The sequence below is a fragment of the Halichoeres trimaculatus genome, unplaced genomic scaffold (genome assembly GCF_033239565.1).
Source record: "Halichoeres trimaculatus isolate MK-OKI-2021-1 unplaced genomic scaffold, fHalTri1.1 fHalTri1_scaffold_16, whole genome shotgun sequence".
Lineage (NCBI taxonomy): Eukaryota > Metazoa > Chordata > Actinopteri > Labriformes > Labridae > Halichoeres > Halichoeres trimaculatus.
Window position 1 is genome coordinate 26,167,751 of NW_027437194.1, and position 120,996 is coordinate 26,288,746.

A 120,996-nucleotide genomic window follows, 5' to 3' on the forward strand; every position below is an offset into this window, starting at 1 on the left:
CATACAGCACATTGAAGCACATGTATGGAGCCTGCAGTAATCCTGTACTATGAGCTCTGGAGTCAGTTGCTCTGTTTTGACCTGAGGGGGACTGAGTCAGATGCCAGCAGTCACACCACAGACATTCTTCACATACTTCAGGAATTTCTTACTATTACCTAGAAAGTGGTCGTACATTCATGAGTGCGTTTAAGACGCCTGGATGATCAAAGCTGGGTCGACACTGAGAGGGAAAATATGTAGTAAAGGAGAAATTATGTAAGCTTCAGTGGCCAGCAGAATCATGACACCTATCTATACACTGATAGAGAAAGATTTACTGAGTCCATTATATTTATCCAGAAAATAAGGCTGATTAGAGACTGATGCATACACTTTGGAAATAATATAAAATACATAACATTTTCTAAGAAATGTGTTGGTGTAGCTGTAATGATTAAAATTCCTTTTAGGCAGTGGGGAACCTTCAGGGACTTCTAGGCCTTCAGAGAAGGCCTTAAAAAAATCTGGACCAAAAAATATACGTATCATATATCTCTATATATATAATTTCTCATTTAGTTGAATAAAATACATTTAACACATCGTGTAAGTTTTAAAATTAAGTGTACTGCAAAGTTCCCTTCAGCAATGAAAGGGTTACTGTCTTGAAACATGTTATCTCTATCGGTAGCCCAGTTTGCTGGCTAGTTTAGTGGTTAGGACTTCACGAAGGCCAGGCTATGTGTTTTGGTTTGGAGAGAGACAGGAACATTGACCAATCACGATTTGATTTTTGGGGGGGCGGGACAAAAACAGAAGAGCATAGGCCTTCGTGAAGTCCGAACAGTGGGCAGAGTGGTGAGAGCGGTGAGAGGAAGGGCAGAAGATGAGAGCGGAGTTGTGGCTAGCTTGTTAGCATTTTTTCAGCGTGTGCGAGTAAAAATTTCATCTGGTCGTGCTCGTGCGAGTGGATATGTCTTAATACTTCATCTATCACGGGCACTGTGTAAGACATTGTGGTTTGAATTATTCCTCTCTTTCACTGGCTCAGTCAGTCTCCTCCACCTGAACTCTCCCCTGTTTTAAAGAGAGAGCGCTGTCCTGTACACGTGCAGTGCGTATGCGCATCACACACCGAAGACAGACACAACTTCATTACGACACATGTTTCACTAATTTAGACTGAGCCTTTTAACTATATGATTCACGCTGCTCTAAACTCTCCTGATTGAAGAGGATGCTACGTAAGAGCAGAGCTACGTTAGTTTAACTCACGTCATGTCATGTTAACACCAAAAAAGAAAGATAGAAAACAGCAAAAGCTCTGATAAACTCTTCATCAACAAGTGCAGCACAGTTATCTGTCTCCGTCTCTGAGGTCTCCTGCAGCGTCTTTGGATCAAACCAACTAAGAGAGAGGGGGTGGATGGTTTTTTGAGTTTTTGATATAACGTCCAAGTACGGGACTTGATTCACTTTAAAAACATATTAGCGATCACAGGAGCATACTTTAAGTGGGGAGACAATCAGGAGAAATCACAAGCCAGAAGAACAGCCAGAGAAGGGGTTTAAAAAATGGGAGACTCCCTCCTTATTCAGGAGTGTTAGCAGCCTGCCAGTACTCTCCATGGGTAAAAGTAACGAGTTTATGTATGACACAGTTTGACAAAGATAAAAACTAAAGACATTTTCTTCATCATTTTAGGTTATTTAAGTAAGTTTTATAAACTCACTTAATAATGTTAGTCATTGTTTTATGTAAAGCCTCTATTTTATTTTTATTTTATTTATTCAATGAAAATGTTTTTGTTAACTACTTTTTCTGCGATGATTTCTTTTCTGGGCTGTGAGGGCTGAGGTGAAGGCCCAGCTGTATTACTCACGGTTCGCCACTGCTTTTAGGGGCTTTAATTTGTTTATGAAATCAGACTGATGCCTCAGGTCATGCCTCAAGTCAGGCCCCCGGGGTGAATTGTGGTTACAATGAGCTGTGGTTAATTTTATATGGCCCTCAACTCCTGTATTAAAATGTTTTATTCATGGCACCAAAGCTAATTATGTTTGAAAATGATCTGGACATTTACATTTTCAGTCAAGGTCGCAAACAAAACCAAAGTCTGTTTAGTGAGGTCTTACTAAATTACATCTGGACTGTGTATAGACTAGTTGTATAAATTGACAGCTATGTACATTCTACAGAAACTCAACAACTCCTTAAATGAATGTTTTTATCATGATGTGAAAAGAGAGAGTTCAAAATAGCACATTAGAGGACATAAGACCAGATTAAAGTTATGGAGCAAAAAGGTAAAATAGATAGTGCATGCAAATTATTTAGAGTGCAGGATCAGGAACATTTGGGGCTAAAATGTTGTTTTAGGTCAGAATAGTCTGAATATGAAAAATAATCCAGATCCGGATCCTGCCATAAAACCATCCTAACATATTTCTTGCATATCGCCCCCTAATGGAGAATACTTTCTCTTGGTCAGAAGCAGAGATTGCTTATGTTTATATTAACTTTGCATAGCTGATGGACCTGCCTGATTCAGTTTTTGAAATCCTTCAAATCCATCTTGCCAGGAACCATTGACCAATGAATTCACTCGGCTAAATTCTTAACGGTCCAATCAGGGAAGAGAGGCGGGAGCAACGGAAGTGATGAGCAGACTTTCGTACTTTTCAGCATTCCTTTCATTCTTAAGTTAACTTTACAAAAATGGCAGCAGTCATCTAACACCATCCTCACAGCTGTTTCTCGTCTTCCTGTAGTTGTTCGTCTATTGTTTCTCAGCACATAAGCCAAGTCATACCGTGGCTTGATATGGATTTGTCTGTGGTGAGTGTGTCAATCAGAATGGTCGTCCAATCACCACCTGCTGATTTATTTGAAGGTCCCGCCTCTGAAAACAAATCCAAAGAACTGCTACCCAGATAGACTTGTGAAATTTTTCCCTGGGGAATATATAAAAAACTGTCTGTCTGTCTGGTGTGTCAGGTTAGTAGCCTGTAACAGTGCAGAAAACTGACCACTTTTCAACTGGTATCAAGAGACACCTGAGGGACAGGTGAGGTTTGGTTTCATCAGTCTGTGATGATGGAAAAGGGATGATTGAGCACACTGAGAGACTGATTTTTGCAGAAATCTCTAAAAGAAATGAGTAAGCCAGTAAGAGCTGCTGGCCTTTGGTCATTTTCACAAAATCCAGTGTGGCCCTCTTTGAAAAAGTTCAGACACCTCTGATATAAACAAACTGGAATGTCTGTTTACATTTTCAAAGTCAGGTTAGTCATGTGGATTACTTATTCAAGCACAGAACAGACCAAGAGGGATAAAGAAATATCCCTTGGTTGACAATATTATCCATCATCTGTACCAAAGTTCTGGTGTGGGGCTGCTGGGTGCAATTTAAAAAGAAACATCCAAGCTTTGAGAAAAAGTTCAAACAGCTTTATCCAAAAAAAAAAAAAAAAAAAAAAAAAAAGAACACAAACAAGAGTTTTTACCCTCAGTGCTTCTCTTGGGGAAACCACAAGATGTTTCTTTGGTGCACCAGGAGAATTTTAGTTCACTGACTCTGGACAGAGTTCTTTAAAAACATGTTTGTGAGTTCACCAAACTTTCAGCTGCACCCTGGGGTGAGATGTAGAGGATTTTTAATTAAGCTTCACTTGACTTGTTTAACCTTTTGCACATTTCAACTCTTGGCTGCTTCTATATTGATTTTCAAATAAATGTGTAGTGATGTATTCATTCATGCTCCAAGCTGCTCTAAAAAATGAAAAATTAAAAAGAAAATTGAAAATAAATTACTCATTTGTTAAGTTTTCAAAAAACTCTGAATACTGACATCAGCTTAAAACAAATTGTCTCAGAGTCATTTTGAAAGAGGAATAAAGCCATGGTCTATATCCTCTTATCTTCAATCCTCAAGCTTAAAGTCAATATTCACTACATCCGAAGCTGTTTCGAGTCATTGCGCAGCCTGTTGCTAAAAATCTCGTTTAGATTCTCTGTTCAAAGTCATGACACAAGATACAGTATTAATTAAAGAGTTAATGCATGTTAGCATATTTTCTGACGTAACCTGATTAATCTGCCAGGTTTAAGCTCAAATATGTGAGCAGTGAAAAGGACCCACTTTACATTTCAAAAGTGCAGCTCTCAAACTTGTCAAATGTGTCCTGGAGGTGTTTACTGAATCTGTAAACATCAGAATCCTATAAATATTTCAATTCACTGTTTCTGCATTTCATTTAAATAAATGAATATCATTGATTTCATGATTCCTGTTGGAGACTTCGAAAGCTCCTAATGCTGAAAGTAAATCCTCTTTAAACCCTCAGAGTGAAGAGTTCAGATAACCTTTGTCCAGGTAAAACCAGAGGGATGAATTATAAATGTGCTTTGAGTGAATCATGAAACGTCTTCTGTAGCTCTTCACCCCCTGAGGAGTTTTTATCAGACTGTCTAGAAAGTTTAAACCGTGTATCTCATAACTCAGCATTTTGAAAAGGGCTGGGATGAACATGACTCTCAGAAAACCTATTATATTGTTATTTGCTTAAACTTCTCAAGTTGCGCTTTCTTAACAGTTTCCAGGCTCAATATTCAGTACACATCAGTAAAATCAAGAGTGATTCAAGGAGAAGAAAGGAGCTGGTGTCTGGGTTTGAGAGCAAATCAAAGAAGAGGAGCCAAGTTTAGAGAAATAAAAAGGTTTCATAACAAACGCAAAGCGATGAAAAAGAAACTTACTTATAACTAAACTTCAAAGTCCCACAGAGCATTTGATGAAACTGCATCTACTGAAACATGAAACTGAAATTAGCTACCTTTATAGGCACTGACTGAATTCTTTCTGTAGTGTCAAGTACAGATTCACTAACTCAAACAGTAGCAATTTTAGGTACCTGAATGCATCCTTTTGACTGTGAGGGAGTGGTAGAGTAGGCAATTTTACATGCTGGACATGAACACAGCATTGCAAGGTTATATAGTGAGAAATAAATAAGTTAGATTGAAAAACTTTGAGGTTTTATTTTAACACAAGTCGATATTTATTACCACACAAACACAAAAAAGAACAATAAACTGGTTTAGAGTACTGAAACTGATGGCCAGGTATGGGGCATTAGTATGGTATTGTTTCAAATGTGAAAGGTACCCATCCTTTAATGTGAAACAAGACACAGGTGAGACTAATGAGTGCACTGGAAACGCTTGGGCAAAAAGAAAAAGCAAACCAGACACACAGAGAGCAAGAACTACAAAATCAAATAGGAAACACCATTTAAAATAGAAACACAAGGAAGACGCCATAAAACGTGGATTAATAAACAAAGAAATAAAAAAATGAAAAATAAAAATAAACACAGGATAGCTCATAGCAACACAAGGAAAGAATCCATGAATCACAGGGTAAATTTACAACAAGGAACAAGATATCAAAGACAGATACCCATGCGTTACAAAATGGGTCCACAGAAAAACAACATGACCATGGCTGGAGTTGCAAAAGTGAAAGTTGTGCTTATTTACCAAAACTGTGCAAAGATGCAGGTCTCTGCAGGAAGAAAAACAAAGAGGAAACAAAAGAACATTTAATTGCTTTGTCCATGAATGATGACAGAACCTGCAGCTGCCCTTCTCAAAAAAAAAAAAAACACTCCTTGATAGCCCTGTTGGGGAAAGGCTTTTAAATGCTAAGCCTCTCCCTCTGGACCAACCACCAGCTAGAGACAAACAAAACTAATTAACTACAATTAAACTAACTTAGAGCAGATGACTTTATAACAGCCCATGTGTGTATTCAAATGACCTTATACCAAACTATAATGAAAATCAAAGTTTGCATACCCACAAACCCAAAGAGACAAACTCTGCTTCAATCTGGAATGATTTTCTCCTTTATCAACAGACCTAAGCTGCTCCCACACTTTAAAAAGACACTTCGCACACAGCTCTGGTTACACGATGGGAACCTCTGGAGGAGCAGAGTAGCAGGTGGGGTAAATGCGATAAATAACCACCACTGAGGGAAACATGTCTGTGTGTAAAGATGGGTGAATGAGTGTTTGTGTGTGAGTGTCGGCTTCACTCCTTAGTCTTTAGAGAGAGACAACATCTGTGCCAAAGCATGTGAGTGTGCGCGCACACACACACACACACACACACACACAGACACACACACACAACCACAAACACAAATAAATAAACAAAATAAATGAAGAACAAAGGAGAAACAGCTGTACAAAATTATTGACAGTACAACAGCTCATGTTGATATTTCCTAGAGCTCCCCCTGCTGGCTGGCTGCAATAAGGCTCAGTGATGAACATATATGTATAAATATATAATTGTCCTATTTCATTCACGTTAACTGCTGAACTGAGTCTGGGCTTTTATTTTGAAGGTGGGGTTTGCAGTGTGCAAGAATGAAGATACAAACCATTAGGTATAGACATGGAATTACAGATCAATCATTGAAAATACCTCAAATCTGCTTCACTCCCCTGCACCAAACCCTATGTTTTGTTTTGTTCTGTTTTGGTTTGTTGGGTTTTTTTTCTTACAACAGGTGGAGAAAAAGTCACACCCTCAATATTGATTTATACCGAATGGTGTCACACTTTTGGGGCGTGGGAGACACTAAAAGAGTGTTATTTTCATCCATCCGATTTTGCTAAAAGACAAATTCAAGCTGTGTGTGAGTGCAGGGTGCAGGAAGGCCTCTTACTGTGATCATTAAACCTTCCTCTACACTTCAGCGAGTGGCAGCCTCCATCCTGTACCCAAAAAATGAGGAAATCATCCAAATATGTGGGATGGAGCTCCAGTTTCTTTCTTTTTACAGCCTTCTAGTTTGAATTTGAAATGAAATCTTTTGAATAAAACTCATCAATGAGCTCTGATGTAGGAACCATTCAAACCACTGAAATCAAAGTCTTGACTGCTTTACTTTGATAAAATTAGACTCCAAAACCCATGCTGCTCACATCTGGTCTAACTCGGCAGACATGAAGTCCCTCCGAAACCACAACCGTGTGTGTCCACGATTACAGAATCAGAGGAGAGCAGGATCAGCAGGAGGTGGGAGAGACTGGGCGGTGGCTTTCTGCTTTAATCTTTAATAAAAGAGGCTCTGTCTTCACTCTGTGTGTGTGTGCTCACTTGGTTAACAGATTACACAGGAGTCACACCTCTGGCATCAGTGCCATCAAATATCTGAGCATCGCTCCATGAAGATCCACCTCAATCACTGAAGCTTGTCAGAGAGGGGAACGCCCCACTGTGTCCAGCTGTGAGCCTGGGAGGAAAAACGACATGCAACAGCAGCTTCAAGTGTAAAGAACAAGGTGATGTAATTAATGAGAAATCTTGAAAAGAGGAGATGTTGTCGCTGTCCTTGTGAAAACTAAAGGCCCTTCCTTTGAGTAACACCAGTCTAATGACTCTAACCCCTGACCTGTTTTCCTCTGCTATGGTTAGCGCTGTCTAAAAGCTTCTGTTTACTCTTTTAAAACTCTGCAGCACAGCCAGAACACACTAATGGGCTCTTCCACCTGTGCAAAAAGGAGTCTCAAGGTAAGAACAATTCACTAAAGGAAAAGGGCAAACTGTTTAACAGCAATTTTCTCCTGCCAACAACCTGATAGCATTTCTGCCGCTTCAGCACTCAGACCCAGGAAGAGCAAAGACTGTAGTTACATCTGTCAGTGTATTGATTTTAGTCGCACTGCTTTGAGTTTTACTCAGTGAGAGGCCAAATCACTCCTTTATTTTTAAATCCAGTTCACAGTATGACTGAACATGTAATCCATCTCTCTACATGCTTCATCTAGTCCAGCAGGAAACGCTCTCAGTGGAGCCTCAACAACTGATTGTGTTTCATTATGTGGTGCTGTTGTTTGTTGTTTCATTATTTGTCACACTAAGTAGTACTTTGGTAGTAGAACTTGTAGTAAGTGCATCCTGGCTCGCCATCTCCACAAGGGGCGAAAAGAGGAGCATAAAGGCTGATTTATGCTTGGCAAGTCTTAGGGGCCCATGCAACTTTGTGCAGATGAATTATGTCATTTTCCCACCTACGCCCCCTGGCTTGGGCCCCCTTTACACAAAAGCGTTTCATCCGAAAACACTAAAATGCAGTGAAAAAAAATCTGCATTTACACGGAAACGCTGAGGGACTGAAAATGCTGTAGTTAGCATGCCAGGCCTGTAGTTAGCGCTATAACTGCCTTGTCCAAAAGCAGCTTCTGGGAGATTTCCACTGATGTTGAGTTGGGCCAATCATCTGGTGTTTTGGTGAATACTAAGAGCAGAAGTGGAGCACCAGATGCTCATTTTATCGAAAGACAGTCGGCAGATTCAGCAGATTCAGCAGATTGAGCAGCACAAGCACAACAAGGTAGTTAGCAACTATCGTAACAATGGTACTGCTGTCCTGGTGTATGCGCTTGTGTGAAGTGAAGTGTGAAGTCATCATTTCCACTGAAAACGCCGGCTTACTGTTTACACGGCGGTGACACACGGTGTCAGCAGCGTTTCAGAAAAATCCCACTCTGGAGCAGTGGCGTGGCGTGGGGATTTTTTTTTAGGAAGCCAAGTGAGACAAAGCCTCTAATCTGTATGATTTTTAGGGAGTGGGGTACATAAAAGACTTTGCTCACCTTGTATATCGCTTTTTCATGTAATGGAATGACCTGTTAGAGCGCCCAGAGAGCGCTCATTTTACTTACTTTGAACACCTACACACACCCTTCACTCTCCCACTCTCAGTCACTCATTCACACACGTACATTGTCCTCTTGACTTAGCTTAAATGTCTTATTAATTTACTCAACCGCCCACTCAAACGCCCAACCGGCCGCTTCATGCACACTGCTAATGTGCTAATCTCGCTGATTTCATTCAGTGGCTTCATGATGAGGATACTGTGATTTGATTGGTTTGAGGCCAAAGACAGGGTGGCTTCCCTTGACACGGTCTTGGCCAATCACAGGTGAGCAGTGTCATGACCGCAGCCTCATGTGATTGGTTAACTATTCTTTTTTTTTTCACCAAGGGACGCCAACTCTGCTTGGCTTCCTTGCAGGCAACAGTGTGCAATATCGTATTTTCACCACTCATTCACAGCATAACATTTAGGAGGGCGCTGTTTCACACATCGTAAAGTGCTCAATAAGTAGAAGAGAGAAATAAGGAGGAGATGACATGAAACACAGAAGAATTATCGAAACTGTTATAAAGGAGTATTTTCATTAAAACACAGCTACAGTCTGAAAAAAGTGAGGAAGCATGGCTTCCCTTGGCCTCTGGGAGAAAACGCCACTGCTCTGGAGGTCGTTTTCAAAAGTTTGTGCTTTAGGACGACTGAAACGCCATTTCTGTGTAAATGCAAGGCTGAAACACTACAAAACTTTTGCCTTTTACCCTAAAACCGTTGCTGTGTAAAAGGCCCTTTGGTCCCTTACACACTGAAAGTTGACACACTGAGCACATTGTAAATTTCCAACCCCTGGCCCTCTGCAGTTTAGGAATGGACACTAACAGACGCCACGTGGGGTGTTAAAGGCATATAAGCCTCATGCGTTCTTTGCATGGATCTCATGCGTCCCATTTCCGAGCCTCATATTCGCACACAAAGCATAACACAGCCTTAAGTCTCCTTCTGCAAGTATGTGGCCTCTCTTCACCACCAGGACCCCTATACTGCCTCTTGTGGCCACACATGGTAACAGGGTACCTTGCAGTCCCAGGCTAAGCTGTGGGGGATCAAGGTGCAGCAGTGGGCACTAGTGGTGGGACAAGCAGACCTCCAAGAATGAAAAGGTCCTGACGTCCACCAACCACTCCCCCACCAATAATAAAGCCCTGTTTCACCAAGTGGGCTGGTACAGATGAGTATAGTTTAGTATGGGCTGAATTGGTATAGTGTGATCCTGTTAGCATTTCTACAGCAAGCCATACCCTTCTCAGTAGGCGGCCTGAAGCCAGATGCTGATATCCATAACGTGACGGTAGAGTAGCACAGGGCAGTGTCCGCTAATAAATCCAGTGAAGGTTTTTTCTTGATGCCATTTTACAAACAATAAGAAAGTTACACTAAGTTACAGTTCTTTTGTCTAATCAGCAGACTGCAGCGTTTCTACCACCACCCTCTTGGGTTGGATTGGTATGTATCACACCTCAAATGAGGGGTACCAAAAATTGGGATGGCACAGGTTGATAATTTGGAAACCTATCTCAGTTTTAGTCAAATGAAACCTTGCAAAAAGTATGTCGTACTGAGTGGAACTGAACTGAGCTGCTTGGTGGGGCTAAACAAGGCTGAATTGAACCCCTGCTGCCTTGTTGGTAATCTCTGGAGCAGAAAAAGGTGTAGGAAGCAAACCCTGACAGAAAACCTAGCCTGGACTCCACCAGACAGTTCAAAGCCCCATAGAGTATTGTTCTGCCAACTGCAGCAGTAAAACTGGTGCGACATGCATTGGGTTCCTGTTGCTATGGGTCTCAGCAGCAACATGAAGACCTCCAAGAATGGATACATCCTGAAGTCTACAAGCCACTCCCCCACCAATGGGTCTAAAGCCCTGTTTCCACCAAGCAGTCTGGTACAGATGAGTACAGTTAAGTATGGGCTGGGTTGGTATAGTCTGATCCTGTTAGCGTTTCCACAGCCAACCGTGCCCTTCCTGGTAGGCGACCTGTGAGCTGGATGCCGATAGCTGTGTCAAAGGCACCCAAACAAAAGGATACGTAAACATAAGACAGTACCGGTTGGTAATTTAAGGACCTGTCCTTGTTTTAGTCAAAGCTCTGCTGCCTCCATACACCAAACTCAGACTCCTTGTGCCTTGGAGAGGACACTCCAGCTCGACCGTTGGGAGAAGACACAACGCTAGGGGGCGGCAGTCACCGGTATCTTGCCAAAGATGCAGCAGACTCTCCTAAGATTGGTTCAACCAAGCCTGAACAAAACTAAAAAAATGGGCCAGGATACTGAGACACTGTTCCACAGATGGAAGACCGACTAACTCCAAAAAACATCTTTCATGGTGAATTATCATCTCGCAAAAGACCTATTCTCTGTCCTCTGCTTTGCTTTAAGGATGTCTACAACTTAGACTCCAAATCCCTCTGTATTAAACCCATCACATGGGAAGGAGCCCTCCACAGAGGAGTGCAGGTGGATGACTCTACTCTGGCTCAACACCAGGGAACAAAGAGAAGTTTCAGGAAGCCATCATCACATTTTCATCATCAACAGAGCAGACCTTCACCTGAGAGACCTGTTTCTCTTGTGCTGGACCCTTCAGTTTTCAAACTCCATTGTGCTTTTCTCGTCTTTCTGACCACTCGAAGTGCCTTTCCACTCTGAGTCTCTTTCATCCATTCACACACTGAAGGCAGAGGCTGTGAAGAATGGGACGATCAGTATGAACAACAGAAGGAAGTTTGTGCTTTAGTGTCTTACCCAAGGACATGTGATTGTATGAGCTGTGATTCAATGCCTTGCCTTCTTATTTAGAGGCAGCTCTTTCACCACAGGAATTTAATTTACTTTTTTCCCATCTGCTTCTTTCTTCAGTGAATTTCTATTCCTTTTGACTCCTTTGGAAAATTAAGTGCTACACTTAACAGAATAAGAGCAACATCACCCACTGCAGTAAAAATGTGTCTATTGCTGTTGTATTTGATCTTCTTTCAATAGTGAATTATTGAGTCCTTGCAGAGCTTGTTTAGGATCTAAGAATTTAAATGAAAGAGCTCATTCCTTTTATTTTATTATGTAGCTGTTTATTTTGTCTTTTATCATCTTTTTAAAAAAGTACAAAGAGAAACAAACAAAGAAGGGGGATGGTATATGAGTATCCAAAAAGGTATTCACAGCATTCCACTTTTTTCATGTGATGTTATGTTACAGTCTTGTAAGAGCTCTGTATGTAACAATGCTGAGTCCAAAACATAATAATGTTTGCCAAAAGTGCAACAACTTGTATCTTTTTGGGGGGTTTTATTTTATTTCATTTTTGGCTTCTTTACTTTTCTTAAATAATTTTTTCATTTTAGGTCCTTGCTACATTTCAGGTTGTTGTTACAAACTGGGCACTAACAAGCCTAATTTCAAAGATAGATAATTCATTTTTACCCTCAAAATTTTAGACAGCCTCCCATGAAAATAAGCATTTTTATTTTATTTTATTTCATTTAATTTTTTTTATTTTTTTATTTCATCTCACTTTATTTTTAATTTCATTTTATTTCATTTTTTAATTTATTTTATTTGTTATTTCCATTTATTTAAGTTTTTCCAGATTTATTTTTAAAATATTGATAAAAGCTTTTTTAATTATTATTATTATTATTATTATTATTATTATTATTATTATTATTATTATTATTATTATTATTATTATTATTAAGGGGGGCAGTGGGTTGGTCCTCTGGTGATCCAGCCCACACACTCACTGCTTTGTTGTGTATCGCTGTGGTTCATTGGGTATTGCATGAGAATATACTCTGGGTGACCACCTTCACCATTATTACATGAATGATACCCTTTATCCCTATTTTTATCTCCTTTTTCAATTTGTTGTCTTTTTCTTTCCTTTTTCCTTTTTATATCACTTGCAGAAGTCATTTACATCTTTTCTCTGTTCTCTTCTCTTGTTTCTTGACATTAACTTCATCATTAACAAAAATCAAAAACAGTAAAAGCGTATCTTTAATCTTTCATGCAGTCTCCCTCACTGTTGCCTGTTAGCACTGCAGTTTTTTTCATGTCCTCTCACCTGCAATGTGTAACCTTTTTCATTCTCTGTTAGCCTGTTTTATTTAATCAAACACAAAACTTCAGGCCTCAGGTTTCAGGTACATATCTGTGTGTAATTCTGTCTCAGAACACTGGGTGGAGCCTCAACATGAGTGTGTACAAAGCCGAGCTATAGAGCTCTCATACACATGAATCAATACATCAATTAAACACACTCAGAAGAAATGTTCCTTACTAAAATCAAACTCACATGCTGATAACCAGCCTCATGTGTGGTCCATAAAAAGCTTCTTGTGAATGTAACTGAAGAAGCCGATCAAAGGTTACTGATCATGAACCACGGCAACAACAGAGTGCATGGAGGGAATAATAGTCTGACAGCGCTCAGGGCCATGGAGAGTGAAAGGGTTTTAAGGCACATGTTTCTGTGTCACAGCTGGAGGGACAAAAATAAGTGAGTGTCGCTGCAGCATTCCTGTGCTCCTCTGTCCACACGTGTCATTATGCATGTGTGTCCCTGTGGAGTTGATTTGTTGACAGAACTCACGCTGTGTCTTCACATCACATCAGAGCTGTCTCTCACTCTCTCTTGGATGTCATTGGACCGAAGTTTGATCAGTGCTTTTATCAACCTGGTGATTTCACAGACAGCTCGGCCTTCGCTCCGACAGTTTTTTATCGACTGTGTGAAACCTCAATGCACCACCTCACATCCTGTACACTGCCAATTTACCCAGCCTCCAAAACTTTTAGTAGTTTGTAAAGATGTTTGTGGAATAAGATCAGAGCTTTTGCTGAAATATTCGTTTGAATTGATCTGCTTTTTAAACCTTGAATCATTAACGAAAGCTCTATAGTATTGAGTCCATGGACCAATTACTGTTTCCTCACTCATTCCCTTCATCTCTTTCACGGATGATCTATTCACACTGCTGTTGAAAAGCCTGCTTTCTGACTTTGACTCTAAAGGACTCTTAAGAAAGAAAATCTAAGAAAAGCTTGAATTGAGGCACTGACTCTGTCGTTTACAGATGTAATAACTGTTTTTATAGTTTCTCATTCAACCTTTTTCTAAAAGTCAGAGGAATCCGTTCTTGAAAATCTTTATTATCCATTATAAAGGGTTCAACAATAAACCTCTAATCCACCAGTATAGGTGAGTAAGAGTGAGTAGGGTGAGCCCTTCACAGCAAGTTCACAGACAAGAGAAAAAAGGTTCTCATCAGCAAAACAAATCTTAAAGCATTAAAAGTTGTAAAGGCCTGTTTTTTTATTTTGGAGGTATGTCCAGGTTTTTATCTGGTTAAAAAAATAAAAAATGTATCTGGAAGAACATTATTCAACCTTACCCTGAACTTTTTCATGACCTGAGCTGGCTGCAGCTTGATTTATGAGTAATATTCAGTTACAGGATATATTTCGTCTCATATTATCTCCCTTTCCCTAACATCCGTCTCAGCACCTCTACCTGTCTTTGTGTTAAAGGCATATGTAAGTTTTTATAAGATGGATGCAGGTGTTGCGTTGAGATATGCACCACTCATCGTACAGAGGTTGGAGTATTTATTCATTCATTCACCTGCTTATCCTGTTCAGGGTCGTGGGTGGCTGGAGCCTATCCCAGCTGTCATTGGGCGAGAGACAGGGTACACCCTGGACTGGTTGCCAGCCAATCGCAGAGCAGACACAGAGACAGACAACCATTCACTCACACACTCACACCTATGGACAATTTAGAGTGCTCAATTGACCTGGTGAGCATGTTTTTGGACTGTGGGAGGAAGCCAGAGTACCTGGAGAGAACCCACACATGCACTGGGAGAAGATGCAAACTCCACACAGAGAGGCCCATAAATCAAAACCGGTGACCTCCTTGCTGTGAGGCTGCAGCTCTAACCGTTGCGCCACTGGGCAGCCCTGAGTATTTATTATGTATTTATTTACTTTTTTCTCTTTGGACCAAATACTGATGAGAAATGTTCAGAGATATGTAAGTCATATGACTTTGGGGGCTGCACGTTGGCGCAACGGTTAGAGCCTCATATCAAGAAGGTCATTGGTATGATTCCCAGCTTGGCAGGTGGGCCTTTCTGTGTGGAGTTTGCATGTTCTCCCTGTACATGTGTGGGTTCTCTCCGGGTCCGCCGTCTTCCTCCCACAGTCCAAAAATATGCTCGTCAGGTTAACTGGTCACTCTAAATTGTCCGTAGGTGTGAGTGTGTGTGTGTGTAAATCGTTGTCTGTCTCTGTGATTGACTGGTGACCAGTCCAGGGTGTACCCCGCCTCTCGCCCAATGACAGCTGGCTCCAGCCACCCGCAACCCTGAAGAGGATAAGCAGTTAAGAAAATGAATGAATGGCATTTAATGTCATATAAGTAGAACTGGGGTGACCATATTCTAAAAAAAATCCAAAAGGACCCCCTACCCAGCGTCTTTGAGATTCTGCAAAAATACCTCGAGATACTCAAAGATGAAAAAGTAGCTTTATAACCATTCTTTATTCAAAACATTCCCTTTTTCTATGAAGTGAACATTCTCTATTATGTAAACATAAATGAGGCCTCACAACATGCCAAAGGAAAGAAAGAGGGAGGTGGCCCATGGCTCAAAAATATAAATTTCTCTTGTGCATAAATATAAATAAAGACTCAAAATCTCATTTAAAGGTCAGGTCTGTAGGAATCTTCATCACTTGTAAGTAAACATAACATTCAAACTGGGCTCCTCCTCCTTGGCTCAGTGCCAGTGGCAGCACACACCCACACCCATTTACCATGACACACTCACTATCCCAGCAACCACCTGTAGCATCAGTTTTACATGGGAGAGAGTCGAGAGTTGCGCACTTAAGCATGTGAGCACAAGCTAATCACAGGATATTTGACACATACCTGGTTAGCAGAAAGCTGAGCTGTAAGTGAGCTGTAAATCATGTGAATATGCTGTTGGGGCACCAGAGGGAACCAAATACCCCCTCTTTAATGTTCAGTTAATGAGTGAAGGTCAAACACTTGCAAAAGCTCTCCATATCACCGTCTAAAGGAGCCGAGCACCTCTAAAAGTCTGATCAATGAGAGCTTTTCTGCATGCTTTTATTTGAGACAAGAGACTTGCGCAACAATAATGTTTTTATATCACTGCATGGAAGTCTGATGACGTAAGTTTGATGGATGAAAACCAGAACAAGTGGTCTGCATGCTTTTATGAACTCTCAACTCTATTTATTTTGTTATTTATTATTTACCGTTCAATGGGAAGATTAACTTTAAACTGTTTGTGCGCCACCTTTACCCCGGCTTGCTGAGGATTTGGTGAAAGTATAAAAGCTGTGCAGAAAAACTTCCTCCAGATCTCCATGGTACGATGGCATCATAGTTGGATTTTATATTTTATGGTCTGCCTTTTATCCGACTGCCCTTATTTCTGCCAGTTTTCTCGTACACGCCTCCATGAGCTCACTGCCCACAGGACTGTGAGACGTCTGCGTGCGTCTGTGAAAGTGTTTCTCAACGAACAAACAACAGAAGCCAAAGACGGCACATGGAAAAGATATAAAAGAGTTTAATTTTAGTGGATCTGACTGGAATAAGACTCAGCTGACTGGATTCTTACATAATCCCAGAGTGATATCAGATTACATTTTTTATTACAGGTTACGCACAATGGAAACTATCAACTCAATCCAGGAGGAGCAGCGTTACAAACAGTGAATAAATGAAAAATTTCACGCCATTCATCTCTTCATTAATCCAAACACACTCTGCACAATCCAAGTGACAGCCAGGAAATTGGAGCACAGCAGCCCAGATGAGGGTTTTTTCCAGCAGAGTTTTCCAGGTTTTCCATCAGTAGCTGGTTGTGCCCTCCAGAAGAAAAAAAAAAACTTTCCATACAGAGATATCTGGGGACAATAATCAAATTAACTGCAGCTCAGCTTCTGCACAGCCTTTCAGAAATATAAAGCTGATCACCCAGTAAAAGAGCTTCACTCAGGTTTATTTGGTTTCTTCCCTTCAGCTCCACATTCTTTAGATCACGAGAAACAAATCTCCTCTTTTTTCCTTTAAAGTGATTTTAAAAAAAATAAAAACATCTTTTCAGGTGTTGTGACATGCCTGTCATATAAATACCTAAAAGTGAATTACACTACATTTTTTCGGTGTCTTAGATTGTTCTTGCCTTTTGACACCTGCACTCATCAAAGATTGTTAAAGGGCAACGCAGTTTTTTTGACATCTGGACCTTATTTATAGGTGTGAGCATGCTCATTTCTCACTCAGACAAACATCGTGCAGCTCGGAGTCCTTCAGAAGTTATTTAGATCCAACCGATTTTAGCCGCACTTAGCGAGGGCCACAGCAAGGGAGCTTTAGCGCGGGACATAATCTCTGCAAAATAGCTCATTTCGGCTATATTTTTTCATCTATCGCTATCCATCGTTATCACAAAAACGCTCCTCTTCTGTTGCCATAGGCGAACACTGTCCACAAGCGCACCACCAGTTCGCATTGAGTCGTGGACGTTGTCCTGTTTGTTGTTCTCGAGCCAGCTCTTCGTCTCTCTCCCTCTGCATCCTTCTTTCATGAAGCTCCTTTTCTGTGTACTCAGGCTCAAACCAGTAAGGACAACCATCAAACTCAAAGTCGTAGTCTGAAGACGGTAGACGAGCTGACTTTATGAAACACTGGCGATGGATGAAAAAATATAGCCGAAACGAGAGATTTTGCAGAGATTATGTCCCGCGCTGAAGCTCCCTTGCCGTGGCCCCCGCTAAGTGCGGCTAAAATCGGTTGGATCTAAATAACTCCTGAAGGACTCCGAGCTGCACGATGTTTGTCTGAGTGAGTATATGAGCATGCACACACCTATAAATAAGGTCCAGGTGTCAAAAAACTGGAGTTGCCCCTTAAAGCTTCACTTAAACGGCACTTTAAAGGGATAGTTCACTTTTCTTAATGCTGCGTTCTATTTGTACTCAGAACTGGGGAGACAGGAATGGGAATGACGTCATCTCCGAGTTAGGCATTCCAGTTGCCAAGTCAGAAAAACTTACCATAACAGCAGTATTTCTGCATATAAACTTTGCATAATACTATAAATATATGGCCGATTTATTGTGAAAAGAAAAAGAATCTAACAGGAGCTTAATTACTGTTAACCCCTGAACTTGGAATTTCCTACTGGGAACTCTGAGGTGGTGTGGGTGCTCCGACTTACAAGTTGGAAATTCTGACTTTTGAGTAAAAATGGGACGCAGCATTAGACCTTCTCTCGGAGTAAATTGTTACCTCATTTACTTTCAAACTCACAAAAAAAAAAAAAAAAAAATCAAACTTAGAAATCAAACGATTGGAAATCGGAAACAAGTGAACAGTGACCTTGTGGTTTCTTTACCCCTACTCTTCAAAAAGTCTGCTCACGCCACTGCTCCCTGGCCTGTATATTTACTGAGGGTTGTGTTGGTGAGGTTGACTGATGTAAACACTGTGTTAAATCACTATGCTAAATATTCAAATCAGAAATGAGTTACCCGCAACCTTGTGGCGATCTTGTAAAGGGAAAAGGACCAAAGAAAAAGGGTATGACCTTCTCTGTGTGTTGATATGTGTTTATCAGGGGGTTGTCTGGTCATTTTGTTTGATTACCTTCACCAAAGATGTTGTGTTTTTGGGAAAGTTTGTTAAATTGTCAAAATAACTGAAAACGTTACAACAGATCTTGATGAAATTTTCAGGAAATGTTCAAAATAGGACAGAGAAGAAGTGATTACATTTTGGAGGTGATCCGGATCACCGTCTGGATCCAGGACTTTTTTAAAGGATCTTTATCATTATGAGATAGGGCTGTTTTCACCATATGTGTATATAACTCCACCATAAATGGTTGGATTGCTTTGCAAAACAATACAAGACAAGGTCACCATCATTTCTGACAGATGTAAAAGTACGATCCAGATCCTGGCAATAATCTGGATACTAAGATCCAGAATATGAAATATGTACTGGGTCATCATCATTTTCAGCACTGTCAGAAAACAAGTTATTGTACAAACCTGCAACTAACACCAAATTATAGCAGACAGTCTGCTGAAAGGGAGTATAACATTAAAGTAGGACTAAAGTGTTGGTGATAGTCACAATATGCTTGGTGGAGGTCTGTGCTCTCTGACTGCTTTTCTGTTTATTAATTAGTGATAATTTTCTGCATGCTAAGCACTTTCTGTTACCTATTTACCGTATGAAAAGTGCTCTATAATTAAAGTCTGGTTGATTGATTAACTGATAAAACATAATGTCCTCTTTGACATAGTTTAGATTGAATGAGACCTAATTATGTAAAAGAGTCTTTAGATGGTGTTTAAACACTTCATTGCAGTTAAAGTTCTCTGCTTATTGCCAAATTCATCTTCACAACTAACTCCTAAATCTTCTTTTAGAAAACAAATAACCAACCAGATCTGCAGTCCCTCTGTGTAAAACAAGCTCAATAAACATTGGGCTTACAGAAAAGGAGGCATATCCTAAAAGCTCATCGTCCAATGTTTGTGTAACTGTTGAAACAACAAATACGCCATGCTGGAGTCACGTCCAGTTGTTTGTTTCATCAAAGTCTGAAATTATTCAAACTGAAAAATCAACTAATGCAAGTTTGAAGCATAATGACTTCTTTTTGCTGTTTCCAGTACTGAGGAATACCTACCTTTGTCTCCAGACATGATCGCTACCACAAGTTTCAAAGTGCATCGACATAGAGATCTGTAGTCAGACACTCCTTGCATCACCAGAAATGTAGCATATCACATCACCATCACTACTTTCTGCTTAAAACCCCCAAAGATCTGATCCAGCCTGCACACATTGTTCTAACTGTCTAACTGAAGGGTAAAAGGAGCTTTTAGTCTCTGACCACAGAGTACTCATCTCCTGCTGCAGCTCAGAAAGCAAACACAGACAGTTTTATTCACCCAGCAGAAACCAGACATCTAATGCATCAAGCTCAGATATTTTCTGTGATTTAATGACTATTCATTCACAAAATGTACAAACTCTGTATAAAACACAATGAGGCAGCTGCTCAGCCAAAGGACTTTGTGCGATTTAAACTCTGGATAATCAAAGATTGACATCAGGAGGAGGCTGAAGCGCAGGTTATACCGCTTTTGTATCCAACACTGAATCAGTCAGACAGGCTTGATAAAAGGATCCTCAGGAACAGAATAAAAAGCTGAGCTTCTATAAAACTTAAAAAAGCCAAAGCTGTGCTGGCTACATAAAAAAAATGCTTTTTAAGGTGTAAACAATCATTGTTCATGGCACATCATAAGTGAGCCATTTGTTGAGGAAATAGCTAGAAGAAGTGTTGAAAGTGTTCATGGTGAAGGCGTGAAATCCACAGCTGCAGCCTGCAAAGCGTCACGATGCAGTCATCAAATTCTCACTCTGCTTCAACTTAAATAGACGCAAAGTTAAAGAGTCGTGTCACGTCTCCATCCTGAGTTTAACCCTGTTTCCTCAACTGTCCTCATCAGTAGTTGTCTTGGTTTGGGCGTGGAGGAGGCCGTGACGGAGGAGGGGCTCTACACGGAGCCGGACCCTGAGGTGGAGGCGGGAGGGAGCAGGTGGGAGATGGAGGTGCATAGATCTGGTTCATGTTGGTCGGGGGGAGGGCTCTGTTTGGAGGAGGGGAGTATGTGGGAGGGCTGCTGGAGGAGGGGGGAGGAGTGGAGGGCAGAGGGGGGAGGGTTGATGTGGGTGAAGGTGGAAGGTGGTAGAGGGTGCTGTCGTCTGACGGGCGGCGCTGATAACAGTGGGGTAAAGTGTAGACAGGTGTGGATGGGTGGTTGTAGATCGGGTAGCGAGGAGTTGGGTAGGGTTTGCTTCGGGTGAAGGTTATGCAGCGGCCCTGAGGTACAAAAGTAAACACAACAAGGTGGTTCAGTGAGTAAACAGGCTCTTATCAAGATGTTTCATTTCCTTTTTTATCATTTAATTAGAAGCATTTTAGATGAAAACACTAAATGTGCATCAGAGAGCAAATTGATTGCACTCAAAACAAATGTATTGTTTGGCTTTACCTGTTAACTGCCCATTAATGCAAAAATCTAATTAGCCAATCACATGGCAGCAACTAAATCTTTTAGACAAGTAAACATGGAGAACTGCTACAGAAGTTCAAACTGAGCATCAGAATGGAGAAGAAAAGTGATCTGAAGAGACTTTGTACGTGGCATGGTTGACGGTATCTGATAAACTGCTGATCATCTGGGATTTTAACCCACAATCATTTCCAGAGTTTGGGAAGAATGGTCCCAAAAAGAGAAAATATCTAGTGAGCATCAGTTCCCTGGACAAAACCAGTGGAGAATGGACAGACTGGATGGAGATAATAGAAAGACAACAGTAACTCAAAGAACCAAGGTCTGCAGAAGAGCATCTCTGAACACACAACACGTCCAACCTTGAGGCAGATGGGCTACAGCAGCAGAAGACCACACCGGGTGACCCTCCTGTCAGCTAAGAACAGGAAACTGAGGCTACAATTCACACAGCAACACCAAAACTGGACAATAGAAGATTGGAAAAACGTTGCCTGGTCTGATGAGTCTGGATTTCTGCTCCACAGTCAGATGGTAGGGTCAGAATTTGGCGTCAACAACATGAAAGCATGGATCCATCCTGCCTTGTATCGACGGCTCAGGCTGCTGCTGCTGGTGTAATGGTGTGGGGGATATTTTCTTGGCTCACTTTGGGCCCCTTAGTACCAACTGAGCATGGTTTAAAGTCCACAGCCTACCTGAGTATTGTTGCTGACCATGTCCATCCCTCTATGAGCACAGTGTACCCATCTTCTGATGGCTACTTCCAGCAGGATAACGCTCCATGTCATAAAGCTGGAATCATCTCAGACTGGTTTCTTCAACATGACAATGAGTTCCCTGTACTCAAATGTCCTCCACAGTCCCAAGATCTCAATCCAATAGAGCACCTTTGGGATGTGGTGGAACGGGAGATTCTCATCATGGATGTTCAGCCCAGTTATGATGCTAACATGACTATATGAAGCAAAATCTCTGAGGAAGGTTTCCAGCACCTTGTTGAATCTATATCACCAAGAATTAAAGTTAATTAATTAAACAAAGTCTTTGTCAGTTCAGAGGTCAGTACAGCCACACAGCGCTGTCTGGAGTGACACAGACTGCAGCAGAGGACTAACCTGGAGCGGACCATGATGGAATATTGGTGAAAAAACATGAGTTTTTGTACTATTAATGCAGTTTTAGGAGCGGCGCTGTCTATGCCCTGATGGATCCCATTATACGGACGTCCTCTGCACAATTTTGGATCTAAATTTCTCCCGAAGCACTGCTTGGATCAGGAAAGCCTTCTGGGTGAGTATTTTGTTCTACTTCATGCTGTAAACAATGTAAAAGCTGTATTAACCGAACTTATCCTTTAAGACAGGTCTGAAGGTAAAAGGGGATCCAACCTGCAAGCTGGACCTCATAAAGCATCTGGTGATTGGGCTGAATCTGAGGCATTTCCGACTCTGGCACTAGTATGTGATCAACAAGTGGTTTATGGGACTTGTTTGACTCAAAAAAGATCTCTGCCGACAAGAAACTGAAGTGTATTCAATAAAACTCCTAAACCTCCGATTGGCAGGTTTGGTAGGTTGCAGCTCCCAACGAATGGAAAGAGGAAATTCCTTTGTCAAGGAAGAATTCCTCATCCAGCCACGCTGACGCTAGGAGCTCATGTAGACGGACAGCACTGACTCCTAATGGCTTCTGCAGACTGAAGCACTCCTCCAGACAATGCTGCAGCTGTTTATACCTTTGTCTACTCTCTTTGCCTCATGGGAGTTCCCTTGAAGCCAAGTTTCTTATAGTTTCCTGCAGCTTTGATCTTGAGAGAGTTCATTGTAGTCACAAATTCTTTAACGTCTGCCTGCCAAAAGGGAACACAGACACTTCACAATGACATTACCTGCTTTGTTTGGATTCATCTGTCCTCGTCCTGTGAAGACCTGCTGCTGTTTTTCATTTCTTCAATTTCTTCATTCAGAAAATTATTGCATCACATCTCGTCTGTTTCTTATTTCTCTATTCCTGTTTTTCAGAGTCTCACCTTGTCTCCAGGATGAGGCCTCATCACCGACACTCTGTCGTAGCCTTTTCTCAGGAAAACACACAGAGCATCCAGTTTACCCTGCAGAAACACAAACATGTTTGAACAAAGAAAGAGAATTTAAGGCTGATTAAGACAAGAGTCAGATTGGTTTTGCTGAGCACAGCACAAACATTTTTCGACAAACTCAGTTATCTAATGAGAAGAGTTTATTCGGCCTGGATCTGGAGGAGAGAAGGATCAACAAAGAGCATATTTTTTCAGTAAGAACAGCCGCTCAACAGATTCCAGAGTCAGGGGTTAGCTCAGAGCACGTCTGGTTTTTATTACCACTGATCCAGCTGACTAATGTGTTCAGAAACTCATATTTATTAACTATTTCCTGGTCACACATCCTCCCAGTGACACTAAAAATCAAACTTTTATCACAGTCACACCATGATCAGGAAGAGGCCTTTAAATCTAACATCTGGGAGATGTATCACACTGTATAACACATACTTTCACATCATGTGGTCTGTTATGAAATACGTTTGATGACAGAGCTCTATGACGACAGAGCAAACCGAGGAGAAACACGAGACGTGACTGGAAGCAGAGAAACACACACATACACATACACATGGATAGATGGAGCACCTTTATGGGAGAGTACCACTTCTGAGCTCTGCTGGATTTGTGCATGTGGTAGTAAGGTCGCGGTGGCTCATACTCCTCTGCTGGCATCACAACTCGAGCATTTTTGGCTTTTTCCAGCTTGGCTCCTTCTTCTGTGGAGCCTTTATCGCCCCATCGGACCTGGGTAGAGAGAGAAGCAATCAGCGCAGCGCTGCAATCAGCGACACAGTGAAGAAGGATTCATTTATTCATACTGGGTTACATTAGCTGCAGATGTGTTTACAGGGATTTCTGGCTGTGTTAGTGTTGTGGCGCCAGCAGGGGTGGACAAATTCAAGACTTTCTTACTTAGAGATGGAATGCTCTGTCCCTCTGGTGTACCCGTAGTATCTTCACATAATGTACATCTCTCTGCTGTTTTAGAAAACCCGGATTTCAGCCTCTGTCTGAAACACTTCATTTAAGCTGCTGTCTCTTTAAGGCTCCCCCTACTCACTGATTGGTCAGCCCTCTGCAGGCCTGTCAGGGGCGGAGCTATGGGCAGACCTTGGTATTTGAGGCCCACCACTCAAATGTGTCATGTACCAGTCAGGAGATCAATGTATCATGACTAAGGATGGGTGCTGCTGAAGTAGGTACTTTTACAGGTACTGACCAAATTAGGCCAGTAGTACCAAGTACCGATTAACATAAAATCAAACAGTACCATGTTTAGGTACCTTAACAGAATAGACTTTAATACAGCTCTGCTTGTTTACAAGTCTCTTCATGGTTTAGCACCAAATACATCTGACATGCTAAACCCATATGAACCAAGTTGGTCTCTTTGAACCCCAGGGAGGGGTCTCCTGCTGGTGCCTAGAGTCAGGACTAAACACAGTGAGGCTGTGTTCCAGTTTTATGCTCCTAAAATCTGGAACAGTCTTGCAGAAGATGTGAGACAAGTCTCAACTCTGACAATGTTCAAATCCCGGCTGAAAACAGCTCTGTTTCGCTTATCATACAACAACTGAAAGTATTTTATCTGCACTCTCCTCTTTTAATTTAATTAATCATTTTTGATGTTTAATGATGTGATTTTATGCAATGATTTTATTTTGCCTACTGTGATTTATTTTATGTTAGCTGTAAAGCACTTTGAATTGCCTTGTGTATGAATTGTGCTCTACAAAAAAAACTTGCCTTGCCTTAACACATCCTTGTGACTGTGAGAAAGTGAAAGGGCAGACAAATTTCCATGCTGGACATGAACACAGCATTGCAAGTTTATATAGTGAAGAATGTATATGTTAAATTGAAAACTTTGAGATTTTATTATTAAACAAATTAATATCTGTTACCACACAAACACACACAAAAGTACAGAAAATTGGTAACGTTGAGTACCAATACCAGTGGCGGACTGGGACTGAAATACAGCCCTGGACTTTAACTCGGCCCAGCCCATAACCATAACTTTTATTGTTAGTTTGTTTGTTAAGAACAGGGCATTTTAATCAGTTTACAGGTAGATTTTCTACAACATATGAATATGTAGTGTAATTACATGTTGTACTAAACAAGAGTCAGTTTACACAACGGTCTTGGGATGAAACGTAAAGGTATTGTTGTGTTTCTGCCTCTCATTCACACAGAAACAGCATTTTAGCTGACCTAAAGTTTTAAAACCGAAACCTAAAACAGCCTCCAGAGTGAAATTTTTCTGAAACGTTGCGGCCACTGTGGCAGTGTGAACAGCAAGCCGGTATTTGCAGAGGAAATGCTGACGTCACACTCCGCTTAGTGCATGCACATTACATTTTAATCGTCGTCATGTTGTAATCAAGTGTCACCTGAAGAAGGAAATCTACTTTATCATCCGTCCAGACATAACTCTCAAGTCTAACATGTTTTGCGTCCATTGTGTTCTGTTAATTCTTTCTTCCCAGTGTGGGTGAGTTATATCGCCACCTACAGGCTTGGCATGTATACTACATTTTCAATCTGTGTAAAAAGTTTTTTTGTGTGTGTGTTTTTTGCGTTTTCAGGTATAACTTTGCCATGTAAACGGCCTCTAAACATTGACCCCCCCTGGATTCCAAGTTTGAGTCATTTAATTTCCCAAAGTTTCAAACTTGCATTTTTGCTACAACTCTTCTGAAAGGTGACACTGAGGCTTTTTAAAGCCCCAACAGCCTCCGATTTCAGCAATAATAAAATATCTCTCCATAAAAAAATGTTCTGTGCCTTAACAAGCCACTTTAGTGGCCGAGGTGAATGTCGAGAGTGATCCGTCACATCAGAGAGTAAAACCAGCTCTGTCAAAACAGCCATGAAAGTTCATTACTCAGATTTACTCCCTCGCAGCTGCCTCAGACGAGCCATGAAGCCTTTAACTTGGCAGAAAAAGCTCTTAAATGAGCTGTGCATATTTTCCACTGCTCTCTTTGGAGGAGTGCAGCGCTGAGGCCTCAGACTCCGCAGAATGAACCACGTCTGAAAAGCACTTCACACTCCAAAGTCGACTTCTGTTTGCCTGACCTTGAGAAACAAAGCGCTCTCCCTGAAGAGCTGCAGATGCCTTATTTCCTTTGTTCAGCTCTTACTTAATGTCATCTCAACTCTAGAAACGTGGGCTACCTTTGGAGGCTGAAGGTGTGGTTAACCGTAAAGGAGCACTGGCTTTGACCTCCACTGCTACTTCATCTTCTGATTGAGCAGAGGAGAGAGGTTTTTGTTGAGGAAGGACATGCTAGAGGAGATAGTTAGCTTGCACAGAGATGTCTCTTAGCAGAGCTTCCAGCTGAAAATAATTGCCTTCTGATGGATTATGGGATTGATTGTGGGGAGTGTTGATGGTGGTCTCCACACAAACTGTTTTACTGCTCATAATCTATTTATAGGTTCACATAAAATCAGACAGCTGCAGGTTTGGGACCAGCTTTTGTCATCAGAAGGGTTCTGGTTGGATGTTGAGCGGGTTTTTGTTATGCACAGAAATAAAGAGTATGAGGATATCAAAAACAGCAGCTTAGCTTTATTCATGCTCTTCACAACTGTTTGCATGTTAGTGAACAAGTGCTGAGTTTTCATCACCATTCTCCTGTTGTCGGATTATAAACAAAGCAGTGCATGGGCTTTAAATAATCTATGCCAGGGGTGTGACATGTTTGATTTTGTGACTTTTTTTTTTCGAGAGTCTTATCACTTCTTGACTCTACCTCCTGACATATTTTACAATCCTCGAAAAAAATACACAACAACAGCCTTGTTGTTAAGCCTCTTATTACTAATGAAAACAAAACTTTGCAGAAAAAGAGGATTTGAATACAAGGCAGTCAAATGATATCTTCAAATCACCACAACAATCGGATGTGAGAAACATTTCTACCAGGTGTATTAACTTTTTGAAAGTTTGACCACAGCCCATCTGGAATGACTGGAGAGCTGGATTTTTTTTACCTATACAGCAGCCAGTCCCCAGGGGGAGCAGTTTTTGTGGAGACCTCACTTTGAGCTGAGCAAGCCGACGTCCGTTTTTTTTACAGTCTATGGTTCCATCATCACAGACTGATGAAACCAAACTTCACCTGTCCCTCAGGTGTCTCTTTATACTAGATGATCAGTGGTCAGTTTTCTGTAGTGTTACATGCTGTGTAAACATCAGCAAACTCCGCTTCTGACCAAGGAAATGTTCTCCGTTAGGGGGCGATATGGAGAAAATATGTCAGGACGTTTTTGTGGCAGGATGAGGATCTAGATTTTATAAGGATTCTTTTTCATACTCTGACTATTTTTTTTTACCTGTAAACTACATTTGTAGCCCCTAACATTTATCACCCTGGTGTCTGAACTATTTTTCTACACAGCTTTTGTCTTTTCAACTCAATCTCTCACATTTTCACATCATGATGAATACATTCTCTGTTCCATTACTGGTGACAGGTACAACACACATCATTGTATCCTCTATGAGAAGGTTAGTTGGCCATCTCTTCATCAGAAAAAGGGACAAACATTGTTTTTTATACATTTTTAAAGCTCTAACTGGAAAACTTCCACCCTCCCTTTAAAACCTGCTAGAGTTTTATAAAGGGTCCTACATGACTCCTTCATCTGACCCACTGAATCTTAAAGTCTCTTGAGTCCACACTGGACTTGGAAATCTGCATTTTTATTTTCTTATTTGATGCTTCTAACTCTTGGAACACACTCCAACAAACTCTAAAAATACCAGCCTTCCCCTCTCCTACAGATTTTAAAATCTTGATTTCTGTTCACTGTTCCTCTCACTGTAACTGTTTTAAATGATTGTTTCTGCATTTGAATTTCATTTATTTTTGTTGTTTTTATTTGTCTGTGATCTCAAAAAAATTGAAAATGATGGTAACCTCAATGTCCTTTCCCAGAATAAATAAAGGTTTGAATGAATACATGAATTTAAAGACGTCAGCTGTAAGAGTTGTTGAGTTCCTAAAGAAAGTACAGATCTTTTTTTCATTTTAATTCATTTCAGTGCCATGATTAATCCACTGTAAAATAAAAGCTGTGGGGCCGTATGGTAATGTGCCCCAGGTCTGACTTATGATTAGTCTGATTATATAATCCCTTACCCCATGACCCTCTTAATCTAAGACATGGCTCTTATGACATCATGACCAAACTTTTCTGATGACTCTTCTTTGACAGATTATCCTTTAACCATCTCAACTCACTGAATCCAGATTTTGCCAAAATAACAAAAGAACCACTAATCTGTTTTAAACCAGCAAAAGCAAAACATCCCTGCTTTGATGCTTCGTCTGCTAACAGTGTTCATCTCAGACTATGAACCTTCAAACAGACTAACCCTCCGCTTCTTCCAAACATTTGGAGGATCTGCTGAGCTTGCACTATTCAGGCCAACCGGCCCCCTTTCAACTTTCATCCTAACCTCATCGAACTCTCTCTGGAGCTTCAAGCAAGACGCCACAACAAAGTGAGTCAGGATCTTCCAGCACGGACTTGCGCACTCATCTTTTTTTGAAGAATGAGTCGTTTCCTGTTTCCTTTTGTTTTCTTGCTGTCTGTCCTTGTTTTTGATCTCAGTCCCATTTTTCAACGATTCCAGAGAGAAATTTGATGCACAATGAATTCAAGGCAGCCACGTATTCACAGTGTGAACAAAGGTACAGTGTATACCACTACTTTATCTCAATTTTATCCTTCTACCTCCATTCTCTTGATGCCTCCAACTCCACGTCCTCCATAGTACGAGGCATCCACTGTGGGCCAACGCTTCTTTGGGAAACCATCCTCATCGTCCTAAAGAAGACAGAAACAGTCTCAGCTTGCAAAAAGAAATTCAAAAAACATTTCATTTGCAAAGTCAATATTATTAAAGCAGCTTTAAATAATCTTATTGTAATAACTTGATAAATCAAAGCACTCACAGAGAGGTCTTCTATAACAGGAGGCGGTGGCTCATGAATGACCTGGAAAAAACAGCTTGAGCTCAAAGAACAGCTGGTGGTTTCATTACGTAACATTAGTTTTTATGTGTTCTTCACTGAGACAATCAAATCTTACCACAGTGCAGCAGAGAGGCCAGAACCACCAGAGCAGAGCGATGGTGAGCAGGAGCAGCAGGATGAGCAGAGCGATGGCCACAAATTTCCCATCGGACTAGAGCAGAGAAACACAAACAGGGCATGAACAGAAGGAGCTGCAGTCATTCACTTTTTAGGTTCACCTGAGCAACTGCCCATTGACAAAAATGTCTAATCAGCCAATCACATGGCAGCAGCAGCATGTGGATATGGATATGGATATGTGGCTCACTTTGGACCCCTCAGTACCAACTGAGCCTGGTTTTAAGCCCACAGCCTCTCTGAGTATGGTTTCTCAATCTCAAACTGCTTTCTTTAACCCTAACCCTAACATGAAAATGCATTCCCTGTACTCAAATGTCCTCCACAGACCCCAGATCTCAATCCAGTTGAGCTCCTTTGGGATGTGGTGGAACAGGAGATTCTCATCATGGATGATCAGCTGACAAATCTGCAGCAACTGCGTGATGCTATCATGTAAATATGGAGCCAGATTTCTCATGAAGGTTTCCAGCATCTTGCTAAAACTAGCAAGACCCTCCCTTCTTCTTCATCTGAATCAAATACAAAGATGTCATCAGTCCATTCTGTGCTACAGTAGAAACAGAAATAGAAACAGAAATATGGAGGCCTCTGTGAACGTCCTGCTGATATGAAGTTTCAGATAACCCATAACTGTACGCACTGTCTGTTTCTCATTAACAATAATCTGAAAGGGTGGGAAAGCATCAGAGAGGAAATTGTGAATTACACTGAAGGTTTCGTGACATCTTGTTTGCAACGTGGCCTTTAATGAAACGCAGAAACTGAAGCAAAGTGTCAAACAACCAAAGCTAAAGATATGTTTGACTGTCACGTTACAAAGTAGGAGTGGATGGACTCAAAATTCTTCAGAGCAGTCGTGTAAAGTCAGCATCTCAACTTAAATGTCTAAGGTACTTCAGCTGTAATGTATAATATGTAATGTGTTTTGTTTTTGTACTTACACAGGTGACTGCTGTTATGGTGACAGAGCTGGATATGAAGCTGAGGCCGTTGTTCATGCTGACGTACAGAGTAGCAGTCCTGTGGAGATGGTGTGACAGGAAATGAAGGCACAATCAGTCTCTTTTCATTGTTAATTGCTATACACAGTCAGTTGTGCACAGAAGCCCAGAGAAAACTGCTTCCATGTTGTGCTTGTGCTCTACTTCCTGTTATAATGACACAGTGTTGGTTGTTTTCTCTGCTTGAAGTCTTACATTTATGATTCATATCTCCTGCACTGTCAAAGCAAAAAATAACGATTGAGCTACAGTTGTTTAAAACAACCTTAATAACAGATTCAACAGGTTTTTCTGCGGTCATGTTGGTCGTTTACAAATAGGAGGAATAGGGGCCCCTGAGTTGTCGTCTAATAAACCCCGCCCTGTTTCTGAACTAATGACTGTGATTGGTCCCTTTTGTCTGAGGTCTGAGGAAAACCGTGTTAGAAAGACAGCAGCTCCAGCCTAGATGTGAGCCAGTTAATGGTTCTGGAAACACCGGGTTGTACTCCAAAAACTGAAATCGAAGCCCAAGTGTCTGTGTCTTAATTTTTCGCAAAGTTTGTCGTATTAGACTTATTATGAACCACATTCACCTGACAGGTCCAGAAAGTGTCACATTTCAGGGTTTCAAAAGACAAAATGACGCCTAAATTGCTTTTAAGACTAAGGAAAAATACTTTCAAGTTTCTTAAAATAGCTATAGTGTCTTTATACATGAAACATGACAAGCCAATTTTCCTACCCTCTTGTCAGCTTTTTTGCCATCATAAGTATTACAAACTCATTTTCATCTTTTGATGTCTTGAGAGCATTTTTTTTCCTAATTGTCTGGTAAATGTGGCTCATATGGAGTCTAATCAAACAATCTTTGCTGAAGAGACATAAAAACTTTCTGAAATTTCAGTTTTTGCAGCGCATGTTTTCTAGATCCTTAGAAAGATAACCTGTTATCTAGGGCTGCACAGATCACAATTTTCTGTCCGATCACCGATCACGAATCTTTAAAAAGCCTGACCTGCCGATACCGATTTTTATTTCTTATTTTTTATAACTAACAGCATATACCTTCACTGTTCCAGTCTTATTTTATTGAAAATCATTGCACAATACCTGTGAAACAATAAGCTCTTTATGTTTTAACTTAAACAACCAATAAAGTGTCCTGAGTTTAAAGTCTCAGAGCAAAACGCAACAATGGCTGGTAGTCAGACCTTCCTGGAGGTATCAGTTTTATATGTAAGAAGACTCAGACTCAGGGAAGACTGAAGTCATTGTTCATGGACCTAAACATCTCAGAAAAGTTTTCTTGAAAAACATCGCCGCCTCGGACGACATCAGCTTGGCTTCCAGCACCACTGTCAGGAACCTGGGAGTTCTTTTGATCAGGACCTGTCCTTTAACTCTCACATCCAACAGGTCTCAAGGACGGCATTTTTTCATCTTCGTAATATCAAGAGAATTAGACACATCTTGACTTGGAGCGACGCTGAGAAACTAGTCCATGCTGTTGTTTCTTCTAGGCTGGACTACTGTAACTCTCTTTTATCTGTCTGTCCTGATAAGTCTATTAGGACTCTTCAGCTGGTTCAGAATGCTGCCGCTTGGGTACTGACTTGGACTGGGAGGAGAGAGCACATCTCTCCAGTGTTAGCGTCTCTACACTGGTTACCTATAAAATGGCATCGGGCCATCCTATCTTAAAGACTTAATCGTTCCGTATAATCCGTCTAAGTCTTTGCGTTCTCAACATGCAGGTCTGCTTGTTGTACCTAGGGTCTCTAAAAGTAGTCTGGGAGGTCGAGCCTTTAGTTATCAGGCTCCTCTTCTTTGGAATAACTTACCGGTTGAGGTCAGGGGGGTAGACACGGTCTCAACCTTTAAGAGTAGACTTAAAACTTTCCTTTTTGATGAAGCTTACAGTTAGAGCTCTCCAACCCCAACACAGTCTCCTCAGATGTCTGTCTAACATGAGTCTGGTTCTGTCCAAGGTTTCTGCTCGTTAAAGGGAAGTTGTTCCTTGCCATTGTAACTTGCTAAATGCTGCAAAGTCCTGTACTCATGGTGGATTAAGATAAGATAAGACTCCTTATCTTGTCTTGATGTTGGGTTTCTGCTTATAAAAATGTTATTAACATTTACGGGTCTAGACCTGTAAATGCTTTTGTAAAGTGTCTTGAGATAACGTTTGCAATGATTTGGCGCTATACGCTTAAAGATTGATTGATTGATTGATGTACAAATGGGCTGACTGATCGATCGGTGCATGTCTACTGTTATAACAAGACAACACACTTTATCCTCAAAAAATGAGAAAAGAAAAAGAAACAAGTCAGTATCATGAGAAAACAACTGAAAATTAACTTGTTTTAAAAGAAAAACAGCGTTGTTGTCTCAAAATAATAAATAAAGAAGTTGGAATCTTAAGAAAACTACCAGAAATTTAAACCAGAGTAAATAAATGAAAGGATGCATGTATATTTGAGGCTTCCTGAGCTGTGAACAAACTTTCTGGTGCACATTTAAACTGTGTAGAAGCTGTGTTGCTGAAACGCTGCTTTTATAAATGTATCTCTTTAGACGCTTTTGTGCATGTGTCACTTACGTTCCCTCTTTTTCCAGAACAGGCGCTGGGCACAAAAGGTAACCATCTCTCACCACCATAGGTCTTTTCACTGTGGAAAAAGGATGAACATGTATATATTTATTTCATGATATGCTATCATTCTGTCATCTGAAATAAAGTGTAGGTGAACAGTGGAGTGGTCATAGAAAACTAAATTCAGACTTTTCTCTGCTCGTCCACAAACTTCAGAAGAATCAAGCCTGAAAATATTTTGTCTTATTAAATTCCTGGATTTCCTTTCTTTATGGAAAATGGAGCAAATGAGGGAGGAATGCGGTTTGTTTAGCCCGTCTGGCTGAGCTGGTGTCTCGCGTGTGCAAAGACAGCACCCGTCTCTGATGAGATCCACATTCCCCTTCAGACATCTGAGGAGCGCTGAGCGTTAAAGCAGACGACTCAGAGTGCGGCTAGATGCTGCTGAGGGTTTTTTAGAGGATGGGGAGTTAAATCATCAGTGTGAGCCACAGAGAGCAGCCCTCCCCCCACCCACACCCACAATGTGCAGCCAAACCAAACTTGGCACAGTAACGTTAATGGCTGCTGAGAGAAATACCTAAACCTACTGCTTTTCTGATCAGGCTAAGAATAGGAGGATGGACTTTATGTAACGTCCAGTTTCACACACCTACACAGTCTTTGTTTTCTGTTTATTATATTAAAATAAAATCTGGACTCTTAAGACCATATTCTCTTAAAAGTGATGTATCAGCCTCCAGAAGTAATGACATCCAGCATATTCCTACAGTAAACTGAAAGTAATCTCTGGGCGTAGCCAGGCAAACTGTTCTCTCATGAAAGCCATCTAAATGCTACAGTAAGCTTAGCTGTAAAAGACTGAATAATACATCAACACGTCTCTGCATCTCTGTGATGTCACCCATTTGTTTCTAATACCAGAGTTTGAAGGCTATCATCAACAGAAGTCATATTGAAAAAGCTGCACACAACCTAACTTTGTTCAAGTGCCAGCCTGTTAGTCAAGTCAGCCATGCCCTTATATGGGCAAAACTCACAAGATCAATGACAAAAACACTAAGTGTAAAATGTACTCCTGTGCAGTTTCTTCTGGTAGAGAAATGCATTATTCAGACCTGAAACAGGCTGTGACCATATTTTTACTGAAGGACAGTGTTTTTAAATTGGTGTGTATGTGGTTGTTGTTTCTGCAGCCAGCCTCAAGTGGACACTCAGTGAACTGCAGTTTTTTTTACTTCTGCACTTTTTAAAATGTAACTGAAGCATTTTGGAAACTTTTGCGTGGATGCAAACATCCATCTATCCATCTCCTGCTGCCTATCCAGGGTTGGGTCTCGGGGACAGCAGCCTAAGCAGGGAAGACCAGACTTCCCTCTCCCTAGCTACTTCATCCAGCTCTTCTCAGGGGATCCCGAGATGTTGCCAGGCCAGCCGAGAGATGTAGTCTCTCCAGCGTGTCCTGGGTCTGCCCCTGGGTCTCCATCCTGGTGGGACGTGCCCCAAATACCTCACCAGGGAGGCGTCCAGGAGGCATCCTCATCAGATGCCACCTCATCTGACTCCTCTCAAGGCGGAGGAGCAGCGGCTACTCCGAACTCCTCCCGGATAGCCGAGCTTCTCACCGTATCTCTAAGGGAGAGCCCGGCCACCCTGCGGAGGAAGCTCATTTCGGCCGCTTGTACCCGCGATCTTGTTCTTTCGGTCACTACCCAAAGCTCATGACCATAGATGAGGGTGGATTCAAACAAAGAAAAATGAATAAAGTTCATGCATCATAGACACTGACTGATTTTTAATTATGAAGCCAAACTTTCTAAAACTTGCACCAGTTATCGTCAACTCTTTATCCCACTCATGGTTTGGAGTTTGGATGCTATATCCTGTAAACACTTTGAGTTGTTAACCCTTTAAGCCTTGGACTCTTCTTTGGGTTTCTGCTAGAAAAATGCCACACCCAAAAAGAGTTTATCTCAGCATCTACAAGGTCTACTTGATTCATTCTGGTGTCATAATAAAGAGAACACCTGTGAAAATAGTTCAGAGCAGTCAGTATTGGTGTTTATGTCACTGGCTCAGAGTAATAACTTTTTTATGCCTTTTGTTGCAGAGCAACCTCAAAGTTCTAATAGGGTTTAAAGGGTTAAGGAAAATATCACATGTACAAAGGGTAAAATAAGAATAAAAAACAACCTCTCTTGAGTAAGAATTTCTAAGAAATTTTATCTTATTTATCTGTTTTTATCTAATCTAAGTTTTTAAAGAATTGTAAAGGATCTGAAGGAATACAAGGGTCCAACAGTTAGCAATACAACCAAACATTAAGCCAAAAGATCAGAGATCAGAAGTGGACTCAAGAATCTATCAGTTCTCTTCACATTTTATTTTTTTTGCCTGTAAAGTTTAACACAGCCACAGAAACAACAGCTTTATGTGTGTACTTACTCAAAGTAACTGTGTCATTTATACGGAAGCTGCAGAGAACTTTCTGGACGTCTCGGGCGTGATAGAAACCGTTTCCTTTCACCACCACCTGGAACGATTCTGAGGGAATAAAGTGTCCACTTAAAGAACTTTCTTTCCAATTGAAAGGTTTTGACAGTTTAAATATTTTTTATATTTAAAGTTAAAGGTCATTTAGTGTAAATAATGTTTATATATTTAGTTAGAGGGCTGCTTTCTGTCATATCATCTTAAAGTGCTTCACTTCCTTTACCTCCTTCACAGATGCTGGACGGCTCCACAGCCAGGATTTCTATACATGACCTCTTCAGGATCTATAAGAAATCAGAAACACAAGCTGAGTTCAGCAGTGAGGTGTGCAGACAGAAAAGCCTTTTGTGTTTGTTTGTTTCGTACCGAGTCGATGACCCCCTGCAGAGCCTCAAATCCATCATTCACTGGAAAGACGTGGTCCTTACTGTCAGCGATTGTTGAAAGCTGTCAAAAGCAAATGTTCTCACTCTGTTTATCGTCTCATGTTTGGATTTTTGATTCATCATCGACTGGTTAGTGATAGGATCACATGATGAATTTGTTTACCTGGGTTTCGTTAAAGTCTTTCACTCCCACACAGTACACCGTGGCCCCGAGCTGTCGCGCTCTGCTGGCCTGAAAATAAAAGAAAGCATCAAACACAGTATAAGCCAGTCTCTCTTAAAAGGCAACTACACTCTAAATCACAAAGAGGGAACTGCTTTTTGTGAGTCTGTGGAGATTTTAAGCTTTCTGATTGTTCCTGTGCTCGGTTCTGTGATGTTGCTGCGATATTTTACTGCTGACAGTTGCTGGAACTTCACAGACAGACATGTGGCCACAACAAGCCCTACAAGTGCGATCAAACACAGTTTTCCTGCCTGCTGAGTGTTGTTCTGTGCCTTTTAAATGTTTTTTTTTTTTGTCTTTTTTTTCCAATTTCAAGCACAGTGTAGTGAGGGATTAAAAAGTTGTTTTTGGCATCATAAAATGTGATTATATAAAAATGTCAGTTTTCCCAAAAATGAGACCAAAATAATGTGAGCTCCCTCTGCTGGCTGGCTGGCTGCACTGTCAACAAATCCCACCTCTTCCATGTTAACAGATGAGACAAAGTTGTTGCAGTTGATTGTTTGTTTACCTCATACCACTGTGCATCAACATGCTTTTTGACTGACTCATCTTAACAGTAACATTCCCATTATCCAGAAATTGCATATCCGTACTTCAGGGAGAGAAAGGGTTAAAAGATGGGACCCTCCTGGAGATATTAGGAGCGTTGGCTCTGAGATGTTTGGCTTCATCAGTTATTTCACTTGCTATATAAGGCTGATAACAGATAACTGCAAATGAAAACATAACAAAGGCTAATGCAAGAGTTGTCGAAGTTTCCATAACCAGTAGAGCTAGCTTGAATATACCCAAGAAGCTGTTATGTCGCATTCACACCAACAAATGACGCAACTTGTGCCAGCACAAATTAACGTACTGTGTTTACACGATTAATAGGAGAGGGGTATGATTCAAACACCACTCTGGTCTATTGTCATCCGTCTAGGCAACAATTATGCTAATTTAGGCAGCGCCAACTTGCTACTACAACTGATAATGATACTGCTCCTTTTACTCCTGTTCCCATAAAAACAGGTAGAGTCAAAGTTCCGGGAACTAAACACTAATACTACAGGAGGAAGGAACTAGAGATGTTCTGAGGATGGTTCAAGTCTGATAGATCAACTCCTTGAAATGGTTCTGCCTTGGGAACAGTACTTGTCAGGTTTCCACTAACTTTTGGAGGCTGGGCCTGCAAACTAAATGTGTACAAGTTTAATTTTCTAAACCCAAACGAGTGAAAATAATCTAACCAGGTGAGTATTTAATAAAGAAGTTTGAGAAGGAAACATTCTGCTGAAAGAAGTTGATCAACAGGCTCGTTCTTTCAGCTGAAACACTGGTCATTCTTGTCACGTCTCTGGGTTTAGTGTCTTTTATTTTCTCCCTTACAGTGGCGATTGCTCCAAGACTGCAAGGGAAGCTCAGCTTCCCCTAAATAGTCCCTAAAAAAAGTGGTGATATGTTCTGCTGTGTGTACATTTCATTGACAAAATATGAGCTAGAATTCCTTCATCTTTTGTTCAGAATCAGCTCCTATCACAGGTAACTGGCTCCACCTCCTTCTCATTCATCCCCGCAGCGTCTCAGCGCTTTAACACAGTCGGACGCTGAGCGTCTTCTGACTTCAGCGAGGAAGCGTAAAGTGGGTTGTTCCACTGTGGAAACTGGACGGTCATTGGATAAACGCTGGGCTTTGTCCAAGACACGCTCAGCGTCTCTGGGGGTCTATGAGGCAGTGGGCTGGCCTGGACGCTGAGCTTCTGCATGATGATTGGATGATCTGTCTGAGGCTGAATCCCTTTTTGATTGACAGTGAAATGAGCCAGTCAGCGATCTTGAAGTGTAACCCTCCACCGGATCATCTTCTGGGTTCTACGTCTACTTGTTCTGGACTGATGCGGAGGTTTTATCGATCATCAGCGAGTTTACCTTTCCTTAAAAACGAAGAACTTTGTGTTAAAAGATTCTCTCTCTTTTCACCAATAAGCAGCTACAGCTACAGCTGCGGAGCTTCTCCCCCTGCCACTCACACTTACAGCCTGTCGTAGTCTCATGTAGCAGCTCCAGCTGCTAACAAGCTGGCACTTGACTGACCAGCAGCCACCACTGCTCCCTTATGTATCTCCTCTTATGTTCACTGTTTTATTTTGTAACTCACTCTGTCAAGATGTTTCAGGTCCATTGACTTCCAGCCTTTCTGTGTCACTACTCCTTATCCTAATGTGTCTCACCTGTGTCTTGTTATCCTCACTCCTCTTGTATATTTTTACTCAGTCTAACCTCCTTTTTGTGTCAGCTCTTCATGTACTTTAGTCATCGTTCCAGCATTTCTTCTTCATCTATCCCTCATGTGTTTTTTTATCTTCGCCTGCCTTTTTGACCCTGTCTCTAATGTTTTGGATACCTCTGCCTGTCCTTTTGGTTGCCTGTGTACGGACCTTGGACTGATTAAACTGTTTTTGAACTCTGCCTGATTCCCCAGTCCTAGTCTGTCACAGATCTCTGCTGTCGTCCTGTTTCCAAGTTTCAGGAGCTTTGGCTCGTAGAGCATCTTTTGTCTTTATTTTCTAGATGAATGCACCTCACCCGGCCCATTTAGTCATATGTCACAGGATCTCAATGCTGACTGGCTGTTTTGGCATGAACGCATCACCAAGTTCAGATTTTTCAACTCTTTTTCAATGTTTGTTGGAAATTCAACATTATTCTGTAGACTTCCTCAACTTAAACTGACTGTACTGTAGAAACTTAAAGTTAAATGTGTCACTTTTGTTTGTCCTAAAAGGTGAGACCTCAGTACAGTTTTACTAGCCAATCCCAACTACTCTACTGTACTCTCCAACATGTCAGCTCCCATCATGAAAGGGAAGCTTTTGGCTTTACTTTTGTACAACTGGAGGAATTGGAGACGCCTCATCCATCTTTATATTCAGTATACGTATGAGTTTACAAGCCTTTGTGATTACTTTCCAAACTCGTTTGAAATGTGAAACCCCACCTCTCTCTGAGCCATGTCAAACTGGTTTTCTCTCAGCTCCCCGTCCGTCAGGGCGATGATGACACTTGCTGTACGATAACCTGTGAGACAGAGAAGGAACAGAAAAGCTTTGAAAAATCAATCCCTAAAGATATGAGTCATGTGACTGAGCGGGCAGCTTAATATGATGATTCCTGCACATGTTCAGATTGAGTCACTACGTTTGGGTACAATGCTCCTCTGGGCAGGAGGGATGATTAGGTGTTTTAAAGCGAAACGATCTACTCACCGTCTCCTGTTGCGTAGTAAATTTGCTCGCTGGCCTGAAAGAGAAGAATTTAGGCGTCAGTGGTTATATATAAAGTGGAGCTCATTATGAAAAGCTAAGATGCCATGCTGTTGCATAAGCAGGATCAGTTTCCCATTGACTTAACAGATGGCTTACTCTTTTTAAGCCTTTGTCCATGTAGGTGTCTCCACCCGGCTGCACCATGCGGAGCTCCTCCAGTTTGGCTCGGATCTGCTCTCTGATAATTGATGTTTGAGAGAATAAAAAGTTAATGAAGTAGAAGAAGGCAGTAGATAATACAACAAAAGCACATTACAGTGAAGCTGTGCACATTTGTACCTGTTTTCTGTTAGTGCCATTAAAGTCCGGCCCTCTGTGGAGAACACAATAAAAGACATCCGCAGCTGAGGGCTGAAGACAGAAGAGGGAAGGAGGGTCATTTTTCACAGCTTATCCCTCTTTAAATCTGAAGTTTGTGTCATGGACTCACCTGATAAACTTGTGAGCCAGGTGGTCAACAAAGTAATAAATCTCATTCCAGTAATGCTGCACGCTGCCCGACCTGGAGGACGATAAAAAAAAAATGATGAAGAGCCACTAAAATTCCCTTCGGTGGGTTTAAAAAGTACATCAAAACATTTCTTTAGAGCAGCATTAAATTGATTAAGTTTGTTTTTAAGGGAGGACTTGAAATCAATAGATGGGACAAAAATTATGCAACTGGAGTGTTTTTACATCCTTAGAATAGATAAACTTCCAGGAATGAAGGGCTGAGATGAGCAAGAGGAATTACTTTTATATTCAAGATTTAAAAACAAAGTCATTAGCGCTGACTTTAAAAGCTGAAAGGAAAGTTTTTAATGAGAATTCAAAACACACAAAAAAATACAGAATACTCATATATTTGTTGCGCTTTTGAAGACTACTTTTCTATTTCCTCCTAAATTAAACTTTTGAAAACTCAATTAATTTTATAAAGGTGCATTTGAAAATGTGACAACATGATGGAAAAGGTCATTTGTTGCAGCAGTTCACTTTCTTTTAACTGCGATGACTATGGCTTCCAGTTAATGAAAAGACAAAATTCAGTTTCCCGTAAAATCCCAACATTACATAAAACCAATATAAATTATTGTTAAACAGAAATGTTGGCCCTCTGAAAAGCTTGTTCCTTTTTATTCTTGCAAAACTTGCTTTTGCCTCCCTCTGCATGAAGGTGTGTCATGTGGTAGAGGAGATCAGAGTGTGGCTCAGGTTGATTTGATAGTGGCCTTCAGCCAGGGGCGTATTTAGTCGTTTGGGGGCCCAAGGCAAACCCAGTCAATGGGGCCCTCCATGTCCTTGTAACTCATCTTCCTCAGAGCTAGACTGGCCTTCCCTGAGTCCACTGTCTCTTTCTGAGAATCAAGGTATGAGACAGTGCTAATCTTGTACATGGTAACTTAACACAACTAAATGCATTTCCTCAAGTTCTTTACTTTAGTTTGATTTTGAAAAAAGTGAATACATAATTTAGTCCACTTTGTCTTGGATTTGAAATCTTTTATGGTCAATTGACAGCTTATTTGTCCCACAGTGGGGAATTTACAGAGTAACAGTAACAAACAAGAAAGTATGAAGTGAAAAACATTACAATAGGTAAATATTGAAAAAAATTAGAAAAGAAAAAATATGTAAATATCAAGCACAACATAAAACTGGAAAAAATCTACTGACAGAGGTGATATTTACAGTTACCATACTTTTTGGTACTATTAGTTTAAAGTTAATGTATTTTTTATTGACCCCCTGTCCAGTGAGTTATGTATCCAAAAAAGAGATTTTGTACAAAAATGTTTATCACCAACTCAAAAACTTTGATTTTCCTGTTTCCTGGGCTAGATAAAGTCCTTAAAATCCTAAAAGTCTTATATGTTTATCTCAGATCTCAGAGCAACATTGTTTTTATTGTTTTTGGTTGAAAATGGAGGAAAAAAAGTGTTTTTTACTTCCTGAATCAAATTTTCAGATGTGTTGTAACATGGAATAGCCCATTGAGTAAGAAGGGAGGGGGAGTACACAAAACCATCATTAAAGATTAAGTCTTTTGATGTATTTTGAAGCATGTGAAGTAAGATTTAGAAAAAAGAAATGCTTTCAGTTGAAGAGAACTTCATAAATCAGTTCTTAAGAGATGTGTTGGGGGCCCCTGGGAATCTTGGGGCCCCAGGCCCCCAAAGCAACTGCCTGTGTTTGCCTAATTGTAGCTACGCCCCTGCCTTCAGCTCATCTGTGTAATTGGGTCTGGAGTCTCTAATCTTCCTCTTCACTAAACTCCATAGATTCAGCTCCAGGGTGTTCAGGTCCAAATTAAACACAACGACATCTTGGTCATTGAACCAGCTTTTGGTACTTTTGGCACTGTGGATAGAAGCCAAGTCATCATCATCTTTATCTTCCACTTTTCCTGTTCAGGGTCGCAGGTGGCTGGAGTCTATCTCAGCTGTCTTCGGGTGACAGGTGGAGTACACCCTCGGCTAGTTGCCAGTCAATCACAGGGCTGACGTTTCACACGCACACTCACACTCATGTCAATTTAGAATCACCAGTTAACCTGATGAGCATGTTGTTGGACTGTAGGAGCAAGCCAGAGTACCCGGAGGTAACCCACCCATGCACAGGACCATACAAAGTCCACACAGAAAGGCCCACCTTGCCCAAACTGGGATACAAACTGGTGATCTTTTTGCTGCAAGGCAACAGCGCTAACCAGTGTGCCACTGTGCATCCCAGGAGCCAAGTCCTGCTGGAAAATGAAATCAGCATCTCTATAAAGCTTGTCAGCAGATGGAGCATGAAATGCTCTTCGCTGACTCTAGACTTTAGGAAACACATTGAACCAACAGCAGCAGACGAGATGACACCCCAAACCATCACTGACTGTGGAAACTTCCCTCAGGACTTCAAGCAGCTTGGATCCTGCGCCTCTCCTCTTTTCCCCAAGACTCTGGGTCCTTGATTCTCAAATGTGATGGAAAATGACTTTCATCTGAAAAGAGGACTTTGGACCACCGAGCAACAGTCCAGCTCTCCTCTTTAGCTCTGGTGAGTTTTCTGGCTCTAGTTCTGGGGTGGTTTGACTTGAGCAATGTGACAGCTGCAGTTAAATTCCTTTAAGTGTTTGTGTGTGGTGCCTCTTGATGCTCTGACTCCAGCCCTGGTCCTCTCCATGTGATGTTCTCCAAAGTCCTGGAGCCAACTTTTCATGACAATCCTCTGAGAGCTGCTGGCATCCATGTTGCTTTTGCATTTTTTCCTGTCACATTGTTCTCTTCCAAAAAAAACAAACAAACAAAAAAAAAAAAAACAGGAAAATGTGGGGTGCTGATTTAGCTGTGTTGATAGAGCAGGCACCCCATGTACAAGAAGCTGCAGCCCTCAAGACACATGGGGGTCATCACGATAGCTATGATTTCCTGCTTCTCTCTACCCCCCCCTATCAAAATATAAACCTTAATAGAAAACAAATGAAAACTCTAATAAATAATGAACCAATCAACTTTTTTTCTCTGCTCTGATTGGTACAACACAAACAAGCATAGAAGAAAAACAGGTCAAAAGATCTGCACATTAAGACTTACAATATTACACTAAAAAGTACCAGTACCAGAACATTTTGCCAAAAAGATTTTGCACTCTTTTTGGACTTCAAAAGCTAGATCTATGAGCGTTGCATGTTTAATAGTGCTATAAAATGTGTTAAACTCTATAAATGTTTCATAAACATTGCTGAAACAAAATGTATGAGCTTGTTCATCACTTCCTCATCATGAAAGAAGAGTCTGTCTTTTGGCTTGTTTTTGTCTTGTGTTGTGTTTTCTTCCACGTGCTGACGTTTTCTCTTTTCTCTTGTGGCTCTGCTGCTGTAATTAAAATGCAAAACAAAACCAGAAGTGCCACGTCTTTGTCTAGAACAAACCTCGCTTCATGTCTTCATTTGTAAAACAGGTGCTGACTCAAACAATCAGAAGAACAATGGTCAGTAATTAAGGAGCACACTCAGGCAGATACGCTCAACCTGTGCAGCCTCCCCCCTCTCTCTGCTCTGCCTCCTCTCCTCGTGTTTTCATTTATCCTGAGATGTGAGCCTCAGTGCACAGACAGCCTGGATCTGGGGATCTTTGGAACATCTGGCTCTAATGGAGAAAGGGTTCTGCAGACTGGAGCAGAGAGAGCACAGAGAGCTGGAGCTGATGGCTCCTGTCAGCAAGATGTGGCCAGAGTTTGACAACAAAAATCCCTGCAGTGCACTTTATCGGGGGACGAAGAAGAAAAATAGCTTAGCAAATCATCCGTCACTGTGTAAACAGACGTCCAGTCAGGTCTCACCACCTCCAAGTTGCTCAAACTGAATGTTTACTTGGCCGAAGACGACCTGTTGAGAGGCTTCACCGTTGGCTTCGTGACGGATTAATGGACGGTGTAATTTAACCCTTGTGTTTGCGCTCACTGCAGGATCCAGGCGTTTTCAGATGGAGGTGGCTCAATCTGAGCGGTGACTAATGCAGGGAGGAATGTTTTTCATTTCTACATTGATGAATCAATACTTCAACAATTAAAACTGAGGTGTAACACAGGTGACAAACCACTCAGTGACAGCAAAAAGTGACGCACAGGCCAAATGTTGGATAATTACATTGGTCCAGATTCCAACGAGGCTGATAGCCAATAAGAGTTTAATGAGAGTTTAAGATTCAAGGGTGGCAGCATGGGAGGCCAATGGGATTCTGGGCCCTTCTGGATGTGGCCCTGGCTCACAAAATGTTCAGGTCTCTGAAAATCTGCTGCCATGTTGACTAAAAAGACAGTATTCCACTCAGAGATGGAAATAATAAACAGTTTTGATCAAAGTTAACCAATACACTAATTTCTGAGCAACAAATTATCCGTTTAATTCAAAATTAGCTCCTCTTTGTTTTTTCAAACCATTGTAGACTGAATACATTTGAGCTTTGAGTTGCTCTGCAGACAAAATGAAACACTAAATGTTTTCACCTGGGGCTCTAAGGAGTCTGTGAGTAGCGTTTCTGGCTGTTTTAAAGGATGGGTGGTGAAAACTAGTTTCAGGCTCATAATTACTTAAAATAACTATCACTTGCTTCTTTTTAAATCACAATGAGCTGAAAGGAAATTCATTTTTGCTCTTTAGTTAGAGAGATGCAGAAAAAAAACCCCTCAAATCTTGCAGAGGCGGTTTGTCTTATTTCTCATCAGAAAGTCTTGAGTTAAGTCACAATCAAGGAAATACATACTGTAAAAATATTTACTTTGTTAATTCTGATGAGTAAAAACTGTGCAACTGAGCTGCCAGTTCAGCCAGCAACACTTTCCTGATTTTCAAACAAGAGTTTAAAAACACATTTTTTAACTTTTCTCAACGTATCTGCTGAAATTTTTTTTTCAGGCTGTTTATGCCTTTAATAACAGAGAATAGGACAGGGGATAGAGAAGAAAGGGTGAACTGGAAAAAAATGACATCTCATCAAGTGTTTTTGTCTTATTGTTAGTAAAAAAAAATGCCTTTTTAGACTTTCTTTGAGCCACATTCACCTGACTAGTCCAGAAAAATGTTTTATTTTAAGTTATTTTAAGAAAAAAAACAAGGTATCAATTGCTTTTCACATGTAAAAAAAAATCTGCCGATGGAACAAAAGAAAAGTTACTCTTATTGGACATTATTCTAGTTTCAAGCAAATTTTCAAGCAAAATTTTCTCATTCCATCGGCAGATTTCTTTTACTTATCGTAAACCATTCAGGCATCACTTTATTATTTCAATAACTTAAAAAAAGACATTTTTCTTGACTGACAAGTTGAATGTGGCTCACTTCAAGATTAACAAGACACTTTTTTACTTAAAATAAGACAAAAACACTTGATAACATTTGTGGTTTGGGGGGTAGAAACAGGCCACAGGCTGGATTCAACCCAGGCCACCCACTCAACTCCTTCCACCAGGCTATCAGCGCCTCCCTCAGTTTTACTCATCACAATCAATACAGCCCTTTCTTAGTCTGTAATATCTTGAAAGTAAGATATGTGTCAAAGCTTCTCAGATTGTTGTGGATTATATTTAGTAATGAGTTGTAATGACAAAAAAAAAAAAAAAGATCAGTGGGATTTCTGTTTTTAAAGCTAGGTTTACTGGAGCCAATTTAGACGGAAGACTCTGACAGTGAGAGGACTTTATATATTCTTGGCTTTCATTGAAATAAATTAATTCTGCAAACACTGTAAATAGAAGATTATTTATGTTTCAGACATAACCCTTTGTTTGGTTTCCCATCAAAAGGTTATTAGACTCATAGTGGCATTTGAATTAAATAAAAATGAGTTTTTCCTTTTGTTACCTAAGGAAGCTCACATGACACAAACTGTGCCAAACTTGAGGACGCCTAAACATCTCTTTACTAAAACCTCTGTCACTTCACTCTGCTATACTTCAGCAGCACTAAACTTGTCACAGGTGATGTCCAGATGTTTTTCCATGGTTTGTTTGAGTCTTTAGGCTTCTGTTGCATACGTTCAAAAGGATATTTACAATAAAGTATTTTTAAACAGGAAAAGAAATCCTTCATTTATGCTGTTATCCATCTGTATTTACTCAGTTGCATCTCTAGTCATTGCACTTCTGACAAAGTCTCACAAGTGTTACTTTTATAGTGACACCAAGATAAGGCACACGGTGCAGAGATATTCACTGTTTTGAGACAGGAGCCTCAAAAGGGGGTTCAGGGAAGATCAGGTTAACTATGTAGAGTTTGCTTTTTTACAATCGTCTCTAACTTTCTGCCTTATGCAGAAAGACCTGAACTTAAAACTCATTGCTTGTGCTTTATTTTGGCCAGTTTGACTTTACAGCAGTGTAGTTAATGTCTCTGTCAACTTTTGTCCACTTTTTCCAACAAGAAAACTTCATAAAGACCAGTGTATCTTATCAACAGGCAAAAACCAGCACACTATGGTGCAATAACAGATACTTTCAATATTTTTTGAGTCTGATAATTTCTCTGGAGGTCATCTTGAATGGTGTTTGCACCTGTGTCTCCAGAACAACCCAACACGAGTCATGCACAGAATATGAAAAGATTTCTTGTGCTCATAACAGGTCGTAGTACTCACTTGTCCAAAACAAAGTAAAGGTCAAATCCTCCGTAGCAGGACGATCCTGCCTCCCTCCTCTCATAGATCTGTCCCGTGCTGCCGGACACCAGCAGCAGCACCAGCATGCCCAGTTCCACACCAAGCAGGACCTGCCTGCAGCACTGGGACATCACTCCAAGGGTTAGAGAAATCATCAGCACAAGCAGGGAGAAAGGTCATCAAAAAGCCTGAGCTGCAGGTTTCTGTCTGCTTTCCCTCTCACAGCACACTGGAGCATTCAGCCATGCTGTGCAGAGCAATCTCCAAGGCTGGATCAGTATCACATCTCCTCAGCAGCAGATGTGTGCTGGCAGAGGAGGACTGAAGCTGGACTGAGTCTCTCTCCACCTCTCTCAGTCTACATTCAATAATTCGACCACAAAGTCTCCAGAGATCAGGAGAAAGAAGCAGTCAGTTTCTTTTTCATTTCTCTCTGACTTCTTTGTCTAAATGACTAAGAAACCTTTTATGTAATAACTTTTCCTTCTTGCAAAATGTTTATGTTTCATCAGCACATTCTGAAGGTCAGCTGAGCCCCACACCTTACCTATTACTGCGCCCTAGTGGTGACACTTGCATAGTGCAATTCTCTGCCCCAAATCCCACTGGCAACATTTGTAAAAATAAAATTAATGATTATAATAATAATAATAATAATAATAATAATAATAATAATAACAATAATGACAATTATATATATATATATATATATATATATATATATATATATATATATATATATATATATATATAGTGGGGAACATTGAATGCGTCATCTTTTTTATCATTACATTTATTTCCAAAGCTGCAATTCAAACCCACTTTCTAACCAGACATTGGTATTAACTCAAATACTCCACACATGAGAAAAAATCATGACGTTCAGGTCCATAAATAATGATTATGTGGAATTAAGTACGATAACACAGGAAAAAAGTATTGAACACACCATGGAAAGGCTGTATACTTTGGCAAGGAAATGCACCATACCACCTGAAATCTGTCAGAAATTATTACTTGAACTTCCAATGAGTGCAAACCAACATCAGCTGGGCTAGAGCAAATTGATGGTCCTATATAAAAGGTTGTTTTTTTCACCAAGCAGTTAAATACCACACACCTCATTATGGGTAAAGGCAAAGAGCTCTCTGAAGACATTCACAACCTGATTGTTGCTCAGCATCAGAATGGAACTGGCATTGGCACCTGAATATTCCAGTCAGCACCATTGGGGTCATTATTCGCAAGTGGAAGAAGCACCACCTTACCATCAAGAGGCCACGCACAGGAGCTCCTTGCAAGATTTCTGACCAGGGAGTCAGAAAGATAGTCAGAAGAGTACTCAACAAGCCAAGGACCACCCTGAAAGTGCTCCAGAAAGACTTGGAGGCAGCAGGTACGATTGTTACAGAGAAAACAATCAGCAATGCACTCCACCGCCGTGGCCTCTATGGACTCTCAGCCCGCAAGACTCCATTCCTCAAGAAAAGGCATGTTAAAGCTGGTTTAAAGTTTGCTAAACAGCATCTTGACAAGCCTGTAGAATACTGGGAGAATGTTGTCTGGTCAGATGAGACCAAAATTGAACTTTTCAGCTGTCATACTACATACCATGTTTGGAGGAGAAATGGCACTGCACATCACCCAAAAAACACTACACCAACAGTGAAGTTTGGAGGTGGAAGCATCATGGCATGGGGTTGTTTCTCATCTCATGGTGTTGGCAAACTTCATATAATTGATGGAGCAATGGATGGAGTCATGTATGGGGAAATTCTTGATATGAATCTGCTGCCATCCACCAGGATGATGAAGATAAGACGTGGCTGGACCTTCCAGCAGGACAACCATCCAAGGCACACGGCAAAGTTGACTCTCAAATAGTTTTTAAAAAAAAGAAAATCAATCTGTCAGAATGGCCTAGTCAATCACCTGACTTATATCCAATTGAACATTTGTGAAAGGAACCAAAGAAAAGGGTTCACCAGACGACACCAAAGAATATTCCAGATTTAAAGACAATCTGTGCAGAGGAATGGGCCAAAATCACACCTGAGCAGTGTGGGCCATTAGTTCAAACATACAAGAAGCTTCTGGAAGCTGTCATTGCAAACAAAGGCTTCTCCACTAAGTATTAGATGAGTCTCAGTTAGCATGATCAATACTTTTTTTTCTGTGTAATCGCACTTAATTCCACATAATCATTATTTATGGACCTGAACGCTGTGATTTCTTTTCATGTGTGGATTATTTAAGTTAATACCAATGTCTGGTAGAAATTTTGTTTAAATTGCATCTTTGGAAATAAATGTGATGAGAAAAAAAGTTGACGCGTTCAATACTTATTTTCCCCACTGTATATATATATATATATATATATATATATATATATATATATATATATATATATATATGAATAATGTCTCAATTCAAATACTTTGACAAAATTCGCTCTTTAATGCAAATGATTGCATGAATCGCAATTCCAGCAGCTAATCACTAACTCTGTGATTGAAACTGATTCCAGACTCCATGCTGCATTAGTGGTTTAATCTGAGGGGAAAAAAATAGAGAGAAAACAAGAAAACACAGTATTTTCTTTTGAGAAGTGAAACCAAAAGTTCTTGTAAGTTGACTTTTGACTTTTGTGAGGTGTCAAACTGGCTTGTTCTGTTGTAAAAGCCGAGCTTCGCTAACCCCCTGCTGGCTCCATAACACTGATGGGACTGGATCCATTCCACCTCTCCCTGGCTGCTGAAAGAAGATTACAGTCTTTTTCTTCAATTGTTGAGAAATTTTGTCTATTTGTATCTATACAGCTGGATGTGTCACTTTAAGTTGTCATATTGATAGCTGAAACGCAAAACCTCCTATCTGCAAAATTTTCCGATTTGCTGATTTCACTCTGGATGATGAGAAGGAGGAATGCTGCTCACATTCAGTCTGTCTCCAAGGTTTTTCAGCCCTTTTTGTGATAGAAAAGTCACATGAAAAAAACTCCCATCAGGTTTGTTATGAATATGCTGTGTAATAATAATAATAACAATGTAATAACATTAGCTGAGCCTCTGATTGAAAAATCAAACCATCCTAATAACTTCTAAACAGCAGAGATAGAAAAAGTTTACTCACCGTTCAGTGTGTGCTGATAGTGAAATCAACGTTTTAGACCCAAGCTGTTTTTTGAACCAGGCTGTAAATATGCTTTTTAATGCCATAAACATCTGTTTTTATGGCTGGTTGTGTACGTAACTTCTGGTCTTTCTGCAGCCAGCCTCAAGCAGATTCTTAACAAACAGCAACTTTTAGTGCTTCTGCATAGGCTTCATTTTTCTAAACTGGATGTTACCCCCTGGTCATGGCATGTTCTCCAACTGCACCTGACACTGTTCTGCTGTCACAGCAGAGCATTCCTGTTGCAAAACTTCAAACAGATCTGCTTTTTTGGGGGGGCTTGTGGTTCTCCACTTTGATATATATATACATAATGTAAAATGTATGTTTTGCATATGACTAATTTGTGTAATGAGTCTGCATACAGTCAGAAGAAGGAACATTTTAAATGTTTTATTTGATGCAGAGAAAGGAAGCCGATCGTAGCTAGGGGCCATATTGGATATGACGTGGGCTTTGAGCTTCTCATGTAACAGCTGCAGGGAACCTGTCAGTCATGTGCGTTGAGCTGCACCTCTGAGCTGTTTTTTTCATCAGGCTGTAAACGTGTTTTTTTTATGCCTTTAAAGTCTCCTTTTTTAGGCTGTATGTGGTTTCTAGTCTTTCTGCAGCCAGCCCCAAGAGGATTTTTTTGGATGAACAGCAACTTTTAGCACTTCTGCATCAGCTTCATTTTTCTTAACCCAATGTTGCTTTTTGGTGCACACATAAAATTTATTTTGTGATTGGTGAAATTTATTTTGTGTATGGTAAGATTTTTTTGTGATCGGTGAGATGTATTTTGTGATTGGTAAAATTTATTGTGTGATCAGTGAAATTCAATTTGCGTTCTTTAAAATGTATTTGTCTTTTTAATCATATCTTTGTAGTTTGTAAAATGTATTCGTGCTTCTGAAATTCATTTTGCACTTTTGAAATATTTAATCCCCATTGCTCTTTAGGCCACCATAGTAACGGCTTACTTCATATAAGCAGATTATATTAAGTGTTACCTTTCACAACATTGAATTGTAGGGTTTTTTTGTTACTTTAAGCTCCTGCTAATACACAGGTTTGGAGCACTAAGAGCAAAAATTACTGTTTGATACTAAACAAACTCACATTTTATGTCTACCTTTTACAGACAGTTTCTGTTCCTGAAATTTATTGGGAATTAAGTCAGTTTAGTGTGGAGAAAAGAAAGAATTAGCATGAATGTATTGGTCATATTGGTGTAGCTTAGCTTGCTACATTTATGTGGGCCATTACTTAAGTCAAGCTAAGCTGCTAGCTTAGCTCACTACGTTTTCCAAGTAGCTTGCCCAACACTGGGTTTACTTTCAGAAAATGATATAAAGGGTTTAATGTTTGGTCCAAACAACTTCTGGTGACATGAATAAGCAGCATAGGGCAGCGGAGGAAGATAACCAGTAAGTGAAACCTTGTGTGATAAACTCTGTCTTTCTTCACATTTTGAGCGATGTGCGTTTGTTCGGGGTCCATCTGGTTTAATAGGTCAAAAGTCAATACCTCATGCTAAGCTGTTGACTCACGCACCAGCACATTTTTTCCTCCAATTATTTTCTGTAATTTTACCCACTTTATAGTTAATTAACCATGCGCTTTTTAAACCCAAAGTGGCCCTTAAACGTAGTTAAAGAGGAAAGGAAAGAGAGGGAATGAGGTCAGTCATTATGTAAACGTGTGTAACCCCTGGTACTGCAGGTGAAGTACCTCTCTGGCTGCAGACTCATGCCTCTGCGCTCGGCTGTGGACTGTGCGCTCTGCTCTCACTCCTGTCAGCGGATCCCTGCAGCAGACAAACAGCGCTGTGGTTTATAAAATCACACCGCATCTGGTCGGGGAACTTTTACACGCTTCCTTTTCCCTGAGACACCTCTGTGGGACATCTGATCAGAGATTATGAAAGTCGCTCCTTCATTTCTTTACCTGTTGTACGTCTGTCTGCACGTCTCTCTGGCTGCTGATTGGGAGTTATTGGACACCAATTTTACCAACGACGGTGATGTAATCGACTACAAGGATCCCTGTAAAGCTGGTACAGTGTCTCTTACCTCCTCTTCTGTCTCATCGGTCATTAGCATTTCCTGTAGGATCATGTGTTGAATTTGTTGTTGGCTAATATCCACAGCAGCACCCTTAGGCCCTCATCACTGTGGAGCTAGCTCAGGTTAAATCATTCCTATCCATTCAGATCTGAAGAGATGATTTATGGGAAATTTGTGGAAATTAAAGATATATTAAAAACATTTAAAAAGCAGCTGTTATAGAAATATCTCATCTTTTGGCTTAATAAAGAACACATTTAACAACCAGTGATTTATGAAATATATCCAAAGCTTTCAATCATTTTTTTTTTTTCACTGAAAGTTAAAAATTGTTTTCACAAAGGCAGAAGAGTTGGGATACCAGCCTTTAAAGTAAGTATGATTACAGTCAGTTAATTTCATACTGGTGACAGTTAAATCATATTTTTCAGATTAAAGGAGACAGAGCAGCTCCAACATGAAAGCACATCAGATTGTGATGTTTCTCTAACAAAGCTAAAGGTACAGTTTCTGCTGACTGATGCAGTTTGATGCAGCTGCTGGAGTCATGTTGAAATTCTGTAAAGGGAGAATACATCTTTAACTTTAATTTAACGGATAAACTCATCCCGTTTTATCCACTTAGATAAGATTTACTTTACAGCGGAAGTTCTCGAACTTTTTTAGACCATGGACCCCTTTCAGGATGGACATTTTGTCAAGGGCCCCCTAAATATAACAATAAGTAGCATAACGTTAACACTATTTAATCATTTGCTATATAGTATTTTGCAACAATGAAATTAGGCTACATTTATACTTTCCAAGTAATTCATTTTTTTTTAAACTTTAAGAATTGCTGACTTTGAGGCAGTGGTGTGCACAGGGGGGCATGAAGGGTGGTCATCCCCTTTGTTGCCCAAAGACACATGTTTAAAAACACACTTAAGTGCCTTTTTGGATGGTTAAGATTTGATAAACTGCTTTCCTGGGCGACAAAACGCATGTTGTGTTGCCTTTTTTCTTTTTTTTTTTCTTTTTCATTTTTTCACTCCTGCCCTTCAAAAAGACAGTGCACATCACTGCACCAAAGTGTTTTTTTTTTGTTTTGAGGTTGTTTTTTTTTTATTATGTTGCATAGGGATGGGTACCTTTCACATCTGAAAAGATACGTTACCAATTCCCGGTACCTGGCAATCGGTACCAGTACTCAGCGGTACCAATTTTCGGTACTTTTGTGTGTGTTTATGTTGTAATGATTATCAATTCGTTTGATAATAAAATGTAAATTCTTTCATTTTATATAATATATCTTATATAATATATAGGCTTAACCTTGAAATGCTGTGTTTGTGTCCAGTATGGAAAATCACCTACTCTTCCACTCCATCACAGTCACAAGGATGCATTTAGGTACCTAAACATGGTCCTTTTTGATTTTACGGGAATTGGTACCCGGTACTTTTGACAGAATTTGGTCGGTACCTATAAAAGAAGCTAATTTGGTACCTATTCCTAATGTTGCACACTATGAAGTGATGAACATGTCACAATCATTTGGCAGTTGATCTCATGGCACAAAACTGAGTTAGGTCAGAGTATTGAAAAAGTAGCTGATTTTACTGGTGCAAGAGATTCCGGTATGTTGATATGCTTTATTAAGTGATGAAGCACACTTTTACAATTATTTTTGAATGATTTCATGGACCCCCAAGCTATGGGGACCCCACTTTGAGAAACACCGCTTTACAGCAAGAGACAGGGGACTAGAACAACGCACTTCCAAAGTTATATACCAATTGCATTTGATGAAAAGGAAAATAACAACAATTATTTTTATAATAATAATGATAATTAAAATAAAGAGTCAAATGTAGCCTCCTGGGACCCTGCATACTCATATCAGGGCATTAGATTTCTGCCTCTGGGACCCTTGACACTATTAATTTTTATTATTTTTTTTTGTTTTTATTTTTAATTTTTGATCTATTGGCCACATTTAGGAACAATGCCAACGCCATCTTCTGATGATATCATACTACATCAGTGAAAACAAGACAGTGATAATATCTGCAAAAGACTTCTACAGCAGCTCCTGAAGTAAATAAAAAAAAAAAAAACACGAAAGTACAAAGACTAATTTTTAACATACTATCACTATGCTATTAGGTCTCACTTATGCCAAATAGCAAGGAGAAAAAAAAATACACACCAGACAAAAGCTCAGGTCTCATGAGGACACATTTTATTCTACACCGTGGTCCCACTGGTGCGTAGGTAAGTAACTGCAAAGTGTCAAAGAAAATCATGAGGAAAAACTTTATCAGATTGATAAAGATACACAGGACATCCCACAATGGAGCCATAAAATAATCTACTGTGAAAAGGAACTGTATAAACAACATGCAGAAGTTTAAAACTCCCAAGTGTTGACTTGAGTCCACACTTTTTTTACTCCTACGTCTAACGTGGTCAGTCATTACTTGTGATACTCGGGGCCCTCAGCTGGTTAGGGTCCCTTTACACTTGTGACTCCTGAAACTTCCAAAACACAACACTCGTCTCCTCCGAGCTGTTGCCAGGGGAGCAGAGGTCGTTGAGGCCGTGCCAGCTCAGTCCTCGGCTGGACGCCGGTGAAATCCCTCTGGCTGCAGGGCACAGAGTACACGCTGCAGGGGTGACAGTCATTTACAGTCACCCTTTGCATGAGTGAATTCACATCAAAGGCCGACGCAGCGCCCGCTACATGTTTTCATTTGTACTTTCAAAGTCTCTTACATCACACGGCTAAATGAGGTATTAAACAGGAAAAACTCCAGAGAGCCGTTCTGCTTAGAGCAACGTGAGATCCCGATTTAAACAGGAAGTCAAGTCATAATGATGGAAACATGAGGATTGTGTGTAGTGTCACCCACAGGCTAACCACTGAGGGACGTCTTCTTCTTCCTGTTACATGCAGAAAATCTCAACTTTGGGCATCAGGAGAAGTTTTGGGTGTTGTTTGAACAGCTTTGGAAATGAATCATATATTTCCAGACAGAAACTCTTTATTTACGTCAATATTATTTGTTTAAAGAGTGTCCGTAGCAAGTACTTGTGTCCTTTTAACCAGTCTTTATTTGCTAAAAAGTGATTCCCTGAAGGGAGCTTGGCTTTTGTTTAGCTAACTGTTATGCTGCAGCACTCTGCATTTCTCTATTCTGTTTCTGTACAATTCTACTGCCTGTTGAAGCATAAGAAGGCAATGGAAAAGTCATTCACTGAAAGTAATGGAAATCAAAGCAGTGTTGATATCGTATTTCAAGAAATTAAAAGACAGGAGTGATGCCTGAATTGCTTATTAAGGATAAAGCAAAAATCTGGTGATGAGGTAACAAAAGTGATCTGAGTTTTGTTTTTTTGTTTTTTTTTCATTTTTTAAGCTTTTACAAGCAATTCAAGCATAATTTTTGTCTTTTAATATCTTGAAATAAGACATTTTTCTCATCTTATCATGTGAATGTGGTTCATAGTAAGTCTAATAAGACAATTTTGCCAGAAGTAAGACATAAAAACTCCCTCTGTAAGTTTTGGCTAAAAGAAGGCACTCTAGCGTGCTTTGGCTTTCAGGGTGGCACTTTGGCACATTAGGGAAAATATATCATGTTTTAACCATTCAAGGGGGTGGTTAAGTGTGTCAACCAAGTGGGCACTTTGGTGTGCGATTTTGGCTCCCAAGAGGGCATGCCCCCCATGAACACCACTGAAGAGAAATGACCTTTATGATTTTATGATTTTTGTGTTTTTTGGCCTCTTGCTATCTGGTAGGGCTGAACTAATTGTAAAATGATCTAATTGTTTTTTTTTTGTTGTTTTTTTTTAAAAGAATAATTATATTACAATTGAGCATGGAAGTTTTTTCCTTTATTTATTTGTTTATTTGTTTGTTTGTTTTATTTTATTTTATTATTTTTTGTTTCTTATTTATTTATTAATTTATTATTTATTTGATCATTTTATTTTATTTTATTTATTTATTTATTTATTTATTTTTATTTTATTTATTTATTTTATTTATTTATTTATTTATTTATTTATTTATTTATTTATTTATTTATTTTTTGGGGGGGGGGCATTTATCTTCTGTATTATTCACTAAACACAAGAACTAAGTCATGCTATAGTATGACTAACAGGACAAAGGATATAGTCAAAATATAAAGAAGTTTTTCCTGTTGGCCAGGCCTACATGTTATGATGAATTCATGCATGAATTTAACAAAAAACATCTCTTTATTTAACCATTACAATCACAGCAGACTATTAACTGATTGATTTGACTTCAAGCCTTGTTTTTTTGCCAGAAAAACCAGCATATTGACTTTTGCTGGTTTTAAGGAAGAACAAGTACAAGTTACTATTTTCCCTCCAGGTCTGTGCACATGAAACTTTTTCTTTTCCTTTTTTTAATTGCAGCCTTTGCAATTTAAAAATTGCATTTTATTACCTTGCAATGTAGGTTTCAATTTAATTAAATGCTCAGTCCAACTATCTGGGGTATTGAGATTGTTACACATACAGTTAGTGTGTCAAAGGGCAAACCAGTCAATGATTCAGTTATTAGCATTATTCCAACTCAGCATTCCAAATTTGGCAAAGAGATATCAATTATTATTATTCCTCCTTGTCAAATTCATCACACTAAACCTTTAACAGTTTTGAAATCTACTGCCTATTGACAAAGCTTTCGAGTCCAACAGAGCTGTGTAACTGTGGGGGATCACAGCTATTCAGACATCTATAGGTGACTCTGCTGCAACAATAGCCCAGTACAAAATGCCTCGTGTACTGTGGGTCACTGTTTCAGCAGCTATTCAGCAGCAAAGTCCAGCACAGTGAGATCACAATACTGTAAAGTATTCAGGTCACATCTTCTTTTTGTCAAATGACTCAGCAGTTGGGCCGCCCTGCTTTTAGGGATGTGTTTGCTGATCAAACAGACACGTGGAGCTGTGCTCAGGCCTCTTCTCAGGGCAGAGAGGCTCATACAGACAGAGCTGAACACGTCCTCATCACCATCTAGACTTGGATTAGTTAATCCTTACTTTGTTTTTTTTTAATCTGTGTTGTTTGCCACAGCTGCCTTTTGGGGAGATATTGCTCTTGATGAAGATGATCTCCGCATGTTTAAAGAAGTCCACAGAAGCAGTGCACCACATGCTGATCAGACCAACCAAACAGACTCAGGTAAAACACCAACCTGCTGACTTGAATTAAAGGCTGAGAGGATCAGTGTTGATTTCTGATGGACTTTTTAAAGGTAACAGCTCCACGGAGAGCGTCAGTACTCAGAGTGGATCAGACAGGCGCAGTCTTCACCGTCTGCGCAGAGCAGCCACCTCCAGACCTGAGCGCGTGTGGCCGGAGGGCATCATCCCATATGTCATCAGTGGGAACTTCAGTGGTGAGTTTGGGATGGAAACAGTGGATCTTGGTGTTCTCCTCACAGCAGAAGTTTATTCCATGTGAGGTTGTGATTGTGTGAAACCAGGTCAACCTTTCATTTCTTTCAGGCAGCCAGCGAGCCATTTTCCGTCAGGCCATGCGTCACTGGGAGAAACACACCTGTGTAACATTCACTGAGAGGACGACTGAAGAAAGCTACATCGTGTTCACGTACCGACCCTGTGGGTGAGTTTACCACACAATAATCAATGTCAATCAGTTTATTATCAAATGAACTGAATGCAGATCCAACCTGCGTGGCCTCCTGCAGGTGTTGCTCCTACGTGGGCAGGAGGGGCGGTGGACCTCAGGCCATATCAATAGGAAAGAACTGTGATAAGTTTGGCATCGTGGTGCACGAGCTCGGCCACGTCATCGGCTTCTGGCACGAACACACTCGGCCAGACCGTGACGAGCATGTGAGCATCATCAGAGACAACATCCAACCAGGTACAGTTCACCAAAGTTCACACAAATAAAAGTGCAAACGTGTGTGTGCTTCATATGCTGACTGTGTTGATGTGACCAGGACAGGAGTATAACTTCCTGAAGATGGAGCCAGACGAGGTGGACTCACTGGGGGAGGTGTACGACTTTGGCAGCATCATGCATTATGCACGCAACACTTTTTCCAGGTTGGCATGTGCTACTTTTATGATCTGTGGAAGGTTTTCATTGCGTTTACTGGATTTCCTAAACTTCTACTCACACTTGCTGTTAGCCCTGCTCTGGTTTATTTTAACAGTCTATTAAACAGCTCAGTTGGGTTCATGATTGGTCACGTGTGTTGCTCTAAAGCCTCATTGTTGAGCACTAGTAACTCACTCTGTCCATCCTGCCTGTTTATGTGAACTAGCAGAGTAAAGTTCACCAGTCTGCTTTTCAAACCAGGTCTGTACTCTGCTTCTTAAACCTTAACACCTGGTTTACACCTCTACAATGACTAGGGTTGCAAATAGGGATGTTCAATAAGGGACTCCTTCTTGAGTACTCACCGATACCGAGTACCGATACTACTAGTACTTTTAATACATAAAATTTCAATTAACAGTCACAGATCATTTTGATCAAAGACAGCACAGTCACAATGACATTGAATCCAAAAAACACAAACAACTCTCTCTGAGTGCAGAAAATCTTTTGATCAATATCAAAAAATAATATCAAAAGTTCACAATAAAACTAACTGTCAGAGTTTAAGTATTTTTCAAAGTAAACTAAAGTGTAAAATAAAAAACTTTAACTGTTAACTCTTCCTGGTTCATTCATATTGTCTGAAAAGGACCTGGCACACATTTGCAGTGGTGTTGAACCACAGCAATTAGCAGTATCTAGTGGCGAGGAGGACTTGCTCGACATAAGATTTTTTTTTTGCCAAGAATATCTGCTGCTAGTATCTGCAGCCTTCACGAGTACCCATACCTTGAAAAAAGGCTGGATTCCAATACCTGTTATTGGTATCTGGCCATCCCTAGTTGCAAAATTCCATGATTTTTCAAAGTTGCAAACTTTTCATGGGAAGATTCAGGAATTTATATTAACCGCCTTTAACTGGTTGTTAACATGTTCAAATATTAACCATTTTGGTTTGGTGTAGGCAGAGGTGCAACCTAAAATGTCTGGTACAATATTTTTAAATGAAATTTCTGATGAATTTCCAGGATTTTTCCATAACTGGAGTCCAACTGTCATGAACATAGGCATTAATATGTGTCATAAGCAAACCTACCAGCAAACATGCCTGATACAACAGTTATAAATGGCACTAATCAGTTTTTAGAACAGGAGAACTAGAGATGTTTTTTTTTTTTCAGAGAGCAACAAAAACTATCAATGGTGAAAAATAAAAGATTCAGGTATTAAAATAACATTGGCATATTGCCCATGTCCCCTCAGCTTTCCTTAAAAGTTCCCATTCAAACATGCCAAAATTTTGATTTAGCTTCTCTGTAGGCCGTGCTTTCTATTCATCAAGGACCTGGACCTCATCGTCTTAGATATCTGCTGTCTCATTATGACTGGTCGCCATCTAAATCAGTGGTCCCCAACCACCGGTCCGTGGGTCAATTAGTACCGGGCCGCACATAAAAAATACTCAACTTACATTATTTCAGTTTGCAATGTTTTATTTTGAAAAATGACTGGATTCTCTCTGTCTATGACTCATTTGTGATGCCGAACCCCCACAAAATGGACAAAAACAAACATCTTTGGAAATTTTTTTTAGGCAGAGTAAAAAAACAGTGAGGAGACAGAAGAAGAGCTGGTCCGTGAATTTTTTGTGTGACATTAAACCGGTCCGTGGCGCAAAAAAGGTTGGGGACTGCTGATCTAAATGGTTTCTTTAACAGAATAACAGAAACCATGAATGGTGGAAAAATAAAATAATTTTTAAGCTACAAAACCCTGAAAATTTTCAATATTCCTGAGACATAATTCCCATGAAAGTTTGTAGGAAACTTACCAGAAATTTTCCACCCTTTTGCAACCCCAGCAATGACCCTATGTCGTAGTGTCCAAATGCAGTAAGGTCTGTTTCCTATCCAAACTCCAAAGTTTTGTGCTTGCTTTTTCCAAGCAGCAATTTTCATTATGACTTGCTGGTTTCAGAGTTGTTGACTTAAGTGTTAAGCAACAGGTGAACACCTTGTAGCTGTCTGCAAAGAGGCTAAAAGTCATCATCTGAACTTGAACAAGTTCAGCATTTTCAATATGACTCCCAAGCACAATGAGCTTTAAAACTCAGTATCAGAAACAGATGGGTGACATCACAGAGACTACATTCATACAGTCTGTAGGCTACTTTTTTTTTCTAACAGCAATTTGTGTGTATTTTGTGTTGTACTAAAGCTGATAAATGTTGCTGCAACAAGGAATGATAGAGTGAAGACATCTAAGGTGATGAAATGTTCAGCTGACATGTAATAAACGCAATCCCACTGAGCTGACCAATCACATGGCTTGCAGTCTACATCAATTCAACGTATTGTTACATTTTGAAGGAGGTGTGGGTCATGCTTCTTTGTCGAAACACGTAAGGCCACAGCATCAATTCAACACAGTATACATAAGTATCAACCATCAGTGAGCAAACCTTTTCAATTTCTGATTTTTAACTGGTGGTATCAGTGTATTCAAGTGATAAACAGTCTGACTGCCGCGTAGTAATTCAGAGACACTAGTGTTGTGTTCAGCCACACTGTGTGAAAAGAAACTCATCATTCAGGATTATCTATTGATCTTCTACACAAATCTGTTTGGATTCAGCTCTGCTAAATTAGATCTGTAAGAAACTTCGGGGGATTTGATCCTTTATTGTCAAAGAGCTAGTTTCCTTTTCATTTCTGTCTCGTGCATGTTGTTGCCTTGTTGCTTTTTTCCCTCTCAGCTTTCAGTTTTTTACCTCCATCACTGCTTTGCCGGTCTGGGTCATGGAGGCAGGCCAAGCTAAATAAAGGCCTGGCAGCCCTGGCTTTGTTGAACAATTTGGGCTGGAGTGGCCTTTTTCTCTGGCATTCAGGAGCTGGCTCCACTGAGCCGCCTGGCACTAGCGAAGGGCTCCATTCAGAGCGCTCTGTTTGCACATGCCTGTCATTCATGGGTGCATCACCATGGGAACTGTGCAAGAGGGAGTTCAAACCCCAGGGGGAGATTATCAGAATCAATAAAGTATCAAGGTGTTGAACAGGAGAGGATCTAAAAAGAATCCTGTCCTCAGCGGGGATGAGTCGAGCGGTTCAGAGCTGTTTTTCCAGATCAAGCCTCTTGTGATGACTGATTTCTGAATGATTCTTTGATCTGAACTGCTCATGTTTGTGAAATGTCTTACACAGGGGCATCTTCTTAGACACCATCCTGCCCCGTTACGATGTGAACGGAGTCAGGCCGCCCATCGGACAGAGGACCAGACTCAGCAAAGGGGACATCGCACAAGCTCGCAAACTCTACAAGTGTGCCAGTAAGATGAACAAATGATCGTATCAGTCACATAAACACAATGAAGATATTCTCTCCAAAAGAGACCAAGTACCCTGTGCTTATGAGAATGAAATACAGTGTGATCAGAAAAACAACACATTAATCCTTCTTTTCAAAAAATTTAAAATAATGTTTGAACCCTTTTATTCTCTGGTTCATGGCTTCTCTGAATCTAAACTTTCTTTGGGGTATGACCCTGTCTGTGTCTAATGGTGTTTTGTTTGTTTGTCAAAGAGTGTGGGGACAACCTGCAAGAAAGTTCTGGAAACTTCTCATCCCCTGGATTCCCGAATGGATACTCGGCCTACACTCACTGTGTGTGGAGGATCTCTGTCACTCCTGGAGAGAAGGTGAGTCAGGAACAAGAAACCACGATGATGAAGTGACTGACTTTTTAAAGCGTCTGTCTACATTTATTTAAACAATGAGAAACGGCTTCAAGGAGTCAATATGATTTTTATTTTACAAAGTTTAGGATGCTGATGTAAAATTTATGAGGTTACATAGGCGCCAAGTTTCATTCATGACCTGAAAACCTGCTCAAATGAGCCAAAAGTCATCATTTCATTCATGAAGCGCACACAAAGGGTTAAACGCTCCACAAACTTCACTGCAGAGCAAACAGTGTGTGTGCGTCAGTGTGTTTTGAAAACATTTAAATGAGCTCAAGGTCCACACTCACACACTCTCTGACTCTCAGTCTGTGAAGACCTGGGTCCTAATGTTAGACCCTAAAGTGTTGAAGGATCTCCTGCAGACTATTCAGCCCATAATGCACCTTTTCCTTAAGTGGGCACATCTGCAAAAAGACATTACCCAGAGTTTATAGTTGTATGAGTTGATGTCTAATGGGAACTTTGAAGCATGGGGAAAAAAAGTCAAGTTACACAGAAATTAATAACTGAACTGAAAAATTAAACTAAGAAAAGAGCGAGTAAGAGATGTAAACAAGAAGCACTGAAGCTGAAACCAGTGTTGAGGCTTCAAAATAAAAGTTTACCTGTTGTTATAGATATGGTGCATTCAGAAAGTATTCACAGTTCTTCAGTTTTTCCACATTTTAAGTCTTATTCCAAAATTCCATCCTGTTTCCACTGATAATCCTTGAGATGTTTCTACAGCTTCAGTGGAGTCTATCTAAGGTAAGTTCAGTTGGTTGGACATGAATTGGAATGAGACACCCCTGTCTATACAAGGTCCCACAGGTGACAGAGCATGTCAGAGCACAAACCAAGCATGAAGTCAAAGGAACTGTCTGTGAACCTCAGAGTCAGGATTGTCTCCGGGAACAGATGTGGAGAAGGGTCCAGAAAGATTTCTACTGCTTTGAAGGTCCCAATGAGTCCAGTGGACTCCATCATCTGTAAATGGAAGAATGTCAGAACTGCCAGGATTCTTCCTCGAGTTGGACCCTCATCTAAACTGAGCAATCAGAGGAGAAAAGCCTTAGTCAGAGAGGTGACCAAGATCCTGATGGTCATTCTGTTGGAGCTCCAGTGGTCCTCTGTGGTGAAAGGAGAACGTTCCAGAAGGACAACCATTTCTGCAGCAATCCACCAATCAGGCCTGTTTGGTAGAGTGTCCAAATAGAAGCCATTCCTTAGTAAGAGGCACATGGCAGCCCACCTGGAGTTTGCCTAAAGGCCCCTGAAGGACTCAGACCACGAGGAAGAAAACACTCAGCTCTGATGAGACAAAGATTGAACTCTTTGGCGTGAATGCCAGGCATCATGTTTGGAAGAAACCAGGCACCACTCATCACCTGGACAATCATGCTGTGGGGATGTTTTTCAGCAGCAGGAACTGGGAGACCAGTCAGGATTGACGGACAGACGACTTCAGCAATGTACAGAGACATCCTGGATGAAAACCTGCTCCAGAGCCAAGATTTTAAAGGAGTGGCTTCAGGACAACTCTGTTAAGGCCCTTGAGTGTCTTATCCAGAGCCCAGACTTCAATCAAATCAATCATCTTCGGAGAGATCTGAAAATGGCTGTGCACCAATGCTCCCCATCCAACCTGATAGAGCTCAAGAGTTGATGCAAAGAGGAATGAGGTGTGGCAAGGTGCATAATCAAAGTATTAAGCAAAGGCTGTGATTTCTTCTCTCTTTTTTTATTTGATAAATTTTCAAAAATTCAAAAAAGAAAAAAAAAGTTGGCATTATGGGGCGTTGTGTGCTGAATTTTAAGGGGAAAAAAAGAATTTATTCCACTTTGGAATGAGGCTATAACATGAAATGTGAAAACAGTGAAGTGCTGTGAAAACTTTCTGGATGCACTGTTAATCTAATCTTATGAATCAGAGTATTTCAGAGTCTATAAATTATTCCCGACTCTGCTCTGTGTGTCTCCTGTCTCTCAGATTGTGTTGAACTTCACTTCCTTGGACCTCTTCAGGAGCCACTTGTGTTGGTACGATCACGTGGAGGTTCGAGATGGGTTCTGGAGAAAAGCTCCATTAAAAGGTCTTACACTTTATTTCACATGAAACTTCTCTCTTTTAACTGAATGTTCAGAAACATTAAGAGACAGGTGTATTTATGTCTGTGCTTTGTCAGGACGTTTCTGTGGAGACACACTTCCAGACACGATCACCTCGACGGACAGCCAGCTGTGGGTGGAGTTCAGGAGCAGCAGCAGCTGGGTGGGAAAAGGTTTCTCTGCGGTTTACGAAGGTACAACTCTGATGATGGCTGGGATTTTAAAATTCACGGTACATGTCAGAGATTTCAGCAGCTTTTCTCTCCACTGTGTGAAAACTGAGCGTGATGTCTCTTTCCTGCAGCCATCTGTGGGGGAGAAGTGAGGAGGGACAGTGGACAGATCCAGTCCCCCAATTATCCTGACGACTACCAGTCCAACAAAATGTGTGTGTGGAAAATCACAGTGGAAGAGGGGTTTGATGTTGGCCTCTCCTTTCAATCATTTGATGTAAGAAATGATCATGTAGATGTGGACTTTAGGCTTTCATAACCTATGACTCATAAAACAGAAAAAGTTGTAACCAGTGTTTTAACTCCTGGTAAAATCCTCGGCTGTAAGATGTTTTTACGTCTGCTGCAGATTGAGAGACATGACAGCTGTGCGTACGACTACGTTGAAGTAAGAGATGGCGGTTCAGAAAGCAGCCCGCTGCTGGGACGCTTCTGCGGCTACGACAAACCCGATGACATCAAAAGCAGCTCCAACCAGCTCTGGCTGAAGTTCGTATCAGACGGATCTGTAAACAAAGCCGGGTTTTCTGCCAGCTTTTTCAAAGGTTAGAAAGTTCTTCCAAACTTCCTGCAGTATAGAGACCTTCTGCTTTGGGTGAAAACTTTTTTTGTTTTCCAGAAATGGACGAGTGCTCGAGGCCGGATAACGGCCACTGTCAGCAGCGCTGTCTGAACACGCTGGGCAGCTACAGATGTGCCTGTGACCCTGGGTTTGAGCTGGCAGCAGACAGACGAAGCTGTGAGAGTGAGTGAAGAGCACGACTTCACCAAAAGTTCCCAGCAAAACGAAACTTGTAGCAACACCCTCAGGTTGCTTGATTTAAGACTAACATGCAGCACGAAACGTATTTTTTTGCCAAAATTTGTGGCGCTTTCTCATCCCTAGGCTTCAAGGAAAAATTATCTTGCTGCACGAGCAGATGACATGACTAGATTGGGAAAATTTTCTCACCGCATTTATTGTTTTGTCTTTTAGTTTGGCTTTTTTTTGCAGAGTAACAGTCTTGAAACTTCAAATAGGTGTAGAGCCTACAAAATAGTTCAGCTGGCAGAACGTTCTACCTTTTCTTTATTGAGTTAGCTAAAAGCTAGTTAGCTTAGCTTATCATAAACACTGGAAACAGTACAGAAGACTGCAAAAACTGAAATGTAAACAAGTGTTAACGTCATGTTTTAAAACAAATTCATATTAGATATCAGTCACGAGCACTGGACAGGTGTTTAAAATTGTTTTAATGACAACTTTTTAAGCTGTTTTATGTTAAAACTTCAGCACTGGTTTCCTTCTCGCTGAACTAGTTTTGCATACTTCGAATCTGAAATCTATTGTGTTTGTCTCTTTAGTTGAGAGCAAAAAAAATGTTTAGTAAACCTATTGATATGACAAGACCAGATAGACCAGATTGTCTTATCTCAAGAAATCAAAAGACAAAAATGATACCTGAATTCTTTGTGAGGAGTAAAAATCTGCCAGAAAATTCTGCTGGTCAAGTTTTTTGGAAATAAGTTTAATGTCCCAATATGAGACACCAAAAGAGTATCGTTTTCTTATCACTGCCATAAAACTTGAAATCAAGAAATTATGGGCTTGTCAGTGAATGAGGCACACTCTAAGCCTACAAAGACAAATCATGTAAAAAAATGACTTAACCTGTCCTCACCTCCATTACTCATACCCTTTTGTTTCATTGATGTGTGACGTGCTAGCTCTAGCTCTTTATTAAGCCTTCAAACCAAAGTATGACATTGAAGTTAACACTGAACCTCCTGCCAGAGTGAAAATGTGACTGTGCCACGAAGAGTGAACCTTTCTTTGAGTCTGTCAGTTCTCTGCTCACTTAAAATCTTTATTTCATGAGACTGAAGTCCACCCTGACATCCATCTGTTTGCTCTTCAAATAACAGCATCAGTTCTTCAGAGTTATAATTTGAAAAAATGGTGTGACCATCATAATGTTTTATCAAATTTAGCGCAAAGTAATCCGTCAAATCCAGATTTCAATTATAAATGTTTGTATTAAATCTATACCTGAACAACAAATGTTAAATTGAATTTAAGATTTTAAATATTTATGCTGATGATGCTCTGTTGTGCTTAATATTTCATTATCTAACAAGTTTACATTGTAATTCAAAGTCTGTCCCCACATTGCTGTGTTTCCTAAATTGATCTGCCTCTACTGACATCATTATTAACTGGCACTCCAACAAAGAAATGTGGAAAATAGATCAAACATTTTCTGTTTGAATGCTTTTATATCAAGTTTAACTCTTAGCTATTTTTTCCAGTTGTGGATGAAATGTTAAATTAGAAAGAGTTTTTAAATTTTGGAAATATTCCACAGTCAGTATGAGGTGGCTGTTAGTTCCCTCCTCTTCCACCAGAGGGCAGTGCTGCTTCATTACACTTTTTCTTTTGTAAGTCTACATGAGGACTAAACTGATGAATCATGGGATGTGATTGTTGAACAGGGTCTCTCTCAGCTGTTTATTTCCCAACACAGCATCTACAAACTGAAATCCTGACTCCTGGTTGGATTAAAATTTAGTTTAGGGTTCCTGGAGCAAAAAGTTCGGAGTGGCACTTTTCTTTAAACACATATATGAATCTGACATCCTGTCTGTTATGTTTCCTCATTGTATATCTCAGTCATTTTATTTGCCTAAAACATCTTGTCTGTTTTATTTTACAGTTTCAGTCAGCAGCATTCACCTTCATGGCATAAATTTGTGATTAACTCAGCATCAGGACCAGCACCAACATGTTATGAATTTGTGTTTCGTAAATGTTTTTTTCTTGCCCTTCTCCCACTAAAACCTGTGCTCTCCTCCTCCAGCAGCTGCCTGTGGTGGGTTCATCACCAAGCTGAACGGCTCCCTCACCACCCCAGGGTGGCCCAAAGAGTATCCTCCAAACAAAAACTGTGTGTGGCAGCTGGTGGCACCGGCTCCTTACAGGATCACTCTGATATTTGACGTGTTTGAGACAGAAGGAAATGATGTAAGTTAAGGACGGGAATGCCAACGTTCTCTCAGACTGACAGTTTCACAGGCCATCACTTTGTTCTATGGAATAATCACGTTTCTTGTATTTGCCACCAGGTGTGTAAATATGATTACGTGGAGGTGCGCAGTGGGTTGAGCTCCGACTCAAAGCTTCATGGGAAGTTCTGTGGAGCAGAGAAACCCGAGGTCATCACCTCCCAACAAAACAACATGAGGATCGAGTTCAAGTCTGACAACACTGTCTCCAAGAGGGGCTTCAAAGCTCACTTCTTCTCCGGTGAGTCATGGAGGGTGGGGGTCCATTTAGGAAAGAGTTACTCAGGAGGTGGGACACTGAAAAACCATTGTCTTATCCCTATGTCACATAAAGCCTAGTGCAGTTTGCAGCCATGATTTGATATCAAGTTACCAATGTCTCAGAGCAGTGTTTCTCAAACTGTGGTCCGCAGACCACTAGATGTCAGCCATGACCAGTGTGTGATTTGTGGGGATCAACTCCTCCTCTGGTTTTTGCATCCCTACATCTGCTGAATTAACTTAATCCCCATTAGGGACAACCCTGTCAGTGATTAAAAACCAGTTGAAACAGTAGTCAGGTTGTCACAGAGTTCTCTGACACGTTCAGCCAACACCGCTGACACTTTCACCTGAAAGGAGACCAAGGAGACAATCTCCATAAAGTGTTTTTAATGCCGTCTCCATGCTGCGCTGGCTGTTTGTCTTAAGTCCTCTGCCAGGTTTGTGCGACTCACCCTTACCCACAGTCCTGAAACTTTATTAGGCCCCGTCCCTCATCCAAAGGTGTGGCCTTCACAGAAAATTAAACACTTCATGTCTTTTTGGTTTTTGTTACAGATGAATGTTCAACTGTTTGAAATGTAATGAGTAAATTTAAAGGTAGTATCTGCAGGATTTTCCAAAATAATAAAATGTCAATTTTTACAGGACTATTCCTGTGCAATCATTCCTGACAGGACTTTATACATGTGTGTCAGCGTCTGTGTCAGCCTCAACCCCCTCCTCTGCCTGTAATGTTCATGTTTTGGTTGTTTCTGGGTGGAAAGTAAGCGTGGTTGCACCAGCCAATCACAGAGCGCCCAGTGTGCAGGTGACTTTGCATGTTTATCAGCACGTGGAAGAAGCTGTCCTCAGCAACTACAATAGTAGACATAGTAACATGGGACGAAGAGCGAGGGTTGGTGTATGGGAAATACCCGTGATTAGCTTGCGCTAACATGCCAAGTCAGGTGCACAGCTCTGAAGTCTCTCCTACGTAAAAACACGATGCTACAGGTGGTTGCTGGGCTCCTGAGTGTGTTCATGTAGTCACGTCAGAGGCTGTTGGTGTGCGCTGCTGCTGGCACTGAGCCAAGGAGGAGGAGCCCAGTTTGAATGCTGTGTTAACAAACAAGGAATGAAAATTACTGCAGACCCTACCTTTAAGAAGAGAATGAAGTCTGTTGATTGCTTGTTTTTACATGATTTAAAAAAAAAAAAAAAAAAAAAAAACCCATCCCTCTGGTTTTCGGAAAATTGCACCCTGGCCAAAACCATGAGTAAACTGTATTTTTTTTTTTTTTTATGTGTTCGGATAGTGAAATTCAATTTTCAAATGGGAGACTTTATGCACTAGGCTGTAAACATGCTTATTTCTGCTGTGGCTTGGTGTGTATGTGGTTTCTGGTACTTCCAGAGCCAGCCTCAAGTGGACACTGGAGGAACTGCAGATTTTGGAACTTCTGTATTGTCTCATAATTTTAGACCGGAGGTTGCCGCTTTGGACAATAAACTACGAACTGAGTTTACAAAGTTTAAATGTTATAAATTAATACATTATCCTGTCGCTTTGCATCCTGGAAAAAGTGGTCTGAACAAAGAAAAGCAGCTCCTCCAAACTTGAGTCCGTCTTTCTCATGCTGCTTTCTGTAACTTTGAGGAAGTTTGTTTTGCTTTTTTGACCTTTCTACAGACATCGATGAGTGCTCCAAAGAAAACGGAGGCTGCCAGCATGAATGTGTGAACACCTTCGGGAGCTACAGCTGTCAGTGCCGGAGCGGCTTCATGCTGCACGATAACAAACACGACTGCAAGGAAGGTGGAGTGTGTGTTTCTGAGAGCGTGTGTTTCTGAGTGTGTGTTTCTGTGTGTGTGCTCTGCTGGTTCATTCAAAAGGTCAGCCCACAAAAAATGAAAACACTTCTGTATCATATTCCTTATTTTACTCCCTGGTTTCTTCTGACCAGCCGCAGTCTAAATTAAATTTTACATCCATGTTAAATCACACCACAGACGTGAGTGTGGGCAGTCTACAGAGGAGCTACTCAGAGCCACTTATGGACTCTGTTAACTGCTAAGAAATGGGAAATCCCCAGACCGTGTGAGTGCGTGTGTGTGAGAGTGAGAGTGCGTGTGGAAAGATTTAGTTTTGCTTTCTTTTTCCTTCACTTTTATGAGACCCCTGCTCGGAGGTAAACACTCTGAAGGGCGTTTGTGTCGAAGAACAGGAAAGGATGTGATGCAGCTTTCATTGTTTGGCTCTAAGATGCTCTTTTGTTATGTTTTTCTGAAGCCGGCTGTGATCATGCTGTAAACAGTGTGTCCGGCACAATAAGCAGCCCAAACTGGCCTGACAGATATCCCAGCAAGAAAGCCTGCACCTGGTCTCTGTCCACGACCCCGGGCCATCGAGTCAAGCTGGTACGGAAACAGATGTTTCTGGTGTTTCTTTCTTTGTGTTTCTTGGGAAACTTGCAGTCTTTGAATCTCTTTTTTTAGGTTTTCAATGAGATTGACATGGAGGCTCACCTGGAGTGTGCCTATGATCACCTGGAGATCTACGATGGGCGAGATGCACGCGCCCCGACTCTGGGACGCTTCTGTGGCACCAAAAAACCAGCTCCCGTCATCTCTAGCGGCAACAGAATGTTCCTGCGCTTCTTCTCAGACAACTCGGTGCAGAAGAGAGGATTCGAGGCCTCGTACAGAGCAGGTGGGGCAGAGCACATAAAGAGGAGAAAGAATAGAGCGCTAAAAATGAGATATTCAACCCACTGCTTTGCCGTGTTAAGAGGGCGAAATTCTTTCCCTACTTTTACGAGTTTCTCTCTTTGACCCTCTAATTTTGTGGTTGTGAATTCCCAGAGTGCGGAGGAAGCCTGAAAGCCGAGGTCAAGACAAAAGATCTCTACTCTCACGCCCAGTTTGGAGATAACAACTACCCCAGTGGCTCCGATTGCCTGTGGGTGGTCTCTGCTGAGAAGGGGTACGGAGTAGAGATCATCTTCCAAGTGTTTGAGATCGAGGAGGAGGCGGACTGCGGGTACGATTACGTGGAGCTGTATGACGGCGCTGACATCAAGTCACCGAGGCTGGGAAGGTTCTGTGGATCTGGGGTAAGGCTGAGATATATTTCCCCTGGAAGAAAAAGCACATTAAACGTCTTTATTTCTTTAGAACCTTTCATTTTTTCCTCCTTTCTTGTTTCTCAGGCTCCAGAGGAGGTCTACTCAGCGGGAGACGCCATCGTTTTGAAGTTCCACTCAGACGACAGCATCAATAAGAAAGGCTTTCATGTGCGCTACACAAGCACAAAGTTTCAGGACACTTTACACACAAGCAAGTGACTCTTTGAAACCATCCAAAGCTAAAAGAAGACTGTAGCCCTAACATTTAGAGGGACACACCCCACATCCAGTCATGAAGCGAGCGCACGGATTCACACCACAAACACCAACCACACACTGCTCACACACATCTGTGAGAGGGAAGCCGTGCAGAGAAAACTGCGCCTTCACTCGACTTTATTATAGAGCTTTATAGGATGAAGGAGGAGGAGGAGGAGTAGTTTGCAGTGATTCTTTTGGGTAGTCTCAGTCGCACATCACGTTTTAGAAACTGTGTTAAAGGTATTAAATGTATATATTGGGATATTGTTTGCCAATTTTTAATTGGTTTGTCTCTTTTTACTGTTTGAGAGTAAAAGTTGGACCACTTCTTATGAAGGTGACGCTCCTTTTTGTGTTGTATCTTCATCAAAGATTTTTCTCACTCAAAGAAAGTTGGTACTGGAAGAAACAGTCGCATCTGCTCGTTCAGACCTCTTTTCTCTGCATCATAGAGCCAAACATCCAGACACTGTCGAGCCACTGTTTGACGTCATCCTTTGGTTTACAAAGAGGGGTCAGGAAGTCCTACAACAGGTTGTCATGTTGTAAACGTGGATGTCTGGTTAAAAACTGGTGCAGAGGTGAAGATCAGACCAAACCCCTAACCATGAATAATTATGTATAAATCTAATCTTGGGTATTATTAAGCATGATTAGGGAAGAAATCCACCCTGCATGGATTTCACAAACAAAAAACTAATCTTTAAAAACGTATACATTTTCACATTTATATTGAAATGATCGAGTCACATAAAATGCATATGCATACACTGTATTTGTTAATTAGAGTGGGAAAAAATGTGTTTTTTAGTTCGTGGATGCTAACATGTTAACGTCTTCTGCTTGGTTGGGCATTTGAACCAGAGGCCCAGGCTTAACCTGAGACCGGATCAAGCAGTCTCCCACTCGTTTCTGATGACGCATTCTAAGGCTCAAAGATGGCGGACCGCAGGCTGGAAATGCTGACTCAGTCTAACTTCCTGTGGCTGGTCGGAAGAAACTAAAGAGGTGACGCTGAGGCAGACTTTTGCAAAACAGCAGGCCTGGCAGTAATAATGCAATTAAAGGCCTAACTCTCAGTCCGGATAAACTAAACACTGAGATTTCTATGAGAAACAAAAGTCATCTTTTGTGAAGAGGTCATGAAAAATAAATGTTCAAATAAAAATGTTTTTCGGAACAAGGCCTTAAACATGATTCACAGCTGCCAATCCAGATGTGGGGAATGAAGCCGATGCAAAAGTGCAAAAACCTGTAGTTCTCAAAGTGTCCACTAGAGGCTGGCTGCAGAAGAACCAGAAATCACATACACACCAATTCAAAAAAAGATGCTCTATAAATAAACATGTTCACAGCCTGATTCAAAGTATGATTCCAGTCTGAAAACCTGATTTCTCCAATAACATCCACTACACAAGGGGCGAATTTACCAATAAGTCATAATTTTCAAAGTTATTTAACTTGCGAAGTTTTGCCTATACAAGGACATGGTTGACTTGACTGACAGGTGGGCCCCCTGTAGCTGTTAGCAGAGCATCTCAAAGCCCACATCGACTCCTCTTAACCTCAAACTACCTCTATCAAGTTAGGTTGAGTTTAGCATTTCCTGTATTGCTCCCAAACACAACAGGCTTCAAAACTCCATAGGAGAACCAGATGGGTAACATCACAGAGATTAACTGGGCTTCATGGATGAATATGGATGCAGTGTGTGTGACATCAACAATTTGTTTCTGATTCAAAGTTCTGAGGCCCGTTATCCCAACTCAACCTAGCTTTGTTTGAGTTAGGATGATGTAAAGAGGTGGGCTTTTGGCCTCTTTGCAGACAGCTAAAGGGTGCCCACCTGTCATGACCAGTCATGTGAAAGACTCAAATGTTTAAAAATAACAGGTTGTGAAAAGTTCCCCCTATACAGTGAGTAGTGATAGAGACATAAGCTACTGAGACTGAATGGAGTCAGCCTCAAGTGGACGCTTGATGAACTGCAATTGTTAGCACTTTTACATCTGGGTTGACCTACTTTTGAAGTCAGCATCTGGTGGACATTTCAGGAACTACAGTTCTTCATTACAAAGTTTGCTGCTTATGAATTAACCACACAAACTCCATAAAGATGAATGAGTGAGTTCCTTATGAAGTCAGCAGTTGGTTTCATGTTGGAATGATCGTATTCAAGGAGAAACAAGAAGATTAAATCATTTCTTTAATAGACTTTTACCCATGTAATACTGTTTAGTACAAGTAGCTGAACAACCTGTATCAGCTGAGTTGTTACAGTCGGAGGCATCAAGCACCATGTCGAAAGTAGAGATCCAGAATAACTAACATTAACACGGAAAAAAGACTCAACACAGAGCCTTGATCAAGCCAAAACCATCTTAAGTATAAGATACCACCGTCAAGTTACACATGATTTCATTTGTCCAGAAGAATAAAACAGTTTTAGAGTAATAAAGAAAGTGTTTCATACAGATGAAAGATTAACTATAAAAAAATGTCAGCACCCGTCTGTCTCACAGTTTCACCTTCTTCAATGAAGTCCAGCTCCTCTGAAATGAAACGTTTGGCAGCAGATACAGGTTGAAATTTAAAAACAGTCTGAGAAATGTTCCTGGCAGGTCTCGTGCTGGGTTTCAGATCCTGGTCTGAGTTGATGTTTGTTCCATGGATTAAATGGTAACAAGCTAATATGGTCTGTTATGCTGAAAGAGTTACAGAGGAGCAGTCTGCACACGTTTGGTGAGAAACTGTTTGTTGTAAAGTAGCTGTAAAAATCACATCTGCTCATAAAAACCCATGATGTTTCTTTTTCTGTACAACTAGATTTTTTTTTTGTTTTTTTTTAGCTTTTTTTTCCCTCCTGATCTTTATATCTGTCAAACTTTTTAGATCTTAGGCATGAAAACTTTGAGAGGCTCGTTCTCATGCACTTTATCCAGGAAGCCCAGGTTGAAGTACGGGTACAGCGTCTCAGTGAAGTTCTCCCTGAATGTGTACAGGTGTGTCATGCACTCTGCGTTGTAAAAGGACACCAGGCCCCTCTTGTAGTCCAGATACACCCCGATCCGGGCCAGCGGCTCCTCCAGGGACAGGACTGTGGGTGGCGAGGTGCCAGCCATGTATTGAATCCCATAGGAGAGGGAGAGAGTCCAGAAGCCGTTTGCTGGGAGAGCTTTGATGACTCCCTTTCTGGGCACTGACTCCCGGGCCACACCGACAGTCCAGACGGTGCTGCTGTAGACTTCAATCTCCCAGTAGTGGCGCCCATGGGTGAAGCCCTGGCTCCCGAGGAGGGAGAGGGCGGCGTTGAATCTGTAGGGGTTGTCCTGCACGGTGTGGTTGAAGGTTTGGTAACGGACGCAGGTTAGGGAGGAGGTGAGGCTGAGCCACGGGTTGGCTGTGCTGGAGTTAAATGTGATGGCTGCTGGAACTGAGAGCAGGAGAAACAGATATGAACACACATGGTCAGTATTTGTTGATAAAATATGCAGATTGTCTCCCAAAGCACCTGGGTAAATGCTTCCTTTCATGGATTTCCACACTCTGTACTGCAGAGGCCCTGCAAACCGACCCTCACACAGACTCGGAGGAGTCAACGCAGGTTTCTCAAACTTCAGCGAAGGCCTGCCAACAAAATCAGACTGAGCACAGGAAAGAAAGACAGAAAACAAAATCAAACCCAAGTCAAATAATGAGAAAACCTCTCCCAGACTCACCTCTGGAGAAGGACTTTGATGCTCTGAAATGAGACAAAGAAACAAACAAAGCAGACACCGTGATTCATTTGTTGTATCTGAAACACGATAAAGCTTTTTCCACATTACATCAATGTCTGAGCTCACACAAACCCACCCTCCGGGTTCTCCCTGCAGCTGGGGAAAGTCCCACAGCTGAGGCCCTGAACCTGGCTCCGTGCCTGAACTGATCTCCTTATCCTCCGGATCAACGGGTGAGATCACTGCCCTACTTCCTGTCTGCTCTCACTGCTCCAAGGCTTTTGTTATCCAAAAAGTAGAAACAGTGTAAACATTTCTACCAACAGGCCAGAGTTCATTCTTCAAATACATGAAAAGATGGTTTTAAGGCTTTTGAGGAATGCTGTGAAAACTTGAACAGGAAAGCCAAAGTGGTCACACCCTGACTTCTCTGCTAAGTAAATCAGGAATGTCTGTTTTTCAACTTTTTGGCCCAGAAACATGAAAGGATTATGTTCAAAACAAACTTTGTCATCAAATTTTACATTGGTTTGTATTTTCCTGTAATGAGACACATCAATATTTCCGGAAAGGAATAAGATTGATTCCAACAGCTCAGCGTTTCTCTGTTATTCATCCCCAAGCTGAGTCATCATCACGCTGTTAAAACCTTCCAGATGTGCTTTGTTCATCATATATGAGGCTCATACCCGCAGAAGAGAGAAGGCATCCTGCTCCTTCAGCTTGTCCTCGATCTCGTGCAGGGCTCTCTGCAGACGAGAGATCTCCACGCACAGCAGGGCCTTGTGCTCGTCCAGGCGGATCAGCTCCCTGCGCTCCTCTGTTTTCAGCTTCACCTGCAGCAGCTTCTCCTCCTGGTACAGGAACTGGTGCAGGTCGCTGAACTGGGCCTCGATTCGCTGCTTCAGGTCAGCGGTATGCTCCTAAAGAAGTGAAAATTACATTAAGCTCTGCATTCACAGGTCAGGATATTCCAGATTACCTGGTTGTTTGTGACTAACTGAGGAGTCTTAAGGTGAGAGAAAAAGCAGTCACAGGTGTTTTTATGCTGCTCAGTCAGGAGACAATCAGAGTCTGCAGAAAGACTTCACCAAACTGATTTGTCTCATGTTGCTACAGTTAGCAGAGTTAGCACCACCAGCACTGGTCCACATGCCTCTGCTGGTTACACCTACAGTTATTGTAGTTAATAAAAACTAACAAAATAAAAAATACCAATGGAAAACCATTTCCCCAACCCTTCACCAAATAAATAAATAAATGAATGAATAAATAAATGTGTCCTATAGCAATGCGTGAATGACTGCAGAAGTTGGGGGAAAACCACAGAGTCCCATTTAGGGACACAGAAAGTTATTTTGAATTTCAGAATTCAAGTAAACCCAGGCTAATCTTCTGACTAACAGGCCTTCTGGTTTTTCAGACTGACAGGCATTCCGAGAATATGGTGGATCCCCATTTCTCAAGGAGAAAAATCTCCACTCTATTCAAAGTCCATTTGAAAGCTTTAACAGGGAGGCTAATCTAGCTTTCCTGGTCAAGGTAAGGGAGGTCTCCTAGCTCCTTTACCCTGAAACAGACACCAATCCCCCAGCCAGGCTGCATCATAGAGCACAAGACAACTGCAGGAAGGACAACACTGTTGCAGAGATTTCTAGTTTTGCAGGGATGTTTGTTCTTCAGTCCATAATTTATACATTTTTAAAAAGTGGATGATGTTTTGAGTTTTAATGAAACAATGCTTCTTTTGACATTTTTAATGTCGCCCCCTGACAACGACCCTATATAAGGAAAAAAACTAAAACTAAAAGTGAAACTGATAAAAACTGAATTAAAAATAATAATGTGGAGAAATAAAAACTTAACTTAACTGGAAAACCTGTTTTACAAACCAATTAAAACTAACCTGAAATTAAAAATCAAAAAGCTTAAACAAAACAAAAAAACTAAAAAAAACTTTAAAAAAAAGGAAAATTATAAAAACCCTGCAGCTTTATCACTGTTTTCCCAAAACCAAAATTTGGTCATGTTACACGTGTGTAGCAGAGCATGCTAGCTCTACAGCTGTAGCTTTTAACCTGAGATACAGCCCAACCTAGTGGCAAATGGCTGCATTACAGCTTAGACACAATGATCTTTTGGGCCTCTTACAATAAAAGATGAATAATGTTTTTTTGTTTGTTTGTTCGTTTTTTTTTTACCAGTTACTCATTCCAGTAGTTAGGGTGACGACTTTTGATTGTTTGATCGATGAAATGTGCAGAGCTCTCAAGAAATACAGAATCCGTGTCCTAACTTGGGGACTAAATTTGTTACTGCAATGCATTGATATATATATATATATATATATATATATATATATATATATATATATATATATATATATATATATATATATATATATATATATAAACATATAGTATAACCTGTAAGTTGACAGAATTTAGTTTTAACAAATGTTAAAAAAAAAAAAAAAGATCCTTGCAGTCATTTTAGAGATGTTAGTGATGGTTGTATTATTGATGTAATGCTAACGGAGCCAGGTAGTTTGGAGATGGAATCCTCCACACTGTCTCATTTAAGTTTAGCCTTTGTGGTCTAAACTGGCTATGAAGGCTGGGTCCCTCTAAAGGCTGCAGCCCATGGATTGGGACAAAGCCAGAGTTTGCATGAGCACCATAATTAAAGCAACAAATCTGTGCAGCTCTTTGCTCTGTGAATAAGGTAATGATCTGTTTTGTGCACAATAACTCACCTTGAGCTTTTTGACCTCCTCCTCAGCCTCTCTGTCACACTGCAGGGCTGTGTTGAGTTCAGCTTTAAGGGAATCCATCGAGCAGTTCAGAGACGCCTGATGGGACAGACACACAATCACTGCACTCTGAAACACACCAGACTTGTGTTTGATGGTTGTGCTGCTGCCAGTGCAACAGAAAGACAGTTTGGAAACTCCTTGCTTGTTAAGAATAATGATTGCATTGAAACATTTGCATAGAGGAACCCTGAGAGATGGTGATTTTGTAGACCTCTTTTCAGGAGATCTATCCTAATCTTTTTAAACCAGAACATCACAAAAAACTCTGACATTGAGCTAAAACTTTAAGTTTTACTCACTCTGTACTTCAGCTCGGCCTCCTGCACACACACCATGGTGTGATTCCTGTGCTCCTGAGACAGACCACACACCAGACACACCAGCTCCTGGTCCTCCTCACAGTACAGCTTCAGCTCCTCTCTGTGCCGGCTGCAGCGGGGCACCGGAGCAGGGACCCTCTCTGGCACCCCCACATCTGGCAGGCAGGCTGGGGGCCCGCTCTCCTCCAGACCCTGACAGTAACTCTCCACAATGTTTGCCACAATACGGTTGGGCCTGTAGCTCTGTCCAGGGTACACCTTCCTGCACTGAGGGCAGGAGCCCGTGCCCCCCTGCCCGGGACCTCGGGGACCCGTCCAGTACCCCTCGATGCAGCCCTGGCAGAAGGTGTGGTCGCAGGGCAGAGACACAGGCTGTTTGAAGAGATCCAGGCAGATGGAGCAGGTCAGGTCTCTGCTGATCCTGTGAGCAGAGCTCTTGGTGACTTTCCCAGCGATGGGAGGCTGCCGCAGCTTTTCCATCGCTGTCTGCACAGCAAACTCTCCCTCCTTTGGTTTCCAACTTTTCTTCTCTGGTTTAATCCCCTGGTTTAGTTTCTCCAAATTCTGCAGATAGACTGTCTGGATTTTCTTCACCTCTTTCTGATTCTTGCTCATTCCTCTGCCTTGATGGTTTCCTTTGTTCTGATTGTGTAGCTGGACCTCTACGTCCTTCCTCTCCTGCTGAGTGTGGCTGCTCTCTCTGGCCTCCAGTCTTCCTGTTGATTGTGGGGAAATGAAGGGGGTGGTGCAAGACGCAGACACAACCTCTCACATCCTCAGCAGATAGTGAGGGGATCTCAGTGGACCCCCCTTTTTCCCTCCAGGCTGACGTCACATGTGGGTCAGGAAACCAAGGCGGATCGAGGATATTCTATCCCCAGTGCGTTGTTTTGTTTTGTCAAGTCTGGTTAAAAACTGCAACAAGTCCTGCTGCACTAAACTCTTAATCTGCACTACAGCAACGAGAGAAAAATGTAAATCCATCTAATGTGACTTTCAGTGTGAGCTCATGCAACACAAACCTCTGAGCAGAAACAGATTTCCTGCTGCTTTTTATGGACACGCTCTCTTCCCAGGAAGTAATCATAGCTCCTAAAGAGTAAACAAGATCATTAAGAGATTTACACGCAGAAAGAAAACCTCCCGTAGGAGGAAAACTCCACCATGGACAAACAGAAATACTGCACACATCCTGTGGGTGTCTCCTACCCATGACCTTATTATTATTAAAGATATTTACAGCGTCTTCCCTCAGGACTGGACCAGTGAAACATCTGTCCTCTAAACTTCTTTACCAGCTGAGTGAGCTCTGACGGGTTTTAGTAGCCGTGCAGTTTCAATGAGCGCAGTGTTACTGTTAGTGTTGACACGGTTCATGATAATACTGTGTGATTATCCATTGGAAGATAATAACAGGTTAGGAAAGTCAAACCACGATCGTGTCACTTTGAAACGCTTCATTTCATGTCTGTGTGTGTCTGTGTGAGGAGGACAAGACACGCAGTGGGAGCAAATCCAGCAGCCTGCAGTTTTCTCATTTGGTTTGAGGTCCTCTGTAAACAAAACCTGCCTCCCTGAGAAAACTGAGCGACTCTCTGCTGTATGGTTATGGACAACGGTGACATCTGGTGTATGAAACTGGAAACTTACACAGCAGCTCAGAGGGATAAAGTCACAAAGAATAATAGGTTACATAAAGCAAAAAATCAGGTCAGCAATGTTAAAGTTTTACAGAAGTAAAAGGTTTTGAGAAAAACTTTGTAAAATTGCAACAAATATGCAGCACAGCAAGATCCATGAGAGAATAAAATAAAATAAAATAAAATAAAATAAAATAAAATAAAATAAAATAAAATAAAATATATGAAATAAAATGAATCAAAACATAAATCAAAATAAAATAAAACAAGATAAAAAAAAAGATTTTAAAAAAAGATTTAAAAAATCAAATAAATCCAAAAAAAATGAAACAAAACAGAATAAAATGTGTAAAATTAGAATGCTGAGTTTTAACAGAAAAGCACAGGAACACTCTGATCAAAGAAGAAAATAAAAAAAAATCTCTAGATAAGTCTCTGGACTCACTGGACAAGACAAGAAAAGCAGGCACAGGACAAAGGGAGAGGCACAAGTGGTAGCAATCAGGGCAGGGACAATAATCACAAAGGCAGCTTCAGGCAGGAAGAGAAGTTTTCTGAAGCAAGAGGAAAGACATTACAACAAAATAAAACAAGACTGTACAAACAAAAAAGACTGTACTAAGAAGTGTGAACTTAACACAAATGACTTCATTCTTTGGTGTGCCTCAGGGATCTATGCTTGGTCCTACTTTCTTTTATTTAGATACAGAAATTTTAATAAATTAACATTTCCTATCAATAAAAAATATTGTGACTTGTGTTAAAATGTGTGTTTCTCTTCAATCTGCAGTTATTGAACATAAATATATTTCTTCATGGGTACATCATAAATTACTCGGATACAAAACAATTTTCTTACACACATCTGTTTATGTCATCTACTAATTAGTAGTTTGGGGTGATTTGTGGATGGGATTGCTGGGTAAAGGCTGATTTTCAGAAAATTAATTTTTCAAATTCTAATGTTGGTGGGTAGGAAAGAGGCATATCAAAGCCTTAGAGCCATGATGAAAATGGCTGACCAAAAAAACGTATGCTAACGCTAAAGTTATTTACGTCATGAATTACAAAATGTTCTATGTATTACAGGTTTAGCAAAGCTCATTTTTTCCTCCTCTACTGGCTCACCGCTCTTTATCACTTTTGTTGAAACAGACAACAGCCAATTGAGAAAGATGAGGACTGTAACCAATAATATTTAGAGATACAGGCAAGATTTTTATCTAGCCACAATATGTTGCCCATGTGGGCAGATATATTTTGTGTGCAAATGCTGTGAAAAGTGATCTGCTTGCGGGAATGTTTGACTTGCACGAGTGGCTCCTCTGCAGCCATGCACCCAGATCTTGTAGTTGCTGTCAGATGTTGTCAAACCTGATGGTCATTAAGGCCTGGAAGAATGATAACCTCATGTTATCCCAACTTAAAAGTGTTGTGAAAAGAGGGAGGTATCAGTCCTCTCTATGTTAAACACAGGTATAAACAAATGTATGCAGATTTTCAAACCTCTACATATTGTAGAAGTCTCAGAAACTGTCAGTAGCTGATCAAAATGCCACATCTACAAATTACACTAGATTTTGTAAAGATCTATGTGAGACTTGTTAATATGATGAGATTATAGTCACATAAGGTTACCCTAACCGGTTCATGACTCTTTGGAGGTATGGGCCTCAAACACCAAGGTCTTTCCATATCTGACAGAGGTAAAATGAAGGGTTTAATAGATTTTTTTTTCAGCTGTAAATCTGTGAAGATACTACAGGGGCCCCAGAGGGACAGAATAAAGCTTTTGAAAAAATGCAGCTTTGACCACCCAGATCAGGGGTCTGCAACCTGCGGCCCTGGGGCCTCATGCAGCTCTTTGACTCCTTTGCAGTGGCTTCCTGTAACTTTAAAAAAATTTTTTTTTCCTTTATATTAATGATTAACAACATCGACACTGTATAAAATCCTGATTTAACATGTTGTTGAACTTAATGTACATCACATCTTGCAGTGAAGCCTAACACCTTTCTTCTTCACTTCCTACACAACCAACAGCCCACCAACTCTCCTCGTATCTGTGGATAACCTCAAGTTTCACACCCCTGGTAAGAAAACTAAATTTCTGCCAACTGACAACGCACCAGATTGATATACATCTGTGATATGTTGCAAGAAATTAGTAAACGACAAGATGCTATCAAATTCAGGTACTCTTTTTGTCGTTCTACAACTTCCTAAATTAAAAAAACAACAACATATTTTTAAGATAAATATTTAATGTGTTTTAACTATGTGTAGAATTTGAAAACATCTCTTTTGATAGTAAAGGTTGTAGTCCCCTGATCTAGATGGCCCAAAATCTAAATACAAGTCTGTCGGACATCAGGATCCTGTTTGATGCTGGATCAGTGTCAAGTGTCGGAGTCCAGGGTTGTAGCCTCTGTGCACGGGGCTCTACCAACCAAAGATGTTGAGAAACGAAGTAAAAATACTTAGTTACCTTACTTAGGTATAAATTTGGGGTATATGTACTTTACTAGAGTTTTTTTGTTTGTTTTTTAGCTGACTTTTTAATTCCACTCTTTACATTTTCAGACAAATATCTGTACTTTATACTCCCTACATTTTCAAAACAACCTTGTTACTCCTGTTACTGTCCTACAATCCAGCCTGTCATTTAAAAAAAAAATAATAATTAATTTTAAAAAAGCTTGATACAAACACACTGCCAAAATAAAAATCTATCCAGATAAATTGCACCATTGGGATAGAGAGAATTGGACTGTTGTTGGATAAGAGGTATAAACATAATGCTGCCTGAGCATGAGCAGGAATAATAAGGCAGTGAAGTTCTCACTAGAACGTTTATTAAACCATAGCCATGTGAACTCACGGTGCATCATGACAGTCAGTCAACTTGAAGAAGACCCAGTGCTGCCCTCTGCTGGCACAAAACAAGAAACAGCACCTACTAAGTATGGTGGCTCTCATGGGAAAAGCATAAAAGTTATAATAATTATACAGAAAGTTATCCACACAGACCTTAAATTACTTGTGCTTTGGTCTGGCTCTAAGTGGAAAATAAAAAGTTATTTTACTTACATTATATAAACACTGTAGGTGTAGCGATAGTGTCTAACTAAAGTATTCGAACATTTTGGCTAGCCTCAATTAGTTTGAAGTGATCTAGCACATGTTTAGTAAGACCCTACTGATCAACACCAGCTGCTCCAAATTTTTCAACGTTAACATTTTGACACTTCCTTTGCTGTTACCCTCATGCTCCTGCGAGGATTCCTTTGGATTCTCTTCCTCACCATCACAACAACCCTTTTGGTCCGGACTGAACGTTTTCTTCCAGGGATTGGCTTGCTGCTGGTATTTCCAGTCTCCTTGTATTGTTTCATGACGTTGTAGACAGTCTTATGACAAACATTCAACTTTTTCATGATTTACATTGTTGTCAGTCCAGCCTCCTTCAAGGCCACAATTTGATCACGCTTACCCTTCGATGCCATACTTGATAATCATTAGGAGTAAACAAATGAACTCAGGTACATCAAAAGCCATGCCTTTGTAGAGAAACTATCCAAAATTCTATGTTTCTAGGACAAAAGCTAAGCAAACAAAATAGAGATATACGGTGGGTAAATCTTTCTGGCCCAGCCTGTAGTCACTAGCTTTGGTCCATGATGGCATCTGTTCCCCTAACATTACTTTACTTTTACTTTTATACTTTAAGTAGTTTTGAAACCAGTACTTTTACACTTTTACTTAAGCAAAAAAAAGTAGAGTTGAGAAAGAGGAGTGACAAGCCAAGGACGACAGGGAAGGACTAAATTTGTGAGTGTGTGTGCGAGACAGAAAGAGAGAGACTGCCCCAGCAAGTCTCCACTTGTCAATCATTGTGTAATCATGTGACTCAGATGCTGTCCATGGTGCTGAAGAGCTGCAGGAGCTGTCAGTGGAGCTGAACATGTATAGGTACGAAACCTTGAGTTGAGGCTCGACTGGCAAGGTCCTCTTTAGAACTTGTGGGCGACAAAACTCAGAGAAAACACTCGTCTCCTTTACATGTGGAGAATAAGATGAACACAGCACATTTAGTTCTGTGAAGTGCTCTCCAATCCAACCACCGTGCATTAAATCAAGCCTGATGTGTTGCATTAGTCATGAAGTGCAATGTCTGGGACATGCTGGCAGAAAAAGAGAAAAATATGACATGAAGTTTTATCTCCTGTATTCCACGTTCGCTCAGGTTTCCTCCGTGTAATTAACTTGTAACCTTCAGTGGTCCTCGATGGCAAACCACGGCTCAGGGCTGCACAAACTTAATTAACCCTGAAGACAGATTAGGCTTGTTGAGTTAATTAAAGTGTTGAAATTCTTGAGCATTAAGGTTCCTGTAAACCTCAGGGGTCGGTGAAAATTGAGTGGAGTGCAGCAGAGGGTAAATGAAGTGGCTGTGTTTTATTACACCTTGCACAGCTCTGAACCTGATGTGAAAAACAAAACCTGGAGCTGTCTGGATTCCAAGAAAGACACAGCATAGATACAAATTGAATCATGAAGTGTTTTTCTGTTGAAAAAAATGTTAATGTTTGAAGTCAGGAATATCACTTCGAACATTTGTTTCATCATGTTTGATGTGAGTGTTTCCAGGAGGCTCCAAGTGGTGAAGATGTCTTCATGGAGGATCATCCACTTTCTGTAAACGTCCCTCTCCATCCATCCCCAAATGTTGTCAGAGTGATTTAGATCAGGGGAACACCAGGATGGTCCAAAGAGTGAGCTGATTCCTCTGGAAGAAGTCCTTTGTCAGGCGCCCATTGTGACCTGCAGCATTGTCCTGTTGAAAAACCCAGTCATTCCCACACAGACCAGGGCCCTCAGTCATGAAGGAGGCCCCCTGCAACATCTCCACAGAGCCAGCCGCCGTTTGACGCCCCTGACCAACCTGAAGCTCCATTGGTCCATTGAAGGAAAAAGCCCCAAATCATGATGGCGCCCCCTCCACTGTGCCGCTGTGAAAACATCTCCAGTGGGATCTCCTGGTCATGTCAGTAACGTTGAAGCCATCAGGACGTCAAGGTTCAGTTTTTTCTCCTCAGAGAATCAAACTTTCTTCACCTTTCAGTGTCCCATGTTTGGTCCTCTGTAAAAAGTCCAAACGGTGAGTTTGTGGCGTTGAAGGAGACGAGGACTTTGAAGACGTGTTTTGTTCTTAAAGCTCTCTCAGACGCCGTCAGAAGGTTATTGGGCTGCAGTCAGCTTCCATAATGGCCTTCATTTGGGTCGAGGATCGACCTGTATCTTGACAGACAGCCGATCAGATCCTCTGTCTCAGCTCTAGTGAAATTTTTTGGGGGGTTACCTCTGGACTTAATCTCTGGACTTTTTTGTTCAGGATCCTTGAAGAAAAATTCAAAATGTCTGTCTTACTGCGGACAACCTCAGCAGAGATGGTATGTTGTGAGAGAGAAAGTTTCTTAGCCTTCGCCATCAGGGGGCCATGGCAGAGCGAATACTTGACAGAAAATTACAATGAATTCTATTTTTTTTAATGCAGATTTTGTCTTTTAAAGGCTGTGGTCTTAAACTTTTGATCAGCTGATGAACTAACTGTTTTACTTCAATTGCTGTTTGCAATAAAGTGCTTACTCATTTTTTTTTCCAGCTCAATCTCATTCCTTCTTTCTGCATTTTGAAACTCTACCTAGAACTAGGGATGGGTACCTTCCATATTTGAAACAATACAGTACCAATGCCCAGTACCTGGCAATCAGTATTGCTAAATTTCGGTACTTTCCTGTGTTTCTGTGGTAATAAATATTAATATGTTTAATAATAAAATCTCAACGTTTTCCAGCGTAACACTTTTATTTCTGGATATATAACCTTGCAATGTTGTGTTCGTGTCCAGCATGGAAAATCTCCTACTCTCACTCCCTCACAGTCACAAGGATGTGTTTAGGTATCCAAACATGGTGGCGTTTGATTTTAAATGAATCAGTGCTCATACAGTACTGTACTACAGACAGAATTCAGTCGGTACCCATAAAAGTATAAAGTCAGTACCCGTCCCTACCTAGTACCTTTTAAAGATCCAACAGTGCAAAATGTAAATTTGTGCAATTTTTCAACAGGTCTTCAAATTTTGATCAGGTGTGTATTAGTAATTTCTTAGCTCTAGAGTGCTGATGATGGCCTAGTCGTAAGCTTTGTCGCCTCTCAGAAAGAAGACCAGTACGATTCCTAAGCCAGGCAGATGAGATAGCATTATATTTGTTTATGATCAACAACAACAAAAAAACTGCCTCATATTCTCTTAGCTACATTGGAAAAACTGTTGTGCACACGTGCCATGGTACATCCATGTGTCCAAATCTTCTATCAACACCTATAAAAAGTTGTGTGTCACAGTTTATGCTGAATGCCTGAACGTGTTTGCCTCAGAGAACGATGTGAAGCAGAAGATATTTGTAGCACAGCTGGAGTCAAAGTGTGACTGTGTTCTCCAGCGTGTGCAGCCATGCATGGCAGTGTTCGTGGCAAATTCTGGATAAAATACAACATTTATGAGGACAGGGGGGAAATAAAGGAGGCTCCACTGTACTCTCCATCTCTCTCTCACACACACACATACACATACCTACTGAGAGTATCTGCTCCGAGTGCACACCCTCAATTAAACCCTGAGCTGATGTGTAAGGCACTGGGGGAGCTGAAGGCTCTGTGGAACTTGAGAGGCTAAAAATAACCCCAGTGTCTGCAGGAGTGAGACAGACCTGTGGGAGATAAGAGGCACAAGGACGGAGAGAGAGAGAGCCAGAATATTCAATTTCTCCTGCTGGGGTGTCAGCGGTACAGCTGCTGGGGTAGTGTTTACAATAAAATTCACTGCTGAGAAATCTGGAAGCAAATTTACTGCAAGATTTTATTAAAAAAGAGAAGAATAGAAAACTGTTACATGTTAATTACTCTTTATTGTGTTTATGTTTTTCAGAGCCATGCTGGTGACTAGCCAAATTTTAAGCTGCAGCCCTTTTTTTGTCTACTGCACCATTTTGAGAACAATATTCAAGTCATATATTTTAGATTATAACTTAAAAAACTAATGTCCCTGTCAGCCTCATTTCAATAACTTAACTTAGCAAATGTTAATACACAAAAAAGTTATTATTCAAAAATCATACACATGCTTCAATCTGTATTTTGCTTTGTCATTGTCTCAATGTTAGTGTGTGCTGCTTTTTACAAAGAGTTTCTATGACTTTGCCTCACAGCTTTCAAACTATGGCTGTCGATTCCTTCATCTTATAATCAGTGACATAGAAAGACTTTTCGTAGAGCAGGGCTGACCAGAAAAAAAAGCACATGCAGCACCTTCTCGTCACTGAAGAGGGCGCCAAGTTCTGTGCGTTTTCTAGTGCAGGGATGCTCAAACTTTTTTAGACTGTGGATTCCTTTCAGGTTAGACATTTTTTTAAGGACCCCCTTGTTCTCCTACCAATGATTAGCTTAATGTTAATACTTTGTCACAATGTAGTATTTTGCAATGATAGAATTAGGCTATATTTATACTTTCCAAGTAATCAGGGCCTGAGCCAGCCAACCAACGGTTGGTTGAGAGCCCTGTTGAAACCCTTGTGATAATTATTACTAATTTTTGTTTCTAACCCTAACCCTAACCCTGGGGAAAAAAATGTGAACGAGCCTAGCCCCAAAATTCACTTCCTGTAGAAAATTTATGATTCTAATATTTGTGCAAAAGTGAATGCCACATAGCGCCCCCTAGGGGTTTAAAACTGCAGGCCCTCGGGCTACTTTGAGCTACAGCCCTGAAATTTGGTGTACATAACTACCATGCCTAATTCATTTAGTAAACTTTGAAAAAATGTTACCTCGGAGGCAGTGGTGTGCACCTCGTGGCAAATCAAATTGGTGCAAGAGATCCCAGTTTGTTGATATGCTTTTTCAATGATGTAGTACAGTTTTATAATTGTTTTACAAATATTCCGCAGACCCCCTAGCTATGGTTCACAGACCACTGGGAGTCCTGGGACCCCACTTGGGGAAACACTGTTCTAAGGCACTTTAGCACACACACTAGAGGGCACTTTAGTGCTCAATTTGGCTTGCAAGAGGGGACTCCAGTGCAGGCTTTGGCTCCCAAGGGGGCACTTTTTTGTGTTTTTCAACAGTTGGGCCACAACTATCTCACCTGTGCACAAAACTGCTGGTGAATGTTGTATAAATCTTTTTTTAGAAATTATTATTTTGTAGAAATATCTTGACTGGAAACCCATGGAAATGATCAAACACATCTTTTTTTCTCAATTCTCTTGTTTTCTCATGACAGTGATAATTATAACAAAGTATATTCTGGTTGCTTTTTGAGATCTTGACTTATTTTTCTTACCTTCTTGATGAGTTCTTGATAGATTCTTGAGATAACAAGATAATGAATTCTCTGGCAGTTGCCATCATTCACCCAAAGACACCAAATAGAGCTGCCTTTATCCTCTGACCAATGAACAAAATCGATTCAATTTTAAGATCATCAGAAAATGATCTTATTGTTCTGGGAAACCCCTATTTTTTTATTTTTTTTTATTTTTTTAGGTTTTTAAGTTTTTTTTGTTTTTTTTTTCGAGATAACAAGATAAATTGCCTGAGAAAACACCTAAAAAAAATAACTTATCGTGAAAAAAAAAAGAAGAAAATCAGATGTTTCTATTGTGACCTTTTGAGGCTTCCGTAATCCTGCATGCATGGGGACAATATATTAGCAGTATCATTGTCTAGAAGTCATCAAGCTGGTTTTAGTGTGTAGCTCAAAGGACTGCTGTGTCTCACAGAGTCTTACTTGTCAGCTTGACATGAATTGGTTTTAGATCAATCTGAGGCATTCCAGAGTTAGAAGGAAACAATTTATTGTGTGATTTACTGCAGAGTTACCCATTATACCCAGATATATTTTGGCAAACACTGCAGCAGACACCATCTCTGATCTGTGTTTAGGACAAACAGGGAACATGAAATGAAATTTTTCTGCTTCTCTCTCCTTCCCTGTCGCTTCTTTTTAGTATTTTCCTCTAATTCCCCATCATGATACCCCCTGCCTGCTTTCCTGCCTGCCTCGTCGCCCTCTTCCTCATGACTTTCATAGAATTTGAGAGGAGGCACTTAAACTAATGCTGGAGAGATGTCAGAGCATATTTCAGGAGCAGGAGGCAGCTTCCTGTGCTCTCGTATTCCTTTTCCTTCCAGGTTAATGTGACACTGAATAAAGAGGGAGGACGATGAGCTGCACCTGTGCTGACTAATGTCACTCTCTACAGGCAGATTTAAAGATGTGTGTTGCTCCAGAGAAGTGTTTTTAACACACTTAATGAAAAAAATCAGCAACCTTATGAAAAATAATTTCTCCTCCTACATGTGGAGGCTGTTTTCTCCTAAGATATGAGGAGAATTGTTGTTGATGTCTCAGAAATAAATTGTGAAGTTGTGATAAGCAGCCTATAAATTTAATACAATAATCACCTTCCTGTTATTATTGTTATCTGAAAACAGAGCCTCTCCTCGTCTTTATGAACAGCAGCTCTGTGATTTCCTCAGAGAGTCACACTCTTAAAGCAGTCTGGACTGGACCCACTCAGCGGCACTGCAGGTTATAACACGTCTGGCACTTCTAATAATATTTGTCACGATGTAAGGACTTCATTTACAGCTCTCTTCGTGTCTCTATAAATTCCTGCCCTGCTCCTCACTTGTTGAGAGCAGATCAGTCCGCAGCTCACCTGCTGGAAGCGTTTCTCCTGGTTCGTCTGTTTTTTAATCTGTGTCTGTGGTGATGATCAGTTTCTGGTGTTAATCCTCTGCACACTGTGTGAAGGATCTAATCCCACCTCTCTCCCTCTGTGTGTGTCTCTGTGTGTCTGTGTGTGTGTGTGTCTCCCTCTCTGCATGCTGCTGCTGCAGATCGCTGAAGGAGCGCGTACGGAGCAGGATCATTGCAGCGATTTGTTTTTTCTGCTGAACATCATCTGACATCAAGACGCAATGCAGGTACAGTAAACATGTTTAGCGACATGCTTTCATTGTTACTTGTTGCTCTTTTAGCATGTAGCATGTGCATTGATAGCATGAATCATGCTAATAATCCTGTTTGTGCTCGCAGTGTGATCTACCTGTGGTACCGTGAAGCCAACTTGAACATAGTTTGGAGTTTGACAGCTGTAGAAAGTCCTCAAATTTCATTTCATGTTATTAAAAAAAGAATTTGACCAAATTTTGTTTAATTCTAAAGTGTTGTTTTATCTTTTTTATTTATTGTAGTGGAGGTAAAAGCTGCTCACATACCTGTACGTAGCTGAGGTTGTAGTGTTGCATGTTAAGAAATAAATACTCAGTTACAAGAAGCAGCAAAGTTCTCGATATCCGTGTTAATTTATAAAAGAAAAAAAAAGTATGAGAAAAATATATCTTTGATCTTCAGTTACAAACAGTAACTCAGCCTCCTGCTATGGAAGCCCTAAAAGGTCATTATTGAACACTTTCTATTTTCTCAGTTTTCAAATTTTCTCCTTATCAAAATGAAACAAATCATTTTCCCCAATATCAATCAATCAATCAATCTTTATTTATATAGCGCCAAATCATAACAAATGTTATTTCAAGACACTTTACAAAAACATTTACAGGTCTAGACCCGTAAATGTTAATAAAATTTTATTAGCAGAAACCCAACATCAAGACAAGATAAGGAGTCTGATCTCATCTTAATCCACCATGAGTACAGGACTTTGCAGCATTTAGCAAGTTACAATGGCAAGGAAAAACTTCCCTTTAACGGGCAGAAACCTCGGACAGAACCAGACTCATGTTAGACAGACATCTGTTTCGACTGTGTAAAGACATAATTAAGGTCACAATACCAAGATAACAAGGTTTGCTTTCCCCAGATAACATGATCATTTCATTGCTTTCTAAAACTCATAAAAAGGTTGTCATAAGTGGAGCCTGTTTCCGTTTCAAAGAAACTCAAAAATTGGCTTCATTAAACTTGATCATAATTTCAGCTTGGTATGTAGTTTTCTGGTGAATAGGGATGGGTACCTTTCACATTTGAAACAATACAGTACTGATGCCCGGTACCTGGTTATCGATACCGGTACTCAACGGTACCAATTTTCGGTACTTTTGTGTGTTAATGTGGTAAAAAATATCAATTTGTTTAATAATATATTTTTTTCAATTGAACATATTTATTCTTCAATATATTAAACTTGTAAAGCTGTGTTCATGTCCAGTATGGAAAATTGCTTACTCTTCCACTCCCTTACAGTCACAAGGATGCATTTAGGTACCTAAACGTGGTACCTTTTAAATTTACATGAATTGGTACCCGGTACTTTTGCCAGAATTCGGTTGGTACCTATAAAAGTACCTGATTCGGTACCCATCCCTACTGGTGAATGTGCAATCTATCACACTACTAGTTTAATTTTTCGATCACTGAAAAAAATAATTGCAGCAATAACTAAATACATTATCACAAAATCTTGGGAAAAACAAGTTTAATTTAATGAGATAAGAAAACTGAGTTGAGCTGAGACCTTTAGAAAACATCTGAAGTTTTGACTTTTTCTAGAGAAACCAGAGTATAGAAAATGTATATAATCTTGATCTTTTAGGGTTTGCTGAAATAAAATGTATGTTGCAGACATTCGGCAAAAAGTTATTAATTTTAGGCTCACCATTGTGAAAGCTTGGGTCATTTATTACAATTTGGGTTACATAACTTTTTTTTTTTTTTTTTTTACAAATTCTGGGTCATTTTTACGTTTTGGGTTGCTTTTACATATTGGGCTCCAACAGGGCTTCCGTACATTTTGGCCACAGTATGAGATTTTATTCTTATTATTGCAGCTTTAAGGTGTGAGTTTATAAATTTTAGGTTGTTGTGTGTTGTTTACCTTTGTCTGCTTTACATTTGTTGCTGGATCGCTTAATATTTGGAATTAAATGACGTCTTATGAACTGATCGCATCATTAAATGTGATGAAGTTGAACCACTAAGTTGTTCATTTTGGGTTTATGTATGACATTAAGGTGGGTCTTTATTTTTTATTATTTATGCGTCTAATGACAATGCGATTCTAAGAAAGAGTCTTTCGTGGTGTGTTTTATTATAATCTGGTTTGTTTTATTTCTGGTGTTAAATATAAAGGGGTGCTGATTGTTGAGGAAGTTTCAGGAATCTTGACACTTGATGAAAGAGACTCAGGAGACTCAGATGGCTTCAGTTGAAATAGTTTCTATAGCTCGATCGAGGACAAAATGACAGACAGTACACATGGGTGCGCAGAGAAATGCAGAGTCAATTCTAACAGACCAGTCGATGTGCTCAGTATTTATCATTCTTGAGATTGGGATTGCTATGTCGATCTATGAGCCAATGGGTTCAAGCTCAGCTTGGGAACTTAATGTGTGAAACAGCGTTCAAGGAGACAGGAACGTGTGAATTGGATCCAATCCAGACTAGAAACACACTGTCTCTGTGTACAGATAACTTTAAGGCAAATACAGGTATTATTGTGACACATATAGAGGCAAATTACAGAGTTAACCAAGGAAAGTCATAAAGCAATATGACGATTCCACCATAACGATCAGGGGCGTGTCGCGGGGCCAACCAAGGGAGGCACCAACCAACCCCGAACTGTGCTGTGCCACCAGTGTGTGAATGGGTTCAGGCTTGCCATCATTCTTTCTCATCACCGTCCATTTACTGTTTAAAGTGCTGTTTACTGGTGTGGCTAATTTGTCTGTCTGAGGCATTTCTCTGCCATGACTTTCCAACAGTCTGTCAGCTTTGTCTCTAATGATGTCAAATTGCAAAGGCAAAAAATACACTTTATTCATCCTTATGGGTGAAAAAAACATTTTTTTCACTACATTCTGACAAGGCTGATGTACATACTTTCACAAACACAACCTTATGAACATGCTCTGATGGAGAGATGTTGTCCTGATCAAGGGAACATCAGCGGTGCTCAGGGAACGAACCAGCACTTCTCCAGCTAGCGTTTAAACTTGGTCCAGAGCTTGAACTGGGCTCCCTAAGATCAGCTGATGACAGTGGCTCACATTAAAGACAGAGCTGATCAAAGGAGCATCCCTGTTCACACATCGGGCTCCTGTCTGTTTTAATAATGCAGTGCTCTGATGTTCAGAAAAAAAAAAACAGACTTGGGACTTTTCTCATGAAGCTACAGAAGTTATAACACATGAGTCATTGTGACTGATACACAACAGTTTTCTTATTAAACCATCTGAAATGCTGTTTCTTTTTGTTGCGATCTTCTGGACGATCCCTCCGTCTGTCTTCAGGTTTTACTTGTAGTCCTCCTCACCTCAGCGTGGCAGCCTGTTCTGATCTTTTATTGATGCTGTTTTAAGGAGTGTGAATTATTGAGCGACATCCTCGGTGCTCTGTATGCTTTGGCATCCCTTCACAATCAAACGGGGGACCAGAGGGGCGGGGAGACGCTCCCCAGACAGTCCTTCTGACTATGTTCAGCACAAACTCCTTACATCACACTCACAGGAGCCGCCTATAGAAAGCTGTTTTATTTATCAGGAGATGGAAAGACTGTTTACAGACAGCCTCAAGGAAACAGGACCCAAAGACTTTAACAAAGGAGGAAGAAAACTCAGATAGGTCTAACCCTGAAAACAAACTGCAGTAATAGCACGGTGCAACAATAATCTTTTTTGTGTTGACTGAGAATAGAAACACTCAACTGAAAGAGAGATGTAATGCTCAAAAGTCGCACAGTCATCAACAATTCATCTTCGGGTTACTTTACAGAACATGGGTTGTGCTATTTAAATCATCCTACTCAGAATCTAAATCTGTATGATACCTGAAATATTAATCTGCATGAAGAAACACTGTGTCCAGCGTGAGAGGAGGAGAGGATGTAAAAGTAAAAATAACTGGAAACAAGAGAGCGTGCATGTCCCCGTTCTCATCGTGTTACAGCAGCACTCGATTTTTCTGTCTTTGTCCAAGAACTTTGCACGAGCCAAAAGATTTTTAAAGATCGCTCAAAGCTGACCAGAAGGACATTCATTTTGATGTCATAATGACAACATGAAAAAAGTTGTTTTGAAGTTTTTTCAAATTTATTACAAAATAAAAAACTAAGAAATCACATAAATAGAAGTATTTATAACCTGCGCTCAATACTTTGTTGATCCCCTTTAGCGGCAGTTACAGCCTCAAGTCTTGTTAAATATGATGCTTCAAGCTTAGCCCTTCTCTCTTTGGGCAGTTCAGCCCATTCCTCTCTGCAGCTCCTCTCAGGCTTCATCAGGTTGGATGGGGAGCATCAGTGAACAGACATTTTCAGATCTCTCCAGAGATGTTCTATCAGACTTAAGTCTGGGCTCTGGCTGGGCCCCTCAAGGACCCTCACAGAATCACTCTGGAGCCTCTCATTTGATATCTTGGCTGTGGTCTTAGGGTTATTGTCCTGCTGAAAGGTGAACCGTGGCCCCAGTCTGAGGTCTAAAGGTCTCTGGAGCAGGTTTTCATCCAGGATGTCTCTGTACATTGCTGAATTCATCTTTCCCTCAATCCTGACTGGTCTCCTAGTTCCTGCTGCTGAAAAACATCCCCACAGCATGATGCTGACACCACCATGCTTCACTGTAGGGAGGTATGGTCCAGGTGATGAGTGGGGCCTGGTTTCCTCCAAACATGATGTCTGGTGTTCAGACCAAAGAGTTCAAGCTTTGTCCAATCAGAGCAGATTTGTCCTGGTCTCAGGAGCCTTTTGACAAACTCTAGGTGGGCTGCCATGAGCCTTTTACTAAGGAGTGACTTCCATCTGTCCTCATTACCATACAGGCCTGATTGGTGGATTGCTGAAAAGATTTTTTTTACCTTCTGGAAGGTTCTCATTTCTCTACAGAGGACCACTGGAGCTCTGACATTGTGACCACCAGGTTCTTGGTTACCTCCATGATTAAGACCCTTCTACCCTGATCGCTCAGTTTATATGCACTGCAAGCTTGAGGAAGAGTCCTGTTGGTTCTGAACTTCTTCCATTTACAGATGATAGAGGCTACTGGGCTCACTGGGACCTTCAAACTAGGGCTGGATCTTGCTAAGATCATCACAATCCAATTCAATTTTGGTTCTTTAGATTGCGATCTGATATCGATTTGTTTCAATATTAATTGAAATGCTTCAATTTTCAAACCCATTAACATATGTGGTCTGTCACCTCATATTTTTAATCAAGAATCAATTTGGTTGATTTACTGAGCTGATATTGAATTTTACAAGGAAATATTGCAATGCATCGAATCATTGATATTTTAACCCACCCCTACTTCAAATCAGCTGAAATGATTCTGGACCCTTCCCCAGATCTGTACCCGGGGACAATCCTGTCTCTGAGGTCTACAGACAGTTCTTTTGACTTCAAGCTAAGTTTGTGCTCTGATATGTATTGTCACCTGTGGGACCTTAGGTGTGTGCCTTTCCAAATCAGGTCCAATCAATTGATTTTACCACAGGTGGACTCCACCGAAGCTGTGGAAACATCTGTGGAAACAGGATAAACCTGGGCTTCAATAAATTTGCAAAAAAAAAAACCAACTTTTGAATGTGGCTGTAATAAACCTAAAAAATGTGAATACTTTTCAAATGCAATGTATTATACTGTCTATGGTGTTTTTTTTTTTTACTGATTCACCCTTTGAGCCTTTCATAAAATTGAGTGCATCAGGAGGCACAGAGGGGATAAAGTGACAATCACAAAACTATGAAAATCAGACCTTAGCATCAATAACCTAAAAACCACCAGATCACCTCTTGTTTGTACTAAATTTGTGTTAGTTTTTGTTGTAAAGAACAAAGAGACTAGCTTGAAGCCATGAAGGCTGTGACCTGCTGTCAGCACTAAACAGAGAGTGAGTGGATTACTAACATCAGTGGGGTTCATCCTCTGGGCATGAAAAAGTGTTTGTGCCTATTTTTGAGACGTGTTTCAGTCTGATACAGAGTGGTTCAGTCTGACCCTTCGTAGAGCCACGCTGCTCACAAGGCTAAAAATAAGATGAGTCCACAAAAACAGAGCAGGGCAGGAGTCTACGGCCTGGATCTTACCTCTGAGCTGGTTTTAACAGCACATTCAGCTCCTCTGAAGATATTCCCTTCAGGTTAGCTGTCTTCCTGCTTGAGCAAGGAGCACCTGAACCTCTCTGATGTCGACTTTTATTCTCTTCTACCTCCTGCCTATAGAAACAGTTTCTTTTCTCTCCTCCTCAGGGGAATGAGAAGGCTGTGGATGGCGGTCTCCTGCCTGATGCTAACGGGAAAGATCCCAACCCCCCGGGACAGACGGAGGGCTCCAAGTGGCAGAAACCTCGAATCACACGGAAATCTCTGATGAAGTGCTGCCTGGTGAAGTGGATTATCGCCAGCACCAAGCAACAAGGGCCAGGTACGAGCTCATGAAACAACACATGAACCTGCTGACTGACTACAGTCAGACTAAACATCTGCATGATTGTGTTTGACAGCAGAGACAGAGGAGCTCGCAGCGGAGCAGGAGGCACGCCTTCAGTCTCCAGCTCTACAGAATACATGAATTTTAAATCTCCTTCCCCGTCTAACAGCAGATATCTCCTTTATATCCTCACCAGTCTTTGTCTTTATGTTCATGTTTACAGACCAAACTGACATTCATTTCAGCTGCTTCTCTTTCACCTCTCAGTTTGATTCATGTTTCATTAAGTTTGATCCACTCCATCGTGCCCCTCCATGTTCACACTCTCTCTCTAAAATCACACAGCTGTTGTTTTGTTTTGACCACCCACGTTTACCTCTGAGAAATAAGAAGAAAAATTTAATCTAAAGCTCTTTCAGCGTGTTTTTGTACCACAAAAGAAGAGTTAGTGCACTTTGAAGATGAAGAGCACAGCCTCTACTTGCCCCTGTTTTCTGGGTTTATCTAAATTATTGACATTATCCCGCTGCGGGTCACTCAGCCGTGAGCCTACACCCGACAGGCAGGGCTGCAGAGTCTCAGCAGTGCTGCACAGGTCGCACTCTTTTATTGCAGAAACAGCGAGTTTGAATTGTGGGATTAATAAGTCGGGTAATAAACAGAGAGATGAGCAAACAGAACCGCTCCTCTGCAGGATCCAGGAATGACTCAGAGCTGTCGTCCGGCCCGTCCACAGCTGACTTCTGTCTCTGCCAGCAGACAGATGGTCAGGATGAGGAAAACATTCAGAGAACAAATGCTCTGATTGGCTGACGTGGTCTCAAACTGCTCTGTCTGTGGAACAGTCTGAGTGTGTCCTGTCTCTAACTCAGACACATGCAAAAGAAAAGGTCTGGACCCTTCTCTGCATTAAACCTTTAATTAAATCAACATTCAGATAAACTGAGATGAGACCTGGATAAACTCTAAAATAGGGTCATAATCTTATTTATCATATCTGGAAATAACTCTCTCCATCAAATCTCCTCTTTGTAATAACAGCTTGACTGCCACCCACTGGTCAGTAAACAGCATGGCACCTTTAACATGTGCAGGATTCACCTCTAGTAAGAGGGAGAGATGGGTAAAAGAGATGCAGAACATGTTTTTTTTTTATTGATAAATGATAATAACCTGCTCACAAGGCTGATAATAAAAAGATTATCAATTCTCTTTTATGGTTTTATTTTGCAAAATGTGTTGTTTATGCACACCTGGGGGTCAGTCAGGCTGAGCCATGGTACATCTGTACTAATCCTCTGAGCCTTTAACCAAAATCACTTTTTTAAACACACGTATTAAACAAAGAACACCAAAGACTCTTCAGTTATTTACAAATATGTATTTATTGCTGTGAACTAGGGATGGGTACCTTTCACATTTGAAATGATACGGTACCGATCCCTGGTACCTGGCAATCGGTTTCAGTACTCAACGGTACCAATTTTGGGTACTTTTGTGTGCGTATGAGGAAAAAAAAATCTAATTGTTTGGTAATAAAATGTAAATTCTTTTTCATTTAACATATTTATTCTTCAATAGATAACCTTATAATGCTGTGTTCATGTCCAGCATGGAAAATCACCTACTCTTCCACTTCCTCACAGTAACAAGGATGCATTTAGGTACCTTAACATGGTACCTTTTGATTTTACCTGAATTGGTACTCTGTACTTCTGACAGAATTCGGTCGATACCTATAAAAGTACCTAATTCGGTACCCATCCCTACTGGGAACTGGAGCACTCATGCAACTAAGCTGTTAAGCCATGCATACTCAGTGACAGGTGAAAACAGAGCTAGAATATTCTACTGACTGTGTTTACTGTGCCATCTTTTGGAGAAATAAGATGAGAAAACTAAAAAATGAAGCAAAATGGATGGTAAAGATAGTTAAATTTTGGAGAGGAAGGGAAAGGAAGGTGGAGTAAGCTCACCAGGTGATTGAAGGCTTGGATGTAAGCATGGCCCTGCTCATGAACCCAATCAACACCTTAACTGCATTTGTTGTGATGACGATTCCTTAAGCAGTTCTGTGTTAGGACTAGGGATGCACTGATCACAATTTTCTGGCCAATCACCGATCTTTAAAAAGCCTGACCTGCCAATACTGATTTTTACTTTTTATTTTTCATAGCTGACAGCATATTCCTTCAATGTTCCAGTCTCATTTCATTGAAAATCATTGAACAATACCTGTGAAACAATAAAATCTTTATGTTTTAACTCAAACAGGCAATAAAGTGTCCTGAGTTTTAGGTCTCAGAACAAAAAACAGGGTGAAAGACCTGGTAAAATAGTGAAACTGATGAATGTCAGTTGGTGGTGTAACCTGTGTTTTTCATTTAAAAACAAACTGATATTGTGCAAAAAAGAAAGTCTTTATGAATATGATTTTATCAGCCTTCTACACTGTAAAACTTACATTTAAAAGCATTTTAAACCAACAGACTCCAAAACATAGAGAAGCAGGGCTATATACTTTAAGATGATATTTCATAACAAATAACTTTTTTTATTGGTACACTTTCATAACACTTTCATAAGGTGAATAAGTCAATACTTGTCATGATTTTGTGTGAACACCATTGGATAGTTTATTGAGACTGATTCTTTAATAGGTTAAAATGCTAGAAATGCCATATAAAATACTATGACACCAACAGAAATGCAAACTACACATTTTATCAAACATCTAACAAGTTTTTACAAGCTTAAAACATATTTTGATACCAACCCTTATCTGTCACTGTCCTAATGTGAGCCACATTCACCTGACAAGTCCAGAACAGTGTTGTCAGGCGCAGAGGAAGGAAACCAACGCATGGACAGTCAAAAAATGTTCACAAGTCTTTAATCGAGGGAAAACTCAGTACACGAAGACAAACAGCAAGGCGAAACAAAAATCCGACAGACAAAAATCATAAAACCAGGTTCGGGCAAAGGGTCAAAAACACGAAGATCTGATAGCAAAAGCAGGCTGGATGTATCTACTAGTGAATAGTGATAATCTGGCAGAGAAGTGAGGGAACCCCAGAGCTAAAGAAGGAAAGGGGAGTGAACTAAACAAGACACAGGTGCAACACATTAGGGAGGGGCCAGGTGATCACCGGTGAGGAAAAGCAGGTAGACAGAAACTGAAAAAGATGAGAAACAAGGATTAGCCACATGCAAAAACAAAAAATCTGAATAAATCTAAATAAACTTGACAGATACTGACAAGTGTCTTATTTTAAGATATTACAAGACACAGATCACACCCAAATTATTTAAAGTAAGAATAAAATGTCCTTGTTTAGTTTCCTGTATTGAGACTTGGGTCTTACTTCAAGAAACTTGACAAGCAAATTTTTCTGTCCCCTTTGGCTTCCATTAGGTTTTTAAGATTTATTTTTACAAAAATAAACGTGCTTCCAAATCAGTTTCTGCAGCGTGAGTTCCAATTGTGTTATCCTCCTAAGAAGCAGCAATGAACAGCAGCAGTGGTTGCACCGTTTTTACTGTCATCAGCGTTTTGTGGCTACACCTCTCTTTCTCTCTGTTCTCATCCCGCTGACTGTGATGGAACATGTAGCTTTAGTGAAAAGTTATTTGAAGTAATTCATTAGTCATTTTAATTCATCAGAATAAAAATAACCTGTAAAAAAGTTAAAGAACATATGCATATAGCTTTAATTGCACAGGGCTAAAGTGCCTCAGGTGTGAATAGCAGATATTTTTAACAGCACAGAGAAAAGATCAGCAGAGGATTTTACACTCTTGTGTTTTTTATTTAAGAGCAGAGGTTTTAAGTTGTCTGGTGCTTGCCCTGAAAATATCACTCTTGCCTCATACTTTAATTAAGCAGCACTTTAAAAAACACTAATTAACTAAAAACACTTCATCAGGGGGGAGAAGCTATCTCTGCATGTGAAGAAGGACCTCTCAGGTTTTTATAACAAGAAGTAAAAAACAAACAAACATGATGACAGTTTCAATGCTGAGTTGCACAGTGTGTGAAATCTCTTCGCTCTTCGTATTCTGTGCAGACTGTATGTGTGGTTAAACCTCGTCATGAAGGAAGCTCTCTTTTCAGACCCTGTAGAGTTTCACTGAGCAAGCTCAAAGAGAGCTGAGAGGAAGAGCAAAGTTCACAGCATTGAAGTGTCTGACTGTCTGTCTGATGAGAACTTGTGTGACGGGTCAGGATGGATGGACTCGGGCTCCGGGCAGTAATGTGGCTCTCACTGCAGCATTAAAACCTGATGGTTAGACCGAAGGCTGCACTGTCTGCATCTCTGCAGGCTTAAGCCACCTCACTCTGGTCTGTATTTAATAGAAGAACAGGGATAGATCAGCACTTAAGGTGCATTAAACAGTATTATGCTGCATTATTTTTATGGTGGGCCGGTCCCTACATGAGCTCATGCATCTTGCATGTTGGTGTAATGGCTGAGTGTGTTTCTGTCTGCTGAGGCAGGACAAACATGCAAACTGAAATGCTGCACAAGTTGTACGCAAAGGAGAGTCAGACTCACTACTTTCTTTTTCCATTCATCTGATCTCACAGTTTAAGCCCTGCACACTCTGCTACAGTGCTGTTTCTGGAAGGTTGTGTTACATTTACAGTTAGTTGATTACTATAGAAGCATTTTATTAGAAGATATTGCTTCCACAGGTTAATTTTCATGATATGTTCTTATCTGTTTTATAATCTGGTAGAAATGTGGAAGAAAAGTAGAAGAAGTGCAGAAAAAACTGTGCATTGCAGTGTACTTCCTGTCAAACTGTAGCACTATAGTTTCCCCAACAGGAAGAATGCATGATGGCAGTGGGTGCTGAGCCAGCGCCTTGGTACTCCTGTCTCTCACAGGAATATTAACTTCCCAGTCAGAGATTATAACACACTGGTTCAGGTCTGCACTGAGATCTCAAAGAAAGTTACAGCATCCTCACAGCTTGGCATGTCCGACCACATCTCATTGGAAACGACCCCAACCTGCAGACCTCTTATCTGCAGAACCAGACCAGCTGTCAAAACTGTGTCTGAAGTCTGGAATGAGGAGACCACTTAAACCCCTTACTGCCTGAATTAATTAACAATTGTGCAAATAGATTGTTTTTGTGTGTTGTTTCATTCTTGCAGATGTTAAATTAAGTGGAGATTGTAAATTTGAGTACAGCAGACACAACAGTTATAACTAAGTAGTGTTATGTATATAGACATGAGAAGTTCATCCCCTGACCAATATATTGTGACATAGTGGATCTGATACAATCTTTTGTAAATTTATTTTGTGAATCAATAGGTAATAATGAGAGACAGCGGTCATTCCAGCTGCATCAAGATCTGACAGGGTATGTTGAAAGTTTGCGACAACAGACATCAAGGGGTTAATGTCACTGTAGTGCTTTAGACACAGAATGAGAAGTATTCAAGGAGCAGATCCAGAGGATCAGACACCATCTTTTGTAACATATTTATATTTCTGCACAGATACTGTCCTGTTTCCACATGTGTCACAGTGTTTCCAAACCTCAAACCATGGCTGGACAGAGGAATGTGCTCCATGAGACGCTGCACATAGGTCAGGTTAAAGACCTACAACAGGGTTGAATACCTGAAGAAGGGTGTAAGGAACCAACATGGACAACAAGTGCAGCAATCAGCTGATCAGTGACTGTTGGAAGTCCACAACTAGGCAACTAGATTCTCTATATGCCTGCTACTGTCAGAATATCATACTTTTACACCTGCACTTTTTCATAGTTATGCTATTAAGGCTTTTTCTACTTTGTTCAGAGAGCACAGGACAGAGGACACAGCAAAGAACAATATGAGAGAGGGGAGAGACATAAAGGAAAGTAGCTACAAGAGGCTGACCTCTTGGTTTCTACGACCTAACCACAAAGCCATACCTACTCTCCAGCCTATGTTTTTACATTTGAAAACATTTTAAAGTTCTTGCTTTAAATGTTCTATGAGGAATTTCTAAGCCATCTTGAAATGGCTTCACTTTCATATATTTGCCATTCATAGCCCACGATTTAGAATGAGTTTATCAGCGCCAAAAGTTATTTCTAAATGCTGTTTCTCAGTAGGCACAAAATTTCTTAGGTTGAGTTAGATTTTTATGGGAGGACATGAATCAATTTACAGTATGTGCTAGTCCCATTTACAACACCACGCCAGGTGACAAAGTTTAGTAGTGAGAGGATAGATCTGTGTTGTCCTCTGCTGAAAACAGTTACTTGGATTATTTTGTAGTGATGGTGGACACTGGAGCCTAACTGTCAGACAGAAAAAGGACAGAAGAGCAGAAGAAAGATAAACAGGAGAGAGATAGAGCACGAGCTAAAGGCTAACACAGGGGTTAAACTGTTTGTGCTAATGTTGATTCCAGCCCACAGTCAGCAGTTATTTTGCAGTGGTTTGTTCAAACTTGAGAGTCTATCAATAAAATGAAGAGTGAGAATAGCGAATAGCTAACTACAAATTAATACATTACCTGGTTGCTTTGCATCCTGGGAAAAGGTTGCTAAGAAATCTCATTGTAAAATGTGGATTATGATCAGGAAAATATCTAGAAGTGAGACTTTTTCAAGATGACTTACGTCTCTAAAGTCTCTACAGAAGAGCTCCAAAACCAACTCTTTTTGAAGAATCGATCAAAGTGGGTTACTGACAGCACTTAGACTCCAAACGTACCACTGAACCATAACTCTGCTTAACGTTCACTTCTGCCATGCAGATTATGTTCTGTGTTTTCAGAGCGGCACCACCCCACTTCATTTGTTTGTTTCAGTAACTGATTGAGACATAAGGGTGAGTCCATCAACATAAACCCTCCCTTGGTATCCAAATGCATCTCTGGCCCACTTTCTCTGCCCGTCCTAAGACCAGTATTTTAACTCTGGACTCTGATTGATTTGCACTCCGCCCTTCTCTCCTGCTCAAACTGACTCCATTATGTTGTGCCGAGTCATCAGTTGTGAACTTCTTTACTCTTATTGTCTCACAGCACAGAATGATACTTCCAACAGCGACCCAAGTCTGAACAACTTTTAGATCTTCAGAGCAGAGCATGAATAATATGTAACGACTTTAAGTAAGCTGAATCTCACAACACCTCCAAGGTGTTTTAGTCTTCAGATAAAAAACACTTAAACTTTATTATCCTTAACTACAACATCCTAAACAAAGCACCAGTTTACAGTCAGAACGGTCACATCGTCTGGCAGCTCTGAGTGAACGCTCTAAGTTATTGACCGCGCTGAATGACCCAGTAGACACAGGCAGCGCCACACAGGGCAGGGCCGGCTCCTCCATCCTAAGTGCTGTTCTTATCCCAGCCATCAGCAAACGTGGATCAATGCCTGGTTTTACAGCTTTACATCCTCCAAATGACTGAGCAAATAAAAGACAGCGTGGCCTGTCAATCAGAGACTATTAGTAAAGAAATTCCTTCACTAATAACCTGAAACACACAAACACACACTGACACAGCGAAGAGCGGAGGCGGAGCCCGCAGTTCATGCTGTTGCAGGATGCATCCAGGATGAGGCATGTAGAAACACAGATGGAGCACTGAAAAAGGATCATTTTTGGAGTTTGATACTTTTTGCAGGAGCACATGATGGACTTTCAGACTGTTTGCACAAAGGAAGATGCTGGGGAGTCTATCAGTCAGCTTTTTCACCCCTAACTGGTCGGTGGTTTGAGTCAGAGGTTTCTTAAAAGTCAGAGCTGATGCATGAACCGAGTAGTGATCAAAGGAGGCAGCTGGTGGAAGAAGATGACCGGCTGCAGATGATGTTTGTGGGTACAAGCTGTTCCATCAGATTCAGACTCATCTAAAGTTTTTTTAAAAAGCGATATCTAATGCAAGGCAACGATGGAACTGGATGGCATGGAAGTCATTGCCATTGCTGTTGTCATTGGTCTGTTCGTTGTCGTGCTCAAACAGTTTGGGATATGGGAGCCTTTGTCGCTGGAAGGTAAGACCACTTCCAACCTCTGAGGGATAAAACCGTTCAAGGTGTGTGGGACCAGAACAGAAATATTGTTGGGTAAATGTTTCTCTTGATGAATTAGAGTCGCAAAGGTCAGATGTTAAATATTCAAAGGTCAGCACAAATCTTTACAGAAAACCTGGACAGCTGGTGATCACTTCTCTTGGGTCCAGACAAACTGCAAAAAACGGAAATATTATCAAGTGCGTTTGTCCTATTTAAGTAACAAATAAACTGGTCAGTCCAGAAAAATGTCTTATTTCAAGTTGTTTAAAGACAAAATGAGGTCTGAGTTGCTTGTAACAAGTCAAGCATAATCTGCCCATGGAACAAGAAAAAAATTGCTAGAAAATTTGCTTGAAACTAGGATAACCTTATTTTTATCTCTAAATAACCTGAAAAAATACATTTTTCTGGACTGGTCAGGTAAATGTGGCTTATATTAATACTAAAAGGATATTTTCCACTGAAATCAAAACAAAAACAATTGATAAGATTTTTTAGTTTTTTTGCAGTGTAATGTTTCTTTAGAGGAATTAGAGTCACACAGGTAGGTATGGGTACTCTGGTACCGAATTAGGTACTTTTATAGGTACCAACCATATTCTGTCAAAAGAACTGGGTACCAATTCATGTAAAATCAATACCTAAACGCATCCTTGTGATTGTGAGGGAGTGGAAGAGTAGGTGATTGCAAGGTAATGTATGTCGAAGAATAAATATGCTAAATTAAAAAAAATATATATATATATATATATATATATATATATATATATATATATATATATATATATATATATATATATATATATATATAATTATTATTATTATTATTATTATTATTATTATTATTATTATTATTAAACAAATTGATATTTTTTACCACATAAACACAAAAAAGTACTAAAAATTGATACCACTTAGCACTCATACCCATAACCAGGTACGAGGCATCGGTAGCGTATTGTTTTAAATGTGAAAGGTACCTATCCCTACGCACTGGTCAGATGTTTAACATTCAAGCTTTTAGCTCAAGTCTTTGCAGCAAAGTAAAGCAGTAGTTCCTAAACCCTGATGGGGGGCACAAAATAAATCAAAAAATATTTACAAACACATATTTTATTCATCATTGTAAGATTATCAACAGAAACAGGGATTAGGATTGGTACAAACCATGAGAACAGAATATGTTTGATCAGGATAATGACAGATTCATTTAGCAAATACAGAAATATGTGTACACATGAAGTCTCATTTCATCCAGAGCAGCAAAAGTAAGAATCTTTATGGTTTCCTTAAGTCTTTTTTTAGTATTGGCCTGTTAGTTTGGTTAGCTAAATTCCTATGGCACCACTGTCTTGGGAAGTTGTGGCAGAAAAGTTTGGGAACTTCTGCCTTAATCATCCAACATTTTGTCATTCAAACAAGAAGTTTTACACTAAAGTGAGACTGCTGTTGAGAAAAGTGTCAACAGTTTAGCAGATCATCATACACTTATCATCCTGATTATAGTTTAAAGTCAAACTAATTGAAAAAAAAAATCACTCTCTAACATTGTGTTGATAAATGTAAATGTTTACATCCCACAGATTTTAACATATGTGTCATTTTTCTTCTTTTCTTTTCTTTTCTTCATCATCGTTCCTCCACCTCATCCTGGTCCGCTCTTTTTGAAATCTCTGTTTGTTCTTATAAAGATGGTGAGTATGACTGTGTGTCCTCCTCAGAGTAATATCATGTTATCCTGTTGTCTGTGAATTTATCTTCCTTTTTTTCTGGAGCCAGATTTGTCAATTTTGTGTTTCCAGCTTAAGCACTAATTTATACTTTAGACATCAAAGCTCATCAAACACAGTGTGACTGATGAGATTAAAGCAGCGTCATCTGTGTTAACCAATGATTTTAAGCCCTGTGAAATGTTTTACTTCACTCTTTTTTATTTTCTATATTTATGATGCACTTTTCTATCCACTGTCTTTCAAAGGCTCCTTCATGACTTCAAGTTGGCTAGAATTGTAACTCAGTTTCTGACAGTTACAGCACAAAATGAGGAGGGTTGAGTCCTTCCCTTCTTTTGTCTCTTTTTCTACTTTCTCTGACTTATTTGCTTATGATGTCATATCTCCCTCCTGTTTCCTCGCCTCACTTTCCTTCTTCTTCACCTCCCTTTTTTATATTCAACCTCTTTTTTTTGCGTTCAGATGGTGAGCATTTTATGTTTTCTACTGGCACGCAGAAGTTTTGATTTTCTACCAGCTGTCCACAGACACTGTAAACGTGAATTTAGTTCTGGTGTCATCACTCTTTGGTTTATGTAGCAAAGTCATTAAGCCCCTTTCTTTATTGAAACTAACTTTTAGCAAATCTAGAAATGAGCTAAGAGGTAGGGTTGTGGGTTTCTATCAGATCCGTGTCTCTGTCTGTTGATATCAGGCTCTCACCGGCTGCATTTTTTGAGCGCAGCGTGGAGTAGCATCTCAGACAGAAGGAGTCCTGAGACATAATCAAAGGTTTCCTGCCTCCGTGAGGTTGTCTGGCCTGTTGCCCCCAGGCCTGGCTCCTCTCATGGCTCATGTTTGTTGTAGTTGTAGTGGCATAGAATCAGAACATCAGCCAAATGTTTACAAAGCAGCATGGTGCAGGACTTGTCCTGTTTGAAATGCTCTGTGCTGATTGACATATTGTGCTCCAGAATCCTGCAAAAAAAGAAGTCTTGTGTATCTGCTGCAGAGGGCTCCAGATTGCTGGAGCAGAGACAGAGCATTTAAAACAACAGAGCAGAGCCAGTTGAAGCTCAACACTGACTGGATTGACTTCTATTAGCTGTGGGCTGTGGCAGAGCAGAGGAACAGGTGGTGCAAGTTAGCTTCATCACCTGGGCCTGTATGCACGTCCAGTCATAACACAAACGGGACCATTAGTCTTTAACTCACCGTTATGGAAAGACTCATTTGTAACTAATGTGTAAAAGTGGGCCGATAAATATCATTTTCAGAGCATCTCTAACAATCTTTCAAGACCCAAAGGATATTGTTTTCTGTGACTATGTAAACACCAAAACAACCCAAGAAAAGTGGACTCTCTTTTTTTATGTCTCTCTCCCTGTTTTTGAGCCAAAAACAGACAAAACATACAACAAAAGCTGCACCACAGCCATGCCTCCATGAATAACTCTAAAAGCAGTTGTTTGATGAACCTCAACATTCGATCACACACATCTTGGAAGGACCCAGACGAATAAAAGCAAAGAGCAAAGCAAACTTCCAAAACTGACAGCAGCAAGTCTTGCTGGCTGGAGACTGTGATTGGCCCCTTTAAATTTTGTGTCTCCTTTTGCTCCACATCGTTCTACTTTCTAAAGGCTCTGTTTGATCCCCAAATATCTAGTCTCTTCACATATTTCATCTTAAGCAGTAATACATAAACCCAACGTACACCATCTTTACAACAGGCGAGGTTATCCTGCCGTTAGCACCCTTTAACGGTGGTGTCTACCTCCATTAAATGTAACGCTCTTTTGGGCTGGCTCATACAAACCGCTAATCTTTTTTTTCAACCTTTTTCCCTCTAATGGCTGGATGTACATACAGGCCGTGGAGAACAGACCAGGACAGCGCTCTGGAGCTTTTTTCTTCTTTTCTTTCCATCAAAGTTAGCAATAGAAGATTAGCCATTTGCATAGCCCCGTTGAACCTTTTACCAGTTAGCACAGTGAACTTATTTAAGGCTAACCACTGTTGTGTCAATTAATCTGAATCCAGCAGTCTATATCCAAGTCTTTGATCAGGTACGCCTTTACGATCATGTTCTTGTATTCACAACATCATCGCACTGAAAGGCTCAACCTAATCAAACTAGTTGACTGATATATGAAGAAGGAGTGGTGGTTACACAGTTGTTAAAAGGAGCCATGTTAAAGTGCATTCACACACATGCTCATTGGACTATAATAAGGTTTCCTCTATTTGGGTCAGCCTCAAGTGGACACTCGAGGAACTGCAGAAAATTGCATTCCACTTTTCACACCAGAGGTTTGACTCGCCCTTGCCAACTTTTTATTTTGTTGCACTCCGACCCCTCCCTTCCCGACTTTTTTTTTTTTTTTTCCTTCCTCGTCTCCTCCTCCCCCCTCTTTCCCATCCTCTCCCTACTCTGTTTTCTCTCTTTCTCGCTGACAGACATCTGTGACGGGGACCTCGAGCTCTCCATGGTGCGGCATCAGCCTGAGGGCCTCGACCAGCTCCAAGCCCAGACCAAGTTCACGAGGAAGGAGCTTCAGTCGCTGTACAGAGGCTTCAAAAACGTAGGAAAGACATTAACAGGAGTGTTATCTTTGAACAGATTGAGATCTAACTGGGCCCGTACAATCACTGAACAATAAGGTCAACATTCAGGGCTTGTTTACATTTCATTTAACCTCTTCCTCAGGATAAAATAGAGGGTTGCCATTCAAATGGGCCTGTTTTTGAAAACCATTTGCTACATGCCACTCAGTAAAGAGCTATATAGTAGTATTAGGTTCTTCAGTTTTTCTGTACGGACAGTTGATCTATATTCAACTTTGTGCTTGGGAGTGATGTAACACATAATTCGACCAACCACAGATACAGTAATGCACATCGGCAGTGAGTGACTGTAATGTGCCATTAGAGGTTGCAAAGTGCCATTAAAGAGGGAGAGGAGGAAGACCTCATGCTGATGTAAACAAAGCGGGCGTAACGGTCTTTAAAAGAGAGCCTGCAGCTGTTTTACGAGGTTTCTGTGACCTGAAGGAGACGTGTAATGAGCTGTGGTGAGAAAGTTTGAACAAGAGGGTCATAAAACCTCACATGGCGTCTCTAAATAACTTTACAGAATTGTTTCACAGCAGATATTTCAACCTGTTACAGCAACAGAGGTAAACATTCATTTGCAATAAAGGCTGCGTTCCATTTTGTTTTTCCCGTTCATTCGAATGGGTTCAGATTTGTCAAATTATCTGCTCCGTTAAACAAAGTTTTGTCATCATTCTACTTCAGTGTCAGTATAATACTTCTGCCTCCTCTGGCTTTACTTTTTATTGTGTTAGTGTTTTGCTGTCATAGAGGACTCTAACAGTAAACTGGGGGCCTTCGTAGGCTGGAGGATGAGCCTATCACGTGACTCACTGTTTTGGTTCATGACATTAAAACTGCTCCAGCTCCTGGAGGCAGGGTACTCTGTTTAGAGTGGAAAGTTACACTGTTTTTCATTTTCAAAATGACTGTTTGGATTTTATTTGTCACAGTCTTTATGTAACAAAACTGTTTCCTTATTTGTTAATTTACCTCACGATTCCTCAGCTTAACCAACACAGGATGTCAACGTTTTTCTGTTAAACTAGTTTTCAAAAACAGCTTCTCAACAAGAAGCCCTGCTGAGCAATTCTACACACTTCAACCAAACATGAAGCTCTTGTGCCCTCTAGTGGGTGTATGTCTGTACTGCACCCACTGGCTGTCTACTTGCAAAGAGAAAATGCTGTGAGAGAGAGTAATATGAGAGAAACAGAAGACTGACATTGAGTCAGCAAGCTGTGGAAAGTTCCAGCTGGGTGATATCTGTAAATTTTGAACTGTTCCATTCCCCTTCACTAAAACACAAAATATAACCTATTGGACACAGCTGCTGCAAACATGTGTGCTGTAGTTGCTTGTGACGAAGTGCTTTTGTGAGTCATCTAAAAATAACAGTGCTTGATTCAGTATCTATTCTAATATATTCAACACACTGTATGTTTATATGTCCATGTTTTTATATTGTATATGTATGTGATTATGTGATGGGTGTATGTTTACGTCGTGGGTACCTGTGTGTAGATTGGGTGGTTGGGTGAGTTAATGGTCGGGATGTACCACTGCTGCCAAAGCTATTTGGAAAATAACCACTAAATAACTGATCTCAAAAAGTTATATCATTGATTTTGTTTTCCTTCGACAGGAATGTCCCAGTGGGCTTGTGGACGAGGAGACTTTCAAGACTATTTACTCACAGTTCTTCCCTCAGGGTGGTAAGTTATGAAACTGATGTGAACTGTTATCTGTACAACAAAGCCTTCTCTGAGGCAGCCTTGTGTAGTTTTTTTATTTTGTAATATTGTGCCTAAAATAGAAATCCCTGTCACTTGAGGCCTGTTAATTTGTGATCTGTCGTCTCAATGTTTGTTACTCATTCTCAGATGCAACCACATATGCACATTTCCTCTTCAACGCCTTTGACAGTGACCGAAGCGGCTCCATCCGCTTCGAGGTGAGTTTCGCTGAATGTTTGTTGTGAAATTTTGTGCTTTGTCCTTAGGGGTGTTTAGGGTCAGCTGCGTTCTCAGGCTACTTTACAGTCAGTGGCACCAGCCCAGTGCCGTTATATGTGGGAAGATTTGGAGGCCGTTTGCGAGCTCCATAGTTCTCTGTCGTTTCCTGGCATCCTGTAACTGTAGGGTTGTTGCACAACAGGCCTACAAATTAAAGGTCTGATGGTTTCATTTCAGGAAGGTAAGGTCAGCAGAATGTAGCTCGTACAGCAAAAACCAGCAGTGTTAATTCAGCATGTATAGAGTCAGACTGAACACTACATTGTCCTTATTCATCCACACTACATATAAACAAACTATTTTTAAGAGCCTTACATTTTTTACACTATGGCAGAGCTGCAGCAACTCAGTTAGGGTTTTAATTTAACACTTAGTAAACACTGTGCAGAATTTAAAAAACACTAGTGTGAAGTGTCTTTTTTACCACTACACACTAGCTGCTGCACCAAGGAAGATTTAAAATTCAAATCTAATTTTAACGCTCATACAAATTATAAAAAAAAAAAAAAAAAAAAAAAAAAACTTTAAAACACTATTATTATGAAATATAGATAAAATAAATGAAATGACACTCCACGCAGAAAGGCACCCACCCAACCAGGATATTAAACTGTGAACCTTCAAGCTGTGATGCAACAGTGCTAACCACTTCATCACCATGCACCACAGGCCTGCACACATTTTGACTGAGATTTGTGTTGATGTAGGGATGTAAAACTTCAGGAATTTTTAGAGTTTGGAACTTTTCATGGGGGTTTTTAGGAGTTAATTGCATTTACCAGGTCATATACATGTGTAAATATTCAAAATTTTAGTTTGCAGGCATGCATGCCAACATGTCTAATGCCAACATGTCTAATGTCTGATAGTAGTCTAGTCTAATGCTTTTATCCTTAAATGACATTTTGAATAAATTTTCAGAGAATGAGTCTAGCTGTTGTGAATATAGAGACAAATATTTGTCATTAGCAAAGATGCATGCAAATGTGCCTGATACAGCTAGGGATGGGAATTGATAAGAATTTGTCAATACTGATGCCCTTATTGATTCTGCTCATCGATCTGATTCTTTATCGATTCCCTTGTCAATTCCTGTTGTGAATTTTCTTGGTACAAAAAGTAGCTTTACAGGTTCTCTGTGTCAACAACATTTAATTGAGTTTTTACTGTAAGTGAATAAAATGTAATTGGTCCCTGAGTCTGGATATTTCTGGGTATAATTATACAGGAACAGGTAAAAATTGCACACAGTGTGACGTTGATGTACTGTGTTGTAATATATTGATAATTCAAGTAGGCCATCTAGTGTCTCAAAGTAGTTATAGCAATGGTTTAAGTTGTTTGGAAGCTTTCTGTAGTTATGAAGTCAGCCATGAGACTTTCAGTTGCCTGTTAGCTTTTGACATTTGAAATTCTCAGTATTCTTTACAAAGAGTTGATGTGATGTGTTTCTGTGATGAAAGTCGAAATTCTGTTCTGAAGCTAAAGTTATACTGGGGCATGTTGGGGTGTCAGTGGCGCAGTTGGAGAGTGCGCTTGATCGGTGACCAGAAGGTTGCAGGTTCTAAGCCTACCTCTGGACGACGCATGGTGATGTGTCCTTGGGCAAGACACTTAACCACAAGTTGCTCCCACTGCTGGGTCTGTGTGAATGGGTATGAAAGGGCGTGAATGTGTTAGACATACTGATGTACGTACTGATAGAAAGACTGTGATCCATCAGTGAGTGAATGTGCGCGCATATCAATGCAGTTTCCAATATAAGTTAGCATCAGGCTTGTGCTATTTTGTTATTTTGGTAAATTAGGTGATTTTTAACATTTCGAATGTACTGAATATGAATCTCCTGAGAGAAAGAGTAATGTTCATTTCTTTATGAAGTAAAACTTCAAGCTGAAAATCCTGAATCAGAGTTTTCTTGGGAAACGTTATCTAACTGCTAAGCTAAGATAGCTGCAGCAGAGTAGTCGACTAGTCGGAGTCAGCTGTTCCAACACGATGTAAAGAATTGATAAGGGAATCATTGAGCACAAAGGCTAACGATATCGATGGATTGACACATTTCTTATCGATTCTCAACAGGAACCAGTTTTTGATTCCCATCCCTAGATACAGGACTTCTAGTCCCTAAATCTGGTGAAGTAGTGACTGATGATGATCAAATGTACTTGGAGTTGTTTGCACATGTGATTCATGGCACACAATTGAATTTGCATTTAATCATATTGTTTCAACAAAGATCATTTTTTAAAACCTCATTCAAGCTGATAACAAGAAAAAGCAAAAATTTCAAAATTTCCATGCCCAAATTTCCTGGTAATTTTGGGCATGGAAAGAAAAACTCATTGAAGTTGATGGCAACAACCCCTTAACAATTCCAATATTCCCATGAGAATTTTCCAGAAACTTTCCTGAATTCACCAGAAATTTCCCACCTCTTTGCAGCCCTAATGAAATGACCTGTCACTCCACAGGACTTTGTGATCGGGTTGTCTGTGTTGCTCAGAGGCTCCGTTACAGAGAAACTGCGATGGGCGTTCAACCTGTACGACATCAACAAAGACGGCTACATTACCAAAGAGGTAACTAAGCATCCGCCATTTAAATAAAAAATAACCAAACCCTCCTGACTCCTCCTGATGAGTGTGCTGTGTCTCTGCTGCTTCCTGCAGGAAATGATGGCAATAATGACGTCTATTTATGACATGATGGGGAGGTATACCTTACCCAGTGTACGAGACGATTCACCCACTGAGCACGTGGAGAGATTCTTCCTGGTATACAAACATTTCCAAATCAAAGCTTTAAAAATCACAGAGCTACACTCAATGATCTGTGTCTCTGCTTGTTGCAGAAGATGGATCGAAACAGAGATGGAGTCGTGACAATCGATGAATTCATAGAAACCTGCCAAAAGGTAAACCCGTCTCCAAACACTGTTTTAAGTGTTTCACTCAAACATAACTCTCTGTCTTGCATGTTTACTTCTTTTTAAAGGATGAGAACATAATGGCCTCCATGCAGCTCTTTGAAAACGTCATCTAGCTCCTGCTAAATGTGGATGGGTGAAACTGCACAGTGCTTCCAGCTGCAAGCGTCCAGAGGCTTGAAACAACTTTATTCATCCTGAAAAGGAAAATCTGGGTCATGCAACTCACTTGACACATTTAACTACAAACTGGCCTCCACTTTTTTTTCTTTGTCCCCTGCTGTGCTGTGCTGTGCTGTGCTGTGCTGCACAGACATGCACAGAATTCACCAAATCACCTGAACCAGACTTGTTTCTCTGCATGACAGTTTTTAAGTTTTGTGTTTTGCACAAGAGGAAAATGTGAATAAAGATGTCAGATCAGCATGAGTGTTTGCCAAAAGCATTTAAAAGCATGTGATGCAAACCACTTTGAACAAAGGAGCAGGTTCAGCAAATAAGAGTTTGATTTATTATTGTATAATAATGTAAAGAAAAGAGTTACGTATGTTTCTAAGTTCCTTTTAAATTTGGTTAAATGTGAGACCAAGTCATGCCATGTTGAACCAAAAATCTGAAATAAATCTTCACACACTGATAACTCTAGTCCTCTCTTCCTGTGCGTGATCGTTTTCTCGTAAAAACTACTGAAGTGATAAAGATCATCTTTATGGGCCTACATCTCAGTGTGATAAAATCTCATCACATGTAGCTTTTGAAATTTATTTTTGCCTTGTGCAAATTTTTTCTGTGGAAAGCAAAAAAGGTTTAATCTGTGAGTAAAACAGGGCATCTACTTTCAAAATAAAATACATGATAAACATCCTGAACTCACTCTAACGTCCAGAGCTGGGTAAAATAAACTGAGATGTCTTGTTTTTAAGCTTTTATTGACTCCAAAGCTTCAGAATCCACTGTACATGTGTCCAGCTCAAAGAGTTGATGTAAAGAGCCTTTGTGTGTTATAAACAGTCTCAGCGCGCCACTGAGGCTGAAGATCCTCTTTTTTCTCTGTTTTTACCAGTTTATCTTGTTTTCTGGACATTCTTCTTTCATGTGTCACATCCGCTAAGCTCTTGTCTTTTGTAGCATCGTACTCTTGGTATTTCTGACAAAAACAGGCGACGCTGAAAAGGCCATCTGTCACTGGTTCAACTCATTTGACTCTTTGTTTTCAGTTCCTGTTTATGTCTTATGGATCTGCTCTGAGAGATGAATACCATCATTGTTCTCGTTGTTCTGTACGCTTTTTCTGATTGACAAAATATCTTTAACAGCTTTAACACAAGACGCACAGAACTGAATCTGAGAAAACAGAAGTGAGCTCAGGTTGACAGTGCTGATGAGCTCAAAGTATGTTTCAGGTCATTGTTTGGATAATTTTGTATAAAATGATGAGTTTACAAGATGCTTTTAACTCATTTATGTTGAAGCAGCTGTAGGCTGCTCTGATCTGTCCTCTAAACAGCTAAAGATAACCTACACAGTGTCATTCTCTTGACTTTATTCTCATAATAACTCAACTTTATCATCATTATAAATACAACTTTATTTCTCTTTAATCTTGTAAAATAACTTTATTTTTTATTTTATTCTCAGAACGTAACTTTTTAAAAATTCTTTTAACATTACAACTTTTTAACATCATGACTTTACAGTCTCTGTGAGGACTACATGGAAAAGTTAGTGTTTTTCCAGGATAAAGACTCTGTTTCCCATGAGCCCACTGCTGTGAAGACATGACTCTTATCAAGACATATGTTTGATTTGAGGTGAATGAAAGGTGAGCAGATCTTCTTTTCTTTGTTCAAGACAACTATTCCCAAGCTGCAAAGCGATGAGGCAAAATGTTAATTTTTAGTTGTGTAGAGCTATTACCGTCTATGTCTACTTGTCTTATAACTTGTAACATTAGTGAATCCTGGTTATGTCCTACCCTTATCTACCAGCTCCATCCTCACTCAGCAGAGCTAACGTAACCTCACTCTTCATTATATTGATAGACTCTCAAGTTTGAACAGACCACTGCAGTTCTCTGCTCTGACCTCCTCTCTCTTTTTGACAGTCAAATTCCTGTGTCGACCTTAACTGTAAAATAAATCCAAGAAATCCTTCACTAAACTTTGTTGGCTGGTGTGATGTTTTCGTAGTGGCTTCAATGTGGCATTAATCAATCTGGTCCTGTCCAATTTAAGAGGGACAGTGAGAAAAAACAATTTTCGATAATCTCACTTTAAGTTGTGGATTACCTCCAAGAAAGTCTTCAAAGTCGCTTTAAAGGGGCGGTGAGGACTTTGAAAGTGATCTTGAAAAAGTCTCCCTTCTAAATATACGCCTGATCATAATCCACATTTCAAAATAAGATTATCATCACCAATATTGCTAATTATTAGCTTCCAGGTCAGGTGGACCAGGACCAGAATGATTTACGGCACGTCTAGGTCTCTATGACAACACTTCACTGGCTGATGAAGTTTAGTAGAAAGAAGAGATAAAACACATAGATCTGTGTTTTTCTCTGCTGAAAATGATTTCTGTGATTAATTTTGTAGTGATGGTGGACACTGGAGCCTAACTGTCAGACAAAAAAAGGACAGAAGAGCAGAAGAAAAATGAACAGGAGAGTGATAGAGCACGAGCTAAAGGCTAACACAGGAGCTAAACTGTTTGTGCTAATGTTGATTCCACCCCACAGTCAGCAGTTATTCTGCAGTGGTCTGTTCAAACTTGAGAGTCTATCAATAAAATGAAGAGAGAGGTTACGTTAGCTCTGATTGGTAGATGACTGGCAGGACATAGCCAGGATTCACTAATGTAACACATTACAGATATATTTTAGAGCATCAGGCTGTCAGCTGAGCTAAAAATAAACACCTACTAAACTACTTACAAACTGACAGTGTTTACTTGTTGTTACGTTTGCCTACAGTTACGTCAGAGCACTGGGCTGCCGATAGCACTACATAATAACTCGATGTCATGTTTCAAACCATGGCACACTATGTAACTACACTGATAAAAACCTTATCCCCGCAACAATATCCAGTAAAAAGTTGTCTTAAACAAAGAAACTTTGTTTCTATCTGATCTCCATCTAATTCCAAAACAAACACACACCTCGCTAAAAAGTAATTTATGAAAAAGTGCAGAGACTCCGGGCCACAAGGTGGCAAGGCAGTCCAATAAAAACAGATCCTCCTCACAGCATCTTTAATCTCACATTGTTACAACTTTTGGTAATCTTTTAACCAGTGTTGGGGCAAATTACTTTTCAAAGGTAACCAGGAATAGTTCATAGTAACTTATTCAAAAAAGTACTGCTTCAAAAATGTAACTACTTTCCAGGAAAAGTAACATTGCATTTCTTTTTTGAAGCACTATCAACATTGATTGCATTTTCTTTCTTTCTTTTGTCTTTTTTTTAGCCACTAGCTTTGTAGTGGTGTGTGCCATTGAGGAATGTTTTGTGAGATAAGAGTCATTCAAAACTGACATGGACAAATGCTTTGCTCTGGGTTATAATGTGTACTTCACATATTTATTCTAATCTTTTACATGCCTGACGTTGAAGTAGTTCCTGTGCTTCCATCCTGAAAACATGGCAGTCAACCCCTGGCCCAGTTGTTAAAAAACACGCATTAAAGTGCCTGCTTTGGAGCCAAAACACACGCCAGAGGCCCCTCTTGTGTGGCAATAACACATGCCAAAGTGTGCACCAGCACCAACTCTGCTCACTGCTTACTAACTGATGGTTCATGTGTTGTTTACAGCACAGTGATGCTGTTCCCTGAAGGACACACTGAAGACTGTCCTTGCTTTGGGCCAAGTGATGACTAAACACACCCCAGATAAAGCTCAGCAGACAAAGCATTAAATCCTCTGACCAGGGCCCAGCGTGAGCATCCGGTAGGCGTTAACTTAATGTTGGTCAACAAACAATCAGGTGGTGGTTGCCACAGGCTTGAGGATTATGTGAATAACAGGAAACACCGAGGTTCCCCCACTGTATGTAATATGCCTCTTCAGCTGAAATCATTCAACATGTGCTGCATTATTGAATGAACCAATAGTAGAGCTGTGGGGGTGTGAGGGGGAGGGGCTGTGCTGCCTCTAATGCATGGATGATGTTTGAGTGGAAATGATTGAAATGCCCGAATGCTGCTGTGCTGCACTGTGTTGGGGTTTGAGCAGAGGAGTGACAATCGTGCAGTGGGACTTCTGTGAGTGACGAGACAACAAGGTAAACAAAAACAACTCTACTCCTCAGTCACAATTTTTTATTGACTCTGTTTCACAGTATTTTGAATTAATGTATTATTTTGCAATGATACATGTAAAGTTGCAAATACTTGATATTGTATCTTTGTAATTTTGTTGCACCTCATGTAAAAGTATGCATAAATATGCATCTTGCAAAGAAGAAAAATGCATCATACGTGCATAATCTCTAGTTAATCCCAGTATTGAGTGGGCAGTGGAAAGTTCTGGATGACTGTTGTTTTGGTGTACGAGCCTCTGCATATTTATTGACTGTTCAACGACAGCCAACGGTCTTATCAGGGAACTTTCTCTCTGTCTCTGAATAATACACTTGTTGTCTTTCAGATCTGCAGTGATGTTGAGCCAGCAGAAGCTCCTCTCGCTCTGGGTCTGTCTGATGATAATGGCAGCTTTCTGCCCTGGTGCTCAGTACGTGCACGGGAAACGGGGCAGGTCTTCGGGGAAAAGCAGTTCCAGCAGCAAAGGGTTTTCGTCACAGGACCCCTCCAGACAGGGTCTGAAGCTGGCAGGGGCTGCAGCTGCAGCCGCAGGCGCCGGATACGGGATGGGGGTCCTCGGTCAATCCAGGCATAGATCAGGCTCCTCCAGGCACAATGAACACTTTTACTATAACCCCTACTACAACGAGACTACACTGGTTGAAGTGACTGCAGGGGCCCCTGGTCCAAACACGTCCTTCACTCTGGGATGTGTGGTGTCTTTTCTCGTAGCGGTCTGGATCAGAGGCGTGTAAGATGGCATCTGATCCCACTGGGATCCCATTATTAACCAAGCAACTGAAATAAAGCTTCCTTCAGCTTAACTTGCCTCCTTCTTTTTTTTTTTTTGATGAAGAGACATTGTCAAAGTTTTATCTTCTGACATATTTTGTACACAAGGTCTAGTCTCTGTACTTCCTCCTGATTCTCTGATGGTGCTAGAGGTAAACATTAAACAGTTAGAATAAAATACATTTCTTACATCATCTCTAACTGTTGCAAGGTCCATCCACCTGACCAGCTGTTGTGTAGGTCATGAGGACGGCCTCCTCCATGTTTTCACGTTATGTGTCAAACTGTAAAACCAAAAAAGCAATTAAATAAACTTTTTTGAAAAATGATTTCAGCTTCATCATTCTTGCTTAAGTCCAGTGTTGCAAAGTCTTGAAGTGATTTTTCAGGTAAAACACTGATACAAGAGTCAGAACTCTCTGTGAGTGTCTCCTTTAAACGCACTCAAGAATTTATTCTGCTGTAACTTTACTCTTTTTGGAGGCATCAGCCTTTTAGTCTGTAACTTCAATGTGTGTTTAAGTGAGTAGAGCTGGGAAAATACTACAGCTCTACACTGTAAAATCTGAAATCTAAGCCAGCATTTATGACAAATGTTTAGTCAAAATTATCTTTCTAGACTTGATATGAGCCACATTCACCTGGAAGTCCAGAAAAATGTCTTATTTCAAGACAATCAAAGACAAAAACAACACCTGAATGCTTTTAAAGAGTGAAAAAAACTTCCAAACTTTCCCTATTGGACAATTATTTCAAAATCATTAAGTCATCAATTTTGTCTTTGATATCTTAAAATAAGACATGTATCTAGACTTGTGACATTTAGTCACTAAATTATATTTAGTCTAAAAAGACAAATTTTACTTAAATAAGACAGAAACGCTTGCTTGGATTTCAGTTTTTAGCTCTAGCTCCAAAAGCACAGAATGTAAACATCTCTTTCAGGGTGATTTTGGCTTCACCTCAGTGAAAGGGGGAGGGGACATGTCATCCATCTTTAAACACAATCAGAAATTCTCTTTTCTTTAACTGCTGTCTTTAATGGGCTTTTATTGTCTCCACAAAACTGAAGACTCTTTGCAGGCAGCTTGATAAATTCACAACACATTCCTCTGACTCAGACATGTTGTGTCTTTGTTATAGATTATCAGTAAAGTTTTGTTTAATGATTAATATACAAGGTCATAACCCGATACTTTCCCCTGTAGAAAAACATCTACTGTAGAAAAAAAGCAAGGGCTCACTGACAGTTAAAATAATCTGAGCAGTGACTACTGATAATAACTGTGTTAGCAAAGAACATGAGCTGGGCGTCTGTGTGAGGGATGATATGAAACCGTCATTTTTGGGAATAAATTAGTCTTGTGTAGATATTTCTACTCAAAAATGTAAAAAGAATAAAAAATATGCTCACTGTATACAAATATGGGATGATAGAAGATATGACTTTAAGATTTTCAGTGTGGCAGAAATTTTTTGTTAAAGTCTGTGCTACTTCCTGTTTTGTTGTTGATCTCGAACACATCTTAAGTTGTTAAATTCTGAAGTTGTTTGAAGATGTGATCAATTTTCAGGAAGCCGCTTCTAACAAGCCATCAGTCTGTTTAATGCAGCTGAGGAGGACATCCAAAAATAGGTTGATTTTGTCCAGGAAGAGTCTTGTGACTGTCTTACATGTTTTCATCTCCTCTTGTTTTGCTTACTGATACTCTTGGTCAGAGGAGGATGAAGGTAGTCATGGGCCCCTAGGCTAGTCTTTTTGTGGGTCCTCCTCTTAGTTCCAGCACAGGCACACGCTCCAGGCAATCCTGCCAGTTCTTGCGATGGAAACAAGTGACCAGGAAAGAAGCCCAAAACAAGCCCAAAACAAGCCCAACAGATGACTTGCCACATTGTGTTAACGACAGACCTCTGGATAACAGTATAAATATTCATTTTTGTTTCCAGTAAATTTGTAGTGAGCATATTCAACATAAAAATATTGAAAATTTTATTTTTAAACTCTGATTAAAACAAAATACATGCGTATTATGCCAATTGTATATATATATATATATATATATATATATATATATATATGTACATTTCTTTGATTAAAAAATTATTGATAAAATAGAAATAAGTGAAATAATTAAATTGAATAAATAATGATAAAAGTTTCTTGTTTTAAAGAGCTGAGAGAGAATCAGGTGGCAATCATATAGAATACAAATCAAGCCCCTGGAGCCTAGGGGCCCCTGCACATGTGGGGCCCCTAGGCTGCAGCCTAGGTGAGCCTGTGCATTAATCCACCCCTGCTCTTGGTACACACCTCACACAAGCGATGCCCAAGGTGGGAGTCAAGACAACTTAGAGGGGGACTATTAACATCTACATATTTCATCCTGTTTTCCACAGATAAGCAAAATTAAGTACTTTTAGCTTTTTTTGTTTGTTATTGTCTGTTTTTGGATTAGTCTGTAAGTATACTACCACAACAGGGGGGCCACTGGTCTCAGGCTGGAAAGTTAGGGGACCCTGTCCTGACTGGGGATGGGTACCTTTCACATTTGAAACGATACGGTACCAATGCCCGGTACCTGGCAATCGGTACCGGTACTCAGCGGTACCAATTTTCAGTACTTTTTTGTGTTTCTGTGGTAAAAAAATACCAATTTGTTTAGTAATAAAATACATGTTTTTTTGACTACACATATTTATTCTTAATTAAATAACCTTGCAATGCTGTGTTCATGTCCAGCATGGAAAATTGGCTACCCTTCCACCCCCTCACAGTCACAAGTATGCATTTAGGTATCTAAAGATGGTACCTTTTGATTTTACATGAGCTGATACCCGGCACTTTTGACAGAATTCAGTCAGTACCTATAAAGTACCTAATTCAGTACCCATCCCTAGTCCTGACATCCCACTGGAGCTTAAAGGAGAGACCACATCACTCCTGTTTCAGCTCCCCTTCACGGGCTCCTGAAGAGTTTGAGATTTGACTTTAATGTTTTTGTTGCTGTTTGGAGAATGTAAACAAGTACTTACTGTAAATATTTTGAAGTTGCTGAGGGAGCGATGACTCTTATACTCGCAGCAGCTGCAGAATTGGCACTTCTACAGCTGCAAGTAAGAGGAAATGCCTCATCCAACTTTGTAGTTTGTTTGTATTCATGTATAAGAGATGCTCAAGCTGCTCCTTTGAGAAGCAGCAGCTCGAGGCTCTGAGTGTCATTGTTTGAGATAATGACCCTGTTTGCTCCTTCTTTCAAGACCACATTTCCTGACTGTGAGTTCAGCTCGGGTTTGAGTACATTTTATGCCACAGTCGTT

General features: G+C 40.4%; 4 protein-coding genes across 6 annotated transcripts; 2 read left to right on the plus strand and 2 right to left on the minus strand.

The window, feature by feature from the left end:
* Nucleotides 1-19,714: 19,714 nt before the first annotated feature.
* Nucleotides 19,715-46,465, minus strand: LOC141805373 (anthrax toxin receptor 1-like). Its single transcript, XM_074690406.1, has 18 exons — nt 46,216-46,465; nt 39,546-39,617; nt 39,395-39,466; nt 39,212-39,293; nt 39,056-39,089; nt 38,788-38,867; nt 35,742-35,810; nt 35,559-35,639; nt 35,416-35,476; nt 35,145-35,243; nt 32,706-32,775; nt 30,062-30,140; nt 29,056-29,151; nt 28,920-28,961; nt 28,699-28,791; nt 23,530-23,688; nt 22,891-22,971; nt 19,715-20,665 (listed from the first exon to the last, which is right to left on the minus strand). The coding sequence occupies exons 1-18, from the start codon at nt 46,389-46,391 to the stop codon at nt 20,288-20,290; spliced, it is 1,824 nt and encodes a 607-aa protein (XP_074546507.1). The 5' UTR covers nt 46,392-46,465; the 3' UTR covers nt 19,715-20,287.
* A 4,679-nt stretch (nt 46,466-51,144) lies between these two features.
* On the plus strand, nt 51,145-70,646 carry LOC141805298 (bone morphogenetic protein 1-like). 3 transcript variants are annotated; one of them, XM_074690270.1, is made up of 20 exons: nt 51,145-51,448; nt 56,556-56,663; nt 56,737-56,880; nt 56,990-57,107; nt 57,193-57,371; nt 57,451-57,556; nt 60,755-60,879; nt 61,134-61,249; nt 63,264-63,366; nt 63,460-63,576; nt 63,687-63,832; nt 63,965-64,160; nt 64,235-64,360; nt 66,453-66,616; nt 66,718-66,898; nt 68,591-68,716; nt 69,191-69,318; nt 69,397-69,610; nt 69,763-70,013; nt 70,110-70,646. In XM_074690270.1, the coding sequence occupies exons 1-20, from the start codon at nt 51,313-51,315 to the stop codon at nt 70,242-70,244; spliced, it is 2,919 nt and encodes a 972-aa protein (XP_074546371.1). In that variant the 5' UTR covers nt 51,145-51,312; the 3' UTR covers nt 70,245-70,646. The 3 variants fall into 3 exon arrangements, with proteins under 3 accessions (XP_074546371.1, XP_074546372.1, XP_074546373.1); XM_074690271.1 differs by having other exon boundaries at nt 66,456-66,616; XM_074690272.1 differs by lacking the exons at nt 51,145-51,448; nt 56,556-56,663 and having other exon boundaries at nt 56,741-56,880; nt 56,994-57,107.
* A 1,696-nt stretch (nt 70,647-72,342) lies between these two features.
* On the minus strand, nt 72,343-78,205 carry trim69 (tripartite motif containing 69). Its single transcript, XM_074690546.1, has 6 exons — nt 77,120-78,205; nt 76,761-76,856; nt 74,695-74,928; nt 74,006-74,028; nt 73,798-73,913; nt 72,343-73,719 (listed from the first exon to the last, which is right to left on the minus strand). Exons 1-6 carry the CDS (start codon nt 77,753-77,755, stop codon nt 73,175-73,177), a joined length of 1,650 nt encoding a protein of 549 aa, XP_074546647.1. The 5' UTR covers nt 77,756-78,205; the 3' UTR covers nt 72,343-73,174.
* Nucleotides 78,206-88,447: 10,242 nt separating this feature from the next.
* On the plus strand, nt 88,448-114,697 carry LOC141805539 (calsenilin-like). The gene is made up of 10 exons (XM_074690643.1): nt 88,448-88,592; nt 88,753-88,839; nt 95,120-95,294; nt 107,510-107,634; nt 109,290-109,359; nt 109,528-109,598; nt 112,134-112,241; nt 112,332-112,436; nt 112,514-112,576; nt 112,657-114,697. Exons 2-10 carry the CDS (start codon nt 88,834-88,836, stop codon nt 112,702-112,704), a joined length of 771 nt encoding a protein of 256 aa, XP_074546744.1. The 5' UTR covers nt 88,448-88,592; nt 88,753-88,833; the 3' UTR covers nt 112,705-114,697.
* Nucleotides 114,698-120,996: the final 6,299 nt, after the last annotated feature.

What these genes read in the sequence shown, in the direction of transcription:
- LOC141805373 (XM_074690406.1), bottom strand. Translation starts at nt 46,391, where the DNA reads ATGATTTCTCTAACCCTTGGAGTGATGTCCCAGTGCTGCAGGCAGGTC. An exon ending in ATGGCACTAACAGAAAACAG is followed by an intron (nt 39,294 to 39,394) that starts GTACAAATGTGC and finishes ATCAATTATCAG; the next exon opens with AGAGCAGATCCGAGCCAAAC. An exon ending in TGCAGGGGGTCATCGACTCG is followed by an intron (nt 35,477 to 35,558) that starts GTACGAAACAAA and finishes GATTTCTTATAG; the next exon opens with ATCCTGAAGAGGTCATGTAT.
- LOC141805298 (XM_074690270.1), top strand. Translation starts at nt 51,313, where the DNA reads ATGAAAGTCGCTCCTTCATTTCTTTACCTGTTGTACGTCTGTCTGCAC. An exon ending in GACCAACCAAACAGACTCAG is followed by an intron (nt 56,664 to 56,736) that starts GTAAAACACCAA and finishes GACTTTTTAAAG; the next exon opens with GTAACAGCTCCACGGAGAGC. An exon ending in CGAGGCCTCGTACAGAGCAG is followed by an intron (nt 69,611 to 69,762) that starts GTGGGGCAGAGC and finishes GTGAATTCCCAG; the next exon opens with AGTGCGGAGGAAGCCTGAAA.
- trim69 (XM_074690546.1), bottom strand. Translation starts at nt 77,755, where the DNA reads ATGAGCAAGAATCAGAAAGAGGTGAAGAAAATCCAGACAGTCTATCTG. An exon ending in AGGAGGTCAAAAAGCTCAAG is followed by an intron (nt 74,929 to 76,760) that starts GTGAGTTATTGT and finishes TCACTTCTTTAG; the next exon opens with GAGCATACCGCTGACCTGAA. An exon ending in ATGCCTTCTCTCTTCTGCGG is followed by an intron (nt 74,029 to 74,694) that starts GTATGAGCCTCA and finishes GTCTCATTTCAG; the next exon opens with AGCATCAAAGTCCTTCTCCA.
- LOC141805539 (XM_074690643.1), top strand. An exon ending in ACAGTTCTTCCCTCAGGGTG is followed by an intron (nt 109,360 to 109,527) that starts GTAAGTTATGAA and finishes ACTCATTCTCAG; the next exon opens with ATGCAACCACATATGCACAT. An exon ending in TCATAGAAACCTGCCAAAAG is followed by an intron (nt 112,577 to 112,656) that starts GTAAACCCGTCT and finishes TTCTTTTTAAAG; the next exon opens with GATGAGAACATAATGGCCTC.